General features: G+C 37.8%; 1 protein-coding gene and 1 pseudogene across 3 annotated transcripts; both read left to right on the top strand.

The window, feature by feature from the left end:
* Positions 1-8,250: 8,250 nt before the first annotated feature.
* LOC138826734 (large ribosomal subunit protein eL30 pseudogene) lies at positions 8,251-8,611 on the top strand (annotated as a pseudogene).
* A 73,774-nt stretch (positions 8,612-82,385) lies between these two features.
* Positions 82,386-141,922, top strand: Cenpe (centromere protein E). 3 transcript variants are annotated; one of them, XM_070022379.1, is made up of 48 exons: positions 82,386-82,441; positions 83,649-83,740; positions 86,101-86,190; positions 86,310-86,428; positions 87,318-87,437; positions 87,844-87,925; positions 88,338-88,405; positions 88,643-88,708; positions 89,681-89,732; positions 91,939-92,026; positions 92,554-92,683; positions 93,530-93,649; positions 95,628-95,786; positions 96,811-96,958; positions 97,605-97,693; positions 99,008-99,175; positions 102,654-102,728; positions 102,847-102,966; positions 104,730-104,852; positions 104,951-105,116; positions 105,391-105,545; positions 107,453-107,746; positions 108,108-108,380; positions 108,510-108,665; positions 110,974-111,180; positions 111,916-112,074; positions 114,313-114,603; positions 114,726-114,884; positions 115,956-116,246; positions 117,723-118,007; positions 118,155-118,313; positions 118,755-119,042; positions 119,584-119,856; positions 120,819-120,977; positions 121,162-121,443; positions 122,414-122,563; positions 123,517-123,777; positions 126,319-126,420; positions 128,816-129,034; positions 129,706-129,903; positions 130,640-130,843; positions 132,013-132,228; positions 133,551-133,736; positions 134,073-134,185; positions 135,187-135,284; positions 138,196-138,379; positions 139,514-139,800; positions 141,277-141,922. In XM_070022379.1, exons 1-48 carry the CDS (start codon positions 82,386-82,388, stop codon positions 141,369-141,371), a joined length of 7,875 nt encoding a protein of 2,624 aa, XP_069878480.1. In that variant the 3' UTR covers positions 141,372-141,922. The 3 variants fall into 3 exon arrangements, with proteins under 3 accessions (XP_069878480.1, XP_069878479.1, XP_069878478.1); XM_070022378.1 differs by having other exon boundaries at positions 122,405-122,563; positions 139,517-139,800; XM_070022377.1 differs by having other exon boundaries at positions 122,405-122,563.
* Positions 141,923-144,179: the final 2,257 nt, after the last annotated feature.

Below are 144,179 nucleotides of genomic sequence, written 5' to 3'. Positions count from 1 at the left end.
TGATATGAAAATCTATGACTCCTGACTCACTGTTTTAGGTTTCCCATCATAAAGGTGAAAATAAAAATAACATTGAGAGGATACTTTACAATTTACAGGACATTTCTTCTGAATTTGACATAGACATACCATTGATTAAATATTGATGTAACTAATGTAATCACATCTTATTAGTATCCTTTTGGAATCTCTTTTTTAATAAATTAATAATGTTAAACATTAAATAAATCAATCATTGTTCAATTAATCATTTAATAAAGTGATTTAGTCATCATGTAAATTATATACTGTAAAGTATATTAAATAGATAGGTTTCATTAAGTAGCCGATGAGGAGAACATCATGCACTATTCAGGCAGGAAAAGTATTATTTACCAAACTGCTGTGCCCCACCCCACACCCCCCACCAGGCCCCTCGCCCATGCCCTGCATGGTGGAGAGGCATGGCTGAAAAGGAAGGGAGCTATCCACCTCTGGGCCAGGACTTATCTAGGACAGGGACAGGAAGAGGTGTGGCCAGGTGGGGAGGTGTGGCCACAGTGGATCTGGACATGACCTCAGGCTCTGGGACACTCCTAACGTCAGATGGGAGGCATGTGACCAGAGGTGGCCCAAGACTTGACCTAGCAGGAAGGGAAGGTGACTGCTTCCAGGTCTGCTAGTTACCTAGGTAACAGATACTAGGCAGAAACTTAGCCAAGAAGGAGAGAGGTGTCCCTGTGTAGACCTTACATCTAGCCTTCCTTCCCCTCCTCCAAAAGTGCCCATCATTCCATGGATGAACAAACGATTTTTCTCTTCTTATTCCAGAGAGAAAGGCAGCCTCAGTCAGTAGTTCTCTCGCACCATACCATCTGCTACACATTGCAGTGTAAGTCACTACTCACTCTGAAGCCATGACACACCCAGATCTTCAAAAAGAAGCCAAGAGATAAACCACTAAAACACGATAGATACAGAGTAGAGTTTCCCGACTTAGGGGCCATCCTAAAAGACCAGAAAGACAATGATTGTGACTGAAAGTTTCCTAACATTGAACCTATAAAGGGGATAAGACCTATAAGAAATTCTGTGAATCTATGTATATGTGAATATGTAATATATATATATATATATATATATATATATATATATATATATATATATATATAACTGAGGAGGAACTACCTTTCATCAGATCAGACTCTCCAAAGGGATTTTAACTTAAAAAACAAGTACAAAACTGCTGATATATAAGCTTCCTAATACAAATCAAATGCATGCTAGTGCATGTGGAAGACATTTTCATTGCTGCAAGAAAAACTAAAGCTGTGAACCAGATGTGGATGCCAGTTGCTAAAACATTCTGGGTATGGTAGGCATATTCTGCCAACACTACTTCATTCATTTGTGAATATCCTATTGTGAAACTACCCACAGAAAATCAGTTCCATGTTCCATACTTCCAGTCTCACATGTGTAAATATATACACAAGAAATTTGATGTGGCCATCATAGAGCTAAATTTATAGTCAAATGATCCATTATGGAATTTAGTATTTATTCTTACATTTACCAGTTTACACTAATCTGACCTTCATATTATTCAGATAAAATTGGTATTATTTTTAAAAAGTAATCCATCCTATTAACCCAATGTTAATATATTTATATATACATATATATGCATATGAATATGTGTGTATATATGTGTGTCTGTATTATATATATATATATATATATATATATATATTTATATATGAGAGAGGGATAAACTAAAGCAATAGCTTTAGTTTTACCTGTTTTCATAAGAAAACTTGATTACTTCAGGTTTTACAAAAACAAACAATACATCAGATCATATTCTGCTTCAGAGATACTGGCTGCAGTAAGTAATAAGCCATGAAGGACAATGTCTACATTGACCCATACAAAAAACTACAGAATTTGTCCAGAACCTGCCTACATGTGAATTTATGTCTAGTGTCATTGAATAGGGATATACTGTTTTGTATCTTGGCTTGAAAAGCAATTATTTTTTAAAAGAGGATGCATTTCTTAAAATTCAAAAATAAAACAATTCTTCCACACCTGTAACTTTTCATTTAAATGCTAATTTGCTTATTACATTTCTTTACACTTGGCTTCCCTCCTTCTCCACAAATAATGGTGTGAGTGTGAGTGTGTGTGTGCACATGTGCACGCACTCACATGTGTGGTGTAAGTTCAGAACACACATATCTGAAGTGTGCTAAGAACAAGATGAACATTGAAAGCTTTTTAATTAAAATGAAGACTTTGTTGACTCAAATGTAAACTTTCTCTTTGGGAAAGATCAACAACAAAGGATTCAAGAATACACTTGGCAGATAAGTAGTTAAACTTCACCAGTCCACAAAGGCAAAAAAATAACAAGAACAACTGTTTCAGCCAAAACAGTTGTTTACATTTATATCATTTTTATAAATATTTTAATATATATATAAATTATATCATTTTTCATATCTATCCAATAGAGCCTGAGATTAGACATAGGCCAGCATGTGGGGTCCTAAAAATGATATGAACAACTTTATCTGTAAAGTGCTCATATACTCAAAAGTATTTCTGGTTATACCATTCTGGGTAGTTTAGTACTAATACTTAATTTATTACAAAATGTTACAACTTTTTGTTTCTGAGGAAAGTTATTCTGTGGTAATGTTTTATCTTTTCTATGAAGTGATATAATGTTTCTTCCAGGAATTTTGGAACAAGTGAAGAAAAAAACACAAAAAAGGAAGAGAAAATATAAGAATATAAAATATAAAAAACACAAAAAGGAAGAGAAAATATAAGAATATAAGAATATAAAAATATAAGAAGGAATCAGGATTTTTTGAGATCTTTTACATAGCATGAAGACTGTAGAGAATGATAATATATAGTTACAGTTCAAATTTTCTAAGAAAGTGAAATGTATATGTTCTCACTACTAAAAATATATTAAGTGATAGAGTCCAAAATAATAATCTTGGTTTACTTAGTCCACTTAGTGTGAACATACAACATCACTTTTTATTCTATAAATATTTACAATTTTAATATGTTTGCTTATAAAAATAAAAAAAATTTACTAGCCAGAATAGCCTCTTCTCACTAGAAAGTAGCCAAATATACATTATTTTAGACTGCTTTAATACAGATATTATAGACAGAATGATTAAAGTTAAAAACTGCTCACATGTAATTTTCCATATTCATTCTGTATATGCCATAAGCTGAAGATGGCATCTCTTAAGAAATAATACAGATCTCTTAAATTACCACGCTTACATTCAACTACACCAAGAGGTGAGTGAGAAATAGCATATCACATCGCCAAGGTTTGCACATTCATTTTTTTTGCTACAATTGGTCCTTTGAAATGAGATGTTTCCTTCATCTTCCAATGCATATCAATTAGCTGGGCAGTTGAATGTTGGCTAGTGAAGATTCCAATTGCAGAGGCTGAAGAACAATGAGCCATATACATAGTGGAGAGTGATTTCAGACAACAAAGGGATAATGTACATTGGCTACTATTATAGTTATTTAGGACTGCTATCTATGCAGCTCAAGAGAAAAATCTGCTGATTTGTCAAGAAACATGGAGCCTTAATGAACTGAAAAATCTGATCACTTCTAGAAACCAAATAGGACCATAGAGTTAAGGGTCAAGGCCAATTAAGATTAGTCTTGTGCAGAAGACAGAATATTATATTTAATCAGGGAGATGAAGACAATAGTTGGGTGGTAAGGGACTTAAGGAGACAGAAACAGTGTAATTGGTATCACTGGCAGAGGTTGGGAGAAATGACATTTCATGTTTACATTTTGGAAAAATTATTTACAGAACTGTGAAAGATGGAAGAAGGGAAAAGATTGCTAGAAAAGAAGCTCTAAGGTAAATATGACTATGTTCTTCCCTGCCATTTTTTTAACCTTTAAAAATCTCTGTTATGTTTATTATTTGTTTTTTTTATCCCTCTCTACTAGAAAATGAGTATGTAAAGGCAGCACATATCCCAAGCACTTTAAACACAGAAATACATATAAACTAATAATAGTATCATATAATAATAATTTTCACTCAATAAATATTGGCTGAATGAATGACCCAGGAAAGAGAGCACTAGGCAAAGCTATTCTATTAATTCTTTATTGGGTCATTCAATTCCAAGACAGTATGGATACAACAGAAATAAACAGGGAACAGCAAAAAATAAATGCAAGGTACCAATTACTGAACTGGCCATAGCTTTAAGAAAATGCAGTTCAAGTTTCTTGTCATGAAGGACTTGCACACACAGGCTCTATCAAATCATCATGCTTGAAAAGGTCCCTCAGGTGAACGACAATATGATGATCAACTTTCTGTGTCAACCTGACTCACTACCCACTCCTAATTTTATATATATATATATATATATATACATACATATATATACATATATATGATCAATATATTCTTAATGTAAAGGAGACTAACTCTAAATATTAAAACTAAACTCTAAAACGTTAAAACACATTACAACACCTCTATAACAAAATAATACTAGAATGACTGATTGTATTAATGAAAACTCAGATTTTTGTGTGCCAGTACTAAGGTTTGAACTCTGGGCTCAAGATCTTACTTGGCTTTGTTGCTCATGGCTGGTGCTACACCACAACTACTGGCATTTTTGCTGGAAAATTGGAGACAAGAGTCTCATGGGATCTGTCTGCCCAGGCTGACTTCAGACCATAATCCTCAGATCTCAGCCTCCTAAGTAACTAGGACTATAGGTATGAGCTACTAGTACCCTGCCCCCATTTTTTAAAATTAAATACCATTTCCTACAAAAATAAGCTAGATCTTTTTTGAAGAAAGGACCATTGTGATGTCTGGGATGTGGAAGTTGGAAGATGAGGATGGCACATCGCATTGTGCCGTGAAGCCAGATGTGCTCCCATGGTAACCAGTTGTGTGTCTAGGAGACAGGAACCAGCTGGAAGGCCAAGTCATGCTGGAATGAAACCCATCATTACAGATTCTCTGTAGCTGCCGTGGAGTTTTAATAACACTTGAGTTATTGCAACAGAGACCATATGGCCCAAAAAGGATAAACTATGTATCCTCTGGTCCTATATATATGTTTTATTTCCTCTCTGGTAAAAAAAAAAATCCTGTATTGTCAAAGACCAAATACTGTTTAAACTATTAGCTCCACATAATATTTCATGTTCAATATAGTTAAGACATTTTTGTCCCTCCACTTCTACTGTTTATATTCACCAAGAGAAGAGTAGTTAAAGCTACTAAGCAGGAAAATAGAAGGAAAATTTTCAGCACAGATGGAACTAGTAAGAAGAATGTTAGAAATTAATTTTAAAATGCTAATTCCATGCAATGTTAAGAATTCTAATGAACACAAGCAATTCTGTTCTCAAACTGCAATTTAATTAAGGGCTAATGGATGACCTTTACAGTCTTAGAGGCACATAATTAAGGCTATAAAATTTTTATTCCATTGATAACTTCTTTCCTTTCTCATTCTTATATTGATCAATTATATACATGAATGAGCTCTAATGTTTTTACTTAAGTTGTTTCTGATTACAAAGATAATATTTTATTATTTTCATGTTTAGCTCAGAATATTTGCTTTGACTTGAAGGACTGGGACTAAGCTTTTATTGTCAAACAACAGTAAAACTATTGCAAAAATATTTCTTGGGAGTCACCTACATGTTTCAACATTCTTTAGGTTAGATAATAAAGGACCATAGCATTTTAAAGCATTGGATTCGATACTGTATTTTTCTAAAAATTAGAGCAATTTTCATAACATATAAAAACAGACAATATACATTCACATATTTAAAAGTAGAAAAGAATTTTAAAACCACCAAACATCCACATGTAGGCTTGACTTTAATGCTTATCATGTAAGATTTGTTAAAGGTAGAAAAGTGTTGTGATATCAGAAATTACTAATTCAATTGAACAGCTCCCATTAATTGTGAGGAATGACTACAATGTGGTTATGTTTCATGAGAAACTGATATCCTAGCCAGTACTTTAAAATGAGATGAAAGACATGCAGAAGTACTATCACACAAGTTGACAAAATTTACATCTGGGACTTTGATGATCTTTGGACCTCCCCATTACAGAAAGACTAGCACAAGCAGAGGAGGAGGTTAGAAATATTATCTTTCTCCTATGTACATCTACTCTGAAAGGCAAATACTTCTGTCAAAATCTAAGTAAGGTTCATACTGTTTACTGTTCTACTGAAAAACTGAGAGATAGAAGTTTAGTGGAAGGAAAGAAATTTATCCAAAGCTTATTGGGAGTCACCTGCATGTTTGAACTTTCTTTAAGTCAGATAATAAAGGACCATAGCATAGTCCTAAAAAAAGGAAACTTTTCTGGATCAAATCTCCATCTTCTCATCTTTGCCTGGACCAGGGATATAATAGTTTTTGTATGGCATAATTAAGACAGCAAAGGTGAAATTCTTACACTGGGCAACCTTCATCATCTTCTTTTTTTCTTCTCTAGTGAAAACCTCATCATGGATCTTTCTTCCTTCATTTATTCAGCCAGAACTAACTCTTCAGCAAAAGAGAAGGAAGAGCATCTCTTCACAAAAAGAAATAAGAGTATGCAAGGAAGAGTTTCAAATGAACCCAGTACTATACATCATAGCTTTCCAAAACATTGAACTCCTAGCTGTAAATCATATTTTTCTTACACATTAGTACTGTCTTAGAACCACTAGTGTCTTCAATTTAATAAAATTATGTTTCATAAAATATGGAAGGATCAGCCACGATCAGGGGATTAATCATGTTAATTGAGGCTTTGTCAGATAATCATTGATTCTGAGTGTCTTTCTGAATGAAAGCAGAGGCTGCTTTCTCAAGCCAGTTTTTCAAATCTGTCTGTTGAACAGGCCAGACTGGTCAGCAGAGAATGTAGCTTAAATTCCCGAAGTCATCTGCATACTTATGACCTAAAACCAGGATCAGGGTTCTTGTAATAGATCTTTTGACCAAAGCTCTTTCCACTTAACAATTACTTTCTGACACCCCAAGTTTGTTAACAACCAACATTTGGTCTTTGCCATGTTGATATCCTCTTGTGTTCTTCTTGTCATTTAAACCCAACACCTTAAACAGAAGGTTTAGCCTTTTAATGCATTCCTTACCAAGATCGTTTAAAGACTACAGAAATGCAACCAGAGGTTACTCAAAGGGCACTAGCATAGCTGTCTCCAGAATAGGAACTTTCAGTGCTCATCCACTTGCTAAAGCATTCGCTTGAACAACTATACACAGGCAAAAATACCTTCACTAGAATTAGAAAACCAGGTGAGAGATTTGGGCACAGGGCAGTAATAAAAATAAATGCATGCAGGGGGTGGATGAAGGCTTCCGCCAGCTTCCCAGTTTCCACAAAAATCATAGGTACTTGAGATCCACTCAGAAAAATTATTTCAGGGGTCTCACAAGGTATAAGTTTTGGCAAATATTTAGTTTAATCTAATGGGATCAAAGTAGAGAGAAATACAAAAAAGAAAGAGACAAGCCTTTCCTGCCTAGGGGGAGCAGGAAATGGATTCAAAAAATCCAAAATGGTGGCTCCCAACTGAAGCTTTTGGACTGAGATGGGTGATACTCATGGTGGTGATCTTCTAGCAGCTCCTAATCCTTAGAATGGTTCCAGGTGGGAAGGATGAGAGAGGCCCACCCAAAACACAGGTAAACCTTTAGGACTTATTTTTGAAGAGTTCCCAGATTTCTACTGTTTCAAAGAAGGTAGATTTAGATAGACCATTCTATATCTTCTGGTCTTGTAATTTAACATCCAGTAGCAGGCATGATGAGAAACAAGTTTAGCTGAGTTCTTTGGTTTGTTTCTTTGTTTCAGTCGGTTCCTGGTTTAAACTTCTGTGCCTGGCTCTTTTGATCCTTGTGAAAATAATTAACGCATCTTCTCATCTATCTACTCTGCCTCACAGAGGAAGAACAATCATGTTATCCATGTTATCTTTCATTCCTACCATCTTAGATATCTATTTTGTATATTTAGAATATTCTGAGTTATAAATTTCAGTTTGGGTTTAGTGATTCATTAGAAAAGTCCCATTTTATTAAAAAGCAAATAGGTCTATTAAAGCAATTTTTGGCCTTTCTGGCTATCAGGCCATCTTGTCAGCTGTTTTCGGTTGGGAGCCCTCCCTCACCTAAGGCAGGAAGATGGTAGCCACCAAGAAGCCAAAAATGTCTCTGGAGTCATCAACTCTAGGCTCTAACTAGTTATGAAAAGTGGAAAGTATGTGCTGGGGCACAAGCAGACTCTGAAGATGATCACAGAGGGCAAAAGGGCATTTGTCAACATCCTTGCCAACAGCTGCCCAGCCTTGAGGAAATCTGTAGTAGAATACTGTGTGCTTCATTGGCCAAAGCTGGTATCCATCACTACAATGGCAGTAATATTGAACTGGACACAGCATGTGGGAAATACTACACAGTATGCACACTGATTATCATTGATCCAGATTATTCTGATATAGTTAGAATCATGCCCAAACAAATGAGAAAAGTAAATAATGCATAATTTTTCTTAATAAAACTTGCAAGAGCTGGGTTATTTTTCTTTCAAAAAAAGAAGTCTTTGTTTTTAATAAAATGCTGGAAATGGAGGAGAATTATGAAAGAGAATTATGAAAGCACTGATCTAAACTGACACATGGAATTGAAATCCCTTTATAAATTATTTAATGGTAATTATAATAAAAAGATGCTGGGAAAAAAATATATATATACTAGTATTTGCTTGCAGAAAATTATGAGACAAAAATTATGAGACAAAAAATACATTACTTTATGCTCATTCATCTCAATACTTTTAGAACTGCTTTGAATGAAGGCCTTGTGGGGAAATCAGCTACTAAAGGAACTGGGAACTCATGAGCCAGGGCAAGCTGATATTAGATCCAGGGGAACCTGTGGGCGGCCTAATGCTGTCTTGTATTTTGACAGAGTAGCAATTACCAGATGATTCAAGAAGCTGAATACAGATGTTGAGTCTTGAACCATAAAAGCAGCTACAGCTGTCACCACTGCCTTCAGTCCAACAGAATATTCAGAAGGCACTTATACTCTGTCAATTTACTCTTGGGAAAATTTTTAAAAAAAACAACAACAGCAGCTCCATCTTCTCAGCAAATGCTCTAAATGGGAATAAAAATTATCATTGCAAATGAATTTTGAAATTATCATTTCTTTGATTGTCCAGTGTTGTTCAACTGATAGGCAATTAAGAATAATTTTGTTAAGCTTAGGTTGGGTGATACAAAATATATCAGGACCTCTAGATTAGAATGAGGCAAAGAAGTACCAAGGTTGTTTGAAGGGAAAATGCCTCATGAATAAACAAATGTTTGCAAACTGAAGGATGTGTTCCTTGGTGGTTATTACACAGTGTTTTTAAATGAGCACATCTACCACCAGATATCATTACTCCATTTTACAATGAATAAGGCAAAGTATGGTGGTACATGACTGTAATCCCAACTGGGATTGCAGTCAAAGGCTGCCAAGACAGACCTATCCGAAAAAATAACTTAAAGGAAAAGTGGCTGTAGGAATAACTCAAATGCTAGAGTGTTTACCAAGCAAGCACAAAAACCCTGAGTTCAAACCCCAGGACCATCAAAAATTAATTAAGTAATACATTAAAAACAAAAATTGGAGTCACTGTTTCTTTCGTATCTCCTTTCTACAACCTCTATGCCTTCTCTAGGAGAACTAATACCTTGTATTCGTTTGTTTTTAATCTCACCATCTGCCCTTCATTTGATGATTGATTTTCTTTCTCTCCATTTCGTTCCTTCTGAAATTGTTGGAAGGAATTTCTTAATATTCACTCAGGTAAATTAGTTTTGAATCAAAACAGTCCTAAAACCCAGACCAAGGGCTTTTATCTTTTCCTATTATGGCCTTCCAAGATAGTATTTATAGTAGTTCAACCATCTAATAAGCTGACAGTCTCCTTCCTCTGGTTTAATCATTTTTTAGTAATGTGTTTCCGACTCATGACTCACTAAGTCAAGGAATTTTTCCTTGACTTTTGGTGATACATGGAAACTTCCAGTGCTAAACAAGAGATTTCTATTATTTTCTATTTTTATTTTTTGGTCCAAGAAACTGGGACTCAAACTCACTACCTGATGCTTTTGCTCACTGGCTAGCCTACCACTTGAGTCTCTTCTATTGGTACAACCATAACATGCACTACTCCTAAAATGTCCCCTTCAGGAAAACAAGACTGTCTTCTCCTAAAATAGCTTCCCTCAACATTATAAACCAGTTCATAATATTGCAGAATACCAACACCAATATCCGAGCCTCACACTCCATTTTAATATATATTTTTATTGTAAAGATACTGTACAGAGAGGTTACAGTTACATGAGTAAGGTAATGAGTACCTTTCCTATCAAGCATTGTTATCCCCTCCTTTGTTTTTCCCCTACCATCCCTTTCCTCCCCACCTCCAAAACTCCTCCCTCCCTGCTCCAAATTGTAAAGTTCGTTTTCAACATAGTGTCTTGTACATCCCATTGTTATAATGGGTCAACCTGTGTCCTTGTTTCAGCATTTTATTATTTTCCTTCCCCTCCCCAAATTAGGAAAATGTATATACAAGATGTAGGGCACCGGAATCAAATAGTGAAAACAAGGGTTATACCATGAAAGAAGAACATACAAAAGAAACCAAAAAACCATATAGTACATTATAAGTACATTAAAAACAACAGCAAACAAGATAAAAACCCCTGTGTCCTTATCTTGGGGTTCATTTCGCTTAGCATCATCTTTTTTTTTTTTTTTGGTTGGTCGTGGGGCTTGAACTCTAGGTCTGGGCTCTGTCCCTGGGCTCTTCAGCTCAAGGCTAGAGCTCTACCCCTTGAGCCATTTTGCCACTTGTAGCCTTTTCTGTTTATGTGGTGCTGAGGAATCGAACCCAGGGCCTAATGCATCAAAGGCAAGCACTCTACCACTGAGCCACTTTTCCAGCCTCTAGCATCATCTAATATGGTCATATGTACATAGCTTTTGACTTTTTCTGCTTGTCTTAGGTGTCTTTATGCCTCCATCAGAAAGAATGACACCACCCCATTTGTTAGGAAATGGAAAGACTTGGAAAAACTATATCAAGTGAAGTAAGCCAGGCCCAAAGAAACATAGGTCTCATGGTTTCCTTATTCACACTCCATTTTCTGTCTCCTCACCAACCCTCTTCCATTTTCACTCATAATTAGACTACAGTACAACCACGCTAGGGATCTCCACATGGGTTTTGGCTCCCATGATCATCAGGAACTATAGTAATATTCATATATAAGGCACATCTGTGTGTTGTTGTTGTTTTAACTTATAAATTCTATTTGACTGACCATAGTAATTCTGTTATTTGGAAAACAAAGTAAGCATCATTTGTGTATAGAACTATATTTCCCATCTTGTTCAGGGCATTACTAATTTACTCTTCCAACTGATTAAACATGAAAAAATAAAGAAGTAAACTATAGTCATTAGTAACTAACTATCCTGTTTAAGGTTCACTGTTGTGTTTATTTTCAGTTTGTAGATATATAAGTAGGCCAACCAGGAGATCTTTGTAAGTAGATATTTTACAGAAGTTCAAACCCAGAGCTATTTGTAATTGTCCATCTCTGGAATATCTGTGGTCTACATCACCCCTTAAGCAATGCCATTATTGCTGTCCAACTAGCACCTCATCGAGCTAAGTAATGCCATGTCATTGTCAGAAGCATTTTCTCGATAAGTTAGTTTCTAAACATTAGCTGGATGTTGAAAGACATTTTTTATGCATTTGCATCTTTGAGCTCCTAAGAGTTTGGAGTGCAATTGACTGTGGATTGTACAAGCTCTTCAGGAAAGCAATAGAAATTGTCTATCTTCAAGCATAAAAAACAATTCCAGACCAAAGAAGCAGTGCAGTCTGAATTTTTTTTTAAATTAAAAATTACCCTTAGCAAAAGAACCTAGACTATTGCCTATAAGACCAACAGTCTGTTTCACTGTACTTGAATAGAGTCTGTTATTCAATTGGGGAAAATCCTCAGCACCTTCCAGATCATTATTAACTGATGGGTGACTTTGTCAGAAGCTCGTAAATCCTTAATTCTCTATTGATGCAGTGTTTATTCCAGAATTCCTGAAAACTAAGACCCAACATAAGAATAAAATGTTTAATTTTTCTAATTGCCACTGAACAAGATCTAATCCATACAATAGGGATAAATTTTCCTTTTACACTGTTTCCATGGACATAGAACAAAACTGTGAAGTTCTTAAAAAGAAACAAAAGGGGGGCCAGGAAGGTGGCTCAGTGGTAGAGTGCCTACCTTGCATGCATGAAGCCCTGGGTTCAATTCCTCAGCACCACATAAGCAGAAAAAGCCGGAAGTGGTGCTTTGGCTCAAGTGGTAGAGCACTAGCCTTGAGCTGAAGAGCTGAGGGACAGCGCCTAGGGACAGAGTTCAGGCCCCATGACCGACAATAAGAAAGTAAATAAATAAATAAATGGTGCCGTATCCATGGAAATTATTATTTCTCCTAAGTATGTGATTAATAATAAATCATAAATGAAAATGTTATTCAAACCCATTATTGTCTAAGAATATGTCTGATTTGCCACCGCCATTAGAATGAAAGAAATAATTTGTCTCAGGTTTACCATTTTGCTAGTCAAAGAAGAGTATGAACGTTGCTGTTTGTAAAGGTATTTGCACCTTTAAAATTAAGTAATAGCATGATAAGCATACTTTTTATATGATTAATGACAACTAGCTAACCAGAGGTGGACAGAGAGACTGCTTAGGAGCCATAAGATTGTTCCTTTCAAATAAGTAGTGTCTAGATTGTGTCCCATTTTCCTTTCCATTTATCCTCTTCCATGACCAAACCTTCCTGAATATATCTCAAGTGTGTTTATCTCTCTTTGTTCCTTTCATCACTACTTCTATCTGTATGGTGGTCCACTCTGCCATCAGGGAACTAGCATACATACCCAACTATTCTGGTTCAAGAAAAATTACATTCCCTAGACTTTGCTGTAGTCAGTCTATCGATTCTTTAAGAATAGGTGCTTGCACAGGTCTCTACTATTTTGACTCAGAGTTGTTTCTTTAAAATGATTCATCTCCTTTGGGAAGTCCAATCAATTCATGACCCAGGAATAAGCCCATAGAAAGAGGTGTATCAGGACTATATAGGATACCAGAACTTTATATGGTAAATGTAAAAACCAGTATAGTAATCACCTTTATTTGCAAAAATACTACTGCTACCATAACATAGCATATTATTCTCAAGGTTGATCTTTTCATTCATTTGCACCAGTTCTGTGTACTCTAACAAAGCATCAATACTGACTTTAGACTGGTCCTTCTCCAGATCATTGCTTCACTCTCTCACCATTTCCATACTCTATTCTTTGATCACACAGAAAATGTTTGCATTTCTCCAATGGATCATGTTTTGTCATTGCAAAGTAATAATGATACTTTTACCTAGATCCTCTTTGCCTGATGGTCATCTTCCATCCAATCTCTTTATTTTATACATCATTCACATGTCTTAAAGTTACTCTTCCTAGAAGCCATCCTGATTGTCTTGAATACATGATTCCCTTACCTGAGTTCACACTGTACTCTCTTATTTTCCCCCAACAGACTTATCAGAACAGCTGTAATGCCTTGTTTAGCTTCTACCTTTTCTTTTTATTGTAAGCTTTGTAGCATCAGCATTGTCATTCATGCTCATTTTTTTTCAGGCACCTAGTACCATATCAGCTATCTCTTAAGAACTCATTTGAATAAATTAAGCCTACAGCACCCAGCATCTACTTCTTTGAATCATTCCTCCCTCTTGAGCCTGGTGTCTCTCTCTCTCATACCACATTCATATCTGCTGCAACATTTTTATTTTCCTTGTTTTATTGCTCATTACATTTATTTTTACATTTTAAGCCTCTTATCAATCAGCTATCAGCAATAAAAAATAATAATAATGCTCGCTTTCTTCTTTGGCATATCTCACAGAATCTACAGAAGGTCCTGGCAATTAGTCACAGAGACATTTCCACCAAGAAAATGTCCACACACTGGTATCCCAGAACCAGCTCGTGATGACATCACTGCGACTCCTATGGGGCAGACACCTGAGAGAGCTCCAGGTCCCACAATGCCAGCCCCTGGCTCGTCACTGCTGCCTATTGTCAGTGCCTCTTTTCTACCACTGTGCAGTTAGGTGGTACCCACTATAAGTGCAAAGGAACTGGTCAAAAGCCAGGCCTAAATGCAAGGGAATTGGGAGAGGAAAATCCTGATGAAAGACAGATACATATGACTGAAAGAGGTTCAAATACTGGAGATGAGGGGGAAATGCCTACTGTGTCTTCAGAAGAGGGGGGAAAATTCCTATCTTATTGTCTGGTGCTATCTCTTAAAGTCCCCAGGACAATGTAGTGCATATAGAACAACATGAAAGATCTGTGTCTCCGCAGAGTAACAGATTTTTTTTCAGGAAAAACTTTTAAAGGTAACAATGATGCACAGAGGCTCCAAAAGGGAAAGAACAGAAACCTCAGTTGAAACCAGAGACCACATTTTATCACAGTCTATGTGACCTTCTTACTTATGTCATACCATCTGTGACATTAAATAGAAAAAACAGTTGTGCAAAAGATGTGAGGGAAATTTGCCTTCCAGTAACCAGCAGGTGCCTGACTGCTTAATGACAGGGAATAAGAAAAGGATTAGAAGACTCCATAAAGAGTATTGTAGACTTACTCAGCATTAGGAAGAAGATGTCTTGAGCCTTGCAGAAGCCAACTATCAATCATAGATTCTCAGACAGCTGGTCACTAGCTCCATTCAGAGGAGTGATTGGAAGACAGATATAAAATTGGACTCAAGGAAATATAGGTTTCATAGTTTCCCTTAATTTGTAACAACTAAAATATGTCTAGGATATTCTTAGCAGGGGATCACAGCAGCCCAATTTCTAAGTACATAGGATCATATATAATGAAGCATCAAAATGAACTCCAAGAATTGGAAACAAGAGGTTCTTATTATGCCCTGTATGCAGTTATTTCTATTTATTTATTTCTGTTTTAGTTTTCTGTACATTTTGTCTTGTATGTAAGCTTATCTCATTCATAGAAGGGAAAGGGAACCACAGAAACAGCAGGACAAAGTATGATCTAATGCAACAATGATACTCACTAGAAACTTTACAACTTGGTGGGGGAGAGGTGGGCATGGTAAGCGGGGAGGGGGGTGGGGGGGCTGGGATGACAGAGGGGTAACAGTGTTTAAAAGGAAATGTACTCATTACCTTACTTATGTAACTGCAACCCCTCTGTTCATCACTTTTACAATAAATTTTAAAAATAAAAAATAATAATAAATAAAATTGGACTCATTTGTCTCTGAAGTGCAAGCATTCTACCAATGAAGTAATGACAAAGAACCTGAAAGTAGATTGTATGTATAGACATGTGGCAATTTAGTAATAAAACTGTTGTCTCTTCATACTAGAGCAATTATTTGAATTAGAGACTACTTAGTAGACTCGAAAGCTTCATTTCACAAAGCCAAGATTAATAAAGAGGCACTGGAGTGGCATTATTTGTGGGACTGGAGAGAAAAAAAATTTTTTTAATTTTCTCCCAGAAATTTTGAAGTGCTCACATTTGAATGAACTTCCTGAAGTAGGCTATATAACCCAGCCAGACAAAGAACAATTATATTACTCGCCTGCTTTTTACCTCTAAGCTTGGATATAAAAATTAATCTGTGCAGAAGCAATTTCCAAAAGAAATGCACATAAAAGAGATTATTATGGCTTTTTTTCTTTTCATACTCAATTTTGTTCAGTGAAATGTTAATGTCTGGCATCTAGTAATCATTTGGAAAGAAAACTTCAAAAACTAAAGCGCTACAAGAGTTTATGCTATGCTGACAGAATTCCACACACAGCTTTCCTAGACTAGTAGATGTGACTATTATGGTCTATGGCTCTTGAGAAGTATTTCCATTCTTTGCCTATCATTTTGGAAATGATTAAGTGATCCAAGAAATAACTTTAATTTTCTTTCTCAAATAGCCAGGTGCTGGTGGCTCATGGCTGTAATCCTAGCCACTCAGGAACCTAAGATCTGAGGATTGTGGTTCAAAGCCAGCTGGAGCAGGAAAATCCATGTGACTTATCTCCAATGGCCCACCAAAAAGCTGAAAGTGGTTCAAGTGCTAGCAAAAAAAAAAAAAAGAGAAAAGAATGGAGTAAGAAGGAAAGAGAAAAAGAAAGAATGAAAGAAAGAAAGAAAGAAAGAAAGAAAGAAAGAAAGAAAGAAAGAAAGAAAGAAAGAAAGAAAGAAAGAAAGAGAAGGAAGGAAGGAAGGAAGGAAGGAAGGAAGGAAGGAAGGAAGGAAGGAAGGAAGGAAAGAAAGAGAGGGAAGGAAGGAAAGATAGAGAGAGGGAAGGAAGGAAGGCAGTAAGGAAGGCAGGAAAGAAGGAAGGAAGGAAGGAAGGAAGGAAGGAAGGAAGGAAGGAAGGAAGGAAGGAAGGAAGGAAGGAAGGAAGAAAGGAAGGGAAGAAGGGAGGAAGGGAGGAAGGAAGGGAGGGAGGGAGGGAGGGAGGAAGGAAGAAAGGAAGGAAGGAAGGAAGGAAGGAAGGAAGGAAGGAAGGAAGGAAGGAAGGAAAGGCACTCAGGGACAGTGCCCAGATTTTGAGTGCAAGTCCCAGGATGGGCACATTTAAAACATATCATTATATTTATGGCTTTGCTATTCTAGGCATTGGTCACAGTGCTAATGGGAAGACAGAGCTTGCCATCCTCCCTAGTTTTCACACACACACATGCACGCACACACACACACACGTGTGCACGCGCGCACGCACACACACACACACACACACACACACACATGGTCACAGCAAGTGTGATTGAGGGAGCTCAGTGGCTATTTTAAGAGAAAGTGATCACTACAGAAAACTTCAGTGGGACTTCCCAAAGATAGTACCTCATGCCCAAAAGTCAAAAAATGTATATAGTAGTCAACTTTCTAAAAGGCGTAAGGATGTGATTAGAAACATCTAGAAACATCTGGGACTAAGCCAGAGTTACAGTGGTCGTACTGTTCACTCTGTGGCTTAGTCACAATTTGCTAAATTGCATGCATTTCATTTTGACTCTTAAGAATGATACTGCTGTGAACAGAATCCAGTCTTATATTTAAAACTCAAAGAAAATAAAATACATTGTGATTTTTCTTTACATAATCCTAGTCCTCGGGAGCCACAAATGACAGTTCATTTCTGAATGGAAATGAGAAGCTTGTGTTGGTGAGCACCTGTTTCAGAGGTAGCCTGCTGTCTGCTTAACCTCTTTTCATTCTGTGTGCCAGCCAGAAATGCAACAGAAAGCCAGGAGTAGATCATTAGAAAGCTCAGCCTGTGCCCTAGGTTGCAGACTAGGAAGTAAGAAGCAGAGAAGTCAGTCAATCCCTAGTTCTCACATATTTTTCTTTTCCTAAACAGGAGTGGTAGTAATGTTATGAAACACAGACCTAAGAGTAAAAATCAAAAATATTTTTTCAAAAAAAATGAATCAGGCAGAGACATAATCTTAAGAAAAAAAAGAATGAGATTATAAACAATCTAAAATCTTTGGCACAGTAGAAGAAATAGTCAACAAAGAGACAACCTCTAGATAATGGATAAGGTGAAAAAATTCGTAAGTAGATAGATAGATAGATATCCAGCATTATACATTAATCTGTATGTATGTCCACACATACAAGAGACAAGTAGCTTACTGGCCATACCAAAAGGGAAATAAGATAAGGTTTGACTAAAACAAGGGTGGAAATATTAATATCTTAAACTCATATCATTTCAGTTGCATAATAATATAATCATATTCAATCCAAATCTGATCTTTTAGCTTCATGGATTAGGAACCCAGGTTTCTTCTGTTGCTTTTCATAGTCAACATTTATTTGGTTGTCTCAGATGAAATTTCTAACTCCTATGTCTAGATTTCAGGCAGACACAAGGAGAAGAGTGCTGTATATCAGCATTGAGCAGAGCTGCACACGTAACTGCTTCTCACAAGCTCAGCCACAAGGCCTTGCTTGGCTACAAGGAATGCTGGGAAATGAACAATTTATCTGGACAGCCAGATAATCTCTTGCACTGTACATAGTAAAGGAAGAAAGAGAAACAAATGAGCAGAATGTAAAAGTTCCCTGAGCAAAGAATAAGGAGAAGAACTGAGGAAAAAATCCACTCAGATAAATTACAGCCCTGGTGAAAGCAAAACAAGTAGAAGCAAACATGGGGAGAATCTAAAAAAAAACTGATTCTAACACACACACACACACACACACACACACACACACACACACAATTGTATTATGTGAAGAATGGATGTTAATTAGCTTTACTATAGTAATAAATATGTTGTATGTATATATTAAATAATCCAAATATTTTCCAAAAATTACAAAACATTGAGCCATTTTATATCAAAATTCAGTGTTCTATTCATTTGAACAATTTAAGTATAGAAGTCTAAATTTCCATTTTCTAGCTCAATGTGTAGAGACACAGATTCAGGACAGTGCCAGTCTTCTAGATAATTGATCCTAGTGTCTCGACAAGATAAAGCAAAGTTTTTATTGTAATTTCTTCCTGGTGTGGTTCCACATTAACAAAATGAATTTTAAAAAGAAAGTAATTTTGTATGTTCTATCCCTATAAATATCAGACATCTTGCAAAACAGATGTTCAAAATACATTCATGGAAGAAACCACAAGAATTATTCTTGACCCAGAAAAAAAAACCCAGCAGTATAGGGGGAAGATTCCTTTTTTTTTTTCCTTTTGGGGCTGGGGGAGGAAAAGAACAATGCTGGAGCTTGTATTCAAGGCCTCATGTTTACTAGGCAAATGATCTACCTACCACCTGAATCACACTCCTAGCCAGCATTCCCTTATTTTTATCCTGTGCTGTTTATATATATATATATATATATATATATATATATATATATATATATATATATATATATATATATATATAAAATAACCTCAAAGTTGTGCAAGAGAGCACGGCTCAGATCAAGGTTGGAAGCAGAGTCTCAGGCAAAGTACAATAATTTACTGATGGAGGTTAGCAGGTCTAACAAAAGAGGCTAGAGTGGGACTAGGAGGCTAAGGTAGGAGACAGTCTCAGCTTGAAGACTAACCTCAAGTCATCTCACCAGGAGCAGAGAAGCACAGACTTCATGTGCTGCTGTCGCATCCTTGGTTCCAATTCCATAGTCACTGTGGTTGAAAGGTGACAGCTATGAGACCATCATCAGTTGCCTACATAGCACATGCCACACAAAGGGGATGAACTACAGCTTCACACTTAGCCACACTCATTGTTCTCTGGGAGAATGTTCCCTGCCCACACTCAAGTTGTCTTATAGGAAGTCTTCTCCAACCTCCCACCCACATCCCCAACTCCTTCCTCTTTGTATGTATATGGTCACTCCTTTCGTTATTGTGATAGTTATGCATCATGTTGTAACCATCTGTCTACATAGCTCTTCTCACCTTCTGGTAACTCTCCAAAGAGAGTCATGACATTCATTTGTATGTGTTCAATGTTGGACAGAGTGTCTAACATATAACTAGTGTTTGGTACACGTTGGTAATCCAAAATGTTTAAATATAAGGGCAAAGGTTAAACAATGATGCTGTGTAACTGGTTATCTAAAGAATTTAGGTAGCAGAAAATGCAATAGAATTACCTATAGATGACTTACCTTCCTGAGTGAGAGTCCAGTATTTTCCCTACCTTGGTTCTTGCTTTTCATTAGGTCAATGACTTAGTTTTCTATCAGGAAGATCAACCATTTCCTTAAACCAGTAGAACTACCCTGCACATCTCAGATCAGATCTTTCATGGATAAACCAGCATGTATTTAAAAATAATGGCCACTGCTTCATACCCCCATGGTTCATTTCCCCCCATGCTCTTCATATAAAAATTTCATGAGAAATTTAAGATAGCAATTTAAATTAATTAGGCACTCCTGAGGAATAAATCACCTCAAAACTCAGAGGCCTAAAACAAAATTCAACCCTTCTCATGAGCAAATTACAGATGGGCGGCAGGTCAGCTGACAGATTCTGTGTTGGCTCAGAAGCTTGCTCCAAGGTGCCATTGGAGCCAGTGTCAGCCCATTGCGAGCTGAGCTTATTTTTTCCCACTTGTATTCTTCCTCTTATTTTATATACTGCCAGAAAACAAAACTTTCAAGAGTGATTGATGTCCACAAAGTAATACAGTATCCTAGAAAAAGATTACCTAGTTTGGAGAGTGGGAATATATTCTGAAGAAACAATTTTAAAATATTTTAAATTACTTACATATTAAGTATATTTTGACTATAAAAATAAATTTAAATCAACATAAAATCTGAGCTTTGTCAAGTTTTTAGAAATAAATGCAACAAATCATAGTTCTAGGAAGAAATCACAAAGAATAGGATACTTAAAACTGAATGAAAAAATGTAATATTTTGAATTTTGTACAATGTAGATATCTAAAGCAGTCATAGTAGCATTAATGCCTTTAAATGTCTATATAAAATCCCAGCACCTGAGAAGCTGAAGCAGAAACATTTGGAGTTCAAAGCCACATTTATAGTGATAAAGTTTACATTAGTGATTGAATTTTCTCCCTAAGATGCAAGAGGAATATGAACATATTTAGCTAGGCATTAGTGACTCATGCCTCTAATCCTAACACTTCAAGATGCTGAGATCTAGACAATCAAGGTTTGAAACCAGTCATCCATCTCCAAAATAACCAGCAAAAAGCCATGTGGAGATATGACTCAAGTGGTAGAACATCAGCCAAGCAAGCAGTAAGCTCTTGAATTCAAATCCTGGTACTGGGGGTAAGAAGCAAGAACAAATTTAAAGTAAGCAAAAGAAAGCACATACTTACAGGGGCAGAAGAAAACAAGAAAGAGAAAAAGTATGAAAAGCAAAGTTGAAAAAAATTCTAAAGAATTGCTAAATCCCTAACACATCATATTCCTTTGTGTATGTGTGTGTGTGTAAATGAGTTTATTGACGAAGACACAAGATCAAGCTTCCCCCAAACCCCTCCCTCCTGAAGAACAGATCCCAACAAGAACAGAATGAGTGTTCATATTTAAATAGCATATTTACTACAAATATTCTTCAGGATTTGTAATTCATGTTTTGATCTTACTTATGAAAAATTATTCAAATACTGCAAACAAAATCATGGTCAAGGGCTGGGATGTGGCTCAGAGGCAAAGCACTGCCTAGCAAGTGCAACTTCTTGGGTTCGATTCCCAGTACCAAAAAAGAAAAGACAAAACAAAAATAAAAGTGGTCAGTATATAGGTCTCTGAACCATATTTTCTTTCATATAGAAAGTTTCTTTCATATAGAAAGTCCTTCCTCATCATATAAATACTCATTAATACTTTCCTATTCTTTGTATCACTTTTTAACATTTATTTTTAGTACCTCTAGAATTTATTCTGATAGGTAGGACAAAGTAAAGCCATAAATTGATTTTTTTATAGAACTGTGGTCACTTTGCTTACTTGGCTGGTTCTCTACCACTTGAGCCATATCTCTAGTCCATCCTTTTTATTATCTTAAAGATTAAAAAATTATTTATATTAACAGTCTTTTCTACTCAGGTTGGCTTTGAACCAGTCTTCTGAGTAGCTAGGATGACAGGAGTGAACCACCAGGGCCTGGGTTAGTTTTCCTTTTGATAGTTTTAAATCTTAAATGTCAGAAACTTAATAAATCTAAACAAATTAAATTCCAGGGAGGAGCACATAAACCATAAATCCTCCAGTGGCAATTCCTGTCCACTCATTACCAGCAAAGAATGTGTTAGCTGAAGTTGTAGAGAACTCAGTTTTATTTTCCCAATTGATTATGAACAACACCCTGCAGATTTAGTTGGAAGCTTTTATATTAACAAAATATCTGCAAAAGATTTTGGTTCCAGTTTTATGACTGATGTAGGTAAATACTGGGATTTATAAATTATCATCACATAATTTAGAAATCTATCCTATCTTTCTGTTGTTGAAATTTTCTAATTCACTCTGGCTTACAGAAACAGATGGAAAGTGGTTTATCTTGTGACTAGATAAAGCTGCATTTTTATTGAAATTCCTATCACATGATTTTATTAGCAGCAAATGGTATATAAATCACAAGTAAATGAAAATTTCCTGTCCCTCTAATGTATGAAAATTATACTTGAACAGCCAAATTTACTCACAAAACTAAATCACTTGTATTGCTACTTCATCTCAATTTAAGTGCTGTTTTAATAATGAGATGAAGCTCCATGTGAAACTGTAGACTGTTTTGTGTGACAGTCATATTTTAAAATAAAAATAAGAAACTAGACAATATGTGTGCTGCTGTATGCTTTCTCCATTTAGTTGATCAAGTTATTTTAATATACATATCTCACAGGATTCTTTTGGAAGTTCGATGTTGACTCATGATTGATGATTTATTTCCCCTCCAAGTTCTGTTTTGCTTTCTCCTCCTTGGAGCAGACAATGGGACTGAAGCCGAATAACGTGAGACAGAAAATAGTAAAACCTTGATTTGGAGGAAACTTCTGGCTTTTGTCATGTAAAATCAGAGAAACAGAGTCCTGTGAAAAACTAGTAACCATCTAGACATTCTCACACCCTAATTCTGGAAGTTTACCTCTCCCTCTTGATACTCCAAATCCTACGAGGTGTTAGCAATAATCTCTAGAATATCCTGATGGTTTCAATCTTCTTATATAGCCTCCAATTGTGTAAAATAAATCTCCTCTGTTAAAATACCATTTGTTTTTCCACTAGATCTTTATTCATGTTTCATACTTTAAATAACTTCCAAATTTATATCTCCAAATACTTTTTTTCTCATGAGTGTTAGACTCATCTATCCAACTGAATAATATGTATCACATTAAAAAAAAAAAAAAAAGACTTGTAGGCTGGGCACAGTAGCTCATACCTGTAATTCTAGCAAGTTGAGAGGTAGAGATGAAGATGACCACAGTCCAAAGCAAGCCAAGCAAACACTTTTGAACAATCTCCATCTCAAGCCTGATGCAGCAACATGCCCCTGACATCCTAGCTATGCAAGAAGCATAACGAGGATTGTGGTTCAGGCTGGTGCAGGTATAAATGCAACACTGTACTTGAAAAAATACCTAAAGTAAGAAGGTCTAGAGATGTGGCTCAAGGAGCACCTGCCTGGCAAAAAACAGCGCCTTTAACTCATAATCACACACAGCAAAAACAATGGTGGCGATGATGATGGTGATAATGGTGATGGTGATGATGGTAATGATGGCAGTGATGATAATGATAATGATGGGATTGTGATGATGATGATGGTGATTATTATGATGATAGTATGAGATGATGATGATAATAATAATATGGGACACAAATATAAAAGGTGGATTGTCTAGAAGGAGGTCAGTTAGAGTGAGGGAGGATGTAAAGAGGGACACTGAGGAATGAAGATCAAAGGAGGTTATGTATAATGAAATCCTCTAAATACTGTTTTTAAAAAGTGGGTAGGAGGGAGGGAAGGAAAAGGAATATGGTGAATCATGTACACAATAAAACACCTAGAATGAAATGAATTTTAACTCAAAAATAAAAAAATCAATTAAATTTAAGGCCCTATATTGCCAATAACCATTTTTATGCATGTCTAACCTGCTGTTAATCCAATGTATTCATTTTAGATCTTGTATTTTGTATCTCTAGAGATTTTACTGGGAACTATTTTGTATGTGTGCAAATTGAGGTTTGTATTTGGAGCCTGAGCATTTTCCCTTTAGATTGAAGCTCTAGACCTGAGCCATAGCTCGACTTCCAGTCTTTTGCTGGTTAATATGAGATAAAAGTTTGTGCTGCCAGAGCTGGCTTCACACTACAATCCTCAGATCTCAGCCAATGGGAATTTTTTTTTTTTTTTGGTCCAGTCGTGGGGCCTGAACTCTGGGCCTGGGCGCTGTCCCTCAGCTCTTCAGCTCAAGGCTAACACTCTACCACTTGAGCCACAGCGCTACTTCCAGCTTTTTTTTCTGCTTATGTGGTGCTGAGGAATCGAACCCAGGGCCTCAAGCATGCAAGTCAAGCACTCTACCACTGAGCTGCCTTCCCAGCCCCAATGGGAAATTTTTAAATCTATTTGTTTTCTTGCTTTTTTTTTTTTTGAGTTCTAAATGATGGACGATATGGGCAAAACTGCTTCCTCTCCTCTTCCTCTTCTTGTAGTTTTTTTGGTATATATTTTTATTGTAAAAATACTATACAGAGGGTTACAGTCACATGAGTAAGGTAATGAGTACATTTCCTATTGAGCATTGTTGCCTCCTCCTTCTTCCCCCCCCCCACCATCCCTTCCCTCTCCACCTCCCCAGTGTCTGCCTCCCCTCCCCCACCCAAATTTATAAAGTTCATTTTCAACATAATGTCTTGCACATTCTTACTTTTCTTGACTCCTATTTTCCTCTCCTTTTATCAACATTTAGGATATAGTCTGAATAGTGTTTTAATGTGCTTATCTACTAATTTTATGATCTGTGTCATTTATAGGTTTGTTTTAGTAGGTTAATTTTTCACCTTCTTATAAGATACGGTTCCTGCCTCTTTATAAGCTAGTCATTGAGAGTTTTGTTGTCATTAACTATTCTTGAGCTTTGTCCTGTGAAACAGTTTAGTTAGTTAACTCTTTTAACCCTTTTAGGCTTACTTTCAAGTTATTTTAGGTGCAAACAGAACAGCCTTAGATCCACGGCTAGTTTTGCTCTGCCAATGAGGCCTTACCCTTCTGAGTTCTCTAGTGGCCATGTTTGTTCCAGTCTGACAGGAGGGACCCAATCTATTCCCAACTCTCTACAACTACCAGGGATTGTTATACTAGGTCTTTTCCAATGTAGAGTAATTTTCCCACACATAAGCTCTGCACAGCACTGAACTGTCTAAGCAAGAAGAATAACTAGCTGAATCCCTGTGCTACTTTCAGCCCTATTAGTCTAGTGTGTGAATTCTAGCTGCTTTGACATTGCAATGGCTTGACTCTTTTCTTGGCTCAGAGATTGTGCATGTTCTGGAAGAGTTTCTTCATACCCATCCTGCAGCCTGTAACAAACTGGAGAATCAAAGCTTCATATCATATATTTCTCTTCCCTAGGAGATTACTCTTCTGTTGGTATTGTCCAATGTGGGCGTTGTTTTTTAAGTGTTGTCCATACTTTAAATTCTTTTAGGCAGGAGGCTATATCTATATCATGGAAATGGGATTGATGGTCTTATGCTGAAACATGGCTCTGTGATTTTTTTTGGAGAGGACTAGTTTGCATTTGGGATTTTTGTCAGAAAATAATCACACCTAAGCTGCAGAAGATAGAGACCCTGCTATCAGTCAGGGGCACCTGTTTTGAATACTACAGCACAGGCTGAAATTTTAATATAGTTTCATTAGCACAATCATGTCCTGAAGTCTTACATCTTAATATGAAGAGTACATCTTGCTATAGCAATTCAAGTGTTTTCACTCTTAATGCTTGTCAATAATATTATCCATGGTACAATTAGAATATTTTAAGTAATATAGAAATACCTTATAAATTTTGAAATGAGTATTTTCCAGCAAAAACCAGCAATGCAGAATTATCTACTGATTTTCTGATTTTTTTTTAAATGATCGTTGGGTAGTTATATGAAGGCATCTTTATTCAATATATCCATTTATGGGTAAAATACAACTTGATCAATGTCACTCCTCACCAGTTTCCTGTAATCGATCACTGAATGATTCTTGATCAAAAAAGTGTCATGTCTATTTTCATATATTTACACACATGAACCACTGCCCCCTGGCTACCCCTTCCCCTTTTGGTTCCTAGAACTGCTTCATCCCAGACTTTCACTGATAATAGAATAGATACTGAACACTCATCTTATTCAAAAGGTTCTACCTACGGGTAGATTAGAATCTATGGTTCCATCTCATCTCTAGCAATATCTCCCAAACCAGGACTCTTCCTAGGATGAATGGTCAAGTCCTGACCTTTAGCCTAGGGCCCAGATAAAACATAGTACAAAACACTTTAAATGTCATACTAAGGATTACATACTTTCTAAAATGTTCAATAAATCCAGCAATAGTTGCTTCTCACATGAAAGGCCTTTATTATACACAAACATGCTAAAGAAAATTCTGTTTCCATTATCTAATCTTTCATATTAGAAAACATGATATTCATGCACAATCCTTTCACTTACAGTATGAATTTGGGAAAGATATTCAGAAGTTGAACAAGTAGCAAAAATGTCAGTAACTACATATCTATAAAGCCAGTGATCCACTGAGAGATTTTAAAACCAAAAATGTAAAACTGTGTTCCTGCTGAATGATATATTTTGTTATAAAAGTGATAGATTCAGGGCAAAGTGGGAAAATAAATACAAATTCAGGAGAAGCATCCAGAATCTCACCACTCATGACAGCCAGCATTTGCATTTTGGGTATCAGCTTCAGTTTCTGTGACATGTTTGCTAAGGTTGAATTCCATTCAGGATCAAAACATGATTAATCCTCTATACCAGAGGGAAAAGTCAAACTTAACTGCATATTTATCTAGAACTCTTAGAATTCTCAATGGAAAACCAAGTTGGAGAGGTTAAAAAAAAATTTTAAGGAGTGGGTTGAGCAGAGAACTATGGATGTGCTACATGTTCATCCAAATGGGAAGAATGGAGACCACTCCACATCTGAGGGAGGATCACTGTTCTTTCAATAACTCAGACTGGAGTCTGAAAATTTTGAGGGAAATCCAGCAGGTGCAACAGATGAACTGCTCCAAAGCTTCAGCCAAGAAGACTCACTGCTGGGTTAGACTCAGCCCTGAACTCTGCCAGATGCTCAAGTCAAAAGATGAGCGACCTTCCCATGCAAGACCCCACGGAGATGATTGGAATTGAGCCTGGGTCTCTGGGAAGGTGAAGGGATTCAGGAAACAAGAAAATAGAGGTGGACTTGGAATTCCTACATGGGAGGAGAGGGTCTCTGAAAACTCACAGAGAAGACCTCATGAAAATCCATAATTCATAAACCTCATTCTAATATTTTTTGTTGGTCATGGGCTTGAACTCAGGGTCTGTGTGCTATCTCTGAGCTCTTTTGTTCAAGGCTATCAGTCTATCACTTTGAGCCATAGCTCCACTTCCAGTTTTCTGGTGGTTCATAAAATAAGAGTCTCACAGCTGGCTTTGAACCATGATCCTCCAACCTCAGCCTCCTGAGTAGCTAGGATTACAAGCATGAGCCACCCAGTTTACATTTTAACATTGACATTTGCCTTGGTGTATGTTATCAACTTTCTCCTTCTTTTCCGCTTTGCCATTGATCTTTGATAAGTCATTTCAGAAGTATGAATTATGCCAGATGATATTCCAAAGAACACAGTATACATAAAGTCTTACTATTTTATTTCCTTGTTTTGTTTCTCATCAGTGACAGTGTTCTCTTTCTTTCTCCCTGAATCTTCTTTTACAGCTCTTTCTCGCCCAAGCTCAGCTATTCTATAAATGCTCTAAAATTACATTTTCAAGGTTGAGCATATTTATGTGTGCATTTTTTTTCCTGAAGAAGTTGTATGGATTTAACCATATGCACATCATGGTATTCAGACAATAAACTCATGGGACATCTACTGCAAAGGAAGAAATATAACAGAGGCCTGAAGACAATCGTGGAAGCCCCCTCCACACACAATACATAAGGCATAGTCAACTACAAGTTCTTTTTGCCAGGGAGCCTAGGTGAGTATAATCAATCAATTACTTATGGGTAGTTGTCACCCAGTCATTGACATGGTCAGCTATTAAATCCTCCATACAAATGAGTCACTATTCCATTACAAAATATTTATCTAGAGAAGATGCATCTGATGGTGGACAATATGGTTTTCAAAAATATCTAATGTTGGAGAAAAAGAATATGTGGAATTAAATCAACAAAATTCTCAATAGAGTGTACCTGGAGACTTGAATATGTACCTTATTCACTCATTAACATTTTGCTAAGTGCACTGTAGTTCATGTTTAATTTCCCTTTCTTCTCTGGGAAAATATATAATTTATCAGATGCTGAAAGTTTAAATGTCAGAGGCAATGAAATAATACATTGAGGAGTCAGCTCAAAGTATACAAAGACAGGATTGTTACAAAGGCAAAGACAACACCCACAAAATACTAATGCCTTGAACTATGAAAGAAAACAACCTAGTTTAATAAATAAAACATTCAGGGAAATCAAGATCACATCTAAGCCTAACAGGACCTATAAAAGGATGGCACACACACTAGATCCACTAATCACTAATGGCATTCAATTACTCCCACAGCATCCAAACGAGACAATTTAATGCTTCACAATCAGTGCAAGGATTGAGCTGTGCATCTGAGAGAAATAAATGTAACTGTTCATGCTTTATCGATTATTCATGTTTTAAATAAACAAATTGAACTAGCACAGTTCAGCAGGCTCAATGCTGCATTATGGCAAAACAAGGTACCGGGACAAATTAAAGAGCTAGACTAGGCTTACAATTGGTTAACAAATCATAAAATTTGTATTTTAACAAATTTTAAAGGTGATTTTCCTGAGAATTATTGAGAAGTACTGCTTTAAGAGCTGTTGGAACCAACAACAACAACAACACAACACACACACACACACACACACACACACACACACACACACACACACACACACACACACTCACACGTAAAAAAGTACTTGCATCCCTGGACAACCCTGCAGACAAGAGCACCCAACCAAGAAGCAAGCTTTATGTGTAGAAGACCTTTAACCTGAAGGCTTATTATAAATGGTATTCTTTGACTTTCCCCAAAGCAGACTTGAGGTAAAAGATCTGTAGAGAGAGTTCATTCCATGCAAATAAAAACACTATTGTTCCCTTATATTTCACTATGTAAACATTTGGATTGAAGAGGCCATCATTCATCAATTTAGCAAATGATTTTGGAATACCTATTTAAATCATCCATTGAGTATTTTGTACTACTTAATTTATTATATATGCAACTTAATTTATTATATTTACCCTTAAACAAATCATATAAAACTCAAGTGGATGTTTAGATAAAATGATGAATAGACTGTATTTCAACCAGCATTTGCAGAAAACATTTGAAAAGTTCTAATTCTTCAAATGATCTCATAATTGATCCTAAAAGAAACAAAGTAATCATACAAAGAAAGATGGAGAGAGAAAGAAAGAAAGAAAGAAAGAAAGAAAAAGAAAGAAAGAAAGAAAGAGAGAGAGAGAGAAAAAGAAAGAAAGAAAGAAAGAAAGAAAGAAAGAAAGAAAGAAAGAAAGAAAGAAAGAAAGAAAGAAAGAAAGAAAGAAAGAAGGGAGGGAGGGAGGGAGGGAGGGAAGGAAGGAAGGAAGGAAGGAAGGAAGGAAGGAAGGAAGGAAGGAAGGAAGGAAGGAAAGAAGGGGGAGGGAAGAGGAAGGAAGGAAAGAAGGAAGGAAGGAAGGAAGACTAGCCTATGTCTTTATAGTAACATTAGATACTAATTTTTTAAAAAATTAAATAGGGATATAAGTTGACCCATTGTAACAATGAGATGTACAAGACACTATTGAACAATGAACTTTACATTTTAGGTGGGGGAGGGGGGCGGGGAGTGTAGGTGTGGAGGTGGGAGGGAAGGGATGGTAGGGGAAAAACAAAGGAGGAGGCAACAATACTTGATAAGAAATATACTCATTACCATGCTCATGTTAACTGTAACCCCTCTGTACAGTATTTTCACAATAAAAAACATAAAAATGTTTTGCGGTGAAAGATGAAAATGTTAATTGTGATTTATGAAAGTCAATTTCTGAGCAAGTTGAAGTCTTTGTAAACCATAAACAAAAATCCCTTTATTTACATGAATTAGAAAATGATTGTACTCATTATACTTTATAAAATACGTGAGCAATATATTTGTACTTCAAAACATCCTAACAATTACAGGCATTTAATAAATAAAAAGCACCAAGTCTTGCTGAGGTGATATAATAACATAGTCAATGATGTTGAAAGTACAAACTATTCTCACTAGGTCATATTCTCTTTGCAGTATTAAATGTAAATGTTTTCTAAAGTCAGCCCAGGATAGAGAACATCCCACCCATTGGCCATATTCAGTCTGGCTTTGCCAATGCAACTGCAGGCAGACTCAAAATTCAATAAATCTAGCTACTTTTTTCAAGGTGAATTCAGTCAGTCTAGGCCCAGGAATGATATTATAAATATCCAAATGGCCATTGACAGAAAAATAATTTCCCCACTTTGCTAGATCCTTAAGAAGTTCTCTGGATTTTTGTTCATTTGGTTGTCTGGTTGATTGGTTGATTGGTTGGTTGGTCAGTTGCTTGATTCATTGATTGGTTGGTTCCATTGTTCCTTTCAATTGTGTGCTAACCCATGAATAATCTCCAAAGAGGACTCATTTTGCTTTCACAGAAGAACTCAACACTTTCCAACAAATGGCAGTTTTTCCCCATAGCTTTGAACTATGGCTTTTACATTGTCAGTTTTCAATCACTGTGAAGAAAAAGGTGAAGAGGAATTCATCGATTTTTTAAGTGAGGTATGAAGAGAGAAAGGAATATAAGTGTATATCTCTGAATTGTGCACCAAAAAAAAAAAAAAGCTTATTCAGACACAACCAGAACAAGAGGACTCAGAACTGTGTGTAAAGTTGATCTGACCCAGCAGAATAAATCAGGCAGTATGTAGAACAAGAATAGGATATGTAGATATGTCCCAAGATAATTGCACACTTCTGGCTACCATAACTCTGCATCCTCGCTCCTCATTCTCCCTTTGCCCCTAAATTGGAAAAAAATCTGTTTATGTGCAAAACATAAAATACAAGAATTTCTTTTGTAACCTGTACATATTTCTTGGGAATAGTAGGTGTGTAGCACACATATTTATCAACTTTCGTTAACTAACTAGATGACATATCCAGAAAAGGCAAATTTAAAGACAAAGAATATCCTGAGAATAAAAGGGACACTGGAACTGAAAATGATTGCAAATAAGATCAGAGGATATATGGGGAATGAGTCCAAAGTTTTAAGAATCGATGATCATAACTACACAACTCTATAAATTACCTTAAAGTGTCAAACTGCATGCCAATCTTTCTCTGGCAGTGAACTCTACTCTTGGGTGAGTTCTTACAAGTACTGCCCAGCTAGTCTTAGCATCTGGTATGCTGTTTACAAGATTCCTCAAGAATGTGTGCAACCTTCCTTCTTCATCCCTGCTTTCATTCCCCCATTCATTCCTTCATTCTCCTTTCCATGCACTCCTAGTAAACCACACTTATCCCCCTGGACTTCCTGTCTCTCCCGTAGTTTTGTATTCAGGGTCATCTTTTCCCTTCTCCCTCTTGGTCACATCCTCTCATTTCCTTTTAAATTTTTGTTCCCATGTCACCTCATTAATGGGATGGCATCAGACTACCTCATGTAAACTCGAATCTTCTCACCTCCCATGACAATCTAATCACCTCCTTGGTTGGTTCTGTTTTGCCAGATCATTTATCATTCTGGGGTAATTTATTTGCTATTTTATTGTTTTTATCTATTTCCTCCCATTACAATATAAATTTCACAAATCCAAGAACTTCCTGGGGCTTGAACTCAGGGCCTGGTTGCTGTCTCTGAGCTTTCGTGTTCAAGACTAGTGCTCTACCAAGGAGCCACAGCTCTACTTCTGGTTTTCTGATAATGAATTGGAGAGAAGAGTCTCACAGACTTTCCTGCCAGGGCTGGCTTCAAATAGTGATCCCCAGATCCCAGTCTCCTGGGTACCTAAGATTACAAATGTGAGCCACCAGCACCTGACCCCTAGGAACTTCTCTCGGTTGTATTTGCACCATCTGACACTGCTTCAAATTGAATAGACCCTAAATAGTTATTTGACTGGTAACTGTATGAGGCTTTCCCTAGATTTATATGTAGGTTAATTTTTATGGTATGTAATATTTTGTGGTGATTTGTTTTATATACTCTGAAAATATTGAGCAATTATCAGAAGATAGGTAATGTTCCAGAAAATCATATTGAGTGAAAATTATCATTCTTACCTTGTACCTTCTCACAGCTAGCGAGCACCCAAAAAGAAATCATTCTGTTTGGTATATATCACAATGTTAGACAAATGCTGTTGTATTCTGAACATGAACCAGGTTTACCCTCAGCAGGTTTATGACTAAGAGCTCTGTTAGGTTTTGTGTGAATCCCATAGATTCACTGGACCCTAGTCATCCTCATGTCTTCTAAATTCATTGAAAATATCAACAGAAGCGAATCTTTCTCAGATGTCTCAAGCATGTTTCTTTTTGAAAAAAATAAATTTATTTTTCAGACGATTGGAGAACAAGTAGACACTTGTCACATATCAATTTGACAGCCCAAAAGTCAAACCTCTTCTTTGACTCTGTGGTAGCATCTACGTGTCTTCACTGAGTCTTGTTTCCAAGCATGTCCTCAATCCCCAAGGAGTCCGTTTCCCTCAAGGCTTTCATTTCATACCTCTATTGATGACTGGTACCTTTTATCTTGATCTTTAGGTGACCTTCTCTAAAAAACTATTATTGAAAAAAAAGTAAAAATGTATCTTAAAAGTTATCATTCAGGTAGGCACTGGTGGCTCACAGCTGTAATTCTTGCCTACCCAGGAGGCTGAAATCTGATGATCATGGTTTGAAGTCAGCTTGGGCAGGAAAGTTCCTAATACTCTTATCTCCAATTAACCACCAAAAAGCCACAAGTGGCACTGTGGCTCAAGTAGTAGAGCCCAGGGACATTGCCCAGGCCCTGAATTCAAGACCCAGGACTAGGGGCTGGGAAGGTGGCTCAGTGGTAGAGCGCTTGCCTTGCATGCCTGAGGCCCTGGCTCCGACTCCTCAGCACCACATAAGCAAAAAGCCGGAAGTGGTGCCATGGCTCAAGTTGTTGAGCACTAGCTTTGAGCTGAAGAGCTCAGGGACAGTGCCCAGGCCCAGAGTTCAGGCCCCATGACCGGACCTAAAAAAAAAAAAAAGAAAAAGATCTAGGACTAACACCAAAAAAAAAAAAAAAAAACTGTTTCTAAGGTTAAAAGAAAGTTATCATTCAAATCCATTGAGTTGGCCCTTAAGAGACATTTCAATACTGTAAGCCATTTAAACCAAACAAAACATAGATTTAGATATAGTAAGATAACTGTAATTAGTGTGTTTTATGCACATAACCAAAATTCTAATCACAAGGAACAATTTGATAAAGAACAGTGTCATTAGTTCTTCATATTCAACTATTATCTGAGGAAATGAGTAAAATATGAGTTCTATAATACTTTTTATATTAATAATACAAGAACAAAGTACAATAATATAAAACAATGTAACAAAAAATAAGCAGAATCAGATTGTATAAGCTTATTTTATCTCCACTGGGGGCATACAAAAAGATAGATCATAAATTTATTTCTTTATTAAATAAACCTCTTTTCCCAAATGGAAAAGGTACATAAAATACATAATATCTTTATGTACTTAAGGTATCAAATTTATTTATTAAATGTATTCATATTCAATTTACTCAATTCAGGACTGCCCAATTATATTGACACAATTTCTTAATACATTTCAAATAGATATCCCAAGGAAATCTATGTAACTGTACCTATATAGATATATCAAGAAAATTTAAAGACATCCTATTTGTTTTATACAGAAACACAGTGACTTATGCTAATGTTTCCAGCCAAAAGACATTAAAAAACGTACTTAGGGAAAAACAAAACTGTAGATTCAGAATGTACTTGGAAAAATAAAGATTTGGGAATTAAGTGATAAGCCTGGATAACAATGAGTTTTTAGTAGGATAATGGGATTGTGGAAATAATTTTTAGGACACCTTGTTGCAGATCCAAAATAAGTTTAAGAACCACTCTGAGATCAGTTTTATGCAAATAAAATCATGACACAATTAGACAGCAGATTCTTGCACCTGACATTAATGAGCTAGACTGATTTTTTTTTTTTTTTTTTTAGTTTCTCTGGCCAACCTTGAAAGAAATTCTTCCTCTTTTCCTGAGCCAGTGAAGTAATCTATCCGGTGGTGGTAGGATTCTACTTAGAATCACCCTAAGTCTTCCTATTCATTATACAAATCTACACTACTGCCTGTGGCCAGCCTGCAGGCTGTGTAAGCTAAAACTACCTGCTTCTCTTGGTGGAGTATATTTTATGTTCTGCAAATGTGTCAAGCATGTTCCTAACCAGGGTGTTTACACTTACAGTGTATTCTTCCTTCTCCTAAAGCATTCTATACGGAGAGAGTTGTAAGACTCTTCTCTTTATCCATTTAAGTTTCAATTACAGGCCTGTCATCAAATGAGACTCTGCTAAACACACATCCACGGGCCTAAAGCTTTGTGTTGCCCTTTATGGCTTGGGCACTGTTTACAGCTATGATTAAGACGAATCCATTCCCTATCCTGATGGACCTGGATCAGATGGATAACCTACCCTCCTCCCCCCACCAAAAAAAAATGCTAAGCAATATCTGGATCAAATGTAACAGTCCTAAGTCCACATCTTTTTTTTTTTTTTTGCAGAGGGGTGGGAGGGGCCGGGGGGCCGGTCATGGGGCCTGAACTCTGGGCCTGGGCGCTGTCCCTTGGCTCTTCAGCTCAAGGCTAGCGCTCTACCACTTGAGCCACAGCGCCACTTCCGGCTTTTTTTCTTTTTTGCTTATGTGGTGCTGAGGAATCGAACCCAGGGCCTCATGCATGCAAGGCAAGTGCTGTACCACTGAGCCACCTTCCCAGCCCAGTCCACATCTTTTGGACCTAGCAATAAACATGACTGAGTGGGCACCCTCAAAGATCACATTTTAAGTTGAAAGATAAAATGTGCCAAGAAATCACCTTTCTTTTCTGCATGCAGTGATTTGAAGACTCTAGAATGGGCACCGCTGCCTGAGTTCCATTCTGCTTTATCACTTACCTAACCCCCTGTGCCTGTTTCCTATCTATTGAGCAAAACTTCTAGCAGAGCATTTCACAGGTTTACTATAAGGAATAATGGAGTTAACTATTTCTAAGATACTTTAGAGTGCCTTAAAACATAATTAGATACTAAATATTGCTTAAACATGAACTGTTAGAGCAGAGAATATTTACTGACAATACATTTGGGAGCTCTTAGACTCCGGCAGTCCCCATGAACCAGCCAGAGCATCCTGAGTATGTCGGGCCTCAGTTTACTCATTTATTCTCAATCCAATACTCAGTCATTTTGAAATGCATGACCACTAAAATGATCTGCTCAATCTACAAGTGAAGTTCAGTATAAAGGGTGTAGAGGTCATAGGAAAGTCCTATTGAGTTCAAAACTTGATTTTTTTTCACTTTTCTAGGCTAAAAACCATGACTAGGTGATGCACCACAGATGAGCTGAGTAAGAGGCAAGAAACACTCTCCTGTAATTCAGGAAAAAAAACATAAAGGTTTGCAAGCTTCCCAAAAGATATCAGGCAGCACTGACCTAAAGCCCATGAACATAATATTCCTTTTCCCAAGAAAATATGTCTTGCCCATTATGCCAAGAAAATTACTTATGTACCAGAATGCTCCTCCCATTATGTCTAATACAGAAAATTAGAAAACTCAATGCTCAAAAATAAGATAATAGATTCATAAATTATAGTCATAAAATCCCTTATTGTACCACTGTGAAACTGTGCTGAAATGTAAATTTTAGTAGCATGCAGAAATTGGTAACATACGATGCCCAATTTGGATTGACAAATGTGTATGTATACAATAGGAATGTAACTTTTTAGATTATATTAAGTTATGAATCTATGCATAAAGGAAGTGACTCCTTGACTTCAAAATAGAATTGTGAATCACTTTTACTTTCTGTGAATGTAAACTCTGTTTGCATTTGAGAAAGCTTTCCTGATACACCTGAATTATAATGAATTATGTAATCACAGAAAGTAAGACAGTGGCAGCGCATGAGAGAAATCGCCCTGAGGAGTAACTCGGCTGGGTACCTTCCCAGCATCCTTTGCAGCATCTGAGCTGAGTGGTTGCCAGCCATGGCCAGGTATGGTAAGGGTACCAGTCACTTTCCTTGATGAGTAATCTCAACTCTGAACTCCATTAGGTTGGGTGAGATTTTCTCAGATCTCTTCCTGCCTTGTCCTCCTTTCTTACTTTCTCCTCCTTGACCAGCAAGCAGCATTTTCTATAAATTGTTTCCCTGCCCACTAGCTTGAACCAATACTGCCAATAAATCTCACATCTAGCTGTCTTCACATCTGCTTCCCAAAGGACATGAATTGACGCATCACCATCCAGGAATGCTGATGTTACAATTCATCAAACATCTGGCCCCCTCCCCCAAATGTGTCCCTGACCAAACTTTTAATATCCCTCTTCAAACCCACATGAAACAATGTGTTATCATACTGTTAATGTTGACCACAAATTCAGTTTGTTATACTGCTTTCCATAGAAGTATGGGAAAAAGGGAATTATAATTTAAAAATTCAAAACTACCAGACCTACTCCTAACATGTGAAATGTGGGATTAAAAATATAAATGTTGGGGGGCTGGGAAGTTGGCTCAGTGGTAGAGCGCTTGCCTTGCATGCCTGAGGCCCTGGGTTCGATTCCTCAGCACCACATAAGCAAAAAGAAAAAAGCCGGAAGTGGCGCTGTGGCTCAAGTGGTAGAGCACTGGCCTTGAGCTGAAGAGCTGAGGGACAGTGCTCAGGCCCAGAGTTCAGGCCCCACAACCGGACCAAAAAAAAAAAAAAATATATATATATATATATATATATAATATATATATATAAATGTTGGATAGGGATACAGGTGGACCCATTGCAACAATGAGATGTACAAGTCGTTATGTAGAAAAATGAACCTTACAACTTTGGTGGGGGGGGGGGGAGGATAGGATAGGAGGGGGAGTATGGGAAGGAATGGGAAGGGGAAACAAAGGAGGAGGCAACAATGCTTGATAAGAAATGTACTCGTTATCTTGCCCATGTAATTGTAACCCCTCTGTATGGTATTTTCACAATAAAAAATTTAAAAACTGATTTACAATTATCTGAATGCACAACAGTGAAATATATATACATATATGTGTATATATAACTGTTGGAAGACAGAAAGTAGGAGAAAATTGAGGGAAGGGGAAACAAGTTTGACAAAAAATGTACTCATTACCTTACTTATGTAACTGAAACCTCTCTGTACATCACCTTAACAATAAAAAAGAAAAAATATGTAATTGTTGGCTCAGGAGGTGGGTACTTGAAAGGGGTAGGGTGGCATCAGGGGGAAAGGGGTAGACAAATGAAGAAGTGAAGGGAGAATGAAGTCAAGAATTCAATGTATATCTTATAAAATTAAGAAGTGATGGAAGAGGTTGATAGGAGAAGAATGGATGAAAGGGTGACATTGATCAAGATATATTATATTTATAAACTGCCTTGTTGTACAACTACTTAAAGATAATTTTAATAAGTTAGATAATTTTTAATATTTTAATGGATTTTTCCTTTTATTAACTGTATTTATTGTTTATGTGATATCAAGGAATTGAACCCAGGGCCTCATGCATTCTAGGCAAGCACTCTACCACTAAGCCACATTCCCTGCCTAAAGATAATTTTTTAATAAGATATATGTATATGTTGGTCTTCAAAATATGCGACTTCATATGTAAAATATGTATCGGGTTTATAAATCCTCAAATAAAATACATCTTGACCTACTATTCTCAAAAACATATTCTTACTCAAATATAGAAGGACAGGTGAAATCTCAGAATTCCACAACAGAACTTAGACCTACTAAGGAAACGATTCCCCTTTTCCTGCCTGCCTCTTCCTCTTATCACCCCTTCTTTTTCCATCTCTGGTACATTCTTGCCCAATAAAGAATGTGGCACATCTGTGTGTGGACAGTCCAGCCAATATGTCCTTCTTACAAAGCTATAGCCTAGGGGTAGTGTACCCACTGGTGAGTATGTCTACTCTCACTAGGACTGATCAGGATAAGAAACCCACTGGTGCCCTGAAAGAATACTCAAGAGTGATTTAATTACAGAATATCAGGGTCCAGGCCCACAGAACATGATTTACAGGGAGGCACAGATACCAAATGGGCTTACCTCTCACATGGCCTGTCTTCAGAAGTGGGTCCTTTATGAAGAAAAATGGCTGAAGGGTAGCCATAATGAGACATGTTACATGTGTTAGTTTCCTGTGCTTAGCAACAAAATACAGAGACTGTGATGCTTAAACATTCCCGAAATCTATTTTCTCAAAATAGAAATTCAAGGTCCAGGTGTTGACATACTTTCTTTCCTCTGAAGCCTCTCTTCTTGATCCACCTGCAGCGGCTCTCTCACTGTGTCCATTAATGGTCATTCTCTGTTTGTGACATCCATCTTACTGGATTATGGCATTCCCTCATGACCTCATTTCATCTTAGTTAAACTCTCTATCTCTACATGCAGTCCAGTTTTGAGATACACAAAATTAGAGTTTTAACACATGCAATTGGAGGGACAACAATGTAATGCACAGCAATACCTAAGGAGGCCCTTCTCTCTTGGTTTCAGAGTGATATTAGTTGGCCAGATCATCTGGAAATTTTCAGATGGTACTTGATGACATGGAGACCACCCCCATCCAGTGCTACAATGATTCATATAAAACAATGAGGCAGGAAGGGGCTGGGACTTTGGTATCAAGGAAGAAGGTTGTCAAATCTTGTAATCCCCAATCTCAATTTTAAGAATACACATCTCAATTTCTAAACTCCAATTTAAAAATACAGATTTTGCTACTTTCTGGTAGTTCACATCTATAATCCTAGCTATTTAGGAGGCTATGATTTGAGGATCATGGTTCAAAGCCAGCCAGCCTGGGCAGGAAGATCTGTGTGACTCTTATCTTCAATTAACCACCAAAAAGCTCGAAGGGGAGCTGTGGCTCAAGCATTAGAGCAAGGTCCTGAGTTGAAGCCTCAGGACTAGCACAAAAATAGCCTTCCACATATAATTATGTGTGTGTGTGCATGTGTTCATTTCAGGGATGCATGAATTTTGTAACAAAGCAAAATTGAAACTGAATTTTTAAAAGAATAATCACAAGATAAAATATTATCCAAGATCTTAATATACAATTTTCTATTGCATCTCCCTTCAATATGACTCTTGGATACCCAGAGAAAGTGTAACCTCTCTTTCAATCTATCATATTGTGAAAACTTCTGGGAATTACAGAATCTAATTTTATGTTCCAGATCTAACTTTTCAGTGACCCCAGTTTTATCTTCTCTCTTTACCCTACATCCCAAAGGTAGGCAGAATTTCCTTTTAATATTTCACTCTCATTGTTGAGAAATTTCCTTCAAACTGTATTTCAGTCCTTGTGTCATTTAATATCAGTTCTTTTTTGTCTTTCAGCAGCAAAAAGGACAATAAGCAAACACCATCCTATGTCTGTAAGATTTTTCTACAGTTACATTATTAAAGTTCTTCTCATTCCTTAGTTGGATACGAAAAAGTTTCCAATAACTGTATATATATATATTAGCAGGTGAAATTATTAAATACTATGCAGCAATTCTCCTCCAGCTTCTTTAATGAAAGCCCAGCTCTACTGGATTAAGACACCAAAATAAATGTTTACAAAAATTAACTGAGATCCTAAGATCCAAACTTGGAATGTACACTCAAAACACAAATGTAGAAATTTCATATAACCGTTCCAAGCACATATTTTTTTCTTTGTGCCATGGTTGAAAAAAAATTATGTTTTATTATAGCCAACCAGGAGGAAAACATATAAGTCAAGTATTGGGTTGGAAGGCTACGTTAAATATCTAATTCTATGACCAGGAAGAGATGCTCTGATGAGATTCTCCAATCAGGCAAATATTGGGTAAGCAGACTCAAGAAATCGCTCTCTGCTAATGTTTTATTTCTCAGGCCCAGCCTCTTAGAACAATATCAGGGAGAAAAAATAAATATTATTTGACACTTAGAAAACATTTAAAAGCACTAAAAAGCTGCATAAACATAAAAATGAGTAGAATAAACATTACAAGACCAACCAAATGCCATGGGAATCCCAGAAGTCAAGAGAAAAGTAATTCTATTCCTGAGTCTTTCACCATTCATCACCAGTAGATTGACCATTTAAAGACAGTTGTTTCTAACGTGTTTTGGGGTTTTCTTAATGCTGATTTTTGTCTTACACTTCTTTTCTAGTTGAAAGTCTAGAATAAGCTTTTTTGAACTAACACTAAAGCCAAACTTGGTGATGTGAGAATAGAAAAAAAAAATCCTCTCTGATTAGTTAGGAATTTTTGTTTGAATTTCAAGTAGCTCAAAACCAGAATGGATTTTATTTCTGAATTCTAAAAGGTTTTCAGGTGCAAGGTAGGACAAATATCAGTATTGACAACTTTGAAGTGGATACAAGAAATGGCAGAAAATTAAAAATTAACAAATGTATCATCCAAGTATACATCCTAGAAATTAGAAATTTTTAAGGCATGCATTAACCAATAACAAGAGTCTTGAGCAGATACGAGTCTCGCAGACTTTCCTGCCCCAGCTGGTTTTGAACCACAATCCTCAGAATTTGCCTTCTGATGAGGATTAGAGGCATAAGCCACTGGTGCCTGGCTTGAACCAAGTTTTAATAGGATGTGTGAACATTTATAAATATTAACTACTAACAGCCAGTGTGAAGACATCTTGTGAAGAGTAAATCATGCAAGTTAAGTTAATGTTTTCTCATCACTAGATTGGCATGAGAGATTGTATTTGAGCTTCAGTGAATCATTTCTAGCTTTTACTAATGCTTAAAACTTTCAGGGAGAAATGTGACTTAGATAATTTATAACTGATTAAATTCATACCTAGATGAAAAATGAAGACCAAGGAGTATTGATTAATAGATCAAATTCAATCATAAGAAAGCTTCCTACTTTGACATTTTGGATGAAGATATTTTACTATATGCTTAAAAATACTTAATAGATGAATATAGTTTGGAGAGATAATTAATTTTCTTGAGAGCATAATTAAGACCCAAAATATGCAAGAGCCTATACTCATAAATTTTAAAAGGAAAAAAATAAGGAAATTTTTAAATACTGTTTACTGGCCCTAAAATTAAAATACCCTCACACAAAACTTGGAAATATGCTTTCACTAAGCAGTTTCTTTTTAGTTCTGTTAAGATCTTTACCCACATCTCAGAGAAACTCCAACTTCCTAATTACCCAGGGCGAGTTAAAAACAAACACAAAAAGCAAGTATGGCGGACACCTATAACAAGATGCATTTGAAGGACCAAAAGGAAATTGGGCTGTTGGTGCTGACAGCCAGCAAGCAAATTACTAGACCAAGAAGCCTAAGGTAAAAAGTAATGAGGAAAAAAGGAGTTAGATTGGAGGAAAAACCAGATGATAATAGAGTAATTGCTAAGGCAGAAAACAAAGATCGATAAGAACGTTCGGAACAAGAGGAGCAATCATCCACATATCATGTCAGCTTTATGACTCATTTTGTTCAAAAGACAACAGAGCTCCCTCTGTCTAGGCTTGTTGGAGGAAATAGCATTTAGCAGTGCTGAACAAGATAGCCTGGACTCTCCCGAAGATAAAAGACTACTTGTTATTTGGATAATGCTTGAAACCCTTAAAAAATAATATGGATGTCTTTTCCTTTTTTAATAGATATTTTTATTGTAAAGATACTGTACAGAGGGGTTACAGTCACATGAGTAAGGTAATGAGTACATTTCCTATCGAGCATTGTTACGGACACCTTTTTCTTACCTTTCTTATTTGCTCTCTAGATGCTCGTCTGTCTCCCGCTCCCTGGTCTTCCTGGGAAACTAATTGGTGTTGACTGTAGCAGATTCCTCTGGCTCCTATGAGTTTTGAAAGACATGAGACACCAAGAGAACAGGAGTTTGGGTTGAGGCACCCCACGGTCCTCGCTATTGGTCTGTGTCTTTCTCCCCAAAGCCAATGTGGGATCCTTTCTAAACATCACTTTGACCAGATCAGGATTCATTGTCTCCCTGAAAACAGAGACTTAAATTGCTCTCACTAAAAATACACTGGCTCCTTATTTGGGCCCATTAATTAGCTAAAGACAGGATACAAGCTTGACGTCCCAACCACCATTTTGTATCTGTGTCCTTTGCTCTGAGCCATTCTTTCCTGCAGCCATCTCTGAAGCCAGGGAGAGGACTGATGGATTAAACACCCTGCCCTGTGACAGGAGACAAGGCTGCTGCTCCTGACAGACTCTGATGACTTTCTTATTGTGCCACAACAAGAGCAACCAGACCACCTACAACCCCCCCCCCCACACACACACACACCTCTGACCACTGGACCATCCTTGTGACTGAGAGCATTTAATAAGTATACATGCCTCTCTCTGTCTCTTCCCAACTCTTCCTCTGTGTAAACTTAAAGCACATGTTTGTACAAGGAAGACAAGATGAAGCTTAAATAAACACTTTACTCCTCCCCTTGGCATACTTGTGTCACACTAATTAAAAAATCTTTTCTCTGACCTTCACCATTCCTTATCTCTTTATTTGGCATACTGGGGCAAGTAACCAGATCTTAAGTGTAGTACAACAAGATTGGGGCTTTGGGCCTAAAACTCTAGTTTTAAGCCCCTTGCTCCCACTAACATTCACCCTCAGAAGCTGCACTGCCTTGTAGCTTCCAGTCAATCCAGTCTACACCATCATAAATGCTCTTTTATTGAGTGTTGGCATCTGTTTTCTGGAAACCTCCCAGTATATATAGTAACCTTTGAGAGTCTCTTAGGCTTTTTTTTTTTTTTTTTTTTTTTTTTGGTCAGTCGTGGGGCCTGAACTCTGGGCCTGGGCGCTGTCCCTCAGCTCTTCAGCTCAAGGCTAGTGCTCTACCACTTGAGCCATAGCACCACTCTGGCTTTTTCTGCTTATGTGGTGCTGAGGAATCGAACCCAGGGCCTCATGCATGCAAGGCAGGCACTCTACCACTGAGCCACTTTCCCACTCTCCTCCTGGGCTTTTTTGTATGCCATTTTATGTAAGAAACTTTAGTGCCTATAGATTTTGCTCTCCCAGGGGAGTCCTGGAGTCAACTTCCCTCCCCAGCCTCTGCCCCACAGACACTATATAGTATTTATTCCTGAATTGCAAAAGTTGAGAACAGCACTTTTTAATAGCAATTACCCAAGATGTGAGTAAAGCACTAATGATCTTCTAGTGCTTGTTGGGAATTTTTTTTCACATGTATCCTTTGGGGATATTTGGTCCTAAACATGAGGAATCGTAAACAAAGTTCTGGGACCTAAAGTGTCCATGAGTCCCTTGAAATTCAACACAAATATTTGACCATATTTAACGGAAAGAGATCTGGACACTTGTTACCAGGTTTTTATAGAGTTCTCTGATTTCTCCTCCTGGGAAGAGTCCTGTTTCCTAGAAGGTTTTGGTAATGGTACTATAACGAATGTCACAGAATGAGTGGCTCAAAGACATTTTTTTTCCTCACAATTCAAGAGACTAGTATTCTGAGCTCAAGGTACTGATTGATTCTTTTCCTTGGCCATCAGCTGCCTGTGCCCTCATACACAATCCCCTCTGTATAGAAGTGTGTACAAAACAAAAGGTCTTTTTAAGACAATGCCAGTCATACTGGATCAGGGCCATCGTACCCCACTCTTTTTGTTGTTGTTGTTGTGCAGGGCTTGAACTCAGGACTTAGGTGCTAACCCTGAGCTATTGTGCTCAAGGCTAGCTCTCTATCACTTGAGCCACAGCACCACGTGTGGGGGGGGATGTGGGGGGGGGTTAATTTCAGATAAGAGTCTTAGGGGCTTTTCTGCCCAGGCTGGCTTTGAACTGCAGTCCTCAAATCTCATTCTCCTGAGTAGCTAGGATGACAGGTGTTGTGAGTCACTAGAGCCCAGCTCCTAATCCCCTCATTTTAACCAATTATTTCTTTAAAGAATCTGTCTCCAAATAGTCTCCTTCTGAGATATGGCAGAGAAGGGGGACACAGGAATCTGGGAAGAGACACAATTCAGCCCAGAACAAAACATGTTTGAAGATTAAATTTTTTTTAATGAAACTACATTCAATCATCCTAGAATAAGTTTTCCCTCATTTGATCTTCTTGCCTGGCTCTTATTAGCCTGAAACGCAAACACTTTCCTCCTCCCTTCCCCATCAGCCTGGTTGATTCTCTGTCAGCTCTCTGGATCATGGAAGCCAGAATCAATCAGCAATATTTATCGAGCACCCACTGTGTGCATGGGGAGTTCCAAAGTCTCCATTATTGACTGGGGCTGTCATCAGGCTTAAGTTTTCTTGAACAGCGATCCTAACGTCTTCCTTGTGCTGCAAAAAGGAGCTAAAGTATGTGTGGAGGTATAATTTGGTCATGCTAAGCCCTTAAATGTAAAAGTCCTCACTGCAATATGGGAAATCTCCCTCCAAAATGTGTTTGATTACTAGGACAAGGCCATCTGGACTGAACAGAGACAAATATACAGAGATCACTGAACTCTCCTTAAATAAAATAGGGAATTCAGATGTGAGTCACCAAGAAATGTGAGACAGGGAGAGGAAAGGGGCACGCGAGGGGGCAGAGACCCTGACATTCGATGGGTGCTTGACATCTGGGATGACACACCACTGAAAATGTCTCTGAGGTAGAAATGGCAGAAGACACTGTTGGCAGGGCTGTACAGTAGTGTGATCCTTCTCTGCTCTCTCCAAATTCCAAGTGGCATCTCCTTCAGGTATAACTTCCAGGGAGACAAATATACAATAAAGCAATAAATATGTGGACCTACCTGACCTCAGAAATAGTCTTACTAACAAGGTTGAGGCTGACTTTGTAACATTTTACCAAGTGAGCTGTAGATTGCAACCCTCCCCATCCCCCCCCCCACTCCCTCGTGCCCCAATTTAGAAGCCTGTTTTATTTCATCTGTATTATCTAAGGCCTAAGCTTTATGCCTGGTCCTAGGCTGCTTCTTGTGGGACAGGAAACACAAAGAGTCACCTGAGCTGATGGCAGTGGTGGTGGCAGTAGGGCAGTCAGGATGACAGGGGTATTGGGATTGGCTACACTTACCCATAGGTGATTACAGAATCCTAATTTCTCTATCTTCTGATGGACTATGGAATCTGCTGTCTAGTCCAGCAGTGCAGATTTTAGTGTGAACTTAGGAGCTGTTCGCCTTATGGAGGCAAAACATTGCACACGTGTCCTTCCAATCCTGAATGTGCACATACAAAGGTGCAAATCATGATGCAGAAAATGATGAGACTTGGCATAACTAGTTAGGTGCCTACTTGTTGCTCATGTCTAAAACCTCATTTTCCTTTTTTTTTGAGGGGGGGTCCAGTTGTGGGACTGAACTGTGGGCCTGGGCACTGTCCCTCAGCTCTTCACCTCAAGGCTAGCGTTCTACCACTTCTGGCTTTTTCTGCTTATGTGGTGCTGAGGAATCGAACCCAGGACTTCATGTATGCAAGGCAAGTGCTCTACCACTGAGCCACCTTCCCAGCCCCTCATCTTCCATTTAAGAGACTAGGATCTTCATTCTGTCCAGTATCCCATTTCCTATGGGCAAAAAAATTCCCATAGAAATGAAATGAGCTAAAAGAAAATGTGTTTCTGAATTAAAATTGGGTATGATTTGTGTGAATGAAAGCTTTGAAACATATCCTAGATGGGATTAAGAGAAAATGAATTCTGGTGGTTAGTAAGGAAGCTGAGCTACCTGGCTTTTAACATTTACACTTTAATAGTAGGGGAAATGACACATGCAAAATAAATGCTTCTGCTGGCATTTTAAGATATTAACAAATGTTATGTGTGAGTGGGTGAGTTTCTGGATACCATTTGTGTTCTTTTTTGCTTATTTTATGTGTTTTTTCCCTCTAATATATTTGTTTTGCTTCTGTTTGCCTTCTTACTTTTAATAAAATCAATGCACATAGGTGGGGGGGAAAGCCTCTGTAGAGATTGCCAGGTCATGAAAGGCCAGAGCAGTAGTGGAATTCAAAGCATGGTCTTCAATTTGTGCCTGGCTGTCTAACTCTGAGTTCATAGAACACCTTTCCTTTTTTCCCTAAGCTGACCGCATAGGTGAAACAGAGCATCATCCGTGGAAGGTTGAATCTCAGCACGCTGTAGGGGTGAATTGCTGTCAGAATGCAAACTCAAGCCCAAGCCGTCCAGGAGAGCAACCCAAATCTGCACCAGCCTGAGAGACAGACAGACAAAGAGACAGTGCTCTGATCCCTGTGCTCTGACAGTCATCTAACAAACTTTTATTTCCACACCCGTAATTGTCATGCTAGAAGCTTCTAGCACCAACCAACAACTCATTCCTAGCTTTTTTTTTCTTTTGAATGTGAAATGCTTATTCTGGCTTTCAGTTTTAAGCATTATTAGGAATAATATCTTGTTCCCGAATATTTTAACATCTATGCTATAAAACCAATAAGACACACAAAGTATCTCCAAGGGCAATGATGGGAGGGAGGGAAGCAGAGGGAAAGAGGGAACAGCTAACACTATGTAAAACAAAAGAAATGTACATATCACCCAACGTGGAAAAAATAGTTGTACTGTCAAAGCTTATAGAATTCACAAACTTTATAGATCAAGATAGTGACATTTTGCCTTGTGAAGGTTAAAATGCGTTTACAGCTTTAACGAAGTATCACTATCCTACAATACTGTGAAATTTGTGAAACTTACATAATCACTTAATCTCCATAAAAAATTATTTTAAAAAAGAAAATGAAAAAAAACCCATGCAAGTCTAAGTAAGACTAGTAGTTCCAATATTTTTAGAGCAAAAGTTATAAGTTGCAACCACAAGATAAATTACCACCTTTAAAAAGGCAATTCTTTTGTTTAAAACAGCAAATTTGGGAATAAGTACTATCTATCAGTGCCTATTAAACTCCACAGAGATTTCTTTATCTTTATTATTTTCAGCAAGTGGAAAGGTATTTCTTAGTAGGCTAATTAATCATCCTGTTAGTATATGCTGACATATTTTTCTGTGTTTGTGCTAGTACTGGGGTTTAACTCAGGGCCTGGGCCCTTCCTGTTCCTTAGGGTTTTTTGCTGTAGGCTGGCATTGTACCACTTGAGCCACACTTCCACTTCTGCCTTTTGTTTATTTGTTTGTTCTGTGATTAATTGGAGGCAAGGGTCTCATGGACTTTCCTGCCAGTCTGGGTTCAAACTGTGATCCTCAGAGCTCAGACTCCTAAGTAGCTAAGATTACAGGTGTGAGCCACCAATTCCTGGCTCTAACATTTATTGAACCAAATAATGTATGTGCACTTTTATATTTATTCTTCACAACAACCCCGTGAAGTATACACAAGTAGAAACTCCATTGTATAGATGAGAGAACTTAAGCACACAGCACTGGAAATTTTGCCCAGAATCAAACACCAAGTGGTAAACTTAGAATTCTCTCCCAGAAAACCTAATTCCCAAGAATATATCCCCTATAGTATTGTCTTTAATTCTGTCCTTTGTGTATCTGATTTGGTTTGGTTTTTCAGGAAAAATGGATCAAGATTTTCTGGAAATGAGGATCCAGAATTTTAAAATAATCCTCATAATTACTACTAATGCAAACAGTAATTTAAAATAAGGAATACGTAGGGTTGAGGTTGTAGCTCAGAATTTTTACCTAGCACTTGGGGGGAGGGAGAGAAAGAGAGGGGGAGGGAGGAAGAGAAAGAGAGAGAGAGAGAGAGAGAGAGAGAGAGAGAGAGAGAGAGAGAGAGAGAGAAACATGTGGTCTCAAAATATAGAGGGACTAGAATAAGGTAGATGATTTTTATAGGGTAAGATTTCCATCATTTAAGGGGTCACTCATATCATCTTCTCAGCCTTTCTCAAATATTGTCCCTGATCTACAATGGATTCATCAAGGCTTTGTTAGAGTTCTACTTACTACTCTACTCACTGATTCTGAAGACCAATCTAAGAACCTAAGCTAATGCTTATACATTGGTATGGTCATGATATATGACTAGGTTTAACTTAGTTTCTTCCAATTACTTACCTAGAAAATACAAACGTTATTTTTCTCTTATTCTTCTGGAACTATATTTATATTCCTTCTCTCATTAAGTCCAAAATCCAAGTCTCATATTGTATCCCAGTATTCATGAGGTTTCATAAGATTGATCACAGTGTTTTTCCTACATAGATTTTTCTGATTGAACAAGCATGAAAAAAAAGCAGCAAGTTGTTATGAAAATTCAAATTTCAAAGTGTGCCCTGGATTAATCAAAAATCTCAAAGTCAACAGCTACAATCCTAAGATCCTTCCAATTTTAAAAAGATGATACTCATTCATCTTAAGAAATAATGTGCAAATTACATTTTACTGGAAATACTGAAAGATAAAATGTGCTTGTTTGTTTAAAATCAAGTTTTTCTTTCCACTGGTCTGAAAGGTAAGAAAGACTTTGATAACCTAAGATATTCTTAGAGGTAGACTTAGACAAGAATATGGCCAAAAGAGGAAAAAAAAGAATAATGGACCAGTTAAGCAGTCATATAAAGCTTCTCATCCAATGATATAAAACCTAATTACAAAATGACAGGCATATAAATCATCCTGTCTTCAGTGTTTGGGTTTGAGCTTGTAATATTTAAATTCTCACTCTATCACTGGTGTGCATGTCTTATTGAAGCAGTAGCTAAGACTTTCCCTTCATAAATTAAAATGTACATAGATTAAAATACTTCATATTAGTGACAATTGGCCAAAAAAAAGTATAAATACATCCATCAAGTCTACAAACATGAGCCAAGGAATACTTGCAAGCATTCTACCACATAAGCCACATCACAGCCCTTCTGTCTTTAGTTATTGTTCAGATAGGGTCTTATGGGGTTTTTTGCCCAGGCCCGCCTTGGACTATGATCCTCCTGTTTCTGCCTCTGGCATAACTGAAATTACAGACATGAGTTCCCCACCTGGTTTAAAGACTTTTCTTTATATCTTTTTCTTTAAGTGGTAAATCCTATGATCCTTGTTTTCAAATGACTTGCAGGATCCTCTTTCCTAGTGTGCCCACTGCTCAACTCCCCCATTCTGGTCCATTTCTATCTCTCATTTACGTTTTACAGTAGAAGCCATCCTAGGTAGTCTCTTTGCTTCAGCTTTTATACCCTACACTGTATTCTCAACCAAGCAACCAGACAATCCTTTTAAAACATATGGAAGATGATGTCAGTTTTTGCTCATAGCTTTCTACGCCCTCCTTTCTCATTCACAGTAAAAGCAAAAGGATATATGATGGCCTGCAGTGTCAAAGAATTTACTCACCCTCTGACCTTCTACCCACTTCCTGTTCTCTTTTTTTTTATTACTCTATCTAAATTACATTGGTCTCCTTGCTAATCCCCAACAAACATATATATCTACACTTTAGCAAATCCATACTTTCTATTCTCTTTATCCTGATTTGTTTCTCTATAGACAAATTACCATCTACATATTATGTATTTTTAATTTTTTTTCTTCTCCATTCACTACAATGCAAGTTCTGTGAAAGTTGAGACTTGATTTATTCTCTACTCTTGAACTAGAAAGCAATAAGATCTCGATAAATATCTGTTCATGAATAAATGGTTTCATTTATAGAGGGTGGAATTTATGACAAAAAGTATCTCTATGTGACTTCATTTACCTTTGTAAAGTATTATGTTGTAGAAACCACATTTTCTAGCCACTCATCTGTTGATGAGCATTTAAGTATTTCTCACATCTTGTCTATTATGAATACAACTGCAATAACCACAGATACTTGAACAGCTCCTTTAGATCCTTATTTCCATTCTTTTGGATATCCAGAACTCCACAGTATTCGCTGCAGTGCATGCAACATTTTACATCTCCACAAACAGTGTGTGCAAGTAATTCCGTTTCTCCACATTCTTGTCAAAACTTGTCTTTATCTGAAAATCTTTTTGCATATTTGCTCTCTTACATTCTTTTCAGTGAGATGTCTCTTCTTGTCTCCTTTGCACTTTTTTTCCCCAAGCTCACCCTGAACTCATTATATAGACAAGGATGGTGTTGACCTTTCCTGCCATAGCCTCCTGAGTGCTGAGATTACAGACATCACATCAGACTCCAGGAGACCTTTTCTTTGGTGGAACTGGAGTTTCAACTCAGGACTTGGTGCTTGTTAGGAAAGCACTCTACCTCTTGAGCTACATCTCCAGCCAAGAGATTTTTTTTATTAGCAATACGTATTTATTGAATAAAGACATTTTTGTTTCATTTACAACTTTTTAATTAAATTTATTTTTAAGATTCTCAAAGTCTTGTTTTACTACTGTGAAATAATCACAATTCTTTTTTAACACATGTTTTCAAGAGTCATTGGAAATTATATAAGCCAGAGAAAAATAAATGTCAACATTCTAGTCATAACAAGATCCAGAAGGTCAAAAACTAATGTCAGGGACAAATATCAAACAGCAAAACAGAAATTATCTAAGAGCAACAACTCCAATTCATCAAGTATTCACACAATACCCCAATTTTCTCTTCCAAAGAAGAAATTCTAAGACAATTCATAGTAGACAATATCTAGCTTAATGTCTTTTGTATCTTTTCTTTTAGTAAGAGAAAGAGACACACTATTGAGAAGATGAGAAAAAGTGAGGTTTTGTTCCTGAAATCTGAAATTTCTCACTATGTTATGATTCTGGGAATAGAAACGGCAGTAGAGAGCCATGCTTTCATCCTGGGGAGGCTTGTGAGTCATTCTGATTTCCATTTTAGAATGAGCTCCATCCATGCCCGAATTCCAATCCTCATCACTTACGGAATTTGAAATAGCCCAGATAAACACTCCAGTTTTTGATGTCCTCATTTAAAAACCAAGGGATAATCTGTGTATACAAGGGATAAACAATGCTGGATGTGAAATCTCTAATCTGCACTAAATCTTTCTAATTACCTTGAAAATTAGATTTCTTTTTTCTTTTTTTTTTTTTGTCCATCCCACAAAATTTGGGGCTTGAACTCAGGACCTGTCCCTGACCTTCTTTTGCCCAAGGCTAACGCTCTATCATTTGAGCCATAGCTCCACTTCTGGCTTTTGGGGTAGGTAATTGGAGATAAAAGTCTCACCGACTATCCTTCCCAGGCAAGCTTTGAACTGTGATCCTCAGATCTCAGCCTCCTGAGTAGCTAGGTTTATAGACATGAGCCACCAACACCCAGAGAGGTTAAATTTCATAGTAACAAGCTCTATGCCTTGTGCTATAGAACATTTTTATGATATTAAATATTATTGGCCTTCATGTGTCATTTTCTATATATGATATTTTCTATGATACTGAAATTGGGTCTACTTAGAAGTTTTTACCCAGATTGTTTTCCAACCAAATATGTGTCTCAAAGGAGTCCTGGCCACCATATTTCTAAAGAAAGGGGACTCTGCTTTCTTTAATGATAAACTTTGTTATAGTATTACAGTAAAGAAAGTATAAGTGGGACTGGGAAGGTGGCTCAGTGGTAGAGTGCTTATCTTGCATGCATGAGACCCTGGGTTCGATTCCTCAGCACCACATAAGTAGAAAAAGGCGGAAGTGGCACTGTGGCTCAAGTGGTAGAGCGTTAGCCTTGAGCTGAAGAGCTGAGGGCCCAGGCCCAGAGTTCAGGCCCCATGACCGACAAAAAAAAAAAGTAAGAAAGAAAGAAAAGAAAGTATAAGTACTAGAGTCAACATAGCTGAAGTAAGCCCTGAGTAATCTTGAACAACCTACATACCAATTCTGTATAAGTTTCTTCTTATTGAAATGGAGATGTAGCTTTGAGACTATTTTAAAAGTTCAGCCAGGCTTATAGCTCATGCCTATCATTCTAACTACTCTATACATATTCTAGCTACTTAAGAGGCTGAGAGCAGAAGGTTCACTGTTGGAGGCAAGCCTGGGCAGAAAAGTTCAAAAGACATATCTAGAGTGATGATTTATTAATTGATTGATTTAACTTATTAATTAATTAAAAATTGTGCTATATCAACATATATATAGCTAATAATATTGTGCTATTTGTACTATATGTTTCAAAATTAATTAACAGGGTTGATTTCATGTTAGTATTATGTATGTACACATGCATGCATGCTTGTACTTGAACCCAGTACCTCACATTTTTTATTGACTTTTTCACAAAAAGACTTACACTCTACCACCTAAATCACATCTGCACTTTGAGCTTTTTATTGGTTTGCTGAAATTTTAAAAATGACATGTTATATGACTTTATGGCTAACATGGGGGTAAATGTGACCTAAGTAAAATTTCTACTAAAATTAATTTTCAATAATCCAAAATGACAAAGTTAGACTTCCATACAAGATGGCCTGGAGCCTATGAGAAAACATTCCAGAATTTATTTGCTATAGAAACTTAGACAACTGAACTCAAAAACATGGATTATTATTTTCTTCACCTGTAAAGTTGAGAGTTTCATCTAGTCCAAAAGTTTGAAGTAAGTTTAAACATAATCTCTGAGATACAGCAGATTTTAACCCTTGGGTCTTTCCTGTTTAACTTCTTAAAATCAATTATTTGAATAAAAACACTGCCTACGTGTTTACATTTTCAGCAACAGCGCTAGGAAAACAGCAGTCTGCTACTTTAACTTTTAAAAATCAATTCTTGGAATAAAAATATAGCTCATATTCTTAACAAATGTTCAGCGCAGGCCTGAGAAAATAGCTAGTAAACAAAAAAGGAAATAAAAATCCCCAAAGAAATCTAAATAGGTGAGATTGTTGGTAGGTAGAAATCAAGACAAAATTTAACAGTAAGTTTGACATTTTCTATCCTGGGGTTCTTTTAATCAATTGTACTGATGTCTTACAGAGAAACCCTGCTTGGCAGCAGTTCTTGTTAAAAAAAAAAAAAAATCACCTGGGGATTTTAGTTATTTTAGTTGACTTCAAGTCCAATACCAAACAAAAAGTATAATGGGATTTGCAAAGAAACAGATACCTTTTAGATGATGGAGGAAATACATCTTTCAGGACTGAGTTGTTTACAGTAACATCTTCATCAGTCAGATGCCTCCTGAAACATTATTTCCAGTTCTGGGTTGCAAGCAAGAAGTGTTCATTATAAAGCAAAACACAAATCCAAGGTAACAACTTTCCTTATATTTTTATCTCTAAGTCAACTAACTCAACTTGAATGTGACTTCAATGGAAACTTCTATCACTGCCAATATGGTTTGAATGTGTGTTCCAAAGGTTTATGAACTGAGAGTTTGCTCCATCCTGTGACAGGACGGTAGAAACTTGAAGGGACAGTAGAAAGTTGGAGAGGTACAAGGCCAGGATAGCAATGGGACACTGCCATTGGAAGGGATTAGCATAGATCTCATGGACTCCCAGTTAGTGTCTGCAAGAGAAGGTTGTTATAAAAGAACAATTCTGGCCATTCACTACTCCCTTGTTTCCTTGACCATGCAGTCTTTCCTCTTGCATGTACTTCTACTCAAGAATCTCATGAGGCCTCCATCATGAGACCTTCACCAGAGGCCAAGCAAACAGGGCCTCCACTCAAGCCTTGGACTTTCAGCCTTCTTAACACACAAACTCTGGCAGTTTGTTATAGCAACGGAAAAACCACTGATAACACTGCCATAAATAGCAATACAACATCACTTCACCAAACCCAAAAGGTCACCCCTTAAAAAAGGAATAAAAGGGGTGGGAAGGTGGCTCAGTGGTAGAGCACTTGCCTTGCTTGCCTTGGTTCGATTCCTCAGCACCACATAAGCAAAAAGAAAAAAAGCCAGAAGTGGCACTGTGGCTCAAGTGGTAGAGCTCTAGCCTTGAGCTGAAGAGCTGAGGGACAGCACCCAGGCCAAGAGTTCAGGCCCCACGACCAGCCCCCCCCAAAAAAAAGGAATAAAAAAGATGGTGATATCAACAAGGCAGTAAGATAAGAGGGTCCCACCTCTGGTCACTCTTTAAAAAAATACCAACCATCATCTATCCACTGGCCAGAAAGTCTTTGTGAAGACCTCAGAACGGGAGAATAAGATTAATTGCTCCCCTTTGGGCCACTGAAACAAAAAACAAAAAAAGCTAATGAGAAGGCTCAGAAGAACAGTTTTATTTTCACTCTATTGTCCTTCCCCCACATTGACCTAACCCCATACCAGGAGGGTTCCACTGCGTCTACCACTTCCCCAGATGCAGACATGTAGATTCCGCATGGCCTTCCCTGGCCACCAGGGAAGCCAGGGGAGCTGACAGATCTCAATTGCCCCAGGAGCAATAGAAACAAAGAAAAAACCAAGGACTTGCACTGACCAGCAAGCAGTCTGGGTAGTAACACTTTGTGTTACTCAGCTTTCCCTCACCAAGACAAAATACCTGAGATAAACAGAAGGATTTTATTTGGGGGGAGGGGGAGAGTCTGGTGAGGCTTGAATTCTGGGCCTGGCCACTGTCTCTGAGCTCCTTTTGTTCAAGGCTAGGGCTCTGCCACTTGAACTACAGCCTCACTTTCTGGTTTTCTGTTGGTTAATTGGAGATAAGTAGTAGACAAACAAAGGAGGAGGTAACAATGTTGGACAAGAAATGTACTCATTACTCATGTAACAGTAACCCTTCTGTTCAGCATCTTTACAATCTGTAAAGGTGGACTTTCCTGCCACAGCTGGCTTCAAACCATAATTCTTAGATTTCAGCCTATCAAGTAGCTAGGATTACGGGCATGAGCCACCAGCACCCGGCAAACAAAAGGATTTATGTTGGCTCAGGGGGTTCAGAAGTTTGAGTCCATGGTCATTTGGCCCCTTGCTTTTGGCTCTGATGAGTTCCACCATCATGATGGGTGGTGACCGGTACAGCAAAGCTATTCATCTCATGGGGGCCGGAAGCAGAAAGGAAGGAAGGAAGAAACAGGTGTCACGGTCTCAAGATTCTTTTCAAAGGAATGTTGACTCAGTGGCCCCAGTGACTGAATCTCCTTCTATTAGTGCCTATCTCCTAAAAGCCCCATGGCACAATAGTGTTCAAGCTTTTAACACAGGCACCTTTACAGAATATTCCAGATCCCAGTTAGGAAACCCACAGCCCTGGCAATGGCAGTAGCTGGTCAGGGAGTCCAACCATTTGTGGTACACACTCAAGGGCTAAGTTGGTGGCTTATGAAAATCCTTTCCCAAACTGGGCACCAGTGGCTCACGCCTGTAATCGGAGGTGCTCAGGAAGCTGAAATCTGAGGATCATGGTTCCAAGCCAATCAAGGGCAGGAAAGTCCATCATACGTTTATCTCCAATTAACTACAAAAAAAGTTGCTGTAAGTAAAGAGAGACAGAGACAGAGACAGAGAGGGAGAAGGAGGGAGGGAGAAAGGGAAGGAGAAGGAAAGGGAAAGAGGGAAGAAGGAAGAAAGTAAGGGAGGGGGGGAAGACAAATAAACCCTAAGTCCTCTGCTGATTTCATTTTCTGTTTTATTACTCACATTGGATCATGAATTCATGAATTTATCATTAATCTTATTTCAAGCAGGAAGGAATAAGGTGACTCTGCCAGTAATTAATTTCCAAGCTCCCAATCCACCTTTCTTGCCCTGCCTTGTAATATCAGAGGTGAAATAATAGATATTTCTGTCACAGCTGTGAGCGTTCATTTTGGCAGCAGTCTCTGAAAGAACATTGCAGGCCACTGCAGGCACATCTAGAAGGCTATTTCCTAGACTTTAGCCATTTTACTGTGGTGGTTGTTATTGTTTGGTTGGCTTTTTGTTCATACTGGTTTGTGTGTGTGTGTGTGTGTGTGTGTGTGTGTGTGTGTGTGTGTGTGTGTGTGTGTGTGTGTGTGTGTGTGTGTGTGTGTACACTGGAACTGAGGCTTGAACTCAGTTCCTTAGATGCTATCTCAGTTTTTTCACACAAGTCTGATGCTCTACACACAAACTGTCTATTCACACTGGCTTCCAATGGTGATCCTCAGATCTCAGACTACCGAGTAGCTAGGATTACAGACAAAAGCCACAAGAATCAGACTTTAAACTAGGGTTTGAATCCAGGGCTTCATGCTTACTAGACAGACACTCTACCTTTCCAACCATGCCTCCAGCACTATTGTCAGTCACAACCTAAAGAAACCCAGTAATTTCCCCTTTAAACACTCATCTTCTAGTAAGTTCAACCAGCATCACAGAAGCTGGCCAGCTATGGTCAAGATGATCAAAAAATGTACTCTGGCGCTGGAGAATCTAGCTGCAGCTTACTCTCTCCATCAGACTACCCTGCCTCAAAGGTCTTGAATGACAGATTTGAAAGACAGACATCTGTGTTCTTTAGTTCCTTCCTTGTTCAACTCCCTCTCAATCCCAGAGGTAACTTTTCCAAGGTTGCTACTTTGATGCTCCATAAAGCCCTCTTTTACTCTTCTAGGTACCAGCCATTCTATGTATTTAATAATCAGTTTTTATATCCCTGATATAGGATCTGTTTCTGACTCTGTTCTGACATACAATTAGCATTTTGTTTACAGTAATTAATTTATTTTCCAAAAGTAGACCTATGTCAATCTGAACACAGAAGGCTGTAAGCAGGATAGAAGGGAAAACAGAGATTTGCTAGGAAATAGACATTATTGGAGAAAAGTGAAGTGGTTCACTCCTGTAATCCCTAAACTTGAGAGGTAAAAGCAGGATGATTGGGATTTGGGGAACAACCTCAGCTACATAGTGAGTTCAAGAATAGCCAGGGATCACTGGGCACCAGCACACCTGCAATCCTAGCTACTCAGGAAGCTGAGATTTGAGGATCACAGTTCCAAGCCAGCCTGGGCAGGAAAGTCCATGAGACTTATCTCCAATTAACCACCTGAAAACTGAAAGTGGTGCTGTGGATCAAGTAGTAGAGTGCTCGCCTTGGGCTGAAGAGCTCAGGGACAGTGCCCAGACCCACAGTTCAAGCCCCATGATTGATTTAAAAAAAAAAAAAGAATAGCCAGGGATATATAACCAAACTTTGTCTCCAAAGACTAACAGTAATCTACAATAGTTATCCCATCCTATGAAATCAAAAATTCAAACTAAGCCACTAGTCTGACCTCCACTGGCTCCTACCTATAATAATCCTCACTTTTCAAGATGCTAAGACCTGGTGGTTTGAAACCAGCCCAGACATAAAAGTTCTTGAGATTCCATCTCCAATTAACCAGCAAAGTGCCATACTGGAGATGAGACTCAAGTGGTAGAACACCACTGGGTGGGGAGAGCAGGTCCTGAGATCAAGCCCCAGTACTGGCACAAAAATAAATACATAAGCCATTGGCTTCTTACATAACGTAAGAACCACTTCACAGCATACTTGTGCTGAGTTTTTAGTAGATAAATGTTGTCATCAGTGTTTTTTAAGGTTCTCTCCTGCCCTCCTGCCCCAGCCCCATATAAGTACTGGGATTTTAGCTCAGGGTTTTGCTCTTGCTAGGTCAACACTTTACTGCTTGAGCCATATCTATAGTCCAGTTTGCTCGAGTTATTTCTAAAATAGAGCCTTGCTTTTTTGCCCAGACTGGACTAGATTGTGTTTCTACTATTTATACTTTCTTCTGTAGCTGGGATAACAAGCATGTACCACCATGACCAGGATTTCTGTAGAGTTTTGTGAACATATTACCCAATTGACCTTGAACCATCATCTTCCCAATCTCTGCCTCCTGAGTATTTAGGGTTATATAGGCATTGAGCCACTAGCATCTGGCCATCAATGTATTTTTTACATGCTAATGCATATAATTCTTAATTAAAACAGTTTCTGATAATGATAGTCACAATAAAACTCAACCTAAACTCCAAAAATGAAGTCTAATATCATCTCCAACCTAATTTCATAATACATTGGAAAGGACCACTAAAATAGTGGGAGCCAGATGGCAGATTGCTAATATATCTTCTATCACAGAATGTTATTTATATCTGCACATAAAGGAACTTCTCAAAAGTTTTTCCCAGATTAAATCAAGCTACCACCAATCACAGATAGAGCTGAACTACTTCAAGATTTCCTAAATTGGAGCTTGTTTTCAGTGAGATTTCTAGGGGTTGTGGAGGCGTGTTAAGATTTTCTTTCTAAGGTAAAAGATAAGTTGTTGTTTCATCTTGGCTTGCAGCCAAGAAAGAAGCCCAAAGTGTGAGAGCCCCTTTTGATTTTGGAAGCACTATTGTATGGCTTGTTTGCCAGCAATGGTGGCCACAAATGAATCTTGATGTGGCACCATTTTCTGAGATGATCTGCCAACTACCTGGTGGCAGCTTGATTACCCTGGATCATTTCCACCCTGGAAAAGCAATGTTTCATTCTTATGAGAACCAACACTTACTCTGAATATGGATTCCCCAGCCCTGAATATACTTTTTCTGCCAAAGCTATCCTCCATTGAGTGGCATGGTATTCTATAGAGCATCTCCTTTTATCAACAAACTCAGTTCACAGCAAAGAATGGCAAGAAGTCTGTGCTTCTGAAATTCACTAATTCAACATCATCCTAAAGCAGCTGATGTGAGAGAATGGTGGAATGTTCTTGCAGAGATTGAGTCATAGTACCAGACCAGGTGGTAATAATTTTCAAGGCTGGAGGAAGGCTCTTCTGAATATGCTCTAAGTTAGCGTCCAACCTCTGGAATTGTTTCTTCTCTAGCTATGATTCACAGGAGAATCAAGAGGCAGAATGGGAATAGCACCATTATTATCCCTGGTAACCTAGTAGCAAATTTTTGTCCCTGTTACTGTGACCTTGTGCCCTGTTGGCCTTGAGCTCTTAGTCCTTAAAGAAGAAAGCTTTCATTAGGAGACACAACAATGATTCCATTGAACTGGAAGTTAGTACTATGTCTGGCCACTTGGAACTACTCCTCATGTCTTTGAATCTCCAGGCCAAGAATGTCAGCTGGCCATGGTGGTATGTGCCAATAATTCCAGCACTTGGGAAGTAGAGGCAGGAACATTGAGATCAAAGCCAGCTTTGGCTACATAGTGAGTGTGTCTCAGAAAAACAAACAAAAAAAGGATAAAGGATGAAGTTACTATCTTGACTGGAGTAAAGGATGCTGATGATTAGGAAAAAATGCACATGACAATGGAGGAATACAGGCGATCTCTTAAGCAACTCTTAATTCCCCCATGTCCTTTGAGTAAGATCAATGGGAGGGCTGGGAAGGTGGCTTAGTGGTAGAGTGCTTGCCTTGCTTGCATGAGGCCCTGGGTTCCATTCCTCAGAACCACATAAGCAGAAAAACCTGGGAGTAGCACTGTGGCTCAAAGTGGTAGAATGCTAGCCTTGAGCTGAAGACCTGAGGGACAGCGCCCAGGCCCAGAGTTCAGGACCCACGACAGACCAAAAAAAAAAAAAAAAGATCAATGGGGAACCACAACTCAACTTAAGAGGGACTACAGGGGGAGTTCCAGGAAGATGGTGGAGGAGAAGCTGGAATCTGAACAAGCTCTCGCATAGAAAGCAGTTTTAGAGTTCCAGTGAACAGTCCTAAGCCAGAGAATCACACCAAGTGTGCCATCACAGGACAGAGAGTTAGACAAGAGAGGGGAAGCCAAGGCAAAAAGACACATCTGAGCGCCTGCCAGCAGCCGCCGCAGCGGCGGCGGCAGGGTCGCGGCGGAGTCCCCAGCCCAGGCCGTAACTGAGCGCTCACACAGAGAGTCTGGGACAAAGGAGCCACATGCAGCGGGCGAGCAGATTCTACTCAATACCAGCAAGAACCGACAAGGAGCGGACATCTTCATCCTGCAGTTTGCAGACCAGATCCAAGGATCCAAGACTCGATGTGAGTAGAAGCCCTACGTCCTCACTCCTTCTCAGGGAGCAGAGGAGGGAAGGCCACCCCTCCCCTCCCAGCACCGGTGATCTCCATCTTGGATACCAACAAAGCTCGGAGGAGCTGCCAACTCCAACCCAGGCCTTGGAATAAAACGAGTCATTTAGCAGGTCACAAGAACTTAAAGGCAGCGAAGTGACCTGCCAGACTCGGCTCCACCCAGGGAAAAGTCACCCAGCTCAGGCACCAGCCATTGGAGTGCCTTGCCTCACTGGGTAACCAGAGCCAGAGGCTGCCCCTCCCTCTAGCAGCCTCCACAATCAATTGAAAAACAGAAACCCTGAGAATGGCTCCAGGCTGGGCTCTGTGAGTTTTTTTTTTTTTTTTCACAAAATAGACCCAGGAAAAAGCTACTGATTGTTGAAAGGCCTCAACTCTACCCAGAACCTAGCCTCACCACTGCATCCCCCTCTTTTGTGATTCTCAAAGCAGATCACCCTCCCAGTAAACTAATCTGGGAGGGGGATCTCAAAATCTTGGGTAAAGCAGAGCATTTTTCTGCCTGTTCGAACAAACTGACTTAAGAAACCAATCAAGCCACAGGACCTCAAGCTGACCAGAGACTCCAACAAGAGGTTGGTTACAGACAAAAGGGAGATACAGGATTCTTCCCACCCCTCCCAAAAAAAATAAAAAAAATAAAAAAAAAAGAATTTTTTTTCTTCCTCTTCTTTTCTTTTTTTTTCTTTTTTTCTTTTTTTTGGTACCTTATATATATATATATTTTTTTTCCTTTTCTAAAAATTTTATCAATCTTTAATTTTTGCCTTTTTTGAAAAAATAATTGTTTTCCAGTAACTTTTTTTTTCCTCTTATAATTTTTATTTTAGGAACACATGAATGTGCGTTTTCCTTTCTTTTCTTGTCTTCTTTCTCTTTTTCTTTCTTTCTTAACTATCTTTTTGGTTTTTTTTGTCTAGCTCTACTGAACTTCTGATCTTTTTTCTCCCTTTCTAATCCTTTTCACCTTTTCTTCTCTTTTGATCCTCTTTATGTGACTTAACTCTTGTCCTGCACATCCTCAGATAAACCCGTAGTTAACTAGTAGACCCTATCCCCCATTGTGTACACACTTAATCCACAAATTTATTACTCAATTCAAAACCTCTGAGACTTAAATTCCTTAATAGCAGTACTACCTCTTTATACCTATATAATATTTTAAGCATTTTTTTAAGTTTTTCACTTCTTCTCTATGTCCCTACCCTTCTATTAATATACTCACATTCCTCTCTAAATAGATGGTCTTTTAATCTCCATAATAATATTAATTTTTACGTTTCTATTTTTTTCTGGTCTCTTTTCATTTCCCATTCCCATTCTTCTTTTTCTCTCTCTCTACATGCATCCTACCCAACCTATTTCCTGCATTGGGATTAGGACACAGTTAACTCTCCCTGTGCCTCCCCACACCAATCTATTCCTATTTTTTACCCACATCTCTCCCTAACCCTAATAATTTCTGGTTTTCCAAATTCTTCTCTGCAGTTTGAAGCCCATTAACATATAGTTGTTTGATGTTGAATAGATGTATCTGTTGAACTAGATTGTATCTGTAGTCTATTGACTGTACAAATGCAAACTTTGATTGATGGTTGCCTTAAGATAGTGTTCTAGCACAAAACTGGTGCTATTTTCATCTCAAATGGGCAGAGTAAGCCAAAAAAACACTAGAAAAATGGCAAATCCGGATATCTCAAGTCCCAATCTTGATAATCAGGGGTCAGAACAGATAATGAATAATCCAGAGGAGAGTTCCCAAATAGCTCTACAAACACTAATAGCAAACATGATAAATGAGAAGTTTGACAACTTACAAAGGACTCTGTATGAGCGTGAAAGGGAGAGAGAGGAGGCATCCCAAAAGCTTATACAGGAATATCATAAGCGTGAGGAAGCTACTCAAAAACTGATACAGGATTTGCGTGAACAACTTGAGAATACTCAAAGAGAAAGGGAGGAATGGCGTGAGCAGGCTGAGAACACTCAAAGAGAACTACAGGAATCCCATGAATGAGAGGAAAGAAAGCTACAGGAATCCCATGAACGGGAAGAAGCTAATCAAAGAGTAATACAGGAATTGAGAGACTAGGTAGAGAATACACAAAGATCACTAAAGGCATTCATGGAATCCATTAACAAAGAGCTGAAGGAAGTTAGGGAGACCACAAAGGGAATGCTGAATGGAACCCAACAGAAGGAATGGGAGTCCAAAGAAACCATAACCAATCAACTAAGTGATTTGAGAACAAACACTGAACACCAAATTAAGGAAGTAAAGAAATTCATACAAGACCTAAAACAGAGCTTCAACAAAGAACTTGAAGCCATCAAAGCTGACCAACTAGAAGGAAAAGAGATAAAAACAAAGTAGAGAGTCTTGACAGCAGGTTAGACCATGCAGAAGATCGAATCTCAGGGATTGAAGACAGCCTAGATATTATAGAGAAAGAACATACAACCATCCAAGACAAGTCCAAGAAATATGATAGATCTATCCAACACCTGGAAGACACCATCAGCAGGCCTAATCTAAGGATAATGGGTGTAGAGGAGCACCTAGAAACAGAAGTTAATGGTCTAGGAAATTTGTTTAACAGGATCCTAGCAGAGAACTTCCCAAACATACAAAAAGATAGGCCTATTCAGATACAAGAAGCTTTTAGAACCCCAAATAGACCAGACCAGAATAGGACATCCCACCGTCACATTATAATCCACACAGAATCAACTCAGACCAAGGAAAAGATCCTTAAAGCTGTCAAGGAGAAAAGGTTAATCACCTATAAAGGGAAACCAATTAGAATCACCTCAGATTTCTCAGCAGAGACAATCAAAGCAAGAAGACCCTGGAATGATGTATGCCATGCCCTAAAAACAAACAACTATCAACCAAGAATACTGTACCCAGCTAAACTCTACTTCATAACTGAAGGCCAAATAAAAACCTTCCATAGCAAAGAAAAATTGAAACAATACATCTCCACCAAACCAACCCTACAAAAGATTCTTAAAGATGTCCTACACATAGAAAACCAACAAGACCGCAATAAAGGCCAAGAAACTGCACCCAAACTGAGAATCCAAGAACCATAGGAAGAACCCAGTTTTTGCAGCCCCCAAGAAGGTGGATAACATGGCAGGAACTCCCAAATACCTCTCAGTCCTATCTCTTAACGTTGACGGACTGAACTCTCCAATCAAGCGACATAGACTGTCTAGTTGGATTAAAAAACAAGACCCTTCTATCTGCTGCCTGCAGGAGTCACATCTTGCCCATAAAAACAAACACATTTTCAAAGTTAAAGGCTGGAACAAAATCTACCAAGCAAACGGCCCCCATAAACAGGCAGGAGTTGCAATCCTAATATCAGATAAAATAGACTTCAAATTAAAATTCGTGAGAAGAGATAAAGAAGGTCGCTACATACTAATTAAAGGATCTCTCCTTCAGGAGGATATTACAATTCTAAATATCTATTCGCCAAACAATGGAGCACCCAAATTTATCAAAGAAACACTACTTTCCCTCAAATCCCATATAGATCCAAAGACATTAATTGTTGGGGATTTTAACACACCACTCTCCCCACTAGATAAATCAACTCGGCAAAAACTCAACAGAGAAACCGCAGATCTAAACAGCTGCATAGATCAACTAGACTTAACAGACATCTACCGAACATTTCACCCAGCAGCATCAGAATACACGTTTTTCTCAGCAGCACATGGAACGTTTTCCAAAATTGACCACATTTTAGGCCACAAAGCAAACTTGTCTAAATTCAGAAACATTGAAGTTATACCTTGTATCCTCTCTGACCACAAGGGAATAAAATTAGAACTCAACACCAAAAGCCACCAAAGAAAGTCCGGCATCACATGGAGGCTGAACAACACACTGCTGAATCATGAGTGGGTCATGGAAGAGATTAGAAAGGAAATTCAAATGTTCATGTTATTCAACAAAAATGAACACACAAATTACCAGCTCCTCTGGGACACAGCAAAGGCAGTTTATAGCTCAGAGGCAAGTTTATAGCTCTGAGCTCCTACATGAACAAATTGGAGAGATCTGAAACTAACAATTTAATGACACATCTAAACCTCCTTGAAAAAGAGCAGCAAGATAAACCCCAATCCAGTAGACGGAAAGAAATAATTAAAATTAAATCAGAATTAAATGAATTAGAATCCAAAAAAACTATAGAAAGAATCAACAAAACAAAGAGTTGGTTCTTTGAAAAACTTAACAAAATTGACAGACCCTTAGCAAATCTTATCAGAAAAAGAAGAGAACACACCCAAATTAATAAACTCAGAGATGAGACTGGAAACATCACCATGGAAACAACCAAGATTCAGAACATTATAAGGGAATACTTCTCAAAACTTTATGCTAATAAGTTTGAGAACTTGACAGAAATGGACCTCTTCCTAGCAAATATTGACATGCCAAAACTAAACCAAGATGAGTTAAACTATCTTCACAGGCCCATATCAAGCACTGAAATAGAAACAGCAATAAGAGACCTCCCAGCTAAGAAAAGTCCAGGACCAGATGGTTTTACAGCGGAATTTTACAAGGCCTTCAAAGCAGAGCTCACACCAATACTCCTTCAACTCTTCAATGAAATTGAAAGAGAAAGCTCACTACCGAACACATTCTATGAAGCTATCATAACCCTCTTCCCAAAACCAGGCAGGGACTCATCAAAGAAAGAGAACTATAGACCCATTTCTTTGATGAACATTGATGCAAAACTTCTCAACAAAATTTTGGCCAATTGACTTCAACAATTCATCCAAAAAATCATACACCATGATCAAACAGGATTCATTTCAGGGATGCAAAGCTGGTTCAATATACGCAAATCAATTAATATTATTCATCACATCAACAGGAGCAAGAATAAGAACCACATGGTTATCTCAATAGATGCAGAAAACGCATTCGACAAGATCCAACACCCCTTCATGATGAAGGTTTTAGAAAAATTAGGAATCCATGGAACATTCCTCAATACAATAAAGGCTGTATATGACAAACCTACAGCCAGCATTATACTCAATGGTGAAAAACTAAAGCCATTTCCTCTTAACTCAGGAACAAGACAAGGATGCCCACTCTCTCCACTTCTCTTCAATCTAGTATTAGAATGCCTAGCTACAGCAATAAGACAAGATGCAGACATAAAGGGGATCCAAATAGGGAAAAAAGAAATAAAACTCTCCCTCTTTGCAGATGACATGATCCTGTACTTAAAGAATCCCATAGACTCCACTCCCAAACTACTCAAGCTGATTCAAAACTTTGGCAAAGTAGCAGGTTATAAAATTAACCCCCAAAAATCAATGGCTTTTCTGTATGCCAACAATGAGAAAAGTGTGGCTGAAATTAGGAAAGCAACTCCATTTGTAATAGCCCCACAAAAAATAAAATACCTAGGAATTAACTTAACTAAAGAAGTGAAGGACCTCTATGATGAAAACTTTAAAATCTTGAAAAAGGAAATCAACACAGAACTAAAAAAATGGCAAAGCCTCCCGTGCTCCTGGATTGGAAAGATTAACATCGTGAAAATGGCAATACTTCCCAAGGCTATCTACAAATTCAACGCAATACCTATCAAAATTCCAACCTCATTCTTCAAGGAAATAGAAGAGGCAATCCAAAAATTCATATGGAACAATAAAAGACCCCGAATAGCAAAAATGCTCCTCAATGGAAAGAACACGGATGGAGGAATATCAATACCAAATTTCAAACTCTACTATAAAGCCATAGTAATCAAAACAGCTTGGTATTGGCATAAGAACAGACCTCAGGACCAATGGAATAGAATTGAAAACCCAGAAATGAACCTACAGACCTATAGCCATCTAATCTTCGATAAGGGAGCTAAAACAATAGAATGGAACAAAGACAGCCTCTTCAGTAAATGGTGCTGGCAAAATTGGTTAACTATATGTAGAAAACTAAAGCTAGATCCTTATATATCACCCTGCACCAGAATCAACTCCAAATGGATCAAAGACCTTGAAGTCAAAGCAGACACTCTGAAAACATTACAGGATGGAATAGGAGAAACCCTAGGTCTCCTTGGCTCAGGCCGAAATTTTTTGAATAGAGACCCGGAAGCACAACAAATCAAAGAAAGGTTGGACAAATGGGATTGCATAAAGTTGCAGAGCTTCTGCAGGGCAAATGACATAGCTAGCAAGATCAATAGAAAGCCCACCGATTGGGAGAAGATCTTTACTAGCCATACAACGGACAAGGGTCTCATATCTAAAATATACTTGGAACTCAAAAAATTAAACCCCCCAACAACAAATCCTCAAAGAAACAACTGCCCAATAAATAAGTGGGCGAAAGACTTAAAGAGAAACTTCTCTGAAGAAGAAAGAAGGATGGCCAATAGACACATGAAGAAATGTTCAACATCCCTGGCCATAAAAGAAATGCAAATCAAAACAACATTGAGATATCACCTCACCCCAGTTAGAATGGCAAAAATCAAGAACTCTAACAACAACAGATGCTGGAAGGGATGTGGACAGAAAGGAACCTTACTTCATTGTTGGTGGGAATGTAAACTTGTTCAACCACTTTGGAAAGCAGTATGAAGGTTCCTCAAAAGACTTCACATAGAACTCCCCTATGACCCAGCAATCCCACTTTTGGGCATTTACCCAAATGTTTACAAACAAGACCACACTAAAGCTACCAGCACAACAATGTTTATTGCAGCATTATTTACCATAGCTAAGATATGGAACCAACCCAGATGCCCCTCAGTAGATGAATGGATCAAGAAAATGTGGTATATATACACAATGGAGTTCTATGCCTCCATCAGAAAGAATGACATTTCCCCATTTGTTAGGAAATGGAAAAACTTGGAAAAAATTATATTAAGTGAAGTAAGCCAGGCCCAAAGAAACATAGGTCCCATGGTTTCCCTTATTTGCAATATCTAGTATATGTATGAGTCAAGCGGAAAAGGTCAGATAATGTGATGTCAGGAAAATGAACCCTTAGATATGTATTTTAATGTTTTTTTTCTTTCATGCATGTGTTTCTAATGCATTTATAAGATTATCTCTCTGTTGCTTTGTATGTCCTTCCCCCACAGTATAACCCCTGCTTTCACTATATTTGATGTCAGTATAACTTGAGGAGGAGATGGGGAAAAACCAGTTGTTTAAGGATACAGGTGGACCTGTTGCAACAATGAGAAGTACAAGTTGTCATGTCCAAAACGAGCTTTACAAAGTCTTTGGGGGGGGGGGAAGGGGGGAAGGAGAAGGATTGGGATTGTGGGGGAGGGGGGAGGCTGGGAAGGGACGTGAAAGGTAAACAAAAGGAGGAGGCTGCAATGCTTGGTAAGAAATGTACGCATTATCCTGCCCATGTAATTGTAACCCCTCTGTACAGTATGTTCACAAATAAAATAAAATTAAATTTAATTTAATTTAAAAAAAAAGAGGGACTACAAATCACCTAGACCCTTTTGGAAAGAAGTTTAGGTCATTATACCAGACATATGACCCTGACCAGCTGAGGTACTTGCTGAAGGCAAGTGGAATACAGAGAAGGCAGGGGAAGACGCTAGAGTAACAAACATAAACCAGCTACACAATCTACAAAGAAAGGAAGATTGGAATAGCCTTGAATGTAGATGGGTATATCTAAAATGTTTCTTCTTCTCTTTCTGATTACCTCATCATATAGTATGAGATTGAGCTCTTATTATAGAATTTAAGTACAGTCATATTGTCATTTTGGTCAACAATAGACTAGATCAAGAATGGTCCTCTTACTTAATGACATCATAATCATATGTAATGCCATTAAGGAAAACAATAAATATAATAATTTATTATATAAATGAGCCTACTGCATGGCCAATTATATATAGTACACACAATGAACAGTATATAACATAATGCATAGTAATCTTAATATATAATCTTAATAAATATCCATGTTACTAAGCCAACTTTTTTTGTACTGCAGTTATTGTTATCTTAGATTACATGAATTCCACTTTCAGTGTTTTTATAGCAGTATTGAAGCAGGCAAAAAGAACATAAAGCTGATAAATATGAACTGCTTTACTGTAATCTGAAGTTTCTCCACTACATACACCACAAGCTACATTTAATACTGGATCATTCAAATATGTCACAGAAACTAGAAGCTATATTTCAGTAAACTATTTGATAGATTGAAAATTAAGTAGAATTCAAGTTGGATAAAGTACAATTTTTCTTAAATTATTTTTGCCCACAGACAAACCAGACATTCTCTATCAGTAATAAGATTCTAATGAGAAATAAATTACATTTTTATTGTGTACTAGAAGATTTATTCTCTACAAATTATAAAGAAAATTACACATATTACACTTATTTTCTGCCTGGAATGACATCTTAACATAGTCAAATTTAAAAAAAAAAAACACCCTCATCTTTTCAAAATAACTTCCAGACTTATACCTTCATTGGTTGTATCATTTCTGGTGTTGTTTACAAATTTTCAATGAGTCACCACAGGTAGTAAAGAATTTGCCTATCCAAAGCTTGGAACTGGTGGCTCGCACTGGTAACCCTAGATACTCAGGAGGCTGAGAGCTGAGGACTATAGTTCAAGGTCAGCCCAGGCAGAAAAGTCCATGAGACTCTTATCTTTAATTAACCAGCATTAAGCCAGATATGAACCTGTGTGTCAAGTGGTAGAGCACTAACTTTGCCTACTCTGCCACTTGAGTCATGCCTCTAGCCTGGCATTTTGCTGATTAATTGGAGATGGAGTCTCTTGAACTTTTCTGCCCAGGGCTGGCTTCAAACTCTAATCCTTCATATCACAGCCTCTTGAGTAACTAGGAACATAGGCCTGAGCCATCAGAGTCTGGCTTAGTTTCAACTTTGCATACCTTTTATGCTCAGTCCTTCCAGTTCACAAATCTCAGCTGATAAAAGGATATTTTTAATGTTTGGGTGAAAATAATAGAGACAGAGCTTAAGATGATGAACTAATAAGATCCACACACCCTACCATCTCCTGGGAAGGGAACAGGAACAGCTGGAAAGCAGCTGTCAATTGCAGGTGATGGCAAGAAGACACTGATATTTCAGTAGCGTACAGAGAGGAGCATATTTTTTAAAGGAAGGCAGATGTCACTGGCAAGCATAATAGAGTGAAAATCCACTCCAGTGACCCAAGTGTCCAGATGTACCAGATCACATTCAACTGCAGAGACCGAAGAAAAAGAAAGAACAAACAAACGCCACAGAAAACGTGCATTGTGGTTCCAGTTGGGAACAGACAGCAATCTTTGAACAACGTGCAATGTTTCAAAGAGCAGATTGGGGAAAGCAAATGTTTCGTTTAGTGGTCTGGGCAGAAACAGCTTGACCAGAGCTGAAAGAACAGAAGAGAAACAAATGCAACTAGTACTGGGTTCAGTACTGAGCAAGTTTACAATCTAAGTTTTCTGGAGTCTGCAGGCCACATAAGCACTGGGAAATTCTCTCTTCTTCCCAGCGAGGTGCATTGCCAGGAACACATTGTAATAATTAGGATATGTCTAGGATAGTCCTAGCAGATGAGCAGAATAGCTCAATAGCTATGTGCATATGAATATGACCATATAAGATGATGTTAAGCAAAATGAACTCCAAGATATGGAAACAACAAGTTTTTCTTTGTTGATGTTGTTTTTAATGTAGTATGTGAAGTTATTTCTTTTTTCTGGCATTTTTTCTATTTTCCCCTATGGTTTATCCCTTGTTGTCACTGTATTTGATTTTGGTACCCTGTGTATTATATATACGTTTATATGAACTAGAGATGGGAAGGGGAACAACAAAATGGTGAGATAAAGGACAAAGGGCGAACCAATGCAACAGTGATACTCACAAGACAATATGTTAGAAATGAACCTTACAACCTACTGGGTGGGGGGTTGGAGAGGGGGGGAAAGTGGGAGGAAAGGGAGGGAGAGGTAACAATGTTCTACAAGAAATGTATCACTACCTTACATAGGTAACTGTAACCCCTCTGTACATCACCTTGACAATAAAATTAAATTTTTAAAAAAGAGCCAATGTAGGTATAGAAGAATAGCTGAAGTCAGAAGTGGCTGGAGTCATGAAGGGGAGTGGAAGTCACCGTGCCTCTGGGCAGAGTCCAGAGAGGTGACAAAGTGGAGGACAGAGTCCACCAGAGTGCTTGGCTGCTGTCAGGGGACCCCACACCCTGCCTACAAAACATTCCCTCTGGTTTCCAGGTAGACACAATGAAAACAGAATAAGCACTGGGGCACTAGTGGCCCAGGCCTATAATCCTAGCTACCTAGGAGGCTGAGGTCTGAAGATCAGTGTTAAAGCCATAGGCATAAAAGTCCCTTGAGACTCTTATCTCCAATTAATTACCAAAAAGCCAGAAGTAGAGCTGTGACTCAAAGTGGTGAGCACTAGCTAGCCTTGAGCAATACAACTCAGGGGTACCACCCAGGCACTGAGTTAAAGCCCCACAAACAGGAGGAGGGGGAGGAGGGGGAGGAGGAGGAGGAGGAGGGGGAGGGGGAGGGGGAGGGGGAGGGAGGGGGAGGAGGAGGAGGAGGAGGCAGCAAAACTAGTGAGCTGATGGCCTTCAGCAAGTAAAGAAACCCTGTAGGCACTGCCCCAGATATTACATTACAGCCACAAGACTAGCATCCTAGAGGATAGGAAGCCTAAGATCTTATTATTACTTTTTTTTATTTTTTATTTTTCTTCCTGTTTTCCCAGGAAACTTAAGCAATAATCAACAAAGAAGATTCCTTCAACTTTAAAAGTTTCTGCACAGCAAATGAAGGAATCAACTGAGTAAAGAGACTACAGAACAAAGAAATCATTTCCAAAAACTATTTCCAGTTTACCCAACAGAGGATGCATAGCTAGAAAATATAAAGAACTTTTTCTGTCGGTCATGGGGCTTAAACTCTTGGCCTGGTCTGTCCCTGCGTTCTTCAGCTCAAGGAGGGCACTCTACCGCTTGAGCCCCAACACCACTTCTGGTTTTTTAGTGGTTTATTGGAGATAAGAGTCTCATGGACCTTCCAGCCCAGGCTGGCTTTGAACCATGATGCTCAGATCTCAGCCTCCTTAGTAGCTAGGATTACAGGTATGAGCCACTGGCACCGGACAGAACTCAAGATTTTAAACAAAAGAGCAAATAATCCAATCAATAAATGGGCATTTGAATTGAACCAATAATTTTCTTTTTTTTTCTTTCTTTTCTTTCATTTTTTTTTTGGGGGGGGGGGGGGAGGTCAGTCATGAGGCCAGAACTCCTGGCCTGGGTGCTGTCTCCCAGCTCTTCAGCTCAAGGCTAGCGCTCTATCACTTGAGCCATAAACTTTTTCTGCTTATATGGTGCTGAGGAATCAAACCCAGGGCCTTATGCATACAAGGCAAGCACTCTACCACTGAGCCACCTTCCCAGCCCCCTGAACAAATAATTTTCAAATGAAGTATTACAGCTGGCCAATAAATACATGAAAACATAATCAACATCCTTAGCCACCAGGGAAATACAAATCAAAATGATATTGATATACCATTTCAGCCTAGTCAGAAGAGTTATCAGAAAGAAATTAAAAGCAGATCTGAGAGACTCTTATTCTAATTAAACAACAAAAAGCCATGTCTTGAGGCACGGCTTAAGCAGAAGAGTTCCAACCATGAGTGAGGAAGCAAACAAGAACACAAGGCCTTGTGTTCAAGCCCCAGTACTAGCACAAAAATAACAAAGAAATAAAGAAATAAAAATGCTGATGAGAGTGGAGGATTTGAGGGCATGTAATTTAATCCAACCACTCTGAAAATTAGTATGGAGATTCCTCAAAAGACAAAAATATAAATTTCTATATAATCCAGCCATGCCCCACTTTGGGACATTTACTTCAGAGAATCAAATTCCATTTCTTACTTTATTATAGAGATATCTGAATACTCCTGTTTATCTCTGTAGTATTCACAATAGCCAAATGTCCCTCACTGGATGAGTGAATCAAGAATGGCATATACACACAATGGAATTTTATTCAACAATAAGCAGAATGAAATTATCAATGTAAACATTGTAAATATAAATTAGTAAAGAGCATCCAGTAGCACACAAAGGGAGTTTTCATTCTAGATATGCAAAAATTATTCCACATCAAAAACTAAAATCTAAACCAGGCACCAGTGGCTCCTGCCTATAATCCTAGCTACTAAGGAGGCTGAGGTCTGAGATCGCAGTTCAAAGCCAGCCAGGGCAGGAAAGTCCGTGAGACTCTTATCTCCAATAAACCACTCAGAAAATTGGAAGTGGCACTGTGGCTCAGTGGTAGAGCTCTAGCCTTGAGCTGAAGAACGCAGGGACAGTGTCCAGGCCCAGAGTTCAAGCCCCACGATGACAAATATGTGTGTGTGTGTGTGTGTAAAATAAAATCTATTAGTTGCTCAAAGGAAAGAAAAGTCATACATTTATGTCCACAGGTTCAGAAAAGACATTTCGTAAAATACAGCAGAAACTCTGGATTTTAAAACAAGAGAGTGGTTCTTAAAACAAGATTTCATAATAGTGTAAGTCTTTATAATATGATCTTATTTGTAATGGTGAAACATTAGGTAATGTTTTGCATAACAAAAGTTGGACCATTTTCTTGCTATTATCACTTCTACTTAACATTTCAGGGAGTTAGATAATTAGATATGCACCCACAAAACATCTACCAACAATAATTAGAAGAATGGATTGGAGGCAGGACAGAAAATTCAATAGGCCTGAAGGGGACTTAGAAGGCTGTTGGAATAACTCAGGTATAATGCTGAAAGTGCCTGAACTAATGCAGTAATAACATAGGAATGAGAAGCAAAAGCTTTAAATTTTTATAGGAGATAACTCAATAAAACTTCATTACATAAAAAATAAAAGGGATGAGTCCCAGCTTTCTGCTTTGACCTGTTTGGCACACCATGAGACTGTTCACTAAAATACAGAACATGAGATAGTATTTGAATGAGAAAATGACTTCAGCTTCTAAAAATGTACCTTAGGTAAGGTGCTGGTGGCTCATGTCTGTAATCCTAGCTACCCAGGAAGCCGAGATCTGATTATTCCAGTTCAAAGTCAGCCAGAGCAAAAAAAATAAATAAATAAAATAAAATCCCTGAGGCTCTGAGTTCAAGCCCAAGTATTGACACAGAAAAAAAAAAGTGTTTAGGGCTGGAAGGTGGCTGGCTCAGTGGTAGAGTGCTTGCCTTGCATGCATGGGACCTGGGTTCAATTCCTCAGCACCACATAAGCAGAAAAAGCCAGAAGTGTTGCTGTGGTTCAAGTGATAGAGAGCTAGCCTAGAGCTGAAGAGTTAAGGGGCAGCACCCAGGCCCAGAGTTCAAGCCCCACGACTGACCAAAAAAAAAAAAAAGTGTTTAAGGAGAAATAGTAAAAATCAAAGATGGATTATCTACTACATAGATGGATAGATGGGTTCAGGACAGATTCTAACACAGAAATCTAAATTGCTTTATTACTTTTTCATTTAATATTCACAATTTTACAAAGTGTTCATAAATGAGAAGACATTAGATGAATCACATAACAAAATAAAAATCATAATTTGTAAGATTGTCTAAGCCTGCCTTTCAGGTAAGACCTACTAAGTAAACTCATGGAGGTTAGGTGCCTAATTATACAAACATGTACATATAAAGGAGGAGGAAAAGGAAAAGGAGGAGGAAGAAGAACTTAAAAATAACTTAGGTTCAAGTACTGATCTACCAGTAACAATAGTACCACAATGGTACACATGTACATAAAACATTTGTTAAGTACTCTTGCTTATATAATTTCATTTCTCATTAACAACAATTACAAATATTACCATTTCTATCTTATAGCTTCATAGCATTATTTGTAAGTCACAACTACAAATTCTAGAGCCACTTGCCAGCATTCATTTTTGTTTTTTGGGGTTTTTTTGCGGGGGGGGGGGGGCGGTAGGTCCGGTCGTGGGGCCTGAACTCTGGGCCTGGGCCCTGTCCCTCAGCTCTTCAGCTCAAGGCTAGTGCTCTACCACTTGAGCCACAGCACCACTTCCGGCTTTTTTCTTTTTGCTTATGTGGTGCTGAGGAATTGAACCTAGGGCCTCGGGCATGCAAGGCAAGCGCTCTACCACTGAGCCATCTTCCCAGCCCCCCAGCATTCATTTTTGACACCCATTTTACTAAAATATCTTTTCACAGCAAATGTGGCATAACCCCCATTAAAATTACTATGAGGAATCCAAAAGAGTTTCTAGCATCTAATAAACTAGCTCAAGATGTGTAAGCTATATTGGCTGTTGACTTCTTCCAGCTACTTCATTGTGAGAAACACTTAATCAGGATGTAGTGGGATTTCACTTGAGCAACCTTGAAGTCCTGATTAAGAAATCAAGGGTTTGGGGACCCAGGTGGTACTTCTCCTACTCCTATTGAAGATCACTATTCTGCAAGTCTTAGCAGAAAACTGCAAAACCCAGCAGCAGCTGCATAGAGTCACACAAGAAAAGAACTTACTATAAGACCCATTGTGCCAGTCTGGTCCAAGTATTGTTATAAAAGGGAAAATAATGACATCATTAAAGAGCCTCACACAGAAGACATAAACAGGTGACAAATTGACAGCACTTTGAGGGGGGGAGGGAGGCAATGAACTGTATTCTGAAAGTCAGATCCTGCCTTTAAAACAACTGTGCTTCAGATAAATTACGGTCACATTCTCTTTTGTTTTGCTGTTTTCTCTTTTGTTTGGGGGTGGGAGTTGTTGTTTGTTTATTTTTGGTTGGTACCAGGGCTACAACTCAGGGCTGGCTTTTACAATTAGAGCTGGCACTCTACTACTTGAGCCAGGCCTCCAGTTCTGGCTTTTTTTTCCTGGTTAATTGGAGATGAGAATCTCCCAGACTTTTTGCCCAGACTGGCTTCCAGCTGTAATCTTCAAGTCTCAGTGCCCAGCTTTGTTTCATTGATTTTCCTTTTGAAGTTTTGTTTGTTTCTGTGGGGGTTGCCCTTCTGGCAATACCTTCATGCACAAAACGAATGAAATATGTTAGACTACTATTTTAGCTCTTTCGAACTAGTTTGTAATGTGACCATGATTTTTTTTTTTTTTTTTTTTTTTTTTTTGTCGGTCGTGGGGCTTGAACTCTGGGCCTGAGCACTGTCCCTCAGCTCTTCAGCTCAAGGCGAGCGCTCTACCACTTGAGCTACAGCGCCACTTCCGGTTTTCTGGTGGTTTATTGGAGATAGGAGTCTCACGGTCTCTCCTGCCCGGGCTGGCTTTGAACCGCGATCCTCAGATCTCAGCCTCCTGAGTAGCTAGGATTACAGGCGTGAGCCACCAGCGCCCGGCTTGACCATGATTTTTTTAAATAAAGTTCTGCAGGAAATTCATTTTGGAATAAATAGTAAGGGAAATGCTGGATATAGTCAAATGGAGTCCAACTGCAGATTTAAAATATATTGAGGGTGAACAGGAGAGAGAAAAATATGATGGTTTGAAATTCTTAAACACAAACATCACAGAAATGACAAAACCCCTTAAAATAGCTCTAGAAAGACTAAAGCCCAGAATGTGCTGAAATTGATGGGGGGGGGGTGGGTTGGGGGGGAGTTGGAGAGAACTAAAAAAGAGACAAGTGGGAAGGTTTTAATTTAATTTCAGGGAAGTGATAAATAAGGAATATCCATTTCCTTACTACAAACAGATAATAGAATATTAATAGATCATAAAAGAAAGGCAGAATGTTCCATTAAACAAACTTCATTTCATTTTCTCCAAGAAATAGAGGTTTTTTTAAAATATGTTACCCCTAAAATTTTCATAGGCTACTCAAATAACAATGGTGAATTTCAGACAACTCCAAAGAACTAGGAAAACTACTCTCCAAAGAGAACAAATACCAGACAGTCTATTTCACTAGTTTAAGTATACAAACCCAAAAAGAAAAGCACTCATTTTCTTTAATTGTCAGCCTTTAGTATATATCCAGGACACGTGGAAGATGTCAAAAGCTATGTACATATAACCATATAACCTGATGCTAAGTGAAATGAACTCCAAGATAGGGACACAGAGATTTTATCTTTCTTGTTGTCCTTTTTAATGTACTTATAATGTACTATGTGATTATTTTTATTTCTTTGTATGTTCTTCCATGGTACAACCCCTGTTGTGACTGTATTTGATCTGGTGTCCTGCATCTTATATATGCATTTTTCTAATTTGGGGAGGGGAAGGGAAATAACAAAATGCTGAAATAAGGATACAGGATGACCCAATGTAACAATGAGATATACAAGACACTATGTTGAGAACAAACTTTACAACTTTGAGGCGGAGGGAGGAGTAGTTGGGGAGGAAAGGGATAGCAGGGGAAAAATAAAGGAGAGGGTAACAATGCTCGATAGGAAATGGACTCATTATCTGGCTCATGTAACTGTAACTCCTCTGTATAGCATCTTTACAATAAAAATATATATTAAGAACAAAAATGGCAGTTTTTTAAGCATTACTAATTTAATACTATTAAATATCTAGTCACTATTCAAATATCTCCCATTGTTTCAGTCATGTATTCTTGAGAGTTTTATTTTCCCATCAAGAATCAAGCTAGGCCCACAAATTGTTTTTAGATAAAAAGGTTCTATAGTTTCTTAATGTACACATTCCTTCTCCTCTTTTTCTCAACTTATAATGTTTGTGTGGGGGATGGTTGGGGGGCTGGAGGTCGTACAAATTTAAACTCTAGTTTAAACATAGTCTACCTATGTTAGGCTTCCATTGTAGCTAGGAAAATAGGTGATAGCTATTTACTGAGAGGGATGCTTTTTTACAAATTTTTCAGCTCTGGCTGGCCTAGAATCATGATCTTCCCAGTTTCAGCAGCCTAAGCAAGTAGCTAGGGTTACAGACATAAGCCCTCAACTTTCTTTTTTCTTTTCTTTTCTTTTTTTTTTTTTTTTTTTTGCTGGCTTTTTCTGAGTAGTTTATTGGAGATAAGAGTCTCACAGACTTTCCTGCCCACACTGGCTTTGAACTGCAATCCTCAGATCTCAACCTTCTAAGTAGCTAGGATTACAAGTATGAGCCACAGGCACACAGCTTTCTTTTTTTTTTTAATTGATGAAACAGAATTGTTATTCCTATGCATATTTCCATACAGTCTGGAGTTGAGCAATATTTGTTAGAATATTTGTTCTTTCTTCTGTATTTCCTATTAGGGAATAGTTAGAAACAGAAGCATGATCAGATTCAGGCAGATATTTTGGCAATAACATTTTACAGTTTACTGAGTGCTTTTACCAGGCAATACATAAAATCTGATTGTTTTCTGATCACAGTACATTACATGCATTATGGTAATATGACAATAAAATATCTTTGTATAATTACTATATGGTAATAAAAGAAGTTTAACTTTCACACAACAACAACCACACATCTAGTAACTAGCCAAATTCAGTTTTCTTTGGTTGGTCATAGAAAAGGGTATTCTCAAGCATCTGAGTACATCCTAATCTGCTTATAAGAAATGGTAATTGTAATTTTCCCCAATGATTTATTATGAACATTTTCAAAAGAACTTCTGTAAAGTCAAATGAACTATTCCATGGAAGATTTAATTTGCATATCTCCTGCTACAAGTAACACCCATATGTTTTAGACAAATGTGCAAAAATTAATTAACTAATTAATTAATTAAATACTATTAAGATACAGACCTTCTCCATCACATGAGAAAGGTTCATGATGAAAACCATTGGTAATGGTCAGAAAACGTTTCATGATGTTTTTCACCATCATGAGGTTTCCTCTCACACCAATGAAAGGACACACCCCCATCCTGATAGCCAACCATTCCTCAGGAGAAGAGCATACAGTGAGAGAAGAGTGAGTGCAGAGGCAGAATGGCTGGCATTGAGGAGGCTGGACTGAAGTATGACATTAGGCCCTCTTACCTGACCATCTTCATTTCCCAGTAAAGAGAGAATATAAGACCTGAACTTGAGGGGGCATGACCAAGGTATGGACCATCAAGAAGGGAAAGGATGTTCACCAAGAACAAGAACCCTTGTTGTCACTGTATTTGCTTTTGATACCCTAGTATTGTATATACATTTACTGCAATTAGGGAAGGGAAGGTGAACAACAGAATGGTGAGACAAAGGCCAAGCAGGGAACCAAAGCAATAGCAATATACACAATGGAAATGATCTGTACACTTAGGGGTGGAGGTGGGAGGGAAGGAAAGTAGGAGAAAAATGAGGGAAGGGGTAACAAGTTTGACAAGAAATGTACTTATTACCTTACCCATGTATCTGCAACTCCTCTGCACATCACCTTGACAATAAAAAATAAATAAAAATGTTAAAATGCCCCTGTGAAGCTTTTGTTATCTAGGTCTAGAAGTGACACCTTTACTAAGAGTCAGGATAGCCGTGTCAATTTGGGGGTTTTTTGTCTAGAAAGAGAATCGATTTCATTGGATTCCTTTCTGCTTGAGCTTTCCCCTGTAACACACACCACTCTCCTCACTCCCTCACATAGTAATATTGAACTGTATACTCACCCGTACACTCATCCCTCCTAAATTTAAGCAAGTTTCTTTTGGTATTGTTTCATTATTTGAACTGCCTATATATGTGTTTGTAATATATAGTACAATGTTTGAAACACACTCTATGGAATTGTTAAATCAAGCTAATGAGCACATGTATTATCTCATATGCATTTTAATTCTTTTTTTTTTACTTTTTAAATTGTTAATGTAATGGTGATATACAGAGGGGTTACAGTAACATAAATCCAGTAAAGAGTACATCTCTTTTTGGACAATATCACCCTTTCCCTCGCTCTCTCTCCCAGTTTTTCCCTCCCATCCCCACTCACAAGTTGTATAGTTCATTTTCAACATAGTGTCCAGTCAATACCCTTTGTCCCTCCATTTCTTTGCTCCCCTTACCCTCCCAAAGACAGATGAATGAACAAGCAAGACAAAAGGAAAAGAAAACAACAACAGTATAAAAGAAAAGAGAAAGCCTCTTGTGTCCATTTCTTGGAGTTTATTTTAATATTTATTTCATATAATCAGATGCACATGAGGATTGTGCCTTTGTGATCCTCTCCTAAGAATATCCTCCTTTGGTCTCACTCTGTTAGCTCACATGCATTTTTGTGGTTAAAAACAAGTCTATTTTTTTGTTTGTTGGTTTTCCAATGAGGACTCGTAGACTTATGGGATCTGGAAAGGATCTTACAAGTACATTCAATTCCCTCACTTTGTGGATGGAAAAAAAATAATTCATGGAGATAAATAATTTTCAAGTATGGCATTACTTGTAAATGGTGGAGTTGGACTGACCAGGCTGGAATTTTCATAGTGCCACACAAGTTCTCTGTAACCATGAGTAAAAGGAAAGAAAATGGAAGTAGGAAACTTGAAGGGATGGGCAGGGTTGGAAGAGATGGGGAGAATGACAAAAGGAATGACACTGATCAAGATGCATTGTACTCATAAGTTAACATGTTCAATTGAAACCCCTTTGTACATCTACATAAGAGTATCTGGGGAAGGAAAGTGATATCATGTCTGTAATTATTACAAATAAAGATCTCTAAGCTGGGCTGGGAAGGTGGCTCAGTGGTAGAGCGCTTGCCTTGCATGCATGAGACCCTGGGTTCGATTCCTCAGCACCACATAAGCAGCAAAAGCCGGAAGTGGTACTATGGCTCAAGTGGTAGAGTGCTAGCCTTGAGCTGAAGAGCTGAGGGATAGTGCCCAGGCCCAGAGTTCAGGCCCCACTACCAGACCCCCCCCAAAAAAATAAAAAACAAAGAAAGAAATTAAACATTATAAGTCATGTGCCAGTGGCTCACACATGTAATCCTAGATATTCAGGAGACTGAGATCTGTGGATCGAGGTTCAAAGCCAACCCTTGGGCAAGAGAGTCCATTAGACTTTTATGTCCAATTAACCACCAAAAAACTAGAAGTAGAGCTGTGGCTCAAAGTGGTAGAATACTAGACTTGAGCAAAAGAGCTCAAAAATAATGCCCAGTCCCTGAGTTCAAGCCCCATGACCGACGGAAAAAAAAAGAAGAAGAAATTAAGCATTATACCTATTAGAAAAAAAAAGCAATTCCTATTAAAGGGGATGGCATGATATAAATACATACCATAGTTAATTTTATGCACAATACATACAGTGACCACAGTTAAGTAATTTGAATTGGTGAATGCTTTTAATACAAGAAGTTTCTACAAATCCTGACATTTGCACCACATTCGAACACTATTCAGTTACTGCTTCAAAATTTGTACTTCAAATAATATCCAGTTATGCTAAGCTTTTTGGAAGAATTACAGCACCCTCTGCAGTTTAAATATAATAATACAGTTTAAAGGTTGGAGGGGGTGGGGGAACAAAACATCAATTAGCATGCCTCAGAAATTCACTTTCCCTTCTTGAATGGAATTAAAATACCTACACAAGTAAGTCACTTTATAGGCTCACACTCAGAATACTAGCTACTCAGAAGGCTGAGATCAGAACATCATGGGGTTTGAGGCCAGGTCAGACTGAAAATTTCATGAGTCTCTTATCTCCAATTAACCAGCAAAGAGCAGGAACTGAGGTGTGGCTCAGGTGGTAGAGTGTTAGCCAAATGATAGTTTGAGGCCCTGAGTTCAAGTCCTAATGCCACTACAAAATAATTATAGTTACTAAAAAACTGAGTAATTGCAGTCATATTTCAGTTAGGGAATATGGACAATTCTTGCTGCTTCTTTCAAAATTAGGAAAATTCTTGCTGCTTCCTTAGAAATCAAGCAACAAACATGGTTTTAAAAAAAAAAAGCAGTCCTTAAAAGGACATTAGTACTTTCTGCTACACATATTTAGGGCAAAGAAAAAGCTAAGTACTATTTTGTTGAAATATTAGAATCACTTTCCCTCTTCTGCTAACGAAATTCTCATATGATTAAACAAGTTTTTCCAGTCTTCAGTGATTCTTTCCCCCATGTCAGCCTGTAAGGAACTCAGGCAATAGAAACAAATTAAAAGGTCAAGAAGTGGAAGGGGTTGGGGGGAGAAGGACGGCACTAAGGCCAGAATCTCGAAGGGATGCAACAGGGTTTTAGGTTTCTGGACTTGGCAGTGAATTTCTAAATCCTCTGAGGTTTTTGTTAGCTTGTTTGTTTGTTTGGGAGAACATTGGTAGGACTTTCTTTTGTGGGTTTTTTTTTTTTTCTGCTAGTGTGTCTTGTTTTGTTGTTGAGGTTAATTCTCCATTGATCAAGACACATTGCATTCATAATCTGACTTGAGGCATTGAAACCTCTTTGTACGACTACTTAAAAAAAATAGACACACTTCACAGACACACCCACACACATATTTGTATATTCTCCTTTGTTCGTGAAAAGCAAACCTCTGTCCACGTAGTTTCTGCTACAGAATGCCAGTTCTTCAAGGATAAGCTGGCGAGAAAGTTAGTGTTTGGGAATGGCTTTCCGCTTTGCAGGGGCACATCTGGCAACCAACTCCGGAGATCTCCTCTGAGCTCCGTTCCTGCACTCTGGAACTCAGACCTTTTAAATCCCTCCACGCCTCTTCCCCACCCTCTCCCACCTCCACCCCACCCCCGCTCGGGTGCAGTGGTCTCGTCTCTGGTCTCCCTCCTCCCCTCCAGGTGCGGTTAAGTGAACTGTCCCGTGACGTCACGAGCCCACGGTCCAATCAAAAGCGGCGCAGGGGAAATTTTAAACTTAGAGGCGGGGGTTGGAGTCGCTGCGGGACGCCGGGCCTTCAACTCCGGGCCTTCACCCTTTTCCCGGGTCGCTGTCCGGGGACGCCCGGCCTTCACCCTTTTCCCGGGTCGCTGTCGGGGGACGCCCGGCCTTCACCCTTTTCCCGGGTCGCTGTCGGGGGACCCGGCCTTGCCCCTCCCGGGTCCCCGGGCCTTCACCCTTCACCCGGGGTGCTGCCGGGGGGGACGCCGGGCTTCACCGTCGCGCGGGCGCCATGGCTGAGGAGACGGCGGTGGCGGTGTGCGTGCGAGTGCGGCCGCTGAGCAGCAGGTGGGTGGACGGACCGCGCGCGGCCTGCGGGGCGGGGGGGGGGGGGGGAGCCCGCGGCTCAGCCCGGGACCGCGGCGGCCTCTCCGCCGGCTGGCTGTGGGTTCGAATCCCGGCTCCCCATCGGGGGAGAGCGGGCCGGACCTCCGTCCGGATGGCCTCCTGTGTCTCACCGCACCCGGCCGGCCTCGTCCCGGGGAGAGAGCCGGGCAGCGGACGGCGCCGGCTCTCGGGTGGCGTGCGTGAGGAACGGCCATTGAACGCGGACTTGGCGTTTCGGACCTGGGGTTGTCCACGTTTGGAGATTTCCTACCGACTCAACAAAGAAGCACCTTTCTCTCGTTTGTGAAAAGAGAGCTGCAGCTGCGTTGTCCTTGACCCTGGCCATCTATCCTGGGAAGGGTGACCAGGAGCTGGAGGCTGGTGTCAGAGAGGTGACCGTTTGGGGTGGCGGAGGCCGGAGTCTGGAAGGTTCTGACCCTTTCCATGAATGAAAGAATCGGTCCGCCCTTTTATCAGAAGACCTTTTAAGATGGTTGATGACTGTCGTTGTTAGGGTGCATGTAGGAATTTAGGAGCAGGTGAGGTTGAAAAGGGAGGTGACGTATCAGTTGTGTTGTGTCATGCTTGGTTTTATCATTACACTAGAAAGGGGCTTGCAACTAACTACTTTGTCTTGGGCTAGCTACCAAAGGGGCAACCTTGATCTTTATTCCTCCCTTCCTCCTTCTGTGCAGGCCTCAGGCCTCTTGTCTTCCCGCAGGCCTCTGGCCACTTCTCTTGCTTCTCTCTTCGGCCCTGTGTCCCTGTCTTCGGTCTTCACCACCACAGGGAGCAACAGAGCCTATACATAAGCTGTGCCCCTGCCCACACTCCAATGGCTAACCACCCATTGGCCCCACTCCAAGCTGCCCACTCCCAGCCACTCCCAGTGGGGCACAGGGCACTGGTTATTACAGAAGGGCATAATCAGAAATGGTGTTTTGAATCTCTTCCTTCAGTTGTGGGCACTGGGGGAGAGTAAGGGGACATAGGGCTTCACAAGGAAACCCATGAGAAGACAAGAGGTCACAGAACCCCCTTTGAGGAGAGTGGAACTCTGAGCCTTCTATTACATTCTCTTACATGTTACCACCATATTTTCTTCCTATGGCATGATTTCGGTGGTCACTTGTACCATACTAAAATGCAATGTTTCTAATTCTTCTAGGGAAGAAGAACTTGGAGAAGCTACTCAAGTTTACTGGAAAACTGGCAATAATGTCATCTATCAGGTTGATGGGAGTAAATCCTTCAATTTTGGTAAGCCTGTCATAGCACCAGAGTTAGCTTATGCGCTTTGTAGTGATCTGTAACCCCAGTATTTGGGAGGCTGAGGCAGGCAACCAAGAGTTAGCTTGCATCCCTTATCTATTCAAGAGAACAGAAGGCAAATAAATTGTATCAAATGTGTCTTAACATTCTGTAAATAGAAATAGAAATTGTTTATAAGTATGGATGGTGAGATAATAATTGATGTTTAGAACACAATTATAGCCATAATACCTTGTTACTAAAACAAATATTTAACTTTTTATTGGTTTAATTGTAATCTAAAGCGCCATGAACCCAAATATGTTGTATAATATCAAATCATTTAAGATCATTCAATTTAGTATACTAAATTCATTTTTTTTTACTTATTACTATATGTTGTGCAGAAGGGTTTTACTTGCATACAATGTACTTCAATTGTTTGTTATTTTTCATCCAAACTCTTTAAAGATAAATGAAGAGATTAGTTCTCATCCTTTGCCTTTTTTGAGCTTATCATCATATGATAACATTAAACTTAAGGTGACATACGCTTTGTGGGCTTGGTACTGAGAGATCCAACTTAGTCCCAGTGTCCTCAAAACCATTGGCCCTGAGATTGAAGACTATCCTAAAGGATTTTGAGGTCCTGAAGGGTAACAAGATTGATTTCTTTATTGATTTAACATGTGCCAGACACTGTTCTAAGTGTTTCCCATATCTTCTTTGAACTCTCTAACAAGGCTGTGCAGTAGGTATGATTGCTTTCTTCATGTTAATGAGGAATCAAAACCAGAGACTGGGGTCACACTGTCATGTAAAAGAATCGGGCTTTAATCCAAGTTATAGCCACCATCTAATTTGCTGTCAAGGCAGCACAGAATAACATATCCACTCAACAACCTTAAGAATGAGTGATTAGGTAGTCACCTTATTGTTAAACTGGAAAATCAATAAATAACATTTGAGTGCCAAGAAGTTGGAGTTACAGTTATTCTCTTGAAAGGACTATTTGCTAATGTGGACCTCATTTTTTTTTTTAAGGTATGACTATGTGTTAGAGATTATAAACCCAATTTTAAGAGATAAGCAAGCATTCAGACTGGTGCCACAGTTCTTTAGCTATATAGGCATGAGAAGATTTGGATTCATTCACCTGCCTGAGATAAATGACATTAGTCTGGATTTGATTTACATACTAACTCTTTACTCTGAAATCATGACCCCTGAATAGCCTTCCACTGGTGCTTGGGTTTCTTATGGACTTCAGCCTACAAGGAAGATGCATGGTTACATGTCAGCAGTATGATCACTGCATTTCTCCTTGTGGATCAGTGCATCTCCTTCCTCATTTACAAACCTGTTTCCTATGAGCATTTTCACAAGGCCACTACTGAAAGAACTGCCTGGTTTTAATGCACTAATGCAAGCAGTTAGATCTGTGCTGACAGATTGATCAGCACAGTCAGTCAATGCTCCACTAAATACAGCCATCAGCTGCCAGACATCTTTTATAACATTGGAATTTTGTTCAGGGCTTTTCTTCCAGATCTCTGCATTTCTTGGCTGAACTTGGAGCTAGACCCTCTGGCTGACTACATTAGAAAACATAAAAGTTTCTCAAGGAATAGTAATAGTTCACAGTTCCTTTGTATTAGTTATGTGTTTGCAATAATTCTGTCAGGATGATAACAGATACCAGTTTTACAGATCGGAAGAAACACACAGTTTATGAAGGGTTAACATCCAGACAGTCAGATTCTAGAGTTCTATAGGCAACCATTGTGTCCACCTGCCTTTGGAAGACATATAGGATGGTTGCCTTGTGGGTTTTTGGTTTTTGGTTTTTTTTGGGTCCGGTCGTGGGGCCTGAACTCTGGGTCTGGGCACTGTCCCTCAGCTCTTCAGCTCAAGGCTAGCGCTCTACCACTTGAGCCACAGCACCACTTCTGGCTTTTTTCTTTTTGCTTATGTGGTGCTGAGGAATCGAACCCAGGGCCTCAGGCATGCAAGGCAAGCGCTCTACCACTGAGCCACCTTCCCAGCCCAGCCTTGTAGGTTTTTGTTGTTGTTTGATGGTTTATTTATTCATTATGATGTTGGGGATCAAACCCGGAGCATTGCATCTGCTAGGCAAGCACTTTGCAGCTGAGCTACATCCCAACCTGACTTGTGGTTTTTATTTGTGAAGAACAACACATTTTACCTTTGGGAAGGATATTTTCAGGAGATAAAAAGTTGAAGAAAATACTGCTTTAACTGTCTTCTCACTCAAGATCCTGACATTTTTACTTCTTTGGGTAACTACTCAACTGAGTAAAAACACAGTTGATTTGTTTGATTGAGCTTCTGTGTTCTTGTCTTTTTAGACCGTGTCTTTCACAGTAAGGAAACCACTAAAAATGTGTATGAAGAAATAGCAGTACCAATCATTGATTCTGCTATCCAGGGCTACAATGGTTTGTATTACCCTCCCTGCTGAAGAAGCATTTTAGTCTTAAGTGTCTTTCTGACAAGTAATAATAGCTTTATTCACTGTAGATTCATTTTTCATCTTTGCATGTGTTTGTTTTTTCAGGTACTATCTTTGCCTATGGGCAGACTGCTTCAGGGAAAACACACACTATGATGGGTTCAGAAGATTGTTTAGGAGTTATACCCAGGGCAGTTCATGACATTTTCCAGAAAATAAAAAAGGTAATAATATGGTTCACAAGTAGACATGGGTAAAAGTCATAATAATGAGAAGTATTGGTGTCTCTTTCTTGTGAAAATGAAAAGAAGTGGGCTGGAGGTGTGACTCAAGTAGTAGAGCACTTGCCTAGCAAGCAACAAGGCCCTGAGTTCAAAAACAGATGAAACAAAATGTATGTATACTTTCTCACCACAGACTTTATAGAACTTAACATTCTTTAAGTCTTTCCCAAGTCCTACAACACAGTAATACTTCTAACAGATAGTAAGTTAAATTAAGTATTAGGAAAAAATTATTTGAATACTTAGCTCCACATCATCTGTTTTAGGTAGAACTGAAAGAAGGGAAGCAGAAGCCCAAACTATGCTTTTTCATTGAAGTAAAGGCATCTATTGTTAGTTTTGAGACTACATAAGTAGTCTCAAAAGACCCTACATAAGTAGGGTGTTCACTTTTTATTATATCTGAACCAATGTTTTTGTATTTTTATGTTTCTTGTTGTCAACATAGATCCATAGGATTTGTTCTGTTTAATAAATAACTTTATTAGCCAGGTATCAGTTGGTCATGTCTATAACCCTAGCTACTTGGGAAATTGAGATTTATACTAGCAAGATTCAAAACCAGTCCAAGCAGAAAAGTCCACAAAACTCTTACCTCCAGTTAACAAAAAGCCAGACTGAAGGCATGGCTCAAGTAGAAGAGTGCTAGACTTGAGGGGAAAAAAGCTGAGTTTTTTTCCCCTAGAGTTTAAGTCCCCTTAATTCAAGCCTAAGTACTGACTAGTCAATTAAACAATCAATAATTGTCTTTCATTCTAATATGAACAGATAAACATTCAAACATTAATTTTTATACCTGAGTGCTTCTGATGTTTTATACTTCTTTTAGTTTCCTGAGAGAGAATTTCTCCTACGAGTATCTTACATGGAAATATACAATGAAACCATTACAGACTTACTCTGCAACACTGAAAAAGTGAAACCTTTGATAATTCGGGAAGACATCAATGTGAGTAATAATTAAGATGACTTTAAAACACTCACTGGATTATTCTAAATACTTTAAAGTGTGTTCTGTTTCTGTGTTTGTCTTCTTTCTGTTTTGGATTTTGTTAAAGTGTTTAGTGATCATTTTTTTAAGCAGCAAATATAGTTTTAAAATACTGGCAGCCATATTTCCGTATAAGTTCCCAAAAGTTGCAAGATGGAAACGTCAAGGTAGAATTTGGTATTCTTGATGTATGCAATAAGCTGAATACTCATAGATTTGTTTGTTGTTCCTCTTGCAAATAATAGGTCTGTTTTTCTAACTTCTTCAGATGAATTCAGCAATTATTTTACCGTTGTCATGGGTTTTTTTGAAAAAGCAAACTGTAACTGTTTCTCTAATCTTTCCCTAATTAAAATGATTTCAGAGAAATGTATATGTTGCTGATCTCACAGAAGAAGTGGTTTACACATCAGAAATGGCTCTGAAATGGATCACAAAGGGAGAAAGTAAGACTATGCTGTTTTTGTTTTTGTGCTAGTAGTGGGGCAAGAACCTAGAGCTTTGCATATTTCCTTAGCTATTTTGCTCAAGACTGTTGCTCTACCACTTGAACTCTACTTCCAGCTTTGCTGGTTAATTGGGGATAAGAGTCTCAGCTTTTTCTGCCAGGGTTGGCTTCAAACCAAGACCCTCATATCTCATCCTCCTGAGTAGCTAGGTTTAAAAGTATGAGCCACTAGCACCTAGCATTGTAGTGTGTCAAACACTTATAAAAAGGAGTTTAAAATTGAATCACATTTTTTATTGTTTTGCTAAACATGCTTTGACTCATACTTGTTCTTAATAGCCTAAAATGAAAATCAGTGTTTTTCTTGGACTGTAACATATATGTCACTGAAATGTGGCTCATATTTACAGAAAACAGACACTATGGAACAACAAAAATGAACCAAAGAAGCAGCCGATCGCACACTATCTTTAGGATGGTAAGTAGTCTCCCTACCTGGGGTCAGTCTTTCCAAATAAATTGCACTCATTGTTGGGGCAGTGGGGAGGGAAGGGATGGTAGTGGAAAAACAAAGGAGGGAGTACCAATGATCAATAGGCAATGTACTCATTACCTTACTCATGTAACTGTAACCCCTCTGTACAGTATCTTTACAACAAAAATATATTTAAAAAAAGATTGCATTCATCTCCTACAAGTTGCTTTTTCTTGACAGATTTTAGAAAGTAGAGAGAAAGGTGAGCCTTCTAACTGTGATGGATCCATCAAAGTTTCTCACTTGGTGAGTGTTAATGTACCATATGGTCCCAAATAAGAATGAACTCAGCTTAGTAACAACTGATAACTAAATATGTGGGGGAAGTATAGGTTGGCAGTTAGCCTGACCTTCTCAATGCACCAGATTGCTAGCTGAAATGGTATAAGGATAATTTAAAGACATTTTATTCTAGTACATCATGGCCACCATCTCCTCTAAAATTTAGGTGAAAAGCTTCAGGAGTTCGGGCTTTTCCTAACCAGCAATGGAGTCAGGACTTCTCTGTACATATTGGTAGTCGTTTCTGGCACATCTTTATCTTTATTTCCCTTTGTCCAATTATCCCATTATTTATTGAGTCCATCTTGATACATGTCTTCTGCATTACTATTTTGGTCTTCTGGAACCTCGCCACTATGATCTTCCTTTCTCTGGTCCATCATATAGACTTCTAAGATCATAAAGCATTACTTTTGCTATCTTACTTCTTGGACAGAATCTCACCACTCATAACCTGTGTGACTTCCTTCCACCCCATGAGGTGGAAGGAAGGACTTCTTGATATTTCCAACTAAGAGGAAAATGAGCAATGGCTTTACTTCTGCTCTCTTTGTATAGTTATTTCTAATGTTCTATTCTGTCAGGGCAAACATTGTCTTCTTAGTGTAGCTTTGCCACCTTTATCCTTCTTCCCCTATTCCGTAAGTGATGGGTTCTTTACCATTCCATGAAAGCTCTATGTAGATATGGTGCTGGCAGTGTTATGGAGTGTGTGTTGTAAGAAAGAAAAGATAGAGAGACCAGTGTGACTCAGAAAGGGGAAAGCCTGAACAGTGAAGGGAGACAAGGATCCAGATGGGATTTTTAGAGATGCCATGATTTTAAGATGTCCTCTCAGTGGTTTCGACTGTATTTCAAATTCTACTTCTAAAAATTTCTTTTAATCTTTTTCAAATTGCTGTTTCTAAGGGCATTTTTTTCCACCCCATCCTACAGAATTTGGTGGATCTGGCAGGCAGTGAGAGAGCTGCTCAAACGGGAGCTGAAGGTAATAAGAATTTATGAAATACCAAGACTTAATATCTTCCTATTCTTCAATGGGATGAAAAGTGTTACGAGATATTTTTAGAAATAGCTGGGTGCTGCTGGCTCACACCTGTAATCCTAGCTACTCAGGAGTCTGCTCAGATCTGAGATCTTGAGGATTGTGGTTCAAAGCCAACCCAAACATGAAAGTTCATGAGACCCTTATCTCTAATTAACTATCAAAAAGGTGGAAGTGGAGGTGTAGCTCAAGTGCTAAAGCTCTAGCTTTGAACATAAAAGCTCAAAGACAGTGCCCAAGTCCTGAGTTCAAACCCCAGGACCAGCACTAAATAAATAAATAAATAAGTGAAGTAATCATTTAAAAAATTCTGATAAAAGGGTATAATAAAAATAAACAATGGTATCTGGTTAGATAGTTACTTTGAGTTACTATAACACCCATTAAAATACTAAAATATGTAATTGATGGAGTCATATAACTGGAAAGCCCATGGAGAGTACCATGAAAACCATCTAAAATTTCTTACTTAGTTAAGGAATTGGGAAAGGTAGCGGAAAGCATCTTTTCAGTGCTAACTTTCTGATTTTAAGATTCTCAGATATTTACATATGTACAAATTTTTCTTTTTAGCACCTTTGTCCTTCAGACTTTATGTAGAATAACATCAATTAGAGACCATGGTTAGCAATAAGAAGAAAACAGTAACTGAAACCACTCTGAATCTTTTCCTAGTATTTGAGAAATAATATCATATATCATCCAAATATATTCATACAGAGAAAACCTCAACATTGGTGCCAGCATAACAACATTTTTCATTATAAAAGTGGCCATTTAGCCGGGCACCGGTGGCTCATGCCTGTAATCCTAGCTACTCAGGAGGCTGAGATCTGAGGATTGAGGTTCAAAGCCAGCCCAGGTAGGAAAGTCCATGAGATTCTTATCTCTAATAAAACTACTCAAAAACCGGAAGTGGCGCTGTGGCTCAAGCGGTCAAGCAATCGCCTTGAGCTAAAGAGCTCAGGGACAGTGCCCAAGCCCAGAGTTCAAGCCCCACGGCCGACAAAAAAAAAAGTGGCCATTTAATTTGTCCACTTCTCTAGTAAGTTGTAAACAAACAAAAAAAGTTCAAATACAAAGACTCCATTTATAATAACTTCAGAGACATGATATCTAGGAAGAAGTTAAACTTAGCATTGGACAAAATTCACTTAAAACACTAAATCCAAGATTTCGATATAAATTGTACTTGAAAAAGATGGAAAATGTTTCTTTTTTCCTCACTTCTCCCTACTTTAATCCTGATATACTAAAGTAAATACTTGCTAAAAAATTTTAAATCATAAATTTATGTTTATAAGAAAAAAGAAAAAGATGGAAAAACATGATTAGATAAAAAAAAATTCAACATCAGCCTTCTTCTCTAAAGAAATTTCTAGATTTCCTAACAAGAATAGCAAAAGTATGTTTTTGTACTGTTAGTAAACTGCCTCCTGCAGCCTAGAACTATAGAGTCATTTAGCTAAGCGTCTAGCCAACACACACCAGCCCATCCTCAAACCTATGAACAAGGAATGAGTGCTGCTTGTTTGAAGCTTGTGTGTTAGGCTGCAATATTCAGTGATAACTGAGTAATGTCCCTGTTAAATAAATGTGTTCAAAATCTTATATAGAAATATTTTTTGTAAAACCAATAGATAGGAAAGCTACATGTCTTTCAGTAGTGCACAGGTAATTATATTCTGATGCATCCATACAGATTTTTTATTATATAAAAAGACTGAGCTGACAATTAAAAACAAAAAAAAGACTGATCTGAGCACGGGTGGCTTCATGCCTGTAATCTAGTTACTCAGAATACTGAGATATGAGGATCACGGTTCGAAGCCAGCCCAGGCAGGAAAGTCCATGAGACTCTTACCTCCAATAAAGTACTCAAAAAAAAGCTGGAAGTGGCACTGTGGTTCAAGTGATAGAGCACTAACCTTGAGCAAAAGAAGCTCAAGGATAGCAGCCAGACCCTGAGTTCAAGCTCCAGGTCTTGTCGGGGGCGGTCAGGGAGAGACCAAAAGAAATTTTTTGTTTGAACGCTAGGCCTCATACATGAGACTTGGCTGGCTGGCTGGCTGGCTGGCTGGCATTCTACAATTTGAGCCACATCTTTAGTTACAGGGAGACAATTTGCATATTTGTTTAATAAATTCAGGTGTGCGACTAAAGGAAGGCTGTAATATTAATCGGAGCTTATTTATCTTGGGACAAGTGATCAAGAAACTTAGTGATGGACAAATTGGGTAAGTTTATCCCATTGTGCACTCACTTATGGCTTATGTTTTTTATTAGGTTGGTATCTAATACTTGAGTTAATAATCAAGAATGTTGACATTTTTCACATAATAAAAATCTTTGATAAGGTTACAGGATGACCCATTGTAACAAGGAGAAGTACAAAACACTGTGAACTTTACAACTTCAGGGGTTGGGGAGAGAGAAGTTGGGGAGATGGGGAGGGAAGGGATGGTAGGAGATAAACAAAGGAGGAGGTAACAATGCTCAATAGGAAATGTACTCATTACCTTACTCATGTAACTGTAACCCCTGTATAGTATTTTTACAATAAAAAATATATACAAAAAAACTTTGAGGATTCTGTATACATATATATACAGAATTTATATACTTTATATGTTTTGCCTCATAATTCTGTAAAGAATTTTTTTTAATGCTGTGACTACTTTTCAGTATTCTGTGTTAAAAAATAAAAAATGCTTATTGTATAAAAATTCTCATTTTTTTTCTCCCAAACTCACTTCTTGCTAAGTGGTTACATAAATTATCGAGATAGCAAATTAACACGAATTCTTCAAAACTCCTTGGGAGGAAATGCAAAAACACGTATTATCTGCACAGTTACTCCCGTGTCTTTTGAAGAAACCCTTAGTACTCTCCAGGTAAGCTTGATTTTTTTTTTTTCTCTTCCTAATATTAAGAGAAGATGAACTTCAAGGAGAAAAGAAAATGCCTATTAAATTGGCATGTTTCAATACAATTAATATGTTATTTAACATTCTTTAATTTTCCCAAACTTGAATGAATAATTTCTTTAATGTTTTTATAACTTTTGCCACATAAACAACATTTTAACTGAAATTGACTGGATATTTTCTTTTAAGAAATTCAATTTATATGCTTAATTTACCATAAAGAGAAATTTGCCACACAAGTAGAGAGCAACTTCCCCAAAAATAATTCTTGAATTTTTGTTTACTGTGGACTGCTTTACTCTGAGTTAGAGGCCTGCAATTTCAATTGATAAAATAGCTTTTTTGATGGAGGATTCAATCTTATTTAATGGTGGTCTTCATCTTCTCACTTAAAGTTATTCTTTGCAGTCCTGTATGAGCAGCATTGCTTTAAATACCTATCAAGTAGAAAATAAAAATTCCTGTCATCACAGGAATTACAGAGTAGGTAAGTAGTACCAAGCCTTGGTTTGGTTGTCAAGTGGCTAATAAGTAATCTAGCATCCAAAGGAAAGATAGGTAACTCTGGATTAGAAGTAATCTTCAGAATACAGCAAGTACCCCTGGCATGGATGAGATTCCAGAAAGCCATTATTTGTAGGATCTTGGTTGGTATATATCTTTAAGATATTTCTTCCATTTCTGTGAAGACTATGTTACCAAACCTTGTTAGAAGTATATATGTAGGATGTTCCCTGTGTCCAAAAGTGTTAAGCCAACTGAGAATAATTATAAATTGTTTAATCTTGAGCATTTGCACTTCTTTTTCCCCAGTTTGCTAGTACTGCTAAGTATATGAAAAATACTCCTTATGTCAACGAAGTATCAAGTGATGAAGCTCTTCTGAAAAGATACAGGAAAGAAATCATGGATCTTAAAAAACAGTTAGAAGAGGTATGTGTGAATTGTTTCACTAAAGACTGGAATGAACTAGAATAGTGGAGATCTGCCCAAGAGACTAAATTTATGAATATCAGAGTTGTTATAACTTAAGTCTAAGTACAATAACAGTTTTTTTAACCAAGAAGAAACCAACTCCTAAAAATTTAACTTTCAGGGAAGGGGTCAGCTTAATGATGGAGTGTTTGCCTAACACCCTTCAAGCCCTAGGATCAGTCTCCAGCACCTCAGAAACTATTTCTGGATTGAATATGCTATAAACTGAGATATCTGGCGATGGTTTTAGATTCTTATTTTTCATTTTCAACAGCCAAGATTTGACATGAAATTATTTTGTTTTTGTTTTTCAAATGAACCAAGTAGAAATATGTTTAAAAACTTTTTACAAATAATGACTGAGATTAAAAAGACAGATCATGTTTACTTCCTTTTTAATTAGCATGTGTTAATTATACAAAATAATGGAATTGGTCTACTTGGATAGGTATATATAATATACTTTGATGATATTTGTCACCCATTATCCTCTCTTGTTTGTACCCCCAGCCCTCTTCTAGGAACTTTCCTCTTCCCAAATAGTTGTCCCTCTTTTTTTTCTCTCTCTTTTTATTTGTCAATTATAGGGCTTGAACTCAGAGCCTGAGTGCTGTCCCTGAGCTCTTTGGCTCAAGGCTAGTGCTCTGCCACTTTGAAGCACACCTCCACTTCCAGATTTTGAGTGGTTGATTGGAGATAAGAGTCTCATGGGTAATTTTCTGCCTGGGCTGACTTCGAATTGTGGTCCTCAGATCTCAGCCTCCTGAGTAGCTAGAATTACCAACGCCCAGCAATTTTAGTGATCTTTTTAAAAAAATCTAAAATAATCAGGTGGCAGTATTAATAAGATAACATCTCTATTATCAGTATTTGAGTCAGCTTTTATGACTTCTCTGCCTATTCGTGAATTCATAGACAAATAGTAGAATAAGCTTACCTTACTTTTACTTAAACTTGCTCTGTATTCCCTAGTTTGTCAGATGAATGCAAAATAAACTACAATAAAGTTATTTTCATTATTTCAATTAGGTCTTATTTTACAGTATTATCTGCTGTGTTGTGTTGTGGGGTGTGTGTGTGTGTGTATGTGTGGGTGGTATGTATATCATCCAGGATGGAATTAAGGTCTGTGATAGACATGGTATTTTATTCCTATTGGATTTGGTTCAAGACAAATGAAAGTTAGAATTCCACAAAAAAGGAGCTATATCTCTTTTATGTGAAATTTCAGGCTATCTGATATAGTTTATAATATAATATGTTCTAAAGTATAATCTCTAGGGGGAAAAACCCTGGATTTTGAAGATAATTGTAGAGAATTTCATCAGTTATTAATATTGTTCTTAATGTTAGAGAATTATGAATTTCTAATTCTTTTACTCAGCTGCAATTAAAAATGTTTGGTATTTGGGCTGTGAGTGAAATTTAAATAAATATTATACTATCCTTTTTATTTGTTAAAAATAAAATTGGGCCAGCTGCAGTGGCTCACGCCTGTAATCCTAACTACTCAGGAAGCTGAGATCTGAGGATCGCAGTTCGAAGCCATCTCAGGCTTATCTCCAATTAACCACCAGAAAAACCAGAAGTGGTGCTGTGGCTCAAAGTGGTAGAGCACTTGAGCAAAAGAGCTCAAGGACAGTGCCCAGGCCCTAAGTTCAAGCCCCACGACCAACTAAATAAGTAAATAAATAGAATTATTTAATAACATTGTTATCTTTTACCCTGTACATAGAATAGTGACATGAGAAGAAATATGCACTTTGCCTTCTTTATGTTTGAGAAATTCTTGGTTATGGAAATTATATATTATGGATTCTACATGTAGGGTAAATTTTATTGCAATGGAAGTTCTCATAGATCATGTGAAAAATTAATATTCTGTTGTTTAAGCTTCTTTTAGGGTTTTAACATAATCTAATACTACCTCCTGTAGGTAAATGTAAAAACTCGAGCCCAGGAAATGGAAAAAGACCAGTTGGCCCAACTTTTGGATGAAAAAGACTTGCTTCAAAAAGTTCAGGATAAGAAAATTCAGAACCTAACACAGATGCTGGTGACCTCGTCTTCTCACACATCTCAACATGAACTGAGGGTAACATTTGAAACTAATGGCTTGAAAGAGAGAGAGAAATAAGGAATGAGGGAGAAAGGATAGGTTAGGATTTTCTACATATTTAATACATAATTATGTACTTCTTATCATTTGATGCAGTGTAGTATAAACTATTGGCAATGTGCTTTATAGCAGTCACTAGAAAATGTGGGAATATTCCCTATTGAAAGACATAGAAATATTAATCTCAAGAAAGCTGAGCTAGACTGGGCAGGTAGTATACACCAAAATCTGAGTACCTAGGAAGCAAAGGCAGAAGGATCTCAAGTTCTAGGCCATCCTGAACTATATAGTGAAACCCTGACAATAAATACAAACATACATAAATAAGAAAACTGATCTGTAATAGAAGTCAATGGATGATCAAACCTATAGCTTCCGATTTGCATGCTTTTTGTTTTTATCAGAATATGGATTCATGGATTGAAGAGATGTTTTGGGGAGGGTGGTAGTGTCAAATTTAGGAGGGTGGCCTCTGGAGCTGGACCAACTGGATTTGAATTCCACTTCAGTTCCTAACTTTAGACCTTAGAAAAATCTCACTAAAGGAAAATCAAATGGCTACCTGTGCTATAACTTTCTTATTCTTACCAATTAGAACTGGGTATCCAAAGTAGTAACCATAGCGATGACAGCATTTGTCCTCTCTATGTAACACTACCTTTTTAACAGGCTCTGAAGCAACACTAGTTCCTTTCAAATAAATCCCAGAAAAGCTTGTAAGTATTCAAAACTGAAATTTAGAGGCTTAAGGATATAGTTCAGTGGTAGAGCGTGTGGGTATTTAGCAGCACAAGGCACCAGGTTCAAAATCCCCACCAATAAAAAAAAAGAGAGAGAAAATTAAGCAGTGTTTTTATCAAATTTATAACCAGAATAAACACTTATTTGAAAAGTTTAGGGATGTTTTCTTATCTCAAAATATCCTTATACTGGTTCCCTTGGGTTTTTTTGTATCTGAGCTCAAATCTATGTGAAGTAATTTTGATTTCTCTTTCTTTAGGCTAAAAAGAAACGAAGAGTCACATGGTGCTATGGAAAACTTAGCAAAATGAAGGACTCAAACTATGTAAATGAATTTAATATGCCAGCAAATGTAACAACAAGAACCCACACAAAATCTTTCAGTACACTGGGAGAAGTTGATGAGTGTAAGTGCCTTGTTAAGTGAGCTATATTTAATTATAAAAGATCCCTTTGAGGCTTCCCTATGTATTTAGTTAATGTGGTAAACACATTTAAATAAAATGTGGGTCATTATATATGATTACAACAGAGATCGTAATAAAAGTAATTAACATTAAGAAAATAAACATTCATGAAATCCTGTTCATTTCAAATCTCTCAAAAATTAAGCACTACAATTGAAAATGAGTTAAGTAATTTTATTTTTATTCCTGTTATTTAATTAAATAAGTACAGTAGTCATATCAGATCTTCCACTCTTAAAGTAGCATTTATACAGAAATCTTTTCAAAAAGGCATGTGCAGTGTTACAATCTATTCTTAGAGGCATTGTAAAACCTACTGGCAGTGATCAAATCTCACATACTGAATTTATCCTGTTTACCTGTGTTGTATTAAGGATCCAATGTTTTAGCATCAGTTCCAGCCAGCTACCTGAATTCTTACAATAATATAACTGATCATACCTGTTATTAATGTATTATTAGTATTGGTACTCCAGAAATGTGGTTAATGTGAGCTTATTATCATTGCCTCTCTGGTCAAAACTACGTCATCTTCAGTTTGATTTTTGGATATTCATGGACTAATTTCTTTTTCCTCTAATTATAGCTCTCTGCTCTGAGTCTGATGTGTTCAGTAATACTCTTGATCCATTAAGTGAGATAGAGTGGAGTTCAGCAACAAAGCTGCTAAGTGAGGTAATTTGATGTATTTTACAGGCCGTTTTCTTATCTATCTTCTTAACATTTGCCTGTATCTATGATTTTTGTTAAAGTATTCCTGTTTCAATTTGGGAAATGCTGTGAGGGTCAGACTATATTAGTAATGCCAAAATTCTCAGACATATATTAGAAGAATGATACACCAGAGAGGTAAAATAATAATTGCCACATTACAAATGTATGTAGATAGTTCTTGTACTTTATTGTTTAAGAATACAGTAGGGCTGGGAATATGGCTTAGTGATAGAGTGCTTGCCTAGCATGCATGAAGCCCTGGGTTCAATTTCTCAGTACCACATATATTAAAAAAAAGCTGAAGTAGTGCTGTGGCTGAAGGGGTAGAGTGCTAGCCTTGAGCAAAGAAGCTCAGGGACAGTGCCCAGGCCCTGAGTTCAAGCCCCAGGACTAGCCAAAAAAAAAAAAAAAAGGAATAAACAATAAAGTGACAAGGAGAAGGTCTATATTTTAAGTGCTGACACACACTATTATAGGCTTAATTACCTTTTCAGTCTGAAGAGAGTCCATGAATAAGGGATCATAGATGGGGACTGGCAGTGCAATCTTACCAAAACTAAGAAAGAAGGAATACTTGCTAAACACATTCAATAAACCATGTTCACTTTCTAGTTTGCTCATGGCCAAGATAATATAGTATAGTCATGTAAATCTAGTCATTAAAAACATTTAACTTTAGAATATAATTACATTGCTTCCTCCTTTTCCTTATTACTGTTAGTTGATGACTATATGGTATCAAAGATAGTGTTTTTGTGTTTTTTAAGGCATATTCTAGGACTCTTTTTTTTTAAATCTTCTAGTTCAGGCTTTTAAAAAAACAACAGTTTATCTCTTTCTCATAATGATATGCAAAATAGAAATGGGTTTTCCTTAAAAAATGGTGTGGCAAACATTGCTACCATTAAAATTTTAGATCAGTAATACTATTTCTTTTCCTAAATTTAGAGCCATGTAAGAAATAAGTCAGATTGGTAAACAACTGAATAGCTAACTTCTTCCCTATATTAATGCTACTTTTCCCAAGTGGACTTTTCCTGTCCACTTAGGGATATACAGATTTGTGATTTATTTATATACTCCTTTCAAAATAAACCTGTGTTTGAAGTTAGCGAGTTTACCAAAATATAAACCATTGAAAGAGACCTAAAAAGAATGACTTAAAACTACCAAGTGGTTCAGAGTTAAATTAATTACTCAAATTAGTGTAAGTTTTAGTGAAAGAAAGAATGCATGATTTGAAACCCCACTACTTAAAATTTGTGTTTATTCTAGGAGAACTTAGAAAGTGAGTTAAACTCATTCCGTGCAAAATATGATGACCTAATATTAGACTATGAACAACTAAGAAGAGAAAATGAAGAAATGAGTTTGAAATTGAAAGAAAAAAGTGATTTGGATGAGTTTGAGGCTCTAGAAAAAAAAACTGGAAAAGATCAAGAGGTAAGAATGTGAAGCTCAAAACTAAATTCTTTAAAAAGTGCATTCTCTTAAATACGTTTGTAAAATTGAATCTTAAAGATTAACTGCTTTTATATTAGTATAAAGTATTTAGGGAGTTTAGAATCTATATTATTTTAAAAATAATGAAATTCTATTTATTTTTATCATGTCTACATTGGAGGGGGAATGGAAGTATCTGAAGGGTTTAGTGGACCTATCTGTTGATAGATTTGTCTTGGGTAAATCATTTTTTTATTCTTCGTGATTATTAAGATTTAACTTATTTTATCAACATTTAATTTATTGAGTGTGTGCTTTAAGTGCTAACTCTTTCCTATTGAGAACTAGAAGTTGAATTTCAATGTCTAGTTTGTTGTTTTATGTATTAATGCTACACACAAATTAATTTCTATTGTTATTTTTAGAAAATGTATTCCTAAATATATTAAATATTATCAGAATAACTAGAGAAGCTGATTTATGGAATAAACCAAGTCACTTAAGTTTTCTAAGTATATAATACTACCCTACATATTAATAGAATCTAATTCAGAAACCATAAGAAAACTTAAAAGTTGTCCTAAGATTTCAGGGGCTCTTCAGATCTTTATTTAAATATTACCTTTAATTGGATCTCACAGACACTATAAAATTATTTTTCAGAATTTTTTAAAGTCTTCATTTTTCTAGAACAAGAACCCCATAACCATTATCAGACTTGCAAAACCTTACATGAACCTCCCAAAACTAAGATAATGTCTTTTTTTCTTCTACATTGTTTTATTGACACCATTTAATTGTATAAGGGTCTTTCATTTTGACATGTCCATATGTGCATACAGTCTTGATATAGTCTAAATAGGAGCTAATTTGCAGCTGCATTCTAGATTTTTCTCTGGCTAACCCAAAGGGACATAATCCTGTTGTCATGAAAAGAACAGTAGACTTCAGTCCATACGATAGAGGTAGAAGCTGTCTCATGTCATGGTAAGAACATGGTCTCTAGAATAAAGCTTTCTGGGTTTTTTTGTTTTGTTTTGTCAGTCATGGGGCCTGAACTCTGGGCCTGGGCGCTGTCCCTCAGCTCTTCAGCTCAAGGCTAGCACTCTATCAATTGAGCCACAGTGCCACTTTGGCTTTTTCTGCTTCTGTGGTGCTGAAGAATCGAACCCAGGGCCTCATGCATGCAAGGCAAGCACTCTCCCACTGACATCTTCCTAGCCCAAAACTTTCTATTTTTGTTTTTTAAATAAGTTTTTTATTGTGAAAATACTGTACAGAGGGGCTGCAATCACATGAGCAAAGTAATGAGTACATTTCTTATAAAACATTGTTGCCTCCTCCTTTGTTTTCCCCTTACCATCCCTTCCCTCCCATCTCCACAACTACATCATCCCTCCCCCTTCCCTCCCCCCCCCCGGCCTAAATTGTAAAGTTCATTTTTTGTCATAGCATCTTGTACATCTCATTGTTGCAATGGGTCAACCTGTATCCCTATTTAAACAATTTGTTTTTTTTTTCCTTCCACTCCCCAAATTATACCAAAATCAAATACAGTGAAAAGAGGGGTTATACCATGGGGGAGGGACATACAAAGCAACAAAAAAATCATGTGGTACCTTATAAATACGTTAGAAACAATAGCAAGAAAGAACAAACCACTTGATTTTATTCTTTCCTTCTAAAATTTACCATGTAAAGCACCTATAGTTTCAACAAAACTTGTAGGAAAATAAGTGAAATGACCATCTGTTCCAAGGTTCTAATTGACTTCTGATTAAGTCTTTCTCCAAAACGTAGGATTTAAGCTCCAAAATTCGGGCTTATAAACAGAAAGTTGTGAAACCCTAGGTCTCCTTGGCACAGGATTTTAATTAATTAATTTTAATTTTAGTATAGACCCAGAAACACAATTGTCTGTTTTTAAGCCCCAATTTTGGAGCTTACATCCTACATTTTGGAGAAAAACTTAATCAGAAGTCAAATTAGAACTTTGAAACAGATGGTCATTTCCCTTGTTTTCCTAAGAGTTTTGTTGAAACTATAGGTGCTTTACATGGTAAATTTTAGAAGGAAAGAATAAAGTCAAGTATCATCAAGTTTAAAGGACAACAGTAATCTTACCCATTGCCTATTTTATTTTGCCATTTTTACAACTTGGAGAGATTTGTCTTATAAAAGTTAGTATTTTGCCCACCGAAAATTACAGGTGAGGGCTGGGAATGTGGCTTAGTGGTAGAGTGCTTGCCTACCATGCATGAAGCCCTGAGTTCAATTCCTCAGTACCACATATTCAGAAAAAGCCAGAAATGGCACTGTGGCTAAAGTGGAAAGTGTTACCCTTGAGCAGAAGAAACTCAAAGACAGTGCCCAGGCCCTGAGTTCAAGTCCCTAGACTGGCAAAAAATAGAAAAAAAGAAAATTACAGGTGCAATTTTCACTATTTTCTTTTACCACAATTTGTTTTTCCCATACTTCCTCCTGATACTAGTCCTCTTAAACCATAAACGTGGCCCTTGGAGATTTAACTTCCATCTTTACCAAAGTTAATCTTTTCCTATTTATGAGGAGCAAAATATACAAATGAAGAACTACTTCAAATGAGAAGTGGGAAAGAGTATTTTCAAAAGTTAAATTTGCCCTTATTGGTAGATGTGATTTTTTTTCCACACAAAAGTTAGAAATAAGCAAGTGTGAAAATGAAAAGATGAAGTCTACTTGAAGTCTGACCAGTGTGAATGTCTAAGACTATGCTGCATGCTGGGTCATCACAAACTATGTAACAATTGGACACTTCAGATAGCCCCAATCTGGATATGTGGTTTCATTTACACCTCATTATAGTTGCTATTTCATACCTACACCAGTTATTCAATGGCCACCTTGGATGTGGACGATACCTGATAAAGCAAACTTCTCCCCATTCCCCAGGGCTTAGAAATGCCCTTCCATTTCTTAGAAAAACGCCACAATTGTATATGTATTACTAACATCATCATTACACCTTATTCATAAAAATATATAAGATCTGGAGGATCTGTTCATAGCTTGATTGAACAGTAATAGTATTTTAAAGAAACAAAAAAACAACCCTAATCCAAACCTAGATTTCAAATCATCAGTTGTGATTTGGAGTATATGTTTTTAGATCGTGGTTATACTCTACTGTCTCTTCTAACGGGTGCTTCCTAATTTGCTAATGACATTACTGTAGCTTTATTAACAGATGACATAAATCTCATTGGGAGACTCACACTGAGATTTTTCTTATTTATTTGCTTATTTCATGAGTTTGATCACATGGTACTTTTTGTATTTTTAAATAATGAGGTGTCTGTTGCTGTAGTTTGAACAAACGATCTCCTGGTTGTTCCTAACCACATGGAGTGATTCTGCATCAGTGAACGTGTACTTTTTTAATTTCCTTTTCCTTATTAATAATTGGTTTGTTCTGTTGCCTGTTCACATACTCTTACAGATGCAACTAATTCATGAAATTTCCAACTTAAAGAATTTAGTTAAACATGCAGAAGTATATAATCAAGATCTTGAGGTGAGCATTCTTCTAAGTAAATTTGAGTTCTATAAATTTAAACTCATGTAAGTTCATTTTTAATCCTTTTGAATTCCAGTCAAATAGTAAATTGTGTCTTATTCTTTGATTATTTTAGAATGAACTGAGTTCAAAAATAGAGCTGCTTAGAGAAAAAGAAGATCAGATTAAGAATCTGCAGAAATGCTTAGACTCTCAGAAGTCAGAAGATATAAAAATGGACTTGTCATATTCATCGGTAAAAAATCACCTTATTCTGTGGTTATTGTTAATATAGTAATACATCACACTCATTACCATAGCCTGTGCTTAGATTTGGCTCACTATGTACTGCCATAGGTTGAGTCAATTTCCATGTATTTTCTTAATTTGTCAGTACCCTGTGATAAAAAGACGAAGTATCATTGCCATTTTACAGATAATGAAACATACATAGAGTTGAGCATATCATTTGTAAGTTAACTGTAAGGAAGTTAAGGACCAGCTTCCATTAAAAATCAGTGATTTGGACAGGCCTGGTGGCTCACTCTTCTAATCTCCACTACTGAGGAAGTGGAGTTGAGGAGGATGAGGATTCAAGCCATCCAGGGCCAAAAATTTGATGAATCCCATCTCAACAAGTAATCCAAGCCAGGCGTGGTGGTGTACACTTGTCATCTAACTAAGCAAGAGAGCATAATAAGATCACTGTCTGAATCCCTATCTGAAAAAAATAATCAACGTGAAAAAGAGGCTGGGGGCATGACTGAGGTGATAGAAGACCTGCTTAACAAGAATAAGGCTGTGAGTTCAAACCCCAATACTTCCAATAGAACAGTGATGAAAAAAAAAAAAAAATTGAAGCCAGGCACAAGTGGTTCATGCCTGTCATATTAGCTACTTGGGAGACTAAGACAGGAGGAGCATGAATTAAGGCCAACCTGGACAAGATCTCTTCAACAAATAGTTAAGCAAGCTAGTGAGTAGGCAGCCGTCATCATAGTTATGGGAAAAGCTGAGCATGAGGCGATAGTAGTAAGACTTGACTAAGTATGCCCTGAGTTTAAACTCTCGTACCACAAGTTATGTTGTAAAACAAACTTTAGAACTTTGGCCGGAGGAGAAGGGGGTGATGGAAATAGGGGAAACAAAGGAGGAGGTAACAATGCTTGATAAAAAATGTACTCATATCTTGCCCATGTAATTGTAACTCCTCTGTATGGTATTTTCATAATAATAAAAAATTATTTTAAAAAAACTCTTGTACCATTTAAAAAAGAATTTTTTTCATTTGTGGGGTTTTTTCCAGTTGTTTTATAGAAACACTAGTGGAATTATATAGTCAAGATCTTAAGATGAGTACTTAATGTTAGACTTGCTAAGTCAATATAAAATTAATACCATAAGCATCTGGACATGATTTCATTTCATGAAAAAATTTCATTATTTTCATTTAAGTCTCATGAAGGTAATTCTCATCATCAAGTGCCTGTTTTATTAGTTTATGGAGTTTATGAAACCTGTTCTTAACCGGTAACAGATTTCTTAAGATACTTGTGTGTTGCCTTTTTTTTTTTTTTTTTTTTTTTTGTACTAGTACTGGGACTTAACAGCAGGCCTCTGTTGTTCTCACTCAGCTTTTTCAGTCACTGCTGGTGCTCTACCGCTTGAGCCATGCCTCCACTTTCCAGCTTCTTGCTGATTAATTGGAGATAAGAATCTGGAGATTGGAGATTTGTCTGTTTGCGCTGGCTCTGAACCTCATTTCTCAGATCTCAGTTTCCTGAGTGGCTATTAACACAAGGAATGAGCTACTAGCTAGTATATTGCTTTTATAATGTACAAAAGTAAGGCTAGAATCTATTTTTTTAATGTTTTAATTATGAAAAACTTGATTTGTTGGTTCCATAACATATTTTCCCCTTTTTGATGAGTTAGGAACCACATTTGTGCACAGGTTGTCTAACGTACTTCCAAATCTACTAGAACTGGAGCTCACTGAGTCCCTGTGTTATTGCCTAGGAAAGCACTGAGGACCTAAAGCAAATGAGACAAACTCTCTGTGATGCTGAAACTGTAGCTCTGGATGCCAAGAGAGAGGCATCCTTTCTTAGGAGTGAGAATCTGGAGCTGAAAGAGAAAATGGTAAGTAATTTTGGAGAATTTCATTACAAAACAGTTACCATAATAATTACTTTTTCTTTTCTTTTCCTTTTCATAATTTTCCAATGTTTCTCCAATAGAAAGAACTTGAAAATGCCTATAAGCAAATGGAAGATGATATTCATCTTTACCAATGCCAATTGGAGGCAAAAAAGAAAATTCAAGTTGATATGGATAAAGAATTACAATCTGCTTTTAATGAAATAACAAAATTAACCTCCCTTATGGATGGCAAAGTTCCAAGAGGTATTTTATCATTTCAGACTGCAAACTGACTTCCTCTAGAAACTGACCTAAATAATTTGACCACTGTATCACAAAGATTTAAAATCTGATCTTTTTAGTAGCTTAATATTCAATTTTAATATCACTTTTGGTGTTAATAGTTACAGAGTTCCATAGCTTCAAATCATCGGGGTTTAACATTTATTTTTAAATATTCTGGACCTGATTTTGAGAAAGGTGGTTCAGTTAAATTATATTTATCAATGTTAGCCCCCTTATTTATCAAACTTCCTAGATTTGTTCAGTAATTCGGAACTGGAAAGAAAGATTGCAGATCTTCAGAAAGAACTAAAGAAAGAAGCTGAAGAAAATGAAATTTTACAGAAAGAAGTTAATTTGCTCTCAGAATTGAAATCTTTGCCTTCAGAAATAGAAATGCTGAGGAAAGAGGTGAGAAGATTTTTAAACATGTGCGCTACTTTTGAAATAAAGTGCTTGTATTAATGCCTTAAATATTTTGATATAGCTGTTTTTGAAGTAGCAGGTAAGAGAGACTAAATATTTGGTTGAACTTGTTACCAATAGAAATGAATGCAATTCATCTTCTGATTTGTGCCTAATGTTACTACATAGAATAACATGTTTTCGCTGTGCATGCGCACATGTGTTGGTAATGGGGCTTAACCTTAGGGTTTCTCGCTCACATCTGCCTTTTTTGCTCTTGGCTTTTTTGCACTTGAGCCAGGCCTTTATTTCTAGCTTTTTGCTGGTTAATTGGAAATAAGAGTCTCAGGATTTTCTGCCCATGGAGGCTTTGAACCTAGATATTCAGATTTCAGCTTCCTAAGTAGCTAGAATTACAGGGATGAATCACTAGCACCAGCCAAACAGCATTCTTAAAACATAATTAATGTGGCAACTATTTCCATAATCTTGAAATGTGTTCAGATAGTTGTATGGCCTACCATTTAGTATTTACTTTTTTTTTTTTAACAAAGTAGAAGGGCAACAACAGTGATCGGCTTTTCAAGCCTGTGTCAATCTTCCAGACGACTGAGTCTATCCATCTATATCCCACTAGCTTTTCCTTTCTCTCTACGTGACTACAAGAAAAGTTGAAAGAATTTGAGTAGTAACTAACCTTCTTACCAAAGAACTCCAGAAGCAGTATTTTGTTTAGTTGTAACCCTTTAAAAAGTCTTTTCTCAGCTTTCAGGCAAAGACCAAGTACAAAAGTAGATCTTATTATTTTAGCAAATTACTGAACTAATCGTTGAGCCTCCAGAGCTGCCTTTTTAGCCGTTGGCTGTAACCTCCAGGCTATGTGGCCTCTTGCTTTTTACTACATTAGTTCAGTTTCCTAATCTTTCTCTTCCTTTATGGCTCACAATGATTAAACTGTCCACCAACCAGATATGGTTTATATAAATAGTAATTTTAAACAAGTATTAGAGTAACTTCACTAATACTTGTTTAAAATTATTATTAAGTCTTTGGGAATCTACGCTGTATTCAAAAATGTTAGTTTAAAAAAAAGGCAAGGTAATAATTTAAATTCTGAGAAAACCATAAAGTGCCTGCCTATGATTTTATTATTTTATTTATATTACTCACAAAAGAGTGATTTATCCTATCTCCATCCACTCCTTTCAAGACCCAAAGATTAGAAAAGAAAGCATAGAAGATGACATTTCACAGCTAAATTAAAGAACTGTGACAGTAAGGAGAGTCATGGGATTGGATGTAGCCCAGTGGTAGAGTACATACTTGGTGTGAACAAGGCCAAGAGCTTTACCCCACACTGCAGATAACTAAACAGATAGAGCTAATGTTGTGTGGATTTCCCAGGGACATGAAACAAGTGTCTGAATTGGACAGCTTCTGACAAATCCAGCTTGACTAGTAGATGAGCTAATGAGGGTAAAGGCATGTTGGATGACTATGGAGCATTGTGGGTATGCTGATTTATATAGCTCTAAATCCACTATTCTAGTAGAATTGGTGCAGACCAGGGCATAGAACATCACCTAGTGTTAAAGACTGCAGGCTCAGCTAACATAAAGCTCACTGGGAAAAGTATGTTTTTATGTGTACTCTGACATTTCCCTTGTCGAGGATTCTTTTAGTGTCTGCAAACACTGTCCGATGGTGGGAAGGCTTTTTTCCTGCAGTGGGCCAGGGCACATGGTTTCAATGTATTGAAGAGTTGAATGGTAGAGTAATGGGACAGGATACCCTACGATAATGACCTTTCTTCAGTCAGATCTACCTAATTTAGATGACTTTTTCTTTCCTGAAAATTTCCTCATGGTATCATATTGTTTACATTCCTAAATCTTAATTCTTTCTTTCCATAGATAAATGAGAAATCTGAAGAGCTGTATATAATAACTTCAGAAAAGGACAAGTTATTTTCTGAAGTGGCTCTTAAGGAGAGTACAATTCAAGATTTACTTGAAGAAATTGAGAAAACTAAAGATGGCCTAGCAACTTCTGGTCAAGAATTTCAAGACTTTAAAGCCCTTCATGTGGACTTGGAGCAAAAATATAAAATGGTCCTTGAGGAGAATAAAAGAATGAATGAGGAAGTGGGAACTCTGTCTAAGGAAGCAGAAAGCCTTGGTTTAAGTTTGGATGCTTTGAAGACTGAGGTTAGCGCAAAATACTGCAGAATCATCTTTAGCTTTCTTTAGTTTGCTGTAGAGTACTCTACTTTGTTGTTGTTTGGTGGTGGTGGTTTTGTTGTTCCTGTTCCATTATTGAGCTTGAATTTAGGGCCTTCTGCTCTTGCTTAGCTTTTTCACTCAAGGATGATGCTCTACCACTTGAGCCACACCTTCTCTTACAGGTTTTTGTAAGTTAATTGCAGATAAGATTCTCCTGGATTTGTCTGCCTGGGCTGACTTTAAACCTCAATCTTTATAGATCTCAGCCTGTCAAGTAGCTAGGATAACAGCTGTGAGCCAACAGTGTTTAACTTTTACTGTGTGATTTATATGTTTTACTTTGAAGCTTTCTCAGAAGAACCAAGAGCTTCAGCAGAAAACAGCTGAGGATCAAGCAATGTTAAGTGACCTAGAACACCTGAAGGAACAAGTAAAAAGTAGAGATTTGAGGCTACAAAATGTAGAAAGAGAGAATGCACTGATCACTGAGCAGCTTCAGCAAACCTTGGAAGAAGTGAGAACCTTAACTAAAGAAAAAGCAGAGCTAAAGCACATCCAGGAGAGCCTTCAAACAGAACGAGATCAGCTCAGAAGTGACATCCAGGACACTATAAACATGGTATGGCTATAACTGATTAAACTTTGAAGAGTCATTACAGGAACCACCATTTATCAGTTATGATCAAGTAGAAACACTAAAACTATGTGTTCACATTGTAACCGAAGCTGTTCTGTTTCTCTGGCAAAGAATATAGATACTCAAGAACAACTGCGAAATACCCTAGAGTCTTTGAAACAGCACCAGGAAACAGTTAACATACTGAAAATGAAAATTTCTGAAGAGACTTTCAGAAATGTACAGATAGAGAACGGAGGAGAAACTACAAGTGAATTTCAGCAAAAGGTAAGGAAGGAAAGGGTATTTCTTCTAAATTTTTCTGTATAATAGTGTATCAGTTAAAAGTCCAATACTGAAATTAAAAAATACTTTCTAAACCTTTGTGACAAAGGTTAACAAAATTAAAAGATTGTTTACTATTAATTATAGCTTTGATAATTATTTTATGTCAGACGTTCTATACTAAAGTTGATTAGAGCTCACAATTCAGTCCATTTCAAAGGACACTGCTCCTAAATTTTTTTTTTTTTTTTTTTTTTTTGTCAGTCATAGGGCTTGAACTCTGGGCTTGGGCACTGTCCCTGCGCTCTTGAGCTTAAGGCAAGTGCTCTACCACTTGAGCCACAGCACCACATCTGGTTTTCTGGTGGTTAATTGGAGATAAGAGTCTCACGGACTTTTCTGCCTGGGCTGGCTTTGAACCGTGATCCTCAGATCTCAGCCTCCTCAGTAGCTAGGATTACAGGCATGAGCCACCAGCGCCCGGAGCTCCTAAATTTTATACAGATGTTATTTAACAGAATTTTCTACTTTCTCCAAATATCTTTAAAATAAATGGATACATGTGTACTGAATATTTATTTTTTTGGTGAAAGAGGAGTACTAGGGTGTGAACTTGGGCTGATGCCTGCTAGGCAGGTACCTTACCACTGAACCACACTTCTAGCCCTTTTTTTTTTTTTGCCAGTTCTAGGGCTTGAACTCAGGACCTGGGCACTATCCCTGAGCTTCTTTTGCTCAAGGATAACACTCTAGCACTTGAACTACCACTTCTGGCTTTTTCTGTTTATATGGCACTGAGGAATTGAACCCAGGACTTCATGCATGCTAGACAAGCACTCTACCATTAAGCCACATTCCCAGCCCTCTAGCCCATTTTTGTGCTGGTTATTTTTAAGATAGGGTCTCACTTCTTGCCTGAGTGCATACATATGGACTGTGACATTCCAACATTTGGGATGATAGGTACACTGCCATGTTCACCTTCTTCCTTGAGATGGCGAGTACTATACCACTGAACTGCATTCCCATAACTTCTAATTCCCAAAAGATTATTATTCCCCCATTTTTGTTTTTATGTATATTATTTTTCTGATTGGCATGTGATTGCTTGTATTTATGAGGTATAGTGCAACACTTCCATGCAGTGTAGAATGATCAGATTAGTATAACTGACCTGTCAAATCACTTTGGACAAACACATTCGTCCTCCATGTTGGAACATTCTAAGTCCTCTCTACTAGCTATCTGGAAACAGTCACTCTCATACTACTGGCAATGCTGGTATTCCAAGGGGCCCCTCTCTCTAGTCATCTGAGAAGCTGAGGGCTGTATTGGTATGTCTATGCTGAATGCATTTTGAAGTGCTCATTAAACTGTAAGCTTGGTCCCACATGAAGGACATTTTGTCTTGGTAATTAGACCTGTTAGATTATGTTAACTAATTAGAAGGCTGAATTCCAATTTGAACTGGTGTCATTACAGAACACTGTTTCTGTCTAGGCTGTACTCATGTATACTATTGCTTTAGAATCTGAATTCTCACATGCGTGAGACCAATCCCAAACATGCTCACCATGACCATGCCTATTGTAAACAGTAAGAAGGTGGCTAAATAAAGTATCATTTATTTATAGTAGAGAATAAGCATCGACTAGCAATTACAATTTGAAGAGACTGTTAACAGCATGGAGGATTAGGCTATGTTTTAAAAGTTTTTTAACAAAGCCAACTACTGGTGGCTCCCACCTGTAATCCTAGCTACTCAGGAAGCTGAGCTCTCTGCAGAAAGAGTCCATGAGACTCTTATCTCCAATTAACCAACAAAACAGACAGATTAGAAGTATGGTTCAAGTGGTAGAGCACCAGCCATAAGTAGAATAAGCCAAGCAAAAGCACAATGGTCTTGAGTTTAAGCTCTGGTAACAGCTCACAAAAACAGGTAAATGTTTAAAGTTTTGAAGTCATAGGTTATAGTGAAGATTAAATGTGTTAAGATAGAATAGTAACTGATACATAATATTATTGGCTATTTTTTGTTACTGTTAGAGTAGTTATCATTAACTGCTTAAAGTCTGGTCCTCCCCTATCGGGGATGGTCATCCTCTTCCACCAAGCGCGCAGCTTCGGGAGGGATGCACATGGAGCGGTGAGGGAGGAAGGGGACACCCATCTACCAGCCAGATCAGTCGAATCAACCCTGACCATCAATGGGGTGACAGAGGTCACAGCCAGATCACCCTCACATCCGAATCAGTACATTTCTTTTTGGATAATGACCCCTCTTCCCTTGCTCTGTTGTATTCTATTTTAGATGGCCTGCATAGATAAAGAGGCGAACTTGGGGTCCCAAAGCCTCCAAACACTGGTTGCAGATATTAAGGATGAGGAGGCAATTGAGCAACAACAGAGTAAGATACATTCCTTAATCCAAGAGAATAATGAACTCCAAAAAATGCTGGAAAGTATTACAGCAGAAAAGGAACAACTGAAGACGGACCTAAAAGAAAATATTGAAATGGTAGGAGTTAGCACCGTATATTTGGCAATGCCTTTTAGTTTTTAAGTTTTGTCAACTTCATTGAGCTCTACTCAGTGAGCAATGAATTCATCTCATGGAAGTACAAGTTTGACACATGTATGTGTCCTACCGAGGTGTGTGCATAACCTGATGAGAATTTACTAGTCTGAGCTACAGATTAGTTTTTCCATTTTCCATTTCCTTTAGTAAATTAAGAGAATTCTGATGGTTCCGTGTCCTCTTTCACCAACGCTTTATATTTATTGGGGCTTTTAATTTTAATGAAGATGTACCTTATTTTAATTTGCTTTTCCCTAATGACAGGAGGTTGGGACATTTCTTAATACATTTGTTTACTATTCTGTGTCTTCTAATCATGTATTTTCTTGGTGATATGACACAGATTTTCAGTGTGCAGGCCTTTTATGTACTTTCCTAAATTTGCGTGCTTCTATTTTAACTCTCTTAAGTTTTTAATTTTGTTTTTAGTTGTTGGTATTTCTGAGTATTTGCACACCTGGTTAGTTCTTACATATATATTGAGAGATAATATAATCTATATATGCTGAAATTAATGATTTGAAAACATCCCTATAGATCACTGTTTCTTAAATATTTCTGTAGGAATTTGCTCTTATTTCTTGATTTGTGGGCTAAGATAAATGCCTTTTTTTTAATAAAACATAAGCCAATATTTATTTTAATCTCAGCCTTCCCCCCCCCCTTTAATTTTAGACCATTGAAAACCAGGAAGAATTAAGAATGCTTGGAGATGAACTAAAAAAGCAACAAGAGATAGTTGCACAAGAAAAGTACCAAGTCATAAAGAAAGATGAAGAGCTAGCTAGGGCCCATGAGAGATTGAGAGACATTGAAGAAACGGTAAAGGAAAAGGTAAATTTTCAAAATTACCTCTCTGGCCATCTTTTCCTAGCTATTTCTTTTTTTCTGGTAATTTTAATTATTGTAGACCTAATTCCAGAAATAGCATATATTTCCAAAATAAACAGATTTCAGGCTGTTGGTTTTTTGGGCATTTGGAATTTTAGACAGTTTGAATTTATACTGAGAACTTAACATTCCTTATGAGGATTATATTATTCTAGCCTCTAGGTGAGAGGAGGCCTTATGTCTTCTACACTAATCATGTAATGTATCATCCATGATACATTTATTAAGCCCTATTACAAACCAGGCGCTGTCCTGAGTACTTGTCAAAAAAACAAAGGCTATGCCTGTGTGCAGACATATTGATGACTTGAGGCTTTCAGTTAAATGAATCATTCCTTTGTGGAAGTAAGGTGCTCTAGTAGTAGGTGTATAAGACCTAAGATTCCTGCAATAACCATAATCCCAAAGTGATTCTAGCATGTAACCACAAAGCCTTTTTGTTTCCTCTGAGAGCTACATACTTGCATTCTAGATAATACATCATGGTTTCTGTTGTGCCACCTCTGTTTTAACTGTGATTCTTTTCACTATCTTAATTAAATTTACTAAAACCTAAAAAAACAACAACCTGTGACAGTTTATGCTTCTGAGTTTCTTTGCATTAAAAGTGAAAAACAAATACTTTTTAAGTTTTTAAGATGGTGTGAAATTACCACTATTTGGTAGCCATAGATTGTATTTGATTCATCTATTGCCTTTATTTTTACTTTGATCTTCCTTCATCAACCTATATAAATTTTCTAAGTAAAAATAAACTTTCTAAGTAAACATGTAGATATTCTAAGTAAAGTATAAATTTTCTAAGTAAGCAAAGGGAAAATTACTGCAAACTAAATTGCTTTCAGCAAGAGAAATAGTTTCTTGTCAGTCTATGTCCAGAATTGGCCATGCTCCCCTGAAGACTTATCCATGAATCTTTCTGTCTCTTCTGCCTTCTCATGTTTCCCAGTTAAATTGTCTCGCAACAGCTTGGCTTTTACTGCACCATTCTGGTTTCTGCTTCCATCCACAAGCCACCTTCTTCCCTGGGTCTCTTTGGGTCCTTTCTGTGTCTTCTATCACCTCGTTTATATGATGCCCACTTCCAGTGGGATCTGCCCTTCGTCCTTGCTTAATTACCACTGCAAAGGTCCTATTTCCAATTAAGTTCACATTTTAAGTTCCAAAGGGACCCACATATTTGGTGGGACATTAGAAAGTGTCCCATTATGCCTAGTTTATTGTGTGTGTGTGTGTGTGTGTGTGTGTGTGTGTGTGTGTGTGTGTGTGTGTGTGTGTGTGTGTGTGTGTGTGTTTATATTTATTTATTTATTTATTTACATAGTGTGTGGGTATATACTAAGTTTTTTACCTACATACATTAGCTGTACAGGGGGAATTTCATTGTGACTTTTACGTACAGACATACAATGTACCCCAATCAAAGTCACCTCCTCTGTCACTTTCTCTTGTCTCTCCTCCTGTCTCCTTAAAATTATTTCAAGGACTTTCACTGTTCTGTTTTCATATATGCAAATGAAGTACTTTGACCATCTTCACTTCATTTACCCTCTCCAGTTCCCCTTCTGCCGATCACTGCTTCCCCCAACCCAACAGAGCCTGCTTTACTTTCATCTCATTGTTTTCTTAGTGCACATTAATTGCATCACAGTACTTCTTACTTGTATATATTATATTTTAATCAGATTAACCCTCTCTATTACTCTCTTTTCCTATCCCATATTGCTCAACAACACTCATTGTGATTTCTTTTTTTTTTTTAATTTAATTTAATTTTATTTGTGAACATACTGTACAGAGGGGTTACAAGTACATGGGCAGGATAATGCGTACATTTCTTACCAAGCATTGCAGCCTCCTCCTTTGTTTACCCTTCACATCCCTTCCCAGCCTGCCCCCTCCCCCCCAATCCCAATCCTTCTCCTTCCCCCCCTTCCCCTCCCCCCCCCCCCCACCGACGTTGTAAAGCTCGTTTTGGACATGACAACTTGTACTTCTCATTGTTGCAACAGGTCCACCTGTATCATTGTGATTTCTTATGCCATCTTTATACATGAATGAGTTGTAAATGCTGCTTGTCTGTTTATATTGGGGTTATAGGCAATATTGTATTCATGTTTTCACATAAATAATTGGGAAGATCTGGTCAAAATGATAATTATAAAATTTGTACATTTTAAGAGCCAGCAACTCCAAGAAAATCAGAAACAACTTCTCACCACAAAAGAAGAGATGAGTGAGATGCAGAAAAGGATGGATGAAATGGACAAGCTAAAGAATGAATTAAAGAATCAAGAATTAACTTTGGAACATATGGAAAGAGAGAAGCTAGAGTTGGCTCAGAAACTACATGAAAATTATGAGGAAATTAAATCTATAACCAAAGAAAGAAATGAACTGAAGGAATTACAGGGAACATTTGAAATTGAAAGAGACCAGCTTAAAGAATATATAAGAGAAATCGAAGCTACAGTAAGTTGTACCCCATTTCTTTCTCTGATAAACTTTCCTTTAAGGACAGTCAAGTAGAGAGAGAAAGGCAATGGCAGAATAATGTTGTGATAATAGTCTTTAAATTTCACTTACCAATTAAGGGCCTACAAACAAAAGAAGAATTAAACATTGCTCGCATGCATCTAAAAGAGCACCAAAACACAATTGATGCACTACAAAAAAGCCTTTCTGAGAAAGAAGCTCAAATAGTGAAGGCTCAGGAAGACTTGGAAAAGTCAGATACTGATTTACAAGAAAAGGTATGTCTTTTCATCTTCCTTCCCTTGTTACTTCTTCCTTCCTTTCTCTTTTGATAAGCAATAAGTAGTGACTGAGTTAAACTCTATTCTTTTGGTACATGTTGACAATCTGGGTTATAGAAATATAATCTGAATGGTTAGAGAGAGTCTGAAACTTTTAGCTATTTACAGGAAAATGAGAAAGCTGATGAGTATGCAATCAAAGTAACATCAAGTAACAGTAAACACTATAGAGGAAATGGAAGATTGGGACAATCAGACCAGCCCATGTTAAAAACCTGTGTGCCACATTAAGAGTATAGGAATAAGCGGCTCTCCAGTGGCTCATGCCTGTAATCCTAGTTACTCAGGAGGCTGAGATCTGAGTATCGAGGCTCAAAGTTCAAAGCCAGCCCTGGCAGCAAAGTTTATGAGACTCTTATCTCCAGTAAACCACCAGAAAACTGGAAGTGGTACTGTAACTCAAGTGGTAGAGTATTAGCCTTGAGCTAAAGAGCTGAGATGCAGTGTGCAGGCCCAGAGTTCAAGCCCCACAACTGACAAAAAAAAAGTGTAGGAATAAATAAGACACTGTTATTTTTCATCAGTGTAGATCTACTTTTTAAATCCCTCAATTCCCATGTAGTTTAAAAGAGATATGATATGCAAAATTACATGATCAAAAGAAAGAAAAATCAGTGTCCACACATGGGAAAATTGAGAGTAGCTTTGGATCTATCTGAGCAGTACATTTACTAGGAAGTAGTTCAGCTGTAGTTTTTCTTGTAGCATTTGAAAACTAGACAAAAAACAAGGCACTTACAACTGATTGAGATAACAGTTTGTTGGTAGCATGCAAGAATTGATTCACCTTGGATCTAAGATGAAAGAAAGTTAAGTAGTAGTTAAGTCGTAAAGTTATGATTAGAGACAGTGGAGTTCAGAAGAAAGGAGTAAGTGGTGTTGTCTAAAGTAAGTCCTAAAGATTCAAAGTCACTTTCATTGCTGTGAAAAGTGTCCTGACCTTTTCTTCTTTAAAAAGATGATAATGATTTCTAGATTCTAACATTGGTACTTTATGTCTATTACAAGGTGTCAGTGCTTCATGAAGAACAAGAGCTTCTTCCTAATATAAAAGAAGACAGTGAGACTCAGAAAACAATTAATAAACTCGAGCTATTGGAAGAATACTCCCAAACCACAAATTCAGCACCAACAGAGAGCAATGAAATGGAAGTGCTCGGGCTGACTAAGAAGCTTCAAGAAAATCAGGAAGAGATACAGTCTCTAACCAAGGAAAGAGATGACCTTAAAAAGATAAAAGAAGCACTTCAAGTTGAGTATGACCGGCTGAAAGAAGACATCAGAGAAACCTTGGCTAATGTGAGTTCCATGTGTTCCTCCCATTTTATCAAAATCAAGTGTTCAGATTAGATTTTTTGGGGGTGCTAGTTTTCTTTAAATGCCTTTTAATCATGAACTGATTAGGAAGAGAATTTGGAAATAAATTAAATGATCGCTGGCAAAAGCTAACAAACTATTGAAACTGGGAGAGCAGTGTTTCAAAGAAGATCACTATAAAGTGATTTAAAAGCACCAATGCCAAATTATTGAATAGGTAAAGCCAAAAGCGGATGCTTTTATTTAGTTCTTCAAATCTGTTCCTCTATGACAAGCATGGTGGTATGTATTATAATCTCAGTTCATGGGGGTTGAAATGGGAGAGTGATGGGTTTAAGGCCAGCCTGAGCTACATGGTAAGCCCCTGTCCTAATTTTAAAAAGGAAAACTGTTCATACTACTGTCTTTCTCATCGATTCCATCAGAAACCTGGAAATCATGCCTACTGATTGTATTCTCCCTATTAACTGTACTTTTTTTTTTTTTTTTTTGCCAATCCTGGGGCTTGAACTCAGGCCCCAACTTTCTTTGGTTCACCAGTTGAGCCACAGCGCCACTTCCAGCTTTTTCTGTTTATGTGATAATCGAACCCAGGATTCCATGCATACTAGGCAAGCACTCTACCACCAAGCCACATTCCCAGCCCCGTACATTTATTATCCCACTGCTACTCTTGAAACAAAGACTAGACTACATGTGGTCTGGGAGAGTCTGGACTCCACGCCTTGCTGTTCTCCAGCCTAGCTCACTCTGCTATTCCTTGTACTCCAACAACACTCACCTATGCTTTTCAACTCTAGGCTTTCAGGAGCTCTGGATGGGCTCTTGACAATACAATACTTCCACAGTCTTTGTGTAATGAATGCTGTCATCCTGTATACCTCAGCCAAAACTGTCTTATCTTCTAGGAAGTCCCTCCTACTCACTCATAATATTCAGGTGTGACATTGAGGTTCAGTGTCTTTATTGGGTAAGATTAGGAATAATGTCTACCTTTACCACTCACGTGTAAGTCTCAAGAAGGTAAAATCATGTAAATAGTACTATTTGATCTCTGATCTCTTAAGAGGATCATTGATAACGATGATCTTTCAATTTAAAAAAAAGTGTTAAGGGCTGGGAAGGTGGCTCAGTGGTAGAGTGCCTGCCTCACGTGCACGAGGCCCTGGGTTCGATTCCTCAGTACCACAGAAACAGAAAAAGCCAGAAGTGGCACTGTGGCTCAAGTGGTAGAGCTCTAGCCTTGAGCTGAAGAGCCAAGGGACAAAGTTCAAGTCCCACAACCGACAAAAAAAAAAGTGTTAAATGTCTAAATAATGGAAAAATGGATAGTAGAAAGATTACTCTGTAAAGGTGTCATTGAGTCCTGTCTCAGTTTTCTAAAAAAAAAAAAAAAAGAACTTATTTCCCCCTAAACTATCTCTAGATGTCATCTGTATTATTTATGTTTCTCTTAAGATCCAAGAGGCTCAAGACCAAAGAGAAGAGTCCTTGAATATGGAAGAAAAAGATAATACCAAAACGATGAGTGAGATGGAGCAGTTAAAGGCACAGTTCCAAGCCAAAGCTTCTGCGTTGCTCACAGTAGAAATGGAAAAGCTCAAATTGTCTGAGAGACTTGAAGAAAGTCACAAGAAATTATTGTCACTAGCGAAGGAGAGGGATGACCTACAGCAATTACAGGAAGTTCTTCGATCAGAATGCAGCCAACTTACAGAAGACATACACAAAATCACAGCAAAAGTAGGTTTCATCTTTTCACTGTGTATTTTCTAAAAACATTTTATATGCAGATTTTCATAAAACTAAATCTTTATGGGAAGGCATCAATTACACTATTATAATTGTAATTGCTTCTATAATTTTTTTTAATTTCCTCTGATACTAAAGCACCTGGAAACAGAGGAAGAACTCAAAGTTACCCGTGGTTGCCTGAAAGAACAAGAGGAAATTGTTGATACACTGAAAGTGAACCTCGCAGACAAGGAAACTGAAATATCAAGCATTCAAAAGGAACTAGAGACAGCCCATGGCAAGTTAGAGGAAAAGGTAAATCAGGGACCAGGAAAAGGGGGAGAACACTTGAGGGAGGGAGATAACTGGGTAGCTACTGTTTACATTCTGAAGTAGTTTGGAAAGTAACCATTTCTTATTTTTCTTTAAATATGTGTATGGGCACCAGTGGCACACACCTGTAATCCTAGCAACTCAGGAGCTGAGATCTGAGGATCAAAGCCAGCCAGGGCATGAAAATCCATGAGACTCCTATCTAATTAATCTCTAAAAAGCTGGAGAGGGAGCTATGGCTTAACTGGTAGAGTGTTAGCCTCAAATAAAAGAGTTCAGGGACAGCACCCAGGCCTTAAGTTCAAGCCCCAGGAATAGCAAAATCTAATAAGTTCAAGCCCCAGGAATAGCAAAATCTAATAGTAATAGTACATATGTATATGTACATGTGTATTTTTTATTATTTAACTTATTATTTTGAAGATCCAAGAGCTTTATGAGAAACAGGAACAATTTATCAATGTAAAAGAACTCAGTGAAACTCCAGAAAAATTGAATGAAGTTGAACAATTCAAGATGCTTCTTGGAGCCAAAGATTCAGCCCTCCAAAGTATAGACAGTGACAGACTCAAGCTGAGTAAGAGTCTTGAAGAAAGTCAAGACAAAATGAAAGCTATAACTAAGGAAAGAGATGAACTGAGAAGGGTACAGGAGGCCCTACAAGTGGAGAGGGACCAGCTGAAAGAAAACATGAAAGACATGGTCACCAAAGTAAGTCTTCCTCCTGTAACGGTTCTTGGAAACAAAAATAGGTTAAGGTAATTGTCAAGATAGTGTTCACTATTAAGTTTCTCATTTTTCTCTTAATCACAAAAGAAATAGAAAAGAAATTGAAAACTGTTTGCATATATCCTAGTGAATACTAAGAAACTGTTAGTACAAGATGCTTCAGGAAAGGCAGAGCCAAAAATCAGGGAGTTTAGGAAATTCACATGCTGAATTATAAGAAAAATAGGTCTTGTTCTGTTAAACTGGAAAGTAGCGCCTAATTATTGTTTTCCTTAAGAAAGTACATACATTAGATTAAAATGTGTCGGAGAGAATGGTGGAAGCTCATTGAACAATGTGTTCTACTCATAAACTGACATGTTGAATTGAAACTTTTCACCCTTTGTACAACAACTTAAGATAATTTTTTGTAATGTAAATAATTGGCCTTAATTTAAGAATTACTCTTGTGAATGAGGAAAGAGAGAGACAGGGAGAGAGTAAATCCTTCTTTCTGTTGACCTAACTACTTTAATTTTCTCAGCTCCAAAAACTTCAGGAAAAAGAACACCAGTGTCTTAATGAAGCTCAGGAAAAGTCTTGTGAAATGGAACATTTGAAAGAGCAACTTGAGACTCAGAGGCTAACTCTGGAAAATACAGAGATGGAGAACATAAAGTTGACTGAAAGACTTCAAGAAAACCTGGAAGTTATGAAATCTATAACAAAAGAAAGAGATGACCTTAGGAATATGGAGGAGACTCTCAGGATAGAAAGAGAACAGCTCCAGGAAGACCTTAAAGAAACCAAAACTAAAGTGAGTAACCATCTTTCCCCCATCTAGTAACTATGACCTTGTGTCCTAGAAGAACGATGGGCCATGGAGCTTATGGATAGAGTACAACATGGACCATAGCTATCCCTCCTGCACATGTTTATACAGTTGTGCAAAAGATAATTATAGGAAGGATATCTGTTACAGCAAATTGCAATCATAAAACAGACAAAGGACTCGGGAAAATTCTGCCTAACCATTAGTTAGGGACTGTTTATATTGGCACAATCACAGCATTAAGCAGTGCAGGATGAACAAATGCAGCAGTGGTATTCTCTAGACACTAGGTTGAAAATGAACTATACAACTCATGGATGGAGATGCAAGGGAAAAACTGGGAGAGAACAAGGGAAGGAGTGACATTATATAACTGTAACCCCTCTGTACATCACCTTTACAATAACAATAAATAAATTTAAAATTAAAAAAAAGCAGGAGCAATAATAACTTGTAATAGTAAATGCCTGTTAGGGAGGATAAAGTTGCAGAGTAGTATAACTGGAATATGTCTGAATGTGTATCTAGACTATGTTTTAAATGCAAAAGTAGTATAGTAAAGAGTGGAAGGTCTCTTGGGGGAAGGAATTTTAACTTTTTCTTTGGTTGTGGGGCTTGAACTAAGGACCTAGGCTCTTTCGGTCAAAGCACACTCTACCGTTTTGAGCCACAGCTCCACTTTTTTACTGGTTAATTGGAGATAAGAGTCTCACAGGGGCTTTTCTGCCCAGGCTCACTTTAAATTATGATCCTCAGATCTCAGCCTCCTGAGTAGCTAGAATTACAGGCATGAGCTACCACTATCCAGCTAAATTTTAACTTTTTTTGTATGTGTGAAAATACCGTACAGAGGGGTTACAATTATAAATTTTAACTTTTTACATAGACTTTTCTATACTGTTTGAATTGTATTGGTCTCCTCTATTTATTTTTCTTAAACAATAAAGGACCTGGAAAAACAAGAGCAGCTAAGAATTGCTCATGTGCATCTAAAAGAACACCAAGAAACCATCAATAAATTGACAGGTATTGTTTCTGAGAAGAAAGATGAAATATCTAGCATGCAAGAAGACTTAGAAAACACAAATGCTGCCCTCCGAGCACAGGTAGTATTATTATTATGTGTTGTTATTGTTGTCTAAATAACTGGGAGTTTGAGATCTTCTATGTAAGCAGCAATATAAAGGACTCTAGAATTGAAGGAAGTGAGATCTGCTTCTTCAATTTAGAAACTGTTATTTGGCTTTCCACATGTACCTTTAATCCTAACTTACTTCTGGTTATCTCAAGATCCTAATACTTCAAGAGAAAGAGCAGCAACTTCTTAAAATAAAAAATGATCTCCAGGAAAATATGGATCAAATGGAACAATTAAAGAAACAGCTAGACGCCCAGAATTCAACTCTGGAGAACATGGAATCAGAGAAGCTCAGGTTGACTCAGAAACTTCAAGAAAACCTTGAAGAAATTAGATTTGTTAATGAGGAAAATGGTTGCCTGAGAACTGTGGAGAAAACCCTCAAAACAGAGAGGGATCAACTGAGGAACTGCCTTGGGGAAACAGAGGCCAAGGTAAATTACATTCGTTCCTCTTCCTTGTTCTTCAGTATTTTGTTTCTTTACAACAGCAACTTTCCTTTGAGACATAAGGGATGGTTGGCAAGAGTGAAGAATAATTTTGGTTCTTAGACAATTTGGTATTCTTCAAAGGTTTGAATGTGCCAGCATTTGGGGCACAGAATGGAATCTGTCCTACATATGTCTTAACTCAAATTGTTTAAGAAAACTATATACTTATGTATGCATACATATATATACATAAACACATATAAATATGCACATGCATACACAGTTTATTATTACAGTTTGTGATTAAAAATGAGAAACAATCTATTTGTTTCTTTGAAAGAAACTGAGTAAATATAAACAATGTGTCCAAATCCTATGCAGATCTTAAAAATGCAAAACAGATTTGATGTCCTAGTTGGAAGCCCAGAATAACCCTTAAAGCTGAATGAAACTGCTGAATAGCATATGTATAATGTGTTTGCTTCTGAAATACAAGTAAGTGTCAGGGGATGAGGACCAAAAGAGAAACTAACTTTATCACAAAGATGTAGTTTAAGAAGTAAAAGCAGAGGCAGGCTCACCCCTTTAATCTTAGCTTCTCAGGAAACTGAGATCTGATGATCAGATCTGGCCAGCCCAGGCCAGAAAATCCATGAGACTTATCTCCAATTAGCCACCAAAAAGCCAGAAGTAGAGCTGTGGATCAAGTGGTGAAGTACCAACCTTGAGTTAAAAAGCTAAGGGACAATGCCCAGGCCTTGAGTTCAAACTTCAGTACCAGCACACCAAAAAAGAAGCAGCCTAAGTATTAGCTCAGTAGGAAGCACTTGTTCCAAGTGCTCTAGGCCCTGGGTTCAATCCCAACAAAAACAAAAAAAAGTAAAAAACATTCTCTTTAGTAAGAAAATGCATCACATCATTTAAAAAATACTTGGTAACATAAGATCTGTACTGTTCCTGAAAGGAACTAAAGAAGGAAGAGGAGCTGAGAATTGCACACAGGGATCTGAGAGAGCACCAAGAAACTATTGATAAACTCAAAGTGATTGTTGCTGAGAAGACAAAGGAAATAGCAACTATGAAAATGGATTTAGAAAATTCAGATGCCAAGTTAAAAGAAAAGGTATTTTTTTGTGGGGGGAATGGGACTTCATTGATTACATAGTTGGTGTATGCATGCTGAAAACCTAGGGGGGGACCGGGGGGGGGGGGCAGGTAAGATGTGGTACATAAACATTGGAAGCATCTGGGATGTTGGCACTTATCCATACTGAAGTTCCTGCCATGTGGCCCAGCATCTCTAATCCTCCATGTGAACCTACCTAAGAGAAAAGAGTGTGAAGGACTACATAAGAATGCTCATAGCGGGCTGGGAAGTTGGCTCAGTGGTAGAGCGTTTGCCTTGCATGCCTAAGGCCCTGGGTTCGATTCCTCAGCACCACATAAGCAAAAAGTACAAAGCTGGAAGTGGCGATGTGGCTCAAGTGGTAGAGCACTAGCCTTGAGCTGAAGAGCTGAGGGACAGTGTCCAGGCCCTGAGTGCAGGCCCCATGACTGGACCCAAAAAAAAAAAGAATGCTCATAGCAGCATGGTAAGGATGCTTATAGTAAGGAACTGACAACTCATTACCTACCAGTAAGTGAATAGATAAATGTATTGTCCTAGTAAATCCTGAAGCAAGCAAAACCAATCCAGTATGAAGAGGGCCAAAATACTGGTCCTCAAGGAAGGAGGTACACAGGAACTCATCCAATACTGGGATTCTTTCCTATTTTGATATGGATTAACTTTTAAAGATATGTGCAGATGTCACAGATAATTGGGCTATAAACTCAAGACTTGTGAATATTATATAAGTATACATCAAAACAATTCCTTTTGGATTTATGTAAAATATTAATTAGAATAACATGGGAAAACTATTTCCTCAATTTAGAAACTATTCTTTATATTTCCCTTAAAGAGCATATATGTGTATGTTATACTATAAATATAAATAACAAATTCCCATCTGTAACTAGACTAATGAAATTTTAAGTGTTTATATTAACATAGTGCTTCATGATTATCTTAAGATTCAAGAACTTACAGCAAATGAACATCAACTTTTTAAGTTAAAAGAAGATGTCAGAGAAGCACAGAAACAACTCAAGAACCAAAGTTTTGCTCTGGATAAAATGGAAATGGAGAACTTAAGCTTGGTTCAGAAGCTTCATGAAAGCCATGAAGAACTGAAATCTGTAATGAAAGAAAGAGATGATGTAAGGAGAATAGAGAAGACTCTAAAGTTAGAGAGAGATCAACTCAAGGAAGACCTGCAGAGAGCCATAGCCAGAGTAAGTTGTGCACTTTCCCTCTTATCTAGTCAACATTCTTGTTTTTTATTAGAATATGTTCATTGTAGAAAGGGATTTCGTTTTTATATATCCATACATGCATATAATGCACTTGATTATTTACTCCCCCTCAATTTTTTAAGCAACTTGTAATGGATTTCATTATTCTGTTTATACGTGCATTGTGCTTACAGCATACTCACCCTCCTAGCCTCTTCTTTCTGTTTCACCCAAAGAGCATTCTTTTTTTCTTTCTTTTTAGGTCTATATTCCACATAAGAGAGAGAACAGGCAATAGTTGTCTTTCTCAGTCTGACTATTTCACTCAGTGATCCTCAGTTAAAATCATTTCCCTTCAAATAATGCAATTTTATTTTCTGTAGCTAAAGCTCCACTGGGTTTATATACCACATTTTCTTACCCATTCATGAGCTGATCATCACCTAGGCTGATTCTATAGTGTGGCTAGTATAAATGTGTATGTGCAGATCTCTGTTGTATGCTGACATATTCCTTTGAATGTATGCCCAAGAGTGGTATTACAGGATCTTATGGTAGTTCTTTAGTTTGGGTGGTTTTTCCTATGTGCTGGTACTAGGGCTTGAACTCTGGAATTTAACCTCTTACTTGGCTTTTTGCTCAAGGATGGCATTCTACCATTTGAGCCACACCTCTGCTTCGTGCTTTTTTGGTGGTTAATTGGAGATAGAGTCAGGTTTGTCTGCCTAGGCTGGCTTCAAACCAAGATCAAAAGTGATGTTCCATTACATCTTTACATTTCTCTCCTTTAATAGTAAAGGATGTGGAAACAGGACAGGAACTAAATATTGTTCATATGCATTTGAAAAAACAAGAACCCTTTCAACTTAGTGAGAAAGTTTTAGAGAAGACAACTCACATTGCAAAGATTCAAAAGAATTTAGATAAATCCAAAGATGAACTAAAGAAAAAGTTATATGTTGTTTGTTCTGCTTTGGAAAGTAATTATATCCAAAGACATTTTGGAATGAGGAAAATGTAGATACATAGCTAGAAATAACAACCAAGCATTCCTAATGCAAAAATCTAAACTCTGAAATCTGCCAATGTGAAGATTAAAACCTCAAGTTTCAGAGCATTTCACATATTCTTATGAGGGATTCTCAACCAGTAAAGTTGGTGCAAATACTCCACAAACTCAAATGCTTCTGGGTCCAGGCAGAATACTCAGTTCATGTAAGGGATTTTGAGTTTGGGTATATGTACATGTATACATGGTGGCATTCTGTTAGCATTCTAACTTACTTTATAATTATCTCAAGATCTAAGAACTTCCAATTTTTAAAATGGAAGATGATGTCAATAACAATAAAAGTGAATGAAATGAAACAATTGAAGAAACAGTTTGAGACCTAAAATTATGGATCACTTGTACTTACCTAAGAAACTGTATGAAAACATCATCAAAGAGATAAAAGTTTGGGCTAAGGGTGTGGATGAGCTGAGAATATGAGTCTCTCAAAATGGAAAGAGACCCATTCTGAAAAGCCCTATGCTACAGATAATAACTAAAGTGAATTCAGACTATTCTGCTACCAAATTAACTATAAGAATCATGCTTTTTATTTGTTTTTTTAAAGGGGTACTAATGTATTGAGGACTTTTTTTTCTGAAAATTTCTCTTGATATTAAAAGTTGGTTGGAAAACTTAATACGTTTTCACACAAATAGGAATCACATTTTTTGTTTGTTTTTTTTTTCAGTCATGGGGCTTGAACTCTGGGCCTGGGCGCTGTCCCTAGCTCTTCAGCTCAAAGTGAGTGCTCTACCACTTGAGCCATAGCACCACTTCCAGGAAACACATTATAAAAGGACTTTTTCAGAAAATTTTGTTTGCTTCATTTTTAAGAAGAGCAATGTTGGTGACATGGTTCAGTTGGTAAAGAGCGCTAGCCAGTAAGCAAAAGCAGAAGGTACTGAGTTTGAGTCCCAGTCTCAGACCTAAAAAAGAAGAAAGATGTAAAGCAGACTTTTCTTTAGGGAGGGGCAATTAATAAAAGTGTTTACGGGTTAGATTTATTAAAATATTTGAAAGGGTTAGATTTATAAAAGGTTAAATACCCCATTTCTGTACTTCAGAATGATTTGGAAGAATGGAACTAAATCTAAAACCGAATTTGCAGCTATGGAGAATAAATACTATTACAGGAAAAAAAAACTCAATTCTCCCAATTTTTCCCCCAGTGAGTTGAGGTCACTCATTGTAAGATTTTGTGATACTGTTACTCATTTTCTTCTCCTTGTAACATTTTTTTAATTACAAGAGTAATGATTAATTCTATTTTTGAAGGTTGGTATAAAAATATGAGTAAGGTATGGAGACACAGACCTTTAGCTACCCAATACTTGGGTAGCTAAGACAGGAAGATCACAAATTCAAGGTCAGCCTGAACTATATAGGGGGACCAGATCTCAAAAAATTTAAATTAAATTTTAAAGTTAGAATACATGATTTGTCATTATATGTGAATGTGATTTTTGCCTATTTATTTCTTAAACCAGGATCATCAGAATCACCAAGAGGTAGTAAAATTTGAAAAGTTATTAGGTGATGGAGAACCCCAACATACAGAAAGCCTGAGAGAAAAATGCTTCAAGATAAAAGTAAGTGTCCCCCATAGGAACAATATGTGATTATAAGCACCCTTCCAACAGCCTCACAAAGCCTAAAATGGTGTCGAGCACTTTTCTAAATATAGTACCACGTGCATGTTTGGGCATAATACATACACAGATTACACAATGGGAGTTCATGGTTTTCAAATGACACTTGGACAAGTAACTGCAAATGGTAAAGGGTTAAGCCAACCAGGTATCTAGGGGAAGAGCAATATGCTGGAGAGAATGGTTGTGGGACAGTAGTGTGCCTTGTGAGTTCAAGAACAGACAAGACTTTGGGTTTTCCACTGTGGGAGTTTGGTCCCTGTGGGAGACCCAATCTCTCTTACACTTCAAAAGGAAAATTATGGTTATAGTATTGAAAATTGAATGGAAGAAGAAGGACTGTTTGCCATACTGACTTCCAAGAATTGGATAGAGATGGTGAAGGCTTGGCCCAGAGAGGTAGCCATGGACAATGGTAAGCCATGCTTAGATTCTGAGCATACAGTGGGAAGGTAACAAGTTATTGTCATCCTGTCAGAATACAGGATCTCAGGCAGGTACCAGTGGCTCACACCTGTAATCCTAGCTATTCCAGAAGCTGAGAACTGAAAGTTGGAAGGCAGCTCAGGCAGGAAAGTCTGTGACACTTACCTCAATAAACTACTCATTAAAAGCTGGAAATAGAACTGTGGCACAAGTGGTAGAGCACAAGCCTTGAGCAAAAGAAACTCAGAGTCAGTGTACATGCCAAGAGTTAAAGCCTCAGAACCAGAAATAATAATAACAACATAATACAAGATCTCTCAGGAATCTGTTGCTAGTGTATGTCTAGATCATGTAGCACATTCTCCACACAAGTCTGTTCAATATGCTGCTCCCGATTTTAAAAACCTGATTATAGGAACTTTCTTTTTTTTTTTGTCGGTCGTGGGGCTTGAACTCTGGGCCTGGGCACTGTCCCTCAGCTCTTCAGCTCAAGGTGGTAGGAACATTTTTTAATGTAGTTTTATTTCCTTTAAGCTATGTCTATATCAGTTTAACAGATTTCACACATACTTTTTTAACTTGATTCCCTAAAAAGCTTGGTGGCACAGATTGTAGTCTTTATGTTGTACTTGAGAAAATAGCTCAGTAAATTCCCTAATCAGAACATGGCAGAGAAGGCAGGTGCTATTTGTTCATGCCTGTAATCCTAGCTACTCAGGAGGCTGAGATCTGAGAATTGTTCAAAATCAGCCCAGGCAGTAATGTCCATAAGACTCTTATCTCCAATAAACTACTCAGAAAAAGCCGGTGTTGTGGTTCAAGTAGTAGAGTTCTAGCCTTGAGCAAAAGAAGCTCAGAGAGGACAGTGCTCAGGCCCTGAGTTCAAACCCCAGGACCACCCAAAACAAAAAACCTGATTCTGGGAAAGGATTAGCAGATTTCTGGCTGGAGCTAGTGATGTGTAAAGTGAGTTTACCACACTGGTAACTGTGTAGCCTTAGACATGTGTTTGTATGCCCTGTCTCACTGTCCTTTAGCTACAATACATACTACATTGAGTTCACTCAGATGTTTCCCTTTGCCAGTGCTTGTTCAATGGCTCACACCTGTAATCCTAGCTACTTGGGAGACAGATCAGCAATATCACAATTCAAGGCCAGCCTAGACATTACACCCCATCTCTGCTAATAGCTGGGCATGTGGCATCTGTCATCCTAGCTACATAAGAGGCTGAAATTGGTAAGATCCCAGTTCCAAGCCAGCTGTGCGAAAGGAAGAAAGGAAGGGAGGGAGGGAGGGAGGGAAGGAAGGAAGGAAGAAAGGAAAAGAAAGAAAGAAAAGGGAGAGGGAGAGGGGGAGGGGAGGAGAAGGGAAGGGAAAAGAAAGGAAAGGAAAGGAAGAAGAAAAAGAAAGATGTGAGAGACCCATGGCAATAGAAGAAATTGGACATGGTGGCATGTATCTGACATTTAGCCATAGCAAGAAACAAAATAGGCAGATCACAGTCTAGGAGTGGATCCTGAACACAGAATGAGACCCTATCTCAAAATAACTAGTTCAGAAAACTGAGTTGGAGGCATGACTCAGCAGTTGAGTACCTGCCTTGCAAGCATTAGACCCTGGGTTTAAAACCCTAATGCTGCTTCCCATCCCTCCAAAATATCATCTAAAAGAACACACATCACAATCATAGTGAACCTGGTTTCTGGTTTTCTTTACCTATGTTCTTAAAATTCCCACACTGATTACATATCATTACTACCACCTAAAACCAATACTGTGTTTCATTTTTGCCTTTGAAACACCTTTTAATACCTTTAAATTGCACAGTATTAAAGCATTAGTTGTGTTACAATTCTAGGATTAGAACTACTTAGTGTTAAATTGGATGCATTGTTATTTCCTTTAGGAGCTTCTGAAGAAATACTCAGAGATGGGTAATGATTATGAGTGCTTGGACAGATTGTCTCTTGACTTGGAGAAGGAAATTGAAACCCAAAAGGAAATTTCAGTCGGAGTAAAAGCGAACCTCTCACTTACACACCCACAAACCAGAGAGATTCAGAAACTTCTTACTGCAAACCAGAGATGTTCCATGGAATTCCACCGAGTCTTAAAAAAACTTAAGGTACCACCCTTTTTAGTTATACCCTTATGAAATTTCACCTACAAATTTCTAGGTATGGGCTGGGAAAGTGGCTCAGTGGTAGAGTGCTTGCTTTGCATGCCTGAGGCCCTGGGTTCGATTCCTCAGCACCACATAAGCAAAAAGGAAAAAAGCCAGAAGTGGAGCTGTGGCACAAGTGGTAGAGCGCTAGCCTTGAGCTGAAGAGCTGAGGGACAGCGCCCAGGCCCAGAGTTCAGGCCCCACAACTGGACCCAAAAAAAAAAAAAAAAAAAAAAGAATATAAAAAAAATTTTTAAAAAAGAAAATAGATCTCAAATGTCTTAGCTGGAAAATCTAGGTGATTAGCAATTTAATAATGAGACAGTATGTATATTAAGATGGATGGATGGCTAGATGTAGGTAGGTATAGATGTAGATCAATCTAGATACCTAAGCCAGGAAGTCAGGACAATGGAAATACAGAAGTAGCTTCTACAAGTTGACTCTCTTAAGATATAAAGAGGAAAAATTAGGGGATGATAATAGCTTCTTTCTTCCTCATGTATCAAAAGTCTTCCTCATGTATCAAAAGAGATAAATAATAAATGACATACTTTCCTACATCACAGTCTCAGGGAATTAATGTCTTTTAAATACAATAAAAATTTCATTTTTCTGTTTGCTTCTACAAGTATGTGTTGAGTCATGTTGCAAAAGTAAAGGAAGAGCAGCATGATTCCATCAATAGACTTGAAATGGATTATGTCAATGAAGTGGAAAAGCAAAGTGAACTGCAAATGAAAATATGGAACCTTCAACAGAATTCTGACATGCCATCCCAAGAATTAAAGGACCAAAAACTCAACCAGATTATGGATCAACACGCTGAGGTATAATTTATTTTAGGTTTTGATTCTAGTTTAAGCCTTTTTATCAAGTCAAAAGGTCCCTTTTCATGTGTTTAGAATCATTTTCACGGACCAGAAATTTAAAATAGATTTCCGAATAACAACTGGGCTGACATAAAGATTCAACCTCCTGTCAAAACTCCGTAGACACAGAAAAAACACTTCCAAGTGGAAGTAATGGCATCCCAGATTAAATCTCAGATGTTTTCTCTAAGTTCTTGCATCTGTGCAAGATATTCCAGTCCATTTGTGACTGGAAGTCAAAAACAACTCCTGGGGGGGGGGGGGGGCGGGGGGGGCATGTAGTCAGCTTCAGTGTGTACCACCATGCCCAACTTCTTTCCACTGAGATGAGGTCTCACAAACTTTGCTGCCTAGGCTGGCCTAGAACCACAGTCTTCCTAATCTTAGCCCTTCCCAGCAGCTGAGAAGGTATACACCACTGTGCCCAGCTACTGATTGAAAAGGGGTCTCTGGTGTATATGCCTGGGCTGGCCTCAATCTGCAGTCCTCCCAATCTCAGCTTCCAAAGTAGCTACTATTATAATTGTGAGCCATTGGTGACTGACATACTTGAAAATACTAAGAATGAGATTCCAATGTGATTTTCACATATATCTGTGATATATATCATATATATAATTTTTTGCATTTCATATAGTAGTTACATAAAATCTTTCCTAATGATCAATCAATTTATTTCATGGTTTTCACACAGGAAATTCTCAAAGATTTCTCAGAAAATGACTTCACCAGCATAAAGACTGAATTGCAACAGGTGCTAAGCAACAGGAAAAAAATGACTCAGTTTTTAGAAGAGTGTTCAAAAACTACTTTTGATATACAGAAGGTTAAATGTGGCATCCAGAAGGAAAACACGAACATTTGTCAAGTGAATAACTTCTATAATAACAAGATAAATGTAAGTATATTCGCTTTCTGATGCTGCTTCATTCTTTCTGTTGTTTGCTTTAGTTTTTCTACTTCATTCCTGAGAAACTTAAAATGAGTTAACTTTTAAGTCTGCTTCATTTATTTATATATTCTTTTTAAGAAAAGTTGGTTTTAGCTGGATGCCACCTATAGTACTAGCTACTCAGGAGGCTGAGGATCCCAGTTCAAAGCCAGCCTAGGCTAGAATGTCAGTGAGCCTCCTATCTCCAAATAACTCCCAAAAAGCCAGAAATGGAACACCCAGGCCCTGCATCCAAGCCCAGAACTGGCACCCTAAAAAAAGCCTGGTTTTGTAAAACATATTCTTCCTCTAATGTATTAGACTTCCTTAAGATAATTAAATATAAATTCATATATAATATAATTTCAAATATAAATATATACTGAAAGTAACAAACTGAGGCTAGGCACAGTGGTTTATGCCTGTAATCCTAACTGCTCAGTGGCACAGATCAGAAGAATCATGGTTCCAGGGAAAGCTCAAGCAAAAAGTTCATGAGACCTCAGTTCAATGAATAAAAATCTCACACCTGCCAACTCAGCTACCCCTGCCAATGGTTGGTCTCTATTCTTTCTGTGGCCTCACGGCCGTTTCCAGAATGTAACACTGGACAGAGTCTCCACATTATTTTCTCTCACTAGTAATGTGAATGGACCCATTTGTCTAGTGGCATGCATACTAAATGACATCTTGTGACTACCAAGTTTTGACAGAGAAATACAGCTGCTATAAGCAGACATATGAAGTTTTTCTTCTGAACAATTGTTTCAGCTTGTTTGGGTAAATCCCATGGAATGTAGTAGCTGGGTTCTGGTAAAAGGCTGCTCACTTTTGTAAGATACTGATAGACTGTTTTCCACAAGAGGCTGTGTTACAGGTATTTGTGATGCTGGCAGGCAATGAGTGATTTCAGAACTAGTACCTTCAATGTTATAGACAGCCCTGATGACAATTCTCTGCATGGAAATAAGACTTTCACATTATCAATCATCAGGGAGTTATTTTGCCTATAAACACTAAGGTATGAAAAATAGGTCATAGCTGCATATAGTAGGTCTGCTGTGCTGTCAGCTGTAGTCTATATAATGCTCCTGTAAATTACTTTAGAAGTGTAAAGGTGTTTTGCTATTCAACAGGCCATAATAAATGAGTTGTCAGAGTTTGAAGAACGAAGTGCAGTCCGATCCAAAGAATGGGAGCACAACCTGGAATCAATGAGAGAGAAAAGTCAAAAACTACTTAGTGACCACCAAATATTGTCAGTCTCCCAGGTGCCTGGGCCCTGCGTTACCCCTCCTACCCAAGACAATGCAAATCACAGTACAATGAGAGCCATGCAGTTAACCACAGAGGTATGTGAATCTTCACATAGTCATCTTCAGTTTAAAGCTGTGTCATGGAGTTCTTGATCACTTTTCATCATATGCATTTGACTTTTTTACATATATTTTCATTTTTAATCCCAAAACTAATAAAAATAAAAGGCCAGGTATAAGCCTATAATCCAAGCTACTCAGGAGTCATTTCCAAGGTCAGCCCAGGAAAAAGTATTAGATTCTATTGGAAAAAGAAAGTGAAGCAAAAACTTGGGGGCATGATTCAAGTGGTAAAGCACATGCAAGCACAAAGCCCTGAGTTCTTTCTTCAGTACTATACATACATACATACATACATACATACATACATACATACATACATACATTCATAAATGAAGAGATATATTTGTGTGCGTGTGCACACACGCACACAAACTCTACTTCAGTGGCTTCCATGCAGATTCAGTTAATTTCTCTCCAAAGAACATGTCTTGTATTCCCAGTAGGAATATGGAAAATGATTCCTCATTTTTTAAAAAAGCCAGTTAATAAGTACATTTTTGATAGCATTATTATAATATTGGAATGTCTAATTAACATGCTTAGCACTATCCAGGAGGTCACAAAACTATTGTGCTGTTTTCATCTGTGTCGTTTAAGAATTTGATGATTGGGGGCTGAGAAGGTGGCTCAGTGGTAGAGCGCTTGCCTTGCATGTATGAGACCCTGCGTTCGATTCCTCAGCACTACATAAGCAAAAAGGAAAAAGCCGGAAGTGGCGCTATGGCTCAAGTGGTGGAGTGCTAGCCTTGAGCTGAAGTGCTGAGGGACAGCGCCCAGGCCCAGAGTTCAGGTCCCACAACCGGACCCAAAAAAAAAAAAAAAGAATTTGCTAATTGATTGATATAAAATATTGGCATTTAGAGCTGGGCACCGGTGGCTCATGCCTGTAGTCCTGGCTACTCAGGAGGCTGAGATCTGAGGATCACAGGTCAAAGCCAGCCCGGGCAGGAAAGTCTATGAGACTCTTATCTCCAATAAACTATCAGAAAACTGGAAGTGGTGCAGTGGCTCAAGTGGTAGAGCACTAGCCTTGAGCTAAAGAGCTGAGGGACAGCGCCCAGGCCTAGAATTCAAGCCCCACGACTGACAAAAAAGTATATATATATATATATATATAGGCATTTCTTAATCTGAAAGTCAGCATCTTCTAAATAAGGGAAATATCATGTCTCTTTCCTTTGTTATTATAATCGGGGAAAAATTAACACTATCTGAATGCAGTCATCTTTTTCTCAAATCCACACCGTGATTCTGCCTTTAGGGTAGTCCTGAGAAGTTTTTGTTTTCTCTAACAGAAAATTCAGGAGCTGGAAACTTCCCTCCGTGAAGCTAAAGAAAGTGCTGTCCATAAGGAAAACAAGATCATAAAGATGCAGAAAGAACTAGAAATAACCAATGACATGATAGCACAACTTCAGGCCAGAGTTCATGAATCAGACAAATGTCTTGAAAAAAATAAAGAAACAATCCAGATGCTTCAGGTGAATAAAAGTTACTTTTCTTATATGTTGGATTTGAAAAATGATTTGGTTCTGTCCTCCTTACCAAAACTTCCAGTTCCCTGTCCTATCTGAAGTTTATTATTCAGGCTCACAAAAATGCAAGCAACTTAGATGGAATTTTTCATATATAATGTCGATCATTTTTATTATGCTAGAAGAGAGAATTTTAAAACTCATTAACATTGTTCTTTATACATGGAAAGTACTTTTTTCAAAAATTAATGTGTTTTTTCAATCTTTTATTGAGTCTTTTTTTACAACACTGGTGAAATTTAAAGTCATTTTATTGTATGTTTCTTCTCTCTATAAAACAAGGACAAAGTTGCTCTAGGTGCTCAGCCCTATCAAGAAGAAATTGAAAATCTCAAAATGAGGCTGGTGGAGGTTGACCTTGAAAAAATGAAAAACACAAAGCAATTTGAGAAGGAGTAAGTCTTTGCCTTCATTGAATAAATACTGACTAGCTTACCTGTCTTCCTAAACTACATAAATAAGTGATCTATGAAAATGCTGTTTTTATATATATATACATATATGTATATATAAGCAACATTTTAAATTATTAAATTATCATTTTGTATTCAAGTTAAGCACAGTTTTGGTCATTTAACTCCCTGTGTTTTTTAATGCTTCCTTCTCAGCCATAGAAAAAAGAAAAATAGCCTTTCATGCTTAAAAGTGAACATTGTGATACTTCTCTTTTTTTCCTATTGTGTTTCTATAAGGATTATGCTTTCTTGCTGTAATCCCAGCACTCAGGAGGCTGATCCATAAAATCATGAGTTCATAGGCTACTTAACTTTAAAAAAAAAGAAGGATGATTCTGCACTGGGCTAAAGACTTACATTTTATTGAAATTCTATTAGATTCTTAATTATAAAAGACATTTTTACTGAGAAAATGGAGTCAACAGATATTCTCATAGTTCTTCATAAAAGCAAAAACAATCTTTTTATCATTGCTGACAAATGCTTAATATAATAATTTATAAAATGTACAGAATTTGACCTTGTGCCTCAGTTTGATACAGTCAAGGTTTGCCTTATTGACAATATAGAGGGGGAAAAATGCTTTTCTTTTCTATATTCTAGTAAAATTGTACATTTTAACAGATCTATGGCTTGTTTTATGGTGCCTCCAAATAGTGTTCACTTAAAATCTGTTGGGCTTCCAGAAATTTTCAAAGAATTGGTTTTTCAATATAGAGGAAACTAGACTGTCCCCACAACTGAACAGAATCCTTCCGCAAATGGGTTTGTAGCTATAAAGGCCGTGATGGGAAGGGTACTATGAAAACTCATCTGCTGCTACTATGGAAATTATGTCAGTATAATGTGCTGGAAAATTCTTGACTACAGTTCTGTTTGTTCCTCCATGTAAAACTAGTTACTGTACTTTTACATATTATTATTATTGTTGTTGTGGTTAGAATTCATTCTACAAAAGCCACTGTGGACTATCAGAAAGAAGTAATAAGAGTCTTGAGAGAAAACCTCAGAAGAAATCAACAGGACCAAAATACCTCAAGTAAGTAGAAAACGAAGACATTTTCAGATCCTTCCCATTTACTTCAACACACCTGCAGACTTCGAAAACTCCAATGTTATGTGTCATTCTAAGCTCAACTTAATGACCACATTTAAAATTAATGCATTGCAGTATTTTTCTTATTACATATCTTTTAAGTTTGCTCTAACCTCACCTGCTTATCCATTATAGAGTCTTTAAATTCTTGAGTTTTGAGGCTGAGAATGTGGCTTATTGGTAGAATGCTTGCCTAGCATGCATGAAGCCCTGGGTTCAATTCCTCAGTAACACACAAACAGAAAAAGCCAGAAGTGGCACTGTGGCTCAACTGGTAGAGTGCTAACCCTGACAAAAAGAAGCTCAGAGACAGTGCCTAGGCCCTGAGTTCAAGCCCCAGGACTGGCAAAAAAGAAGTTTTGAGTTATATTTTCTGCATTATCAGATCTTTACAGATTCCTGAGATATTTTCACTACTATAAATGCATAATTTCACTATCAAGGCAGAACTGCCCTCCCCAATAAAAATCAAGCACATCTTGCTAGACTTAACAATGTGAAGCTATTAAAGGCAATTAGAGCATAGTAGAAATAAATCTTATAATTATTTGCTCATAAAACTGTAAGAGTGTTGATAATTACTTAGAAATGATAATTACTTAGAAAATTCTTTGAGATGTATTTAGATACTTTGAATAATTCATCATCTAATTTTAGCATATCCAGTTCTCAAACCTATTTTCTCCTATTTCTGCTTCTCCCATTGTATTTATGAGATTACTGAGTAGTATTTGGTGTGTCTAGCTAAAACTCAGAGCAGTCTCCACACTGCCCTCACTGGCTGACGAAGTGAAATCCTGGAACCCCTGACTCATAATGTACCTGTGAAGATCAAACCAAAGTTGTTTGTGGGCACACACTGAAAATTCTAAATGCTAAGCAAAATACAAGACGGGATTTGCAAGATCTAAGATATTATCTGCATATTTCAAAAGAACATAGAGATATTCTCAGCAGTACTGGTAGGACCTGTTCTGCATGACCTTCCTCAGTGTCTGCTGGATGATCTCCACTCCTATCTACAAGATGTCAAGAGAAACTGGACATCAGTGGCTCATTCCTGTAACCCTAGCTAATCAAGAGCTGAAATCTGAGGATTGTGGTTCAGAGTCAGCCCGGGCAAATAAATTTGCCCAAGCTGTTATCTCCAAATCCACCACCAAAAATCAAGATTAGAGGTGTGGTTCAAGTAGTACAGCACTGACTTTGAGTCAAAAAAAAAAAAATCAAAGAGCTCAAAGTCCTGAGTTTAAACTCTAGTATCAACTCTGGGGAAAAAAAAGGAAACAAAAGCCAGGCACTGGTGGCTTAAGCCCATAATCCTAGCTACTCTGGAGGCTGAGATCTGAGGATCACGGTTCAAAGCCAGCCTGGGCAGGAAAGTCCATGAGACTCTTAGCTCCAATAAACCACTCAGAAAACAGTAAGTGGCATTGTGGCTCAAGTAGTAGAGCACTAGCCTTGAGCTGAAGAACTAAGGGACAGTGCCCAGGCCCAGAGTTCAAGCCCCACAACCGATGAAAAAAAAAGAAAAAATGAAAAAGAAAACTGCGAGGGATAAAAACAATTTTTAAGTGAAAATTCTTTATTATAGAATGATAAAAATAATTACTCTTGATTCATGTTACTTTTAAGTAACCTACAGATAACCTTTACCTGAAATCCTCAGGATGGTAATTGTTTAGATTTGGCTTTTTTTTAAGCTGGTCCTGTGCTTGAACTCAGGGTCTGGGCCCTGTACCTGAGCCTCTGTGCCAAAGCGAGTGCTCTACCACTTAAGCCACAGCACCACTGACAGTTTTTTTCTGAGTAGTTTATTGGAGAGTAGAGTCTCACAGACTTTCCAGCCCAGACTGACTTTGAATTTCAGTCCTTATATTTCAGCCTCCTGAGTAGTTAGTATTATAAGCATAAGTCAACAGCTTGGCTTTTATTTTTTGTTATTATTAGAATATTTGCGTACATATAACGAGTCATATAAATGTTATAACCCAATTACAAAGAATTGATTTATGTTTCATATATACCATATATATACAACCTGAAACCAATTTTATATGATAATCATATGACATAATAATCAGGTATACACAGTGAGCCATTGGAAAGCAAAGGTGCCACTATATTAGCCACCCAGGTAAACAGTCCCAAGTTTCCCACGTGTGTGATCTCTATGCTCAAAACCTTTTCAATATCTGAGAATTTCAGATTTACCTATATTGTACCTGAATTCTACCTCTCCTTTATGAAATACTGATGTGGTTGACCAAACGTGTTATTACACTAACACACAGCTCAAATTTTTATGCAGTTTAACCTGCAGTCTGAGGAACACAGTCTCTTGCATCATTTTCATACAAGAATACTTACTAACACTTGCTTTCCTGTCATTCAGAAGTATATATTGAGTACTTAAAACATACTAGCTGACTGGGCTGGAACTCATGTATGCTCTGCGAAAGCCAGCTCTGGGAATGAGCATGGCTGGGGAGCAGAGACCAACTAGATAGCCCTCACTGGGGTGACTGCTGTTATTGTGGTCAGGGTGGAAGGTGGTGAGCTTAATGGGATTGGTTAAGGTACATTCCAAAAATGCTTGGAAAAGGTGAGCACTAATTATACTTATAATCCTAGCTCCTACAGAGGCTGAGATCTAAGGATCAAGGATCCAAGCCAGCCTGTGCAGATAAATCTTCAAGACTGTGAGGTCAAATTAAAAGCTGAAGCTGGAGACCTGGTTCAAGTGATTGAGTGTTAGCCCCGAGTAGAAAAAGTTCAAGCCAGAGATAATGCTAGAGGGAATCTGTTGCTAGATAATGAGGTTCTCACATGGGTGTGCGTTTGCCTCCCACAGTGGTATCAGAACACACTCACTCTCAGCCCACAAGTAAACCATTGACCTGTGGAGGCGGCAGCGGCATTATACAAAGCACCAAAGCTCTTATTTTGAAAAGTGAATATATAAGGCAAGAGAAGGAAATTTCTAAGCTAAAGCAGCAAAATGAGCAGCTAATAAAGCAAAACAGAGAACTGTTAAGGTAAGACCTGCCCCCTCCCTCTTGTACGGGTTCTGTGTACTGTCCCCCGGTCCCCAAGCGCAGGCCCTGGCCCTCCTGTTCCAGTGCTGTGCTGTGCTAATACTGGGGGTGGGGTTATACGTACAAACTTGGTGTACTTAGAAACTCATCACGGTTACTGGGCAAGCAATTTTTAGAGTTCATGTGATATGTCTTTTTTAAAAAGAATAATAATATGGGAGCACCACTACAGATGTTAGCTGTTTATTATCTGACCTATTTTTGATGGAGCCAACAACCAGGAAATAGAGGCCTTTGAAGGCACAGTTGAGATAAACCACAAGTCTAGATCCACAGATAATGAGGCTCTTAGTGGACAACTAACTCCTAGGTTCATTAACTAGCCTATTTACTTTACAAACAAATGTAATAAATTTACTTGTGTTGTTTCTTCCACTATGGAAGATTAGAGTATCTAAAAACAATACAATAGAAGAAAACCAAGCATTAAATAATTTTCAAATAAATAGTTCTTTACAAACTCAAAAACCCAGGCTTACAGGCTTATGCCTTTAATCCCAGTATTCACATGGTCGAAGCAAGAAGATCAAAAGTTTGAGGCCAGCCTGGACTGTATAGTGAGAATATCTCACTATACAGGAGGGAGGAAGAGAGCTAAACTAGAGAAACTTTTTAAGATGTTATGAAAAGGAAGTCTGAACTTACGTGGAAGTTGGGCGAGAGTCATAACCAAACACTAAAATACAGTACATCTGGAACAGTATTAGGAATTAATCTAGATGAAGAAGTACAATATCCTTTGTAAACTTCATAAAAGACTCATCCATAAGACTAATCTATTGAATTGTTGCAGCAGTATCAGTACATAAACCATTCTGGATGATAAAAATTCACCTGAAAATCCAGTGTCATAATTTCATATCCACAGTGTTATATAGACCCAATCTCACTTTCTGAACTATGAAAATAGTTCAAACCTGAAAACATTTTATTGAAATTAAAATGTAAATGTGAGGAAATGGTAACTTTCATGTTTTGTATACTTTAGGAGAGCTTTTTTTAAAAATATTTTTATGTGACTACGTTTAAGAATTAGGCAGTCTAATGATATCCTTTTTTTCCCTTATACTGAAGCAGTAATCATCATCTTTCTGATGAGGTCAAAATTTGGAAGGAAAGAACCCCTAAGAAAGCAGCTCAGCAAGAAGTGACATGTGAGAATTCTTCAAAGTCTCCTAAAGTAACGGGAACAGATTCTAAAAAGAGACAGAACGTGTCATCCCATTGCAAGGAGTTGAATGTACAAGATGCTGTGACAGAGGAGTCACCACATTCCTGGTTCTTCGACAACCGATCCAAGTCTTTCCCAGGACCTCATCCAGTTCGCTATTTTGATAACTCTGGTTTAGGCCTTTGCCGAGGTAGGTGAATGTACAGGTTACCTGGAAATACATGGATCGCAACTGGAACTTCTAAATGTTTGATACCAAAGGTCAAGTTTAGACAAGAGATTTGGTCTCATATGAGAAAGTCAGCTCTTCTGAGGCTTGGGACTAAAGAGCTGTCAGGTTTTACCCCATTGCCTCAGAACTTCAGTGTCATGAACTCTTGCTCCTATTGTTAAGTGGTTACCTTTTACCACTGGGGTGATATTTTCAAAATTTATAACTCATTCTCTTCCTTAGCACAGCTTAAAATCTCTCCAAGTCTTCTAACTGATCTCAGGACAAGGCACAATTCATTTGTACAATTTTTAAAAGTCCCACATACCTAACTCTTCACCCACCTATGGAAATCTGTACTTAAGAAGGTTCTTGAAATGTTCACTACAATACATACAGTAGTAGCCCACCTTTATCCATGGAGCTTTCATTCGAAGGCCTGTGTAGATGCTTGAAATCCTGGATAGTATAGGATTCTCCATGTGCTACTTTTTCCTATGCATACTTACTTATAATCAATTTTTATCTTTTCCATTTAAAAGGAGCAATATATGGCATCCCTTTGGTATAAAGATGGCCAGCCTGCCTGCTCTTAAGGCTGTGGTGCTATTACTAAGTAAGACAGGGTTGCCACACACAAGCACTCCAATACTAGATGGCCATTGGGATGCTGAGTTGCTGCTATCCACACATCCGGTGTGAACACAATAAACCAAGCAATGATGCATGTCCAGGGCAGGGCAAAGCAAGCTTCCATCACTACTTATGGTGGCATACCATTTAAAACTTTTAATTTTTATTTCTGGAGGTTTCTAGTTAATACAATTGGATTATAGTTGTCCACAGGTAACTGAATCCATGGAGAGTAAACCTTGGATAACAGGTGATTACTATATTTGTCTGGTATAGCACACCATTTTATTTCCTAAAAAAATGGGCTAGATGAGATTCAAACTTAATTCATGTTTAATTCTCGCACATTAATGTAGTCTAGATGAAACTTTCTCACCTCTTGGCTTTATGTATTCTACAGTTTTCCTAACAGTTCTGTTTATGGCACAATGAAGAATAAACTTCTTTCTTTTTTTTCATTTGGTGCCAATAAAGGAGCTTGAACTCAGGGTCTGGGAGATGTCCCTGAGCTTTTTTCTTCAAGGCTGGCACTCTACCACTTGAGCCACAGCTCCACTTCTGGTTTTAGGGGTGGTTAATTAGAAATAAGAGTCCTATAGACTTCCCTGCCTGAACTGGCTTCAATTGTGATTCTCAGATCTCAGCCTCCTGAGAAGCTAGGATTACAGGCGTGAGCCACCTGTGCCCAGCCACCTTTTTAATTACCAAATGCAGTGGACCACATTACCATTTCCCACTTCTGTGTCCCTTCTGTGCCCAAGACCTTTCTTCCAAATGTGATTGATATCTTTCTAATATGATTTGTTTTTATTTTATTCTCAGAAGTACAAACTGAAGGAGCAGAGAATGTGGATCCTCAGCCAAGGCTTTGGCACACCTCTTCAGGAAAAGATGAACCTGAATGCAAAATCCAGTAGGCCCCTCCATCATTCTCCATCTCTGGAGGCCCAGCACGCCTCCTTCAGAAAGGACCTTCTGTGCCTCCCCAGCACGACTTAATTTTAGTTTAATTTTCACTTTGCCTCTCGAGGAAAGATGAAGGAACAAGATAATAATTTATTCTAGTAATTTGCAGTGGTGATAACAGTGCAAATGCATGTGGTAATACTTTTAAACATTGAACTTTATATTTATTTATATATATATACAATAAAGAAGAAAGTTATTGAAGGAAATTTCCTGGCTTTCCATGTAGTCATAAAGTCTACCACTTGAGCCACAGTGCCACTTATGCTTATGTGGTACTGAGGAATTGAACCCAGGGCCTCATTCAGACAAGGCAAGTGCTTGTCCACTGAGACACCTTCCCAGCCCCAAAGTCTATATTTTTAATTTGAAATTATGTATGTAGGGCTTAGAAGTAATTCTAAAATATAGCACATAAGTCAGTAACATTTATTGACAAAAGTTGTAACTATGTTTTTAGAACCTTAAACATTCAATAAATGGTTAGCCAATTGGTTCTGAATTGCAGCTCCATGTGGTATTTCTGGGGGTTTTGATGGGTATTTTTTTTTTTTTTTTTTTGGGTCCGGCCATGGGGCCTGAACTCTGGGCCTGGGCGCTGTCCCTCAGCTCTTCAGCTCAAGGCTAGCGCTCTACCACTTGAGCCACAGCGCCACTTCCAGCTTTTTTCTTTTTGCTTATGTGGTACTGAAGAATCGAACCCAGGGCCTCATGCATGCAAGGCAAGCGCTCTACCACTGAGCCACTTTCCCAGCCCTTTTGATGGGTATTCTATTCAGGACTTGGCTGTGAAAAATATACACAAACTTTCTGGGTTTCAGTACTAGATTTTGTTTTTGTTTTTTTGGTGGTATTTCTGGAGGGAAAAGCTTCTAGTAAGTAGTACTTTTCATTTTCATTAGATTCTAAGAACTTTTGGATTTCCTTCCCATTTCTTCAATGACCCATTCATCATTCAGCAATACATTGTTCAGTCTCCATGTATTTGAATATTTTCCATAGTTGCTTTTGCTGTTGAATTCTAGTTTTATTCCATAGGGTCTGATCCAATTCAGGGAGTTATTTCAATTTGCTTATATTTGCTAAGTCTATGTTTACGATCTATTTTAGGTCATCTTGAACATAATAGATCACCAATATGATCAATTTTAAGAGGAAGTTGTGCAACTGTTGAAAACAATGTGTATTATGTGAAGTGCAATGGTATCAAATGAGCTGGAGTGTTTGGATAGGGGAGGACTGTCTCCCACCTACCCAGCAGTCAACACTTGGAGCCAGGCTCAGGCCCTGGAGACTGAGTACTTAGCTTAGAGCAGTCAAACTTTGTTGCTACCCTAACCTTAGGCAATGGGAGTCATTTCTGATCTAGGAGGGTGGAACCTGGGACATCTCCAGTGCCCTTACCTTCTCTGCCAGGAGTTTTCAACCTCTCCTCAGCAGACTCCTAAAACAGCTCTGTCTAGCTTAGACGAGAGAGGCAAGCCTGTCTGGTCCATGCCTCCACAAGGAGTCCCAAGTCTCCATTCCTTCAAGGGGTCTCAAGTGGCTACCTTTTCCCTACAGCTTCTAAGCTGTTTGTTTCTTGCAGCTTCCACTTCTCTATGGAGCCCAGTAAGCTCTCTCCCTCTCATAACCAATTGATGTACACATTACAGCGCAAGGTGTCCTGTGACTTCCTGAGCTGTGATTTTCCTTATTCTCAGGCCTCCAGAGCAACTCCCCTAAAGCAATAGGCCCTCCTTCAAGATGGCATAATTACAAATCTTGCCTGCCATCTTGTCCTGTCATCCCGAGTTTCAGTTGTTCAGGCACAGAGGCTACATCCTCTTGTCTTTCTAGTCCCAGTCTTCCTTTTGCTTTCATGAATACAGAAATCCTTTTTCATTTTCCTGTTAACCTACTCCTCCCCATTTCCTATACAAACACTCAAAAATGGCTTATCAGACTTTGTTTTTCTCCTCAACTCTTCCCACTGGAAGAATCTCATAGATCAAATGATGTGTGTGTGTGTGTGTGTGTGAGAGAGAGAGAGAGAGAGAGAGAGAGAGAGAGAGCTTAAAAGCTCAAGGCTAGCATTCTACCACTTGAGCCACAGCTCCACTTCCAGGTTTTTGGTGGTTAATTGGAGCTGAGAATCTCATGAACTTTCTTTCCTACTTGGGTTGACCAGGATCCTCAGTAGCTAGGACTATGGGCATGAGCCACCTGTGCCTGGCTCACATAATCTTTTCTATTCAACCTCTTCATTGTAGACAAAGTTCCTATCTGAGTAAAGTTTTCTCAACCTGAGGTCCTTAGTTGTATATAAAGTATACCTGGATGAGTTTTATGTCATCTTAAGAACAGAGAACTTAAGATTTCAGAATTTAAGAGTTCTAGGTGAACTCATATGTGGACCTAGTTTTCTGAGATGCTATAGTCTTTTACTAAAGAACTAAGACAGGGATATTGGCTCATACTTGTAATTCTAGCTACTAAGGAGACAGATTGGGAGGATCATGCTTCAAAACTATGACATGCCTGTCATCCCAGCTACACAGGAAACATAAATATGAAGATCACAGACTAGGCCACTCAAGGCATAAATTTAAGACCCTATTCATATACTAGTGAAGGCAAAGGGAACTGAGGGCATAGCTTAAATGTAGAGTATTTGCCTGGCAAGTGAAAATTCCTGAGTTAAACACAAGCTTAAAACATGCACAAGTTGGGCTGGGAAAGTGGCTCAGTGGTAGAGCGCTTGCCTTGCATGCATGAGG

This window comes from Dipodomys merriami, unplaced genomic scaffold (genome assembly GCF_024711535.1).
Source record: "Dipodomys merriami isolate MVZ:Mamm:240054 unplaced genomic scaffold, mDipMer1.0.p SCAF_15, whole genome shotgun sequence".
Lineage (NCBI taxonomy): Eukaryota > Metazoa > Chordata > Mammalia > Rodentia > Heteromyidae > Dipodomys > Dipodomys merriami.
Note: the sequence above shows the minus strand (reverse complement) of the source record. Positions and strands in the feature narration are given on the sequence as shown.

Excerpts from the sequence above, each read along its gene's own strand:
- Cenpe (XM_070022377.1), top strand. The coding sequence starts at position 82,386 with ATGGCTGAGGAGACGGCGGTGGCGGTGTGCGTGCGAGTGCGGCCGCTG. Across the intron at positions 87,438-87,843 it reads TAATTCGGGAAGACATCAAT|AGAAATGTATATGTTGCTGA; the intron begins GTGAGTAATAAT and ends AAATGATTTCAG. Across the intron at positions 135,285-138,195 it reads ACAGGACCAAAATACCTCAA|TGGTATCAGAACACACTCAC; the intron begins GTAAGTAGAAAA and ends TGCCTCCCACAG.